The 139,249-nt window shown below is 54.0% G+C and overlaps 4 protein-coding genes, 1 long non-coding RNA gene and 1 pseudogene across 11 annotated transcripts; 3 read left to right on the forward strand and 3 right to left on the reverse strand.

The window, feature by feature from the left end:
* Window positions 1-5,189: 5,189 nt before the first annotated feature.
* LOC132245836 (uncharacterized) lies at window positions 5,190-28,065 on the reverse strand. The gene is made up of 4 exons (XM_059718948.1): window positions 27,993-28,065; window positions 14,319-20,262; window positions 13,583-13,704; window positions 5,190-8,162 (listed from the first exon to the last, which is right to left on the reverse strand). Exon 4 carries the CDS (start codon window positions 7,624-7,626, stop codon window positions 6,220-6,222), a length of 1,407 nt encoding a protein of 468 aa, XP_059574931.1. The 5' UTR covers window positions 7,627-8,162; window positions 13,583-13,704; window positions 14,319-20,262; window positions 27,993-28,065; the 3' UTR covers window positions 5,190-6,219.
* LOC132245949 (U4 spliceosomal RNA) lies at window positions 23,323-23,472 on the forward strand (annotated as a pseudogene).
* LOC132243234 (coiled-coil alpha-helical rod protein 1-like) lies at window positions 26,602-35,932 on the reverse strand. The gene is made up of 19 exons (XM_059718891.1): window positions 35,833-35,932; window positions 35,513-35,599; window positions 35,262-35,436; window positions 34,716-35,181; window positions 34,420-34,562; window positions 34,250-34,346; window positions 34,074-34,184; window positions 33,717-33,860; window positions 32,175-32,285; window positions 31,883-31,989; window positions 31,657-31,769; window positions 31,371-31,449; window positions 30,699-30,823; window positions 30,391-30,579; window positions 30,213-30,314; window positions 29,970-30,121; window positions 29,724-29,859; window positions 29,561-29,644; window positions 26,602-28,207 (listed from the first exon to the last, which is right to left on the reverse strand). Exons 2-19 carry the CDS (start codon window positions 35,580-35,582, stop codon window positions 28,200-28,202), a joined length of 2,412 nt encoding a protein of 803 aa, XP_059574874.1. The 5' UTR covers window positions 35,583-35,599; window positions 35,833-35,932; the 3' UTR covers window positions 26,602-28,199.
* A 14,614-nt stretch (window positions 35,933-50,546) lies between these two features.
* LOC102572325 (interferon-induced protein with tetratricopeptide repeats 2) lies at window positions 50,547-64,703 on the forward strand. 2 transcript variants are annotated; one of them, XM_019494875.2, is made up of 3 exons: window positions 50,547-50,743; window positions 61,850-63,050; window positions 64,235-64,703. In XM_019494875.2, the coding sequence occupies exons 1-3, from the start codon at window positions 50,682-50,684 to the stop codon at window positions 64,331-64,333; spliced, it is 1,362 nt and encodes a 453-aa protein (XP_019350420.2). In that variant the 5' UTR covers window positions 50,547-50,681; the 3' UTR covers window positions 64,334-64,703. The 2 variants fall into 2 exon arrangements, with proteins under 2 accessions (XP_019350420.2, XP_019350419.2); XM_019494874.2 differs by having other exon boundaries at window positions 61,850-63,213; window positions 64,235-64,320.
* A 3,457-nt stretch (window positions 64,704-68,160) lies between these two features.
* Window positions 68,161-72,231, reverse strand: LOC109284969 (uncharacterized). 3 transcript variants are annotated; one of them, XR_009457575.1, is made up of 3 exons: window positions 72,039-72,231; window positions 69,975-71,635; window positions 68,161-69,514 (listed from the first exon to the last, which is right to left on the reverse strand). It is a non-coding gene; the product is annotated as an uncharacterized LOC109284969 (long non-coding RNA). The 3 variants fall into 3 exon arrangements; XR_002092623.2 differs by lacking the exon at window positions 72,039-72,231 and having other exon boundaries at window positions 69,975-70,149; window positions 71,265-72,032; XR_002092622.2 differs by lacking the exon at window positions 72,039-72,231 and having other exon boundaries at window positions 69,975-72,032.
* A 29,069-nt stretch (window positions 72,232-101,300) lies between these two features.
* LOC106738244 (E3 ubiquitin-protein ligase RNF144B) lies at window positions 101,301-103,640 on the forward strand. 4 transcript variants are annotated; one of them, XM_059718974.1, is made up of 4 exons: window positions 101,301-101,768; window positions 102,308-102,393; window positions 102,731-102,880; window positions 103,106-103,640. In XM_059718974.1, the coding sequence occupies exons 1-4, from the start codon at window positions 101,699-101,701 to the stop codon at window positions 103,568-103,570; spliced, it is 771 nt and encodes a 256-aa protein (XP_059574957.1). In that variant the 5' UTR covers window positions 101,301-101,698; the 3' UTR covers window positions 103,571-103,640. The 4 variants fall into 4 exon arrangements, with proteins under 4 accessions (XP_059574957.1, XP_019350421.2, XP_059574958.1 ...); XM_019494876.2 differs by having other exon boundaries at window positions 102,818-102,880; XM_059718975.1 differs by having other exon boundaries at window positions 102,308-102,345.
* Window positions 103,641-139,249: the final 35,609 nt, after the last annotated feature.

The raw sequence follows: 139,249 nt of genomic DNA on the forward strand, positions 1-139,249 counted from the left end.
TTGGCCAGTTTATTTTTTTAAATGCCATTTTGGCGTTCCACTTGGCCCGAGGCCTGTGGATGGTACGGGCAATGAAAGTTCTGCTGGATTTGCAGGACTTTGCAGACTTCTTTCATTATCAGCATGTCATATTGAATGAAATAGTTTGAATGTTTGTAATAGTTGCCCATTAGCCAGTTTCAGGAAGAAGACAAGATTTATCTCCTTATCTAGGTCATTGTTTTGGTCTACGTGCAGAAGGTCCTGACTTTGCTCAAAGTCTTAACTCGTGAATTTTATCTTTAAGAGGTTTTTAACAAAGAAAACCTAACAATGACCCCTAAGCAAATATCCCGAGTTCCGAGAGATCAAACCCTAGAGCCTTTTGACAAGATTGGTAAGAAAAGGTCACTTGCAGTGGTATGGAAGTTCCCCAAAGTAATTAAAACGATCAACAAAAGAAACTAATTACCAAGTAAAGAATCTGTAAAGTAAGATCCGAGCCCAAATTTGGGAGTGATGACAGGTTTGGGTAGGAGTGGCCCAGGACGGCAGCTCACTCAATAAAAACTGTAACTTACTCTCCCAAATTAGAGGTGACTATACTTGCAGAACAACGAAGGAAGAATCGCAAGTGTAGACCGGATCAGACTGATCACCTGAACCACCCTCTCTGTGAACACGAATCTCTTAGTTCACACTGAAGCTGCAGAGCGCCCGAAAGGGACTGAAAGAAGGGGACTTAGTCCTATCAGTATTGAGGACAGCCCATTGAATCGTATTGCTGAGGCCAACCCATTGAACCGTACTACTGAGGCCAACCCATTAAATTGTACTACTGAGGAATGAAAGCATATTTAGGTGTTTGGCTTCTCGGAATTCTAGGATTGTAAGTATATTATGAAAATAATAGTATTGATTCAAATATAACTTTTAGTTGTAATTGTAGTTGCTTTTGTAATACTAATTCTTATAGCATTGTTTGGGAAGGAAGTGCATTCGGAGCATTGTTTCTGATATATGTAGTTATTGTGTTCTTAATGTTTGTGGTATTTCTTAAAGCTAAGCAGTGTTATATGCGTAGCAAAGAATTCTAAAATAAAATTGTGTTGTATGAATTAAGTGTGTAATCATTGTGAAATCTGTCACAACCCAATTAAGTAGTGCCCATGCCACTAGCAAGAAATACCATTCAAAGCATTCTCACTCAGCACTTAAGGGTTAAACAGAAATCTTGGCCAGTAACAACCTTTTGCTCTGCGTGTCAGCAAAAAGAGATTTATAGCTGCGTCACTAACAAAAAATGAAACTTTTGCCTTCTGTGCTTTACATAAATCATTATAATTGGTCAGAAAAAACAGGGAGTAGCCCTGCAACAAAACCCTAGTGAAAACCGCTATATAATTGGCGATTCTAATTAGATTTATGACGTGGCGTAAAACAATTGGCTATTACACAAACAAAACCCTGCTGCACTTCTGCAAAGACGAAGAAGAAGAGTAAACCTCTGACCACACGTCACAGAGCAAACTGATGAGTTGGCCATTCATCAAATCTTCCTGCCGCGATCTCCCAGGCATAACCCTAACCTGCATGCTCGATAAGCCATAACCTGCCGACCGCCGGCCCGTATATCTCTGCAGACCGACCTAACGAACTCTAAGCTGTAACTAACTAAGTATCTCTGACCTCAGTCATTCGCACCTTGACGGAGTAAGTAAACAATCTTGCTTTGCAACTGATAAGCGTCCGAGCCTAATTCCACTCCAAGTGTCACAAGTACCCGCCTGATGGGCCCCAAGGCCTCGAACCCCTCGCTGCAGTGCACGGCAGCGACAAAATCGTGCAATCAACTAACTACTCCCCCAGCCAGTGCATCAAAACGAATCAGTAAATTGTGTGGGATTTTCTCTATTCCATAACCCACTAGAGACACTGCCCAGTAAAATGAGTTCCTCTATTGGAGTTTATGGATAAAGGAATACCAAACCTTGGAATAAAGTCTCTGAGCAACTTTTTGCTCACAGTGATGGTATCAGCTTTTGCACATGGGTAGGCTTCTACCCATCCAGAGAACATACATACAATAACAAGACCATATTCATAAGAACAACATTGCTGTATTTGAATAAAATCTATTTGTAAATTTACAAACGGCCCCTAAGGTGGGGGATGTGCTGCCTTTTTTTGTTTTTACAGGTTTTCCCTTATTATAGGCTTGACAAATAGGGCAGGTAGAACAGTCTTGTTGAGCCACAGATGAACAAGTTGGAGCAAACCAATCAAGCTTAACAGCTTCTATCATCCCCCCTTTGCTCACGTGTGCTATGCCATGGTGTATGCGAGCAAGATAGGGAAGAAGGACCGTTGGGGCAACCAGGCGGCTGTCCGGGGAGCGCCACAAATGGTCAGGGTGTAACAAACACCCAGCCAGTCTCCACGTATATTTTTCTGGTTCTGGAGCCTGATCTTGGAGGAGGGCAACATCATGAAGACTTGCCAATGGAGACTGGTTAATTGAGACAGACAAAAACACAGGTGTAGCCTGAGGAGTGGAAATAGCCACAGCTTTGGCAGCGGAGTCTGCCAGAGCATTTTTACATGTAACATTATCATAAGGTTTGTGGTGAGGTTGGCATTTAATAATAGCAACAGCAGAAGGTAACTGTAAAGCATTTAAGAAGGCATTTACATATGGCCCATTACTAATTTTGGCACTTCTTGACATGAGGAAGCCTTGTTGCTTCCAAAGTTGACCATAATCGTGTACAATACCAAAGGCATAGCGAGAATCAGTGTAAATATTAACAGAGGTACCAGAGGCTAGGGTGCAAGCCCTGGTAAGGGCCACAAGCTCAGCAACTTGAGCTGAATACACATTGGGCAAGTGATGGCTTTCTATAACATCATATTGGGAACATACTGCATATCCTGCAACAAGAAAACCTTTTGAGTTTCTTTGACATGACCCATCAACATAAAATACTAGATTTGGGTTTTGCAAGGGGGTGTCCTTTAGATCAGTGCGGGGCATTGTTAGGTGGGCAGTAACACCAATACAATCGTGGGGTTCACCATCTAAAGGAGTAGGCAACAGGGAGGCAGGGTTTAAAATAGGGCATCTAGTTAAAGTAATATTTCCAGCAGAAAGAAGCAAAATGTCATACTTAGTCAATCTAGCATTTGAAAGGTGTTGAGTTTTAGTTTTTAGTAAAAGGGCTGCTACAGCATGTGGGACAGCAACAGTAAGGGGAGAACCTAATACAAGGGTACAGGACAGTTCAACAGTAATAGCAGCTGCAGCTACAGCACGAAGACATGGAGGAAGTCCGGCTGCAACTGGGTCAAGAGCAGAGCTATAATAAACAATGGGACGGTGCTTGTCTCCATGTGCACAGCAAGTGCCAATCTGTCTTTTTCATGACAAAAAAAGAATAAATGATTTAGTATAATCAGGAAGGTCTAGGGCAGAAGCTTGCGACAGAGCTTATTTAATAGAGGCAAAAGCGGCTTCGGCTTTTGAAGTCCAGGGCAAAGGCTCAGAGGTATTAACAAGAGTCAGGTTTTGCAGTGGCTTGACTATAGAGGCATAGCAGAAATCTCATGACCCAAATAGTGGACACGAGGGAGACAAAGTTGTAGCTTTTCTTTAGATGCCTTATGGCCTTTTAGGGCAAGAAGGTAAGAAGAGTTAAAGAATCAGCTGTTGGGGGTTTAGGTTGTAGCCGCGTTGGTCTAAGGATATAGGCAGACAAGGTTCCTTGGGTGAATTTGATATCTTTTATTAGACCAACCCAAATGGTTGGAGAATAGTTATTAAGCAAGCTTTCGGGTTCAAAAACCCTTCGTCAGGCTAAGGAAGTCTCAGCAGTTGGTGTGCGCTCTTCCTGGATGGGATGAAAAGTGAAGAAGCCAGGGGCTGGGCTGGGCTGGGGAGTCAGTGGCCAGGCAGATTGTAATGTATCAAAAATCCAATGTCTGTGTTTAGTCCCTGATCTCTAGTATCCAGCAGGTTGATGAAACGGAGCTCATAGGCTCGTCTCTGGGATGTGTTGTGTAAATTTCCCTTGAGGATCAGGACTGAGAGATTGGAGAGAGAGTGGCCCTCCTGTGAGAAATGTGCCCCCGCCAGTAATTGGGTGTTTCTGTCTTTGATGGATTTCCGGTGTGCGTTCGTTCTGGTGCGCAGGTGTTGTCTGGTCTCTCCTACATATCTTCCAACAGGGCATTTGGGGCATTGGATGAGGTATACTACATTCCTGGAGGTGCAGCTGTAAGATCCTGGGATGCTGATGGCTCTGTTGTGGGGTGTAGTAATAGTGGGGGTGGTGGAGATGTGGGGGCAGGTTTTGCATTTCTTGTCATGGCACGGGCTGGATCCTTTTGGTGTAAAGATCACACCGAGACTTGTGTGTGCTTCCACACCTTCTGCAGGCTCTGCCTTTGTAGCTTCATTGCTCAGCTGTGGAGCAAGCTTCGCTGATGGCTTGCTTTGCTTTTGCAAAGTGCTCTGGCAGCTTGGCTTTTCTCCCCTGGGTGCACACTTGCTTCTGCAGACATAACTCGGGCCTGAGCACTTGTGAGAGCCTTTGCTCTGCAGATATCCACAGGCTGTGCTAGGGTGAGGGAGAGATTTTCCTGAAGCCTTTCTTTCAGGTTGCAGGCAGTTATGCTGAAGACAATTTTGTCCTCAGCAAGTGCAAATTCACAATGCTGTGCTCTGCTTCTGAGCTCCCTTACAAAATCAGCTATGCCTGCAGCTTCACATTGTAGCTAAGCTGCCAGAACTGCTACCTTTCAAAGACAGGGTTTTTCCTGGCTTTGCAGTACTTTTTGAATTCTGCAAGCACCTCAGGAAGGGTTTTGACACCCCTTGCATGTTGGCGTCAACTTCTAGGGCTTTATCCCCAGTGCAGTGAAGCATGACTGCAGTTTTGTAATCCTCTGCCTCTTCCGCAGCCTTTGTGACTGCAAGGTGTAATCGAAGCCTCTGTTCCCATCTCCTCCAATCTCCCCAAGATTTCCAGTGAAGGAGGATGCTGGTGGAAGTTTGAAATGCTTCATTTTTTTCTTTGAATGAACGCTGCAACCCCCTTAATCAGGATGCCCGTGACTCAACTGAGAGACGGGTCACTTGTGACACCGTGTGGTGGGAGAAACCTCCCTAAGGTTCGTTGTCTAGCTGTAATTTGATTGACAGACAACGCGGGTAAAGAAAGATAGCTGTTTATTTGCTCGAGCAAAGACCATAAAGCCAGCAAAAGGCAAAATGCATCCCCCTCAAGGGTGTGGCGATCTTTTATACTTATTACAACAAGGCAAGACTACATGGTTAACAAAAAGCAATACTTGGGCGGTGCTTTACAAATCTTTGTAACAGCATATTTCTATTAAGCTGAACTAGCACTTTTTAAAAGCTAAAAGTTAAGTAACAGCAACATTATGATATGTTAGCAAAACCTTACACAGTAGTAGATATTTCTCAAGGACGCAACCAGTGCACCCAGAACAATGGTTTCCCTGTCTTATCTTACTTCTTGCTGTAGCTGATTTTTTCAGCACACAGACACAGATCCACTTTTTAACTCAGAAAATGCTTAATACAGTTAAAATGATTACTTGACACAAGGAAAGGCTTAGCTATCATTTTGCCTTGTGGTCAGCTGCATTGCTAGGCCACAGGTCATGCCTTGTATTCAGCTATAAAGCTAATACTTCTTAATAATCCAAATTATTGTAAACCTAACAGTATGCTATCAGAAAACTATTCTATTTCAGGGTAATAACAAATGTGCGCGCTACAAATCCTCCCTTTGTTTCAATTTTCCAGAGGAAATTTTGGAACACACTTTTAGGTATTCAACTTTTTGTGGGGTTAGGTTTTGATGATTGATGCTGGATATTTGTATAAACTGAACATATATTTTTACTTGCCTTTGCATAAACTGTTGTCCTAGAGAGCATAGACACTGAAAACAGCACAACAGGCAGATTATAGTTATAACAGTTTTGATTAAGCTTAATATAAAAGGTCTAAGGTATCCTGTAAGGGAAGGCAACCAATTAGTGAGTCAACTAAGAGATGTAACTTTGGGGATTTTAGCTACATCTTCGGCTTTCTGGATATGGACAGCTGCATCATTGAGGTGGGTTTGTACTATTGTAAAAGAGATGTTAACCCAAACGCAACATTCTGGTCCGATAACCGCACAAGCTCCCCCTTGAGCAGCAAGGAGAAAATCAAGGGCTATACGGTTTTGAATTATCATTTGTTGGAGTTTTTTTTTGGGTGTCAGCCAAGGCAGCAACGGCCTTCGAGAGTTCCTTGTGACCTTCGCTGAATTCATGAGCCATGATTTCTATCACAGCTTGCAAGTGTAGTGTAAATCTTTTAAGACAAGCAGTGTCTATTCCTGGGAGTATACCTGCTAAAGAACACCCCACTAATACTCCTTTGGTAAGCGGAGTTTTTTGATATTTGTCTATTATATCATGGCTTTTTTGTAAATCCCTCTTGTTTCGCCACCTGCCCCGTGGAAGGTGTGTGGCGAAGGACGTAGAGGGTTTTAGCATTGCTGGATAGCAGATACCTTTTCCTTTGGCAGGGGTTTTATGGTAGGCGTGGGAGCCACAGACCCAGTATTGTCCTTTTAAAGCAGCGAGGTTTGAATACTTAGGAGGTATTCGGCCCCCGTTTCCTAATCCTAGCACCCCGCGTTCACCCTTTGATTTAAAGGAAGGATTTGCAGTTCCATTGAAGAAGCATTGTCCCCGGGAGGTATCAGTGTACAAACAATACCACAAGGTATTATTTAAAGAGGAGATGGGGGTGCAGATAGGATTAGTGCCCTTGGTTAAATTTTTGCTGCTGTAGAAATCATTGTAAGAGCTGCAACAGGTAGGAGTTGTTGTGTTATTATTACGCCAGTCTCCTCCACTTGAACTAGTAAAATAGTGGTGACATCTGCTTGTGCCTAAATTAATGCAGTCTGCTACTGAGCAGTTTATACAGAAACACCAATTTTCAACAACAGGCTTTACTAAAAGGAACTCCTGCTGACTTTGGTCCCAAGCTTGGTTATTAGAGGGGTTTAAAAGTGACTCGATGGGGCCCAAGGGGATGGGAGTCATGGGAATGCCTCCTTGGGTGTGGAGAGGAAAATGACTGCACACCCAGCAATCACTTTGGTTTTTTGCTTTAGCGGGTCTCTCAACGTATTGGAGGTATATATTATTATCAGAGATATGGGCAACATTAGGTTTAAGAGTAGTCTTAGCCTGAGGAGACTCTGCAAATTGTCTGAAAACTGGGTGGCTGGGCTTTACACAATATTCTGTTTCATAAGTAAATACCCAAACTTCTGCTGAACTACAGCAATGTGAGGGAGGATACCAACGGGCAATGTTGACCTTCCCATCTATATCAGAGAGTTCGATTGAATCGCTTATCCAGACAGGAAAACCTCGGGCACCAGGATTAGCACATCTGCAGCAACTGGCAGCTATAGCCGACCCCTGTGAGAGACTTATTTCTCCAGCAAAGAGAAAGATTAGAAATAACATAGTTATAAAAACCATATTATAACAAAAATCAGCACAAATAGTATGTACAACCCTGCAGCTCCAATAACTGATCTTCTGGAACATGTTATAGTCTCAAAGTGCTCAGTTTTAGCTGATCCAAAAGTGTCTAGAGGATGCAGTACTTGGAGTTCGGTGCTCTCTGGGCTGGGCAGCACCCCAAAAGGGTGACAGTTCATTAGTGGACCTTGGTTAGTTTGAGTTTTATATTATCTAATGGTCTGCAGGTCCAGGAGGTGTTTGTTTTTATTTTTTTGTCTGCTTTTGGCTCACCCTTGTCGCGGTCAGGTGGGCGTGCGGTGCTCCCACGAAGTCCGCAGTCGTCTTCTTCTGGCTTCCCCCTTTTTAGGTCAGGGAAGCTCGCGTTGGAGCCGATCCTGAGCTCTGGTGAAACTTCTGTCTTTTTTGTACGAGTATAATGAATCCAGTTGTCCTTTTCTGCTATTTTTACGGCGGTGTGGGAGGTGAGGAGGACTTGATACGGTCCTTGCCACTTAGGTTCAAGGGGAGACCGTTTCCAAGTTTTTCTATACACCCAGTCTCCAGGCTGGATGCGATGTGCTGGGACATCGGCAGGGAGGGGTTGGCTTAAAGCAGCATACCTATGGAGAGATTTTAACTGAGACTGTAGAGAGAAAATATAAGAGGTGAGTCCTTCATTGCCTAAAAGAGAAGAAGTGTGAGCCGGTAGTAAGGGGAAGTGTTGGGGGACAGGGTGTCCAAACAGCAGCTCGTAAGGGCTGAGCTTTAGTTTTCTCCTGGGGGTCGATCTGATGGACATAAGGGCCAGTGGGAGAATCTTAGTCTATTTTAACCCGCTCTCAGCACATAGCTTTCCAATTTTTTGTTTTAGGGTCTGATTTATTTTCTCTACTTGTCCTGAGCTTTCTGGGTGCCAAGGGGTATGGAATTTCCATTCTATTCCTAGGCAGCTGGCCAGTGTTTTGTTTAAGTCAGCAGTAAAATGCGATCCTTGATCGCTTTCAATGATACGTGGAGGACCAAACCTGGGTATAATTTCATTAAGGAGTATTTTTATTATTTGTTGTGCTGTAGCTCTTCTGGTGGGGAAAGCTTTTATCCACCCTGTGAGTTGGTCAACAATTATTAGGAGGTTTTTGTACCCATTGTCTTTAGGCATATCAGCAAAATCTGTTTGTAGTCTTTCAAAGAGAGTATAAGCCTAGGGGCGGGCTCCAGGGGGTCCTGATTTTTTTTCTTTGATATTAAACTTTTTTTATATACTGCAGTGTTCTAAAAGCCTTTTTGTTTTCTGGTAGACTCCGGGTGTGTAGAACAGCCTGTTAGTGATAGTGGCAAGTTTTTTATAACCTAAATGCTCGCTTTGATGGAGTTGTTGCAGATAGGGTCTAAGCGCTCTTTTAGGTAGCACTATCCTTTCATCTGGCAATCGCTATATTCCATCTTTTTTACAGGTGGCTCCTGCCGCTTTTTATCTCTGTTGTTTTAAAGGTGGTGCAGACTTGTATATTTTTGGCTTTAGCAATATTCCCAAATATGCCTTTGACTGAGGAATTTGAGCTTGGAAGGCTAGGGCGGATAGTGGCTGAAAGGCTGCTGTTTGAGCTGCAGCATCGGCCAGGGCATTGCCTTTTGAGACTTGATCTCTCTTTTTGGTATGGGCTGGGCAATGCATTATAGCTATGGCTTTTGGCAACATTATAGCTTGTAGGAGATCATTGACTTGTTTAGTATTTGATATTTTAGTTTCAGAGGCTGTCATAAATTTTCTCTGTTTTCACAATTGTCCAGTGGCATGACAGATTTTAAAGGCATATTTAGAATCAGTCCAAATATTTACAGAGTGGCCCGATGCTAATTGACAAGCTCGTGTAACGGCAGTAAGTTTAGCCACCTGCGAGCTCAACTGCCCAGGCAGTGGTTCAGCTTTAAGTATTTTAAATGGAGTTATTACTGCATAACCCATTTTTTTTAACTCTATTAACTAATTTTGAAGAGCCATCTATAAAAAAAATTAAGTCAGGGTTGTCTAAGGGTAAGTCACTAAGATCTACCCTGGGTTTGTCTGAAAATGCTGCAACTTGAAGGCAAACGTGGGAGTCTGGTTCCCCGTCGCTGGGTAGAGGTAATAGAGTAGCCGGATTCAGGGTATTGCATCTTTTTATGACCAGGTTTGTAGCCATTAAAAGTGTGGTTTTATACTTGTTCATTCTCTGATGAGAAAAATGTTGATTATTTTTCTGGAAGAGGAGGAGGGCTACTGCGTGTGGAGCCTTTAGGATAAGGGGGTATCCAAGGACTAATTCCTGGGCTTTCTCGACTATGGCTGCAGCTGCTGCCACTGTGCGAAGGCAGCCTACTCCCCCCTTTGCCACTGGATCTAATTGTGCAGAGAAGTAAGCTACCGGGCATTGGGTGTTGCCTAAGGGTTGAGTAAGTACCCCAGAGGCTACTCCTAGTCGCTCGTGGACAAAGAGAGTGAAAGGTTTTTGATAATCTGGTAGCCCTAGGGCAGGGTCAGAAGTTAAAGCAGATTTTATATTACTGAAACTACGGGCAGCTTCACGATCCCAAAAGACTGGCTCTTCTGTCTCTTTTGTGGTAAGCTGTACAAGTGGTTTTGTTAACTCTCTGAAGGCTGGGATCCAGGAGTGACAGAACCCCACCATTCCCAGCAGACCCCGAACTTGACGCTTTGTTATAGGCTTGGGAATATTTAGGATGGCTTGGATTCTGTCATCACTCAGGCGTCTTTGGCCAGGCTCCAAAATGTGGCCCAAGTATTTAACAGTGGATTTACAAAACTGAAGCTTGCTTGGTGACACCTTGTGGCCTTTGGCGGCTGGTGCAGTGAGTAAAACGATGGTGTCTTGAATACATGCTTTTGATGAGGCAGAGCATAAGAGTAAATCATCCACATATATTAGGAGGGATGAGGAGTTAGGAAAAGTAACATCTTGCAAATCTTTGTGAAGAATTTGAGAAAAAATGCTGGGAGATTCTATATATCCTTGGGGTAACCTTGTCCAGGTCAGTTGAGAAGAACCCCAGGTGAAGACAAAAAGATATTGGGATTCAGGGTGGATGGGGATGCTGAAGAAAGCAGAACAGAGGTCTACTACGGTATAAAAAGCAGTGTCAGGGGGTATTGCAGTTAAAATAGTATTGGGGTTAGGAACGACCGGGTGTCGAGGAATGATATACTTATTAATATGTCTGAGATCTTGAACCAGACGATACATGGGTTTTTCGTCTGGACCAGGCTTGGGTTTTTTTATTGGAAGTATAGGTGTGTTATAGGGGGACTGACAGGGAATTAAAATTCCTTGTTTAGAAAAATCTTTAATTAAAGGCTTGAGTCCCTCAATAGCTTCTGCTTTTAAAGGATACTGGGGTATTTTAGGTGGCTCAAGATTGGTACGAATTAGAATTTTGACAGGATCTGCAGATTTTAGGAGTCCCACGGAGCTGGAGGTGAGGCCCCAAAGCTCTGGGGGTACCCTTTCTTTTAGAACAAGGGGAAGAGACTGCAAGCTCGAGTTTTCCGTAACTGCAAGCGCTGTAGCTATCGTTGGGACCAGGGAGGACGGAAATGTTAGAATAATTCTGTCAGGTGAGCACTGTATGGTGGCTTGTAGTTTGCAAAGAAGATCCTGTCCAAGAAGGTTAACAGGGCCAGTTGTTAGAAGAAAAGAGTGTTCTGCTGAGAGGGGGCCAATTTTTACGTTCGTGGGTTGAGAAAATGAGCAACGGAAGGGTTTTCCCTCAATTCCCATAACTGTGACTTGTTTTTTACTTGGTGAAAGATGTTCTTTGGAAATATTGGAAAAAGTTGCCCCTGTGTCTAGCAGGCACTCGTAGACGTGTTCTCCTATCTTTACGGGTATTAGGGGATCTTGAGCACTGCAGTTTAGGGTGACTTCTTTAGGTTGGACAGAGGATAGTTGTAAAAAGTGGCATGTAGAATCTCCCTCATCACGTCAGTCGTCACATTGGTTTTGAGCAAGATCTGGGGTAACAGCAGTGAACTGAGGGTTCTTGAATTTTTGATTTTTAGGGTTATCACTTGGGGATCTTTTTGGTCTTAACTTGCACTCTCTTTTTCAGTGTCCTTCCTGTTTACAGTAATGACATACTTTGGGCCCATACGGTTGGTGGGTACGGCCCGGTGGCCTAGGCACAAAGGGCCTCGGGCCACAGGGCAGATTGGTTTTATAGGCATTTGTGGGCTGTATTACCGCTGCCAACATGCGAATGTTGGACTGATCTTCCTTTTGTTTTGTTTTGTTTTTCTTTTTTTTTTCTCTTTCATTAAAAGTTTTAGTAGCAATGGCTAAGATTTTTGCTATGGATTTACCCTCAACACCCTCAGTGTTATGTTGAAGCTTTTTTTTAATATCTTTGCTAGCCTGACTTATGAACACAAGTCTTAACACAGGCAAAGTGGCAGGTGTCTCGGGGTCCATGTTTCCATACTGGCGTATAGCTTTACAGAGTCTTTTAAAGTAGTCTGAAGGGTGTTCTTCGGGACCCTGAACAGTAGCTGTCACTTTGGACCAGTTTGTAGTTTTATCTCCTGCTTTTTTTAATCCTTTTAAAATGCTGTCTTTCAGCATTCGTATTGAATTTTGTCCCCTTTTCTGATTGTAATTTCAATTCGGATTTTGCCTGGGCATGCCATTAGGCATGGGGTGGTTTTCATGGGGCTGATCGGCTAGAAATTGGTCAGCATGGCGTAGTACTTGAGTCTTCTCGTCCGTAGTTAAGAGGCTTTCGAGAAGCTGCATGACATCTGACCAGGAGGGGTTATGAGTCATGAAAATGGTTTTGAAGCGCCTTAGAACTACTTCGGGATCATCTCTGAGCCTGGGGGTGTTTTCTTGCCAGTTTAAGAGGTCTGTGGTGGAGAACGGAGCGTGTGTCCGGTGACTGATAACTTCTCCACCCTCGCCAGGCACAGGGTATTCTCTTAGAGGGAACTGAAGTGCAGGCTTAGACAATTTTTGACGAGTGCGATTTGAAATCGGAGTGGAACTGGAATCTGGAGAGGGATCTTGGATCTCTGGATCCATCTCCAGATCCGGGACTCGGGGATTTCGAGAGAGACAATCGAGGTGATGCCTCCCGAAGACTTCCCAGTCCCTCGGCCGGCCCGGGGGCAATGTTTTGGGGTTTAAACATTGGAGGTGGTATCAACGGTAGGTTAGGGGGCCTAGGCATGGGTCTGTAATCATCTTTTGAATATAACGGTGGTGCAGCAGGTTTTGGACATTGAAGGGGAGCTAACAGATTCGGGAAAGATGCAGGGGTCTGGGAAGCTAAAGGTTTTAATTGCTTGTTAGCAACGTTGTCCCATAAATACCAATAACTCATTTGGCCACGGCGGAGGTCCTCCAAGATCTTTCGTAAGGCAGCCAGGCGATTTAGGTCAAATGATCCATTTTCTGGCCATTGTCTTCCCAAATCTAACTGGGACGTATAAGACGTCCAATTAGTTAAACAGAGTTCTGCCATACGAGACTTGGACAGTTCTGCCCGTCCCTCCAAATGTTTTCAATTTTTAATCATAAAATCAAGGGGTGAATCGGGAATAGCTTTCCCTTTCCCTAGACCGGAACCCACGATTATATCCAAGCACAAGCAGTCTTATTTCCCTAAGTCCTACCTGCCTTGAAGCTGTTTCGTCCACGTACAACAACCGGTGTTCTCGGACCCCACTGGGTTTCTCCGTGAGGAGGGGCGTCTTGAGTCCGAGACCCTAGTCATTGGCCGTTATAACAGCATTTCTACCTTATATCCGTGTCTTTCACCTTTTGGCCAGGCTGCTGGCTCTAACAGCGTTTAAATCAGCAGACAGATACCCTCAAAGACTGCTTCCAGAGACCTCTAGAGGTAAAACCAGAAACCAGATAGAAACCAAAAACATACCTGACATGAGGTACTCGCCGGTACCGTTCCTTTACCCGACTTGAGGATCCCGCTTTATTGGTCCTGAGGGGACCGTCCACCTCCTGAGACTGACCCAAATAGGTGAACTCACCTGGTGCGCGCTGGGATGTCGGGGGATGGAGGTCTCCAAAGGCGCCAAGCTAGACGGGTCCCATCTGGGGTGCCAAATTGTGGTGGGAGAAACGTCCCTAAGGTTCGTTGTCTAGCTGTAATCTGATTGACAGACAACGCGGGTAAAGAAAGACAGCTGTTTATTTGTTCGAGCAAAGACCATAAAGCCAGCAAAAGGCAAAATGCCCCCCCCCTCCCCCCCTCCCCCAAGGGCGAGGCGATCTTTTATACTTATTACAACAAGGCAAGACTACATGGTTAACAAAAAGCAATACTTGGGCGGTGCTTTATAAATCATTGTAACAGCATATTTCTATTAAGCTGAACTAGCACTTTTTAAAAGCGAAAAGTTAAGTAACAGTAACATTATAATATGTTAGCAAAACCTTATACAGTAGTAGATACTTTTCAAGGACGCAACCAGTGTACCCAGAACAATGGCTTCCCTGTCTTATCTTACTTCTTGCTGTAGCTGATTTTTCAGCACACAGACACAGATCGACTTTTTAACTCAGAAAATGCTTAATACAGTTAAAATGATTACATGACACAAGGAAAGGCTTAGCTATCATTCTACCTTGTGGTCAGCTGCATTGCTAGGCCACAGGTCATGCCTTGTATTCAGCTGTAAAGCTAATACTTCTTAATAATCCAAATTATTGTAAACCTAACAATATGCTATCAGAAAACTATTCTATTTCAGGGTAATAACAAACCTGCGCACTACAACCGTACAGTGCTTGCTGTATGCCACCGGATCCCAGGGACAGGGGACTCGCTCAGACCTCCACGCCTTTGGGGCCCCATCCTCCAGTCACCATTCAGCAGAGACCGGTGGAGTGGTAGACAGCTTTATCTTGATTAGGAACAGGATTCATCAACTCACACGCTCACATCGTGCAGGGAGAACTACAACTCCCACCAACACAAACCGCACCTGCAGGGCATCACGGGGAAAGACTGGGTGGTCCATCTATTGGCCCCTTGAAGGTACATATCATATACCACAAACAATGCTCGCATCCAAAGAGGTGTGATGGTGAAGCCTAAAGAGCTTGCCCAGGCTTCCCCAGCAGAGATGGGGAGGCCTGGCCAGGGACAGAGGAGTGCACATGCCCTCTCATCTGTCCCAGCCTCCCCTGGCACACTACCTCTATGCAAATCCCAATTTGATCCTGCTCAAGGACCTGCCCTGGGGTGCTGGGGACCACGGCCCCAGGAGCTGAGCTTCCATGCTGGGCTCTGGGCTCCCTTCCTGCAGCACCATGACCGCCCTGGTCAGGGCCCTGCTCGTCCTGGCCCTGCTCCCCCACGAGTGCTTGGGGCAGGGCTGGGGCGGGCAGCAAGGGTAGAGTCAGGGCCCTGGTGCCCAGTGCCAGGTGCCCCAGAGCCAGGTTGGGGCAGGTGAGGGGGGCTCCTGGAGGCTGTGGGGAGAGACCCGCATCCCATGGACATCCCCCTGCTCCCCACAAGCAGTCCAACCCCAGCCCTGACCCTCCAGCCTCAGCTCAGGCCACACCAGCCCTCTGGGCCACCTCTAGCCCCAGCTCCTTCTCCCACGGCCCAGCCCCTGCAGCTTCCCTGCCACCAGCACCCTCTGCCACTGAGGCTCTTTCCTGGGCCTGTCTCCAGGAGCGGGAGGTGCTGGACTGTGAGGGGACCTTGTGAAGGTCAAGTGAGGCAAATTCAGAGCCACAAACACCTGATATCTGCTGGCCCCGCCAAGGCTGGGGCTGGCAGGGGGTGTCCAGGGGTTTGAGCCCCCACCAGCCCTGCAGACCAGCACTGTGCAGTCCTGGGGGAAGCTGCTCTTGCTTCTCACCACCCTGCCAGGTAAGTCCACATCTCAATGCCCTGAAATATCCCAAAGTGTTGAGATCCCAAAGACCTCGGCACAGGGTGAGCCTGAGCAGGGGATCCTCAGGGTCCCTCAACATCTTCCCATGTGCCCAGGCAAGGACTGGCACGATGCTTATTCTTACCCTTGCTTTGTTATCGAAACCTGATCTCGGATCTGGAGGGGGAGTTCAGATGCCCGGCATCGGGTTAGGGTTTGAGGCCGGGGGTGGAGATGGTCTCTGCACCTCTCTGCAAAGCCTCTGGATTCAACTTTTGCAGCAACTCCAGAAACCAGCTCCATCAGGTGCCTGGGGAGCAGCTGGACATGAGTAGCCTGAGAGCGGTGGACAGAGGGTCTTCCCAGCTGCCATCAGGAGGTCATCACAACTCAACACTTGCCCTGCTCCCCAGATGGGGGTAATTTTGGGAGTGCCAGGCACGTCCACATGAGACGTTTACTGCGCACTTGCCTAATGAACCGCACAGCCTGTCCATGCGTCTTTGAAAGAGCACCAAACTAATCACCTCTGCAGCAGGGTAGGACTTGTAAATACACAGCTTCAGAGTTTTTTTGTGCACAGCAGGACACAAATAGACCCGTCCAGCTGGCTGTGGCACGAGGGTGCTTCTGTGCTGGGGCTGTCTGCCAGCGAGCCCCGCGCCGAAGCAGCCTCATGCCCCAGCCAACCCCTCTGAGCACATTGAGCCCAGTCGACCCCCTGGCTCCCCTGCCACCTAGCGCTGCTGTGACTTGGCTCAGTGTGCTGTGATCTGGGTGCACTTGCAGACGCCCACCCAGGAGCTTTGCCCCCTAAAGGCCCGGGTAGACGCTCCCACTGAATCTCCTATGCTGTAGACAAGACCTCCTGTCCCGGGTCTAGGGGAGTCCTTGGAAGCAGCACATTCATTTACTAAAGCCTTGATATTGCTCTGCCTTACACCAAGGCTAGGGAAAGGACCTGTATGGCTCCATGATACAGGGAACACAGTAAGAGAGGAAATGAGACTCGGGCTGCCTGCCTTCTCCAGGACAAATCCATTGTAATATTTTAAGGTTGGTGGCCTGTAGAGATTTGGACAGTTCTCCAGCACCTTGGCTCCCTGGCCCCAGGCCTAATTTAGGATGGAGATGTGGTCCATGTCTTTACAGAGCAGAAAGATCCCAACAAAAATGGCAAGAAGCTTTTTGCATGAGACGAGCCATTGCAGCGCTGGCTAGCTGTGGCAACAAGCCATGAAAGGGAACCTGCTTTAGCACTCTTTGAGGCACATTTTGTTTCTTAAGGACATTTTTCACGTTCCAAGCCAAATCAGCCCAATGAAGTCCAAATCAGTGAGTCAGTTCAGACCCATAAGTGGCCCTACAACCAGCAGGCCCAAGCACGGAGGCTTGGGGTTCAGATGCCCCCAAGTTTCGCCTGTCCTCAGCCATATGGCTTCAGAAGCAAGCGAGGGAGGAGCCTCCCATGTCCATAAAGTGGGCTTTAAGCCGCAACACCTTGGCAGGTACTAAACCACGCCAGAAGAACAGTTATCCCCAGGAACGCTTAAGGAAAACTGCCTGCATGGACCCAGACCCATGGTGTTTCCCCTGCCAGGAGCAGCCTCTCTGCAGCCTGCTGGAGCACCCCGTGTGCTCCCCCTTCCTGGGATCTGCCGGTATCAGGCCGGGGAGCTGCACCTCAGAGGGCAAAGCTCCCACACGGACAGTACCTGCGTAGAAAGAGGAATGGATCTGCCATCTGAAACCTGAGCCTGTTCCAGCCTCAGGAAGGGCTCAGCCTCCTCTGGCAAGTAGAGGGGAAAAACCCTCGGGGAAAATGGAAAGCAATGACTAGGTAAACGGGCAGAAGGAAGTGCTAAAGCAAACCCAAGCAGGTTCTTTGCAGTGAAGGCCTCAGGTGAGTCCACAGCAAATTTCAGAAGAATTTGCAGCACTAATAAAGTCTCCTGTCTTTTTATTACGTTACACACTTACTCAATGGTGGCTTTTACTAACACACACATAGCGGGAGATGCATTCTTCCTCTACGTGTGCAAAACTGTCCATGTGGCAGGGGCCGCGGAGTGACTGATCTGTACTGAAGGTCGGGAAAGTGGGCACTTCTATTTGGAGCTGACATCACTGTGTGCTCTGTCCATTTGGAAGGCAAGCATTTCCCAATCATTCTCGCTGACCAGTCCTGAGGTTTCTTTGTGAGGAAGCCTTGACATTTTTGGCACGCCTCACGGATGCCTTTCTTGAGGCTCTCGCTCTTCCTCGAGCGGTCAGTGGCATCAAGGGCATCGGGGCAGTTGGCATGATTCTCTCGGAGGCGCTGCTGTAGGGCATGTTCCTTAGCAGGGCTTTACAGCACTTGAGATTGAACTTCTTCCTTGGTTGCATCTTTTGTTGACGTGGTTTTGTGGCCGTACGGATGGAGACAATGGAACTGCTCAAACAAGGATCTATCCAGCTCCTTTGGGGCTGGTCTTCTCCTCGTCTTCTTCTCATGCCCCACCTGAGAGAGCTGACGACAGGGATTCAGCAGAACCAGAGGATTGTTCAAATCGGAGTGGGCCGCGACGGGACCGCTTCTGCTGAGCCCATGCTGGCCTCTATCGGGCGCTGGTCAGACCGCAGTTGGAGTACTGCATGCAATTCTGGGCGCCGCACTTCAAGAGGGATGCGGATAACCTGGAGAGGGTCCAGAGAAGGGCCACTCGGATGGTTAAGGGCTTGCAGACCAAGCCCTACGAGGAGAGACTAGAGAACCTGGACCTCTTCAGCCTCCGCAAGAGAAGGTTGAGAGGCGACCTTGTGGCTGCCTATAAGTTCATCACGGGGGCAGAGAAGGGAATTGGTGAGGTTTTATTCACAGAGGCGCCCCTGGGGGTTAAGAAGAACTGGATGCCTATAAGTCGGTAGGCCCGGGTGAGCTCCATCCGAGGGTGCTGAAGGCACTGGCTGACATCATTGCAGAGCCACTGGCGGGAATATTTGAATGCTCGTGGCGCAAGGGCCAAGTCCCGGAGGACTGGAAAAGGGCCAATGTGGTCCCCATTTTCAAGAAGGGGAGGAAGGAGGACCCAGGCAACTATAGGCCAGTCAGTCTCACCTCCATCCTTGGCAAAATCTTTGAAAAAATTATCAAGGCTCACATTTGCGAGAGCCCAGCAGGACAAATTATGCTGAGGGAAAACCAGCACGGGTTCATAGTAGGCAGATTGTGCCTGACCAATCTAGTCTCTTTTTATGACCAGGTTACAAAACGCCTGGACACAGGAGGAGGGGTGGATGTCGTATACTTAGACTTCAGGAAGGCCTTCGATACGGTATCCCACCCCATACTGGTGAACAAGTTAAGAGGCTGTGACTTGGATGACTACACAGTCCGGTGGGTGGCGAATTGGCTGAAGGGTCGCACCCAGAGAGTCGTGGTGGATGGGTCGGCTTCGACCTGGAAGGGTGTGGGCAGTGGGGTCCCGCAGGGCTCGGTCCTTGGACCGATACTCTTTAATGTCTTCATCAGCGACTTGGACAAGGCAGTCAAATGTACTCTGTCCAAGTTTGCGGATGACACAAAGCTATGGGGAGAAGTGGACACGCCGGAGGGCAGGGAACAGCTGCAAGCAGACCTGGACAGGTTGGACAAGTGGGCAGAAAACAACAGAATGCAGTTCAACAAGGAGAAATGCAAAGGGCTGCACCTAGGGAGGAAAAATGTCCAGCACACCTACTGCCTAGGGAATGACCTGCTGGGGGGCTCGGAAGTGGAAAGGGATCTTGAAGTCCTTTATCGTGCATCAGCAGATGCATGACGAATAGATGCAAAGAGGTGATACTTCCCCTCTATCGGGCGCTGGTCAGACCGCAGTTGGAGTACTGCGTGCAATTCTAGGCACCGCACTTCAAGAGGGATGTGGATAACCTGGAGAGGGTCCAGAGAAGGGCCACTCGTATGGTTAAGGGCTTGCAGACCAAGCCCTACGAGGAGAGACTAGAGAACCTGGACCTTTTCAGCCTCCGCAAGAGAAGGTTGAGAGGCGACCTTGTGGCTGCCTGTAAGTTCATCACGGGGGCACAGAAGAGAATTGGTGAGGTTTTATTCACCAAGGCGCCCCCGGGGGTTACAAGAAATAATGGCCACAAGCTAGCAGAGAGCAGATTTAGATTGGACATTAGGAAGAACTTCTTCACAGTTCGAGTGGCCAAGGTCTGGAACAGGCTCCCAAGGGAGGTGGTGCTCTCCCCTACCCTGGGGGTCTTCAAGAGGAGGTTAGATAGGCATCTAGCTGGGGTCATCTAGACCCAGCACTCTTTCCTGCCTATGCAGGGGGTCGGACTCGATGATCTATTGAGGTCCCTTCCGACCCTAACATCTATGAATCTATAAATCTATTAATTTACAAAGCAGCTAGTTGTCCACCCTGTTCAATGTAGTCTAGCTCTGCCTTAGTTAAGGAGACCCAGGAGGTTTATATGTGGGGCCCGTGATAACAAATGTATTAATGAGGTCAATTGTCTTGCGTTGCCGGGTCCATTTGCCTTGATATCAAAGCTTTCGTGTTTCAGTTCCTTTCCCACGCTTTTCAGTTCTTTTCCCACACTCCGAAATGGACTTCATTGGCATGCTCCACCATCAGTCACCTTTATCTTTATTTTTGGATCACTCTTAGCCTGGCAAGCTCGCTCTCCACTTTGCGAACACGGGCGACCCTGGCAGAAGTACAGAACTGCAGACAGCATCGCTCTTGATGTCAACGATAGCAGACAAGCCTCTCTCCATCACATCACAGTTGCAATCCTTGTGAGGATGCCTTGGCAGGACAGACCTCTGCCTATAAGCGAGAAAAAGAAAGCAGAACAAAAAGCCCGCATGAGTGAAATCCCCTGCAATTTCCACATCAGGACAACGAAGCCCTTTCTGCAAGGCACTTGGGTGGGCTCATTCTGTGCAGCTTTCTTCACGTAGCCATTGTTAGTAGCCAGCGTATTGCAGACTACATGTACACAGACACTTTGCCCATCACTCTAAGCTTTGGGAAAGGCTCTTGTGGGGTTGGTGCTTGCAGGAGGAGAGGCCAGAACTGGAGCAGGATGCTCAGCAAAAGAGAAAAAGTGAAAAACACAAGCTCCTCTCCCACGCCAGCCACAGCCTTCCCACTGTAAGCACTGGTCACAGCTTAAACAGTGCCCCAGTGTCCCTCCCCAGCCCACTTGAGCAATGAATGCATGCCCGTGTGCAGGGTGGCACTGGCACTGGCAGGGCTAACTGCCCTGCCCAAAGTCTGGGGCCTTGCGTTGCAGCACCCCACTAAGACTGGGATTTCCTCAAACTCCCCATGCAGCAAAGTGCATATTAGGAGAGAGCAAAACTGACAGAGGATCAGCCTAGACCCACTGTGCTCCTTCAAGCTCTCCAGCCTACTTGGGAAGAACAGAGACAGTGGGCAACACTCCCTCTCCCCAGCAGGTCCTGTCCTCCACGATCAGGTCCACGTTACTATGTCAGCGTAGGAAGTACTGTATTTTTCAAAATGCATCATACCCGCTTTCCAAACAAAAAACAAAAAACCCAACACTGCTGGCAATCCCACTGCTTGTTACGTGCAAGCCAGAGGGTGAGAACAGTTCCTGCCAAAAGCAAAAGTCCACTCTTCATGTGATCTACGGGGTGCGGAGCAATGAGCGGGCTCAGGCTCCGTACCGTGCTCCCCAGTTAGGTACTACGAGTCACGATTTTTATTTGAAATGAGGGCTGAACAGTCCCAAGTCTTTCAGCTTCTCTTGTATGACCTGTTCTTCAGTCCCCTAATCATGCGTATGGCCCTCCTTTCGACTCTCGAGTTTCTCCTCATCCTTCCTGAAGCACAGCGTCCTGAACTGGACACGGTGCTCCAGCTGCAGTCTCACCAAGGCTGAGTAGAGCAGGAGGATGACATCCTTAGTCTTGCTTGAGATGCATCGGTAGATGCGTGCCAGTGTTTGATTCGCTTTGCCGGCTACAGCATCACATTGGTGGCTCATGTTCATTCTGTGGTTTCTCATGACACCCATCCTATCCCCCTGGGACTTCAGATGCTCCCAAATCCATTGGCAGGCATCCTACATGCAGGCCCAAGCCCGGAGGTTTTGTGGTTCAGATGCAGGAGTGATACATAGGCGGTGCATGCGTGTGCACGTGCACCGCCTGTGCGTGGTGGTGCACTCCCTACAAAAAGGCACTACCACCTGCGGGTGGTCACCAACGCATGGGCGGTGCTCGCCACCCCCACCCCTGCCAACAGTGCCAGCAGCATCTGCAGGAGATCCCTGCTGCTGTGCCCCCACCGCTGCTGGCGCAGCCATGCCCCCCCCCAGCCACTGGGGGCACACACCGTTCATGCTCAGATGCCTCCAGTTACTACAGGCAAGCATCCTTCATCCCAGACTCTTTAGTCTGGGACTTCAAATACTCCCTACACTCGATCTTGATCTTAGCCCACAAAAGGTTACTGCTCCAGGGTGATTAAAGAGTAGCTGTCTTGGTTTTTCATAGATTTCATAGATTTCATAGACATTAGGACTGGAAGGGACCTTGGAAGATCATCGAGTCCAGCCCCCCGCCCAAAGGGCAGGACGTCAGCTGGGGTCATAGGATCCCAGCAAGATAAGCATCCAGTTTCATCTTGAAGGTGTTCAATGAAGGCGCTTGAACAACCTCCGGTGGCAGGCTGTTCCAGACCTTGGGGGCTCGGACAGTAAAGAAATTCATCCTTATGTCCAGCCTGAAACGATCTTGTAGTAGTTTGTGACCATTTGACCTCGTCATCCCTTGGGGCGCTCTGGTGAACAAACGTTCCCCTAGATACTGGTGGTCACCCCTGATAAACTTATAGGTGGCCATCAGATCACCCCTGAGCCTGCGCTTTTCCAGGCTAAAGAGCCCCAGGGCTCTCAGCCTGTCATCGTAGGGTCTGCTTCCCTGACCTCTGATCATGTGCGTGGCTCTTCTCTGGACTCTCTCAAGCTTCTCCACATCCTTTTTGAATTGTGGAGCCCAAAACTGGACGCAGTACTCCAGCTGCGGCCTCACTAAGGCCGAGTACAAGGGGAGAATGACGTCCCGGGATTTGCTTGAGAAGCATCTATGGATGCAAGCCAGCGTTTTGGTCACTTTACTAGCCGTAGCATCGCATTGCAGGCTCATGTTCATCTTGTGGTCAATGATGACCCCCAAGTCTCTTTCTTCTATAGTGCTAGCCAACATAGCACTGTGTTGGTTAGCACTGTCCTGTTTTATAGGCCTGCTGGGGGAAGGGATACAGCAGCCAATCAGGAGGGAAGCCAAGCAGTTGGCCAATCAGAATGTGATTTAAACCAGCATCCTCTGCCTCCACCCTTCAATCACAGTAAAATAAGTGGAGAGACAGTCTTCCCTCTGTCCAAGCCTATCCCTGTTGGGCTCCAGGCAGGCGGGCAGGGCAAGAGGCCCTCCAGGCTCTGCACCCTGAAATAGCCTACACCTGCTTCTGGGTGTCATTGGGGCACGTGCTGGCTGTGCTGACCAGTAAGAGAGAGCAGAGCACAGCAAAATACACAACCCCTCGACAAGAGAATTACAACCCTAATAGAACAGCACTCTCAGAGACGAGACAGAAATTGTTACCTTCCACTGACCGGCCTGACAAACGACAGCACGCCAGCCACATCCATACGAGAACCGAGGAATGGCTAGGGTCATGGTTTACACGTAACCTTGTGTTAACACCCTTTGCAGGTTTGCTATACTGCTGCACACTCCCCTTCGATTCCAGGATATGGATAATAAAAAGAAACACTTTATGCCATCATAATGTCTTCAACTACCTAACAAATACTGTTGAGCTCTTCAGTTTTCCTTCTTGCTCTTTTCCAACTTTTGTGCGCGGTGGCAGTATTGTAGCCAACGAGGCCCAGCTGAGGCGTGATTATTGCTCGTTGAAAACATTTCCCTTTTTCCTTCTTCAGCTTTTCCTTCCTTCAAGCACCCCATTCTGGAAAGCACTGGAGTACAGTCCAACCTTTGTCTGCTCCAAACTTTCTAGCTCATGTATCTGCTTTACTTGTATCCAATACTTGTATTGAGAACTGGCTTTCTGGAGTGGAAATCTGACACCAATTACTGGAATGCATTTCTTTACAACCCTACACAGTCTGGACCAGGAATTTTGAAAGAGTGTTTCTTGTAGCAAAGTTTTGGGGTGGGGGTTGTTTGTTTGTCTTTTAATGTTAAAATAAGGCAGCCAGCATACAGCTATTTCCTTTGCAGTACTAGAAATAGTGCTTTCGTCCAAGGAAAGCTTATCATACATGGATCAATTCGGATGAGGTATGCCTAAAAGGGTCATTTTTCAAAAAAATTGAGACAAGTCACTGAGAACCAGTGGCCCTTAATAGAATTCCCTGACTGCCACATCTGGCGCACACGGGAAAAGAATCAGATTCACAAAATAAGTGACTGCAGCTCGGATGGTTACAAAAGCTTTCAGGCTTCAAGACTGGGAGAAGCATCAAGGGCTGAGAAGTCCAGGCAGGACATTTGGACAGTGTTTACACTTGGATTCGGCTTAACAAGTCCTTTCATACTTTCAAGAAAATAGCATATAAAAATAAGGCAACATTCAGAAATCTGTATTAAAGCTGGATTCCCAAGATGATTCAATTGCCCAGTTTCTGGTACACAGCAAATTTTGGCAGTTGCATTACAAAGCCAGGATAGATTCATAGATGTTAAGGCTGGAAGGGACCTCGAAGATCATCAAGTCCAGCCCCCTGCCCCAGGGGCAGGACATCAGCTAGGGGCAAAGGATCCCAGCAAGATAAGCATCCAGACGTTTCTTGAAAGAGTCCAGAGTAGGTGCCTGCACCACTTCTGGAGGGAGTCTGTTCCAGGTCTTGGGGACTTGGACAGTAAAGACATTTTTTCTTATGTCCAGCCTGAAATGGTCTTAGAGGAGTTTATGACCATTGGTCCCTGTTTTACCTTGGGGTGCTCTGGTGAACAGATGTTCGCCTAGATCCTGATGCACAACCCTTATGTACTTACAGGCAGCCACCAAGTCATCCCTGAGCCTGCACTTTTCCAGGCTGAAGAGTCCCATGACTCAGCCTCTCATCATAAGGTCTGTTCTCCTGCCCTCTGATCATATGTGCGGCTCTCCTCTGGACTCTCTCAAGCTTCTCCACATCCTTTTTGAATTGTGGAGCCCAGAATTGGATGCAGTACTCCAGCTGTGGCCTCACCAAGGCCGAGTAGTGTGAGGATGACATCCTGAGATTTGAGAAGCACCTGTGGATGCAAGCCAGAGTTTGGTTAGCTTTACCAGCTGTGATATTGCATTGGTGGCTCATGTTCATCTTGTGCTCAATCATGACCCACAAGTCTCTTTCAGCTGTGGTCCTAGCAAGCATAGCACTGCTGAGCCCATAAGCATGCTGCAGCGTTTTTTTTTCCTCCAAGGTGAAGTACCTTACATTTACTGGTATTGAACGTCGTCAGGTTTGTATATGCCCACTTACTATGTTTTCTTAAAGAATGTTTCATATCAAAGACACATTGATCCTCAGGTATAGTTTGTTAATTTTTATCGATTATCTGTTTGGACTTGCCATTGATTTTGTAGCCAGAGTTTATTCAGTGTATTGTTGAATTTGGATAAAACCAGAATGTGCTGCTCCAGCTGACTATGTTTTCTGATGAAACTTCTGTATCTGATCATGTTCCTACCAGATCTGTGCATTTACAGAAGAGGGGTCCAGCCATTCACATGGCTTCATGGCTCATATTTCTGGGGTACTCTGAATGGTTCTGCATTCACAGGGTGAATGAAGAGACAGGGACATGTAAAAGCTTTTCTCAAATGCTAGTAATCCAGTCAAGATTTTTCCCCAGGTTGAAAGCTCTACCCCATGCATGAAATTTAACCTTTCTTTAAGGAAGGTTTTATGGACTACTGTAACTTTCCCTGGTTCCCTCTCAAAGAAGGGCAATATATGGCAGTATAGTCTCCAGATAGAGGAACCCAAACTTACTGTAGATCACTTGAGTTCCATTGAATTTCTGACTGAATTACTTAGTTTTTCCAAACTAGGGGCAACCCCCATTTTCTCCTCTTAAGGAAATATTCTGAAGAAACTCCAAAGCATCGGGGTGCTTTAGGCTTAGGATCTTGATTTTAAAAAGAAGATGAAGAAGCAGTAGCACCACAGACCTCTGCCACCTGAACTGAAGTAGAACTCATTTAGCCTTGAAAAAGTATTAGGCTGTTTCATTGTACTTGCTGTCCGTAAAGACACAAGCATACAAAGCATTCTACCAGTCCAAAATCCAGCAAAACTTTTAAGTAGGTGTGCAACTTTAAGCATATGACTAGACCTACTGAAGCTAATAGAATTATCCATGGGCTCAAAGTAAAGTAAATGCTTGAGCATGTTATTAGAGCAATGCTTAAGCCAGTGCATTAAAATGGTATCAAGTAGGCCCGTGCGAGTAGGCAGCTATTCGATCTGGCTTCAGATGCCAGTGATCCAATCTGGAGCTCTGGGCTGGGTTCCCATTTTGACCTGGCTGAAGTGGCTCCGAAGCTTCGGTGCCGGCTCGGAGATCCGGCCATAGGGTTCAATGGGGAATCAATGAAACATCTACAACGCTGTTGTTTTTTTTCTGATTTGGATGAAACCCACAGGGTTGATAGCCCCCGCTGAAAGCACGAAGCCCACCAAGTTCCAAGAAGATCTGTGCAGGGGCCCGGGAAAAACTGTACCCCAAATTCTTGAAAGCAAAACTCATGTCACATGTATGCACCACAGCACAGTGGGGCAAGAACTACCGGGGCAGTAGCCCCCGGTAAGGCCACAAAGAAGAAGATAGTAGGAAGGTTTGGGGAGACCTGTGGAATTGTAACTCTCTTTTTAACAAAGAGCTGCTAATAGCTGAATAGGGGCCACAGAATCCATTTTTGAAATGCGTCTGGGTGCAGAAATACTGGCCCTTGGACAAGTTTTGGGTCATTTACTGGCCATCTATTAACAGGACGCCAACATCCATAAAAACTAGCAAGGACTGATCTCAAGAATCAGTACAAAGAACATCACAAGGAAAATTCCCGCAGTAACACTGCGACCCCCAGGACCACAAAACAATGAGGAGCAGGTAATAAATTTGCTACGTTTATAAAACACAAACAAATCAAAGGACATTGGCTCAAACAATAAGACGTGGACACTGCAGGCAGCACAGGATACTCAGCCTTGTGTTTTTTGGAGGTAAAAGTTCGGAGGTTGGTCTGTTTCTTAGAGGAGGCGGTATTCTCTCTCGATGAATAAAGAAGGACACAGTCTATTTCTGAAAGTCTCAGATGGAATCCTCTTGGGTAGAAGATCACATCTGGCAACCGCAGCGAGACAGCACTCTGTATACCACATACACTTCCACTTCCAAACAAATGATCTGTAGTAAGCTCTCAGCAGTGTGGAAGGTGAAGTTAGATTTTCCTGAGCGAGATATACAGCAGACAGCTGGTGAAACCCTGGACGTACTCCTCCCTGGCTGCTGCTGTTTCAGGAATAATATTTAGCCCTAGAACCTGCCCCATTATCAACATCTGTATAGACTTCCTTTACACTGCACAGTGCCCCGCTGTGGCATTCAGGCATCAACACGTCACGCTGATCAAAGTGCCCTGCTCTAGCAGGAACAACAGGGGAGTGTACCAGGCTGCGATATCAGTCTGGATGGAGCTGACACCTCTGCCTGGCCCGCTCCAAGAGCTGGTGCAGAGAGGAGCTGTGCCACAGCCCCACCACCTCCTGCTGTGTGTGCTATGTCCCTGGGTACGTAGGTGCAGCTCCTCTGTGCTGCAGGAACAGTCACTGCACCTGCCCTCTGGGTGCATTACACTCACACCAGCTCTCCACATGTCCCAGTCCTGCACACCCACATCACAGCCATGGCACATGTAGACCTGTTTTAGGAACAGCAGTGCAACTGAATTTCAATGCCCAGTCCATTGTCTGGTAGTTCTGGCTCCTTAGCAAGTGCTCTAACCGCTAGACTATTGGGCTAAAAGAGATGGGAGGACCCGCCGCTGCCCCCAAACCATCACTAGCCATGCATTTCCTGCAGCTGAAGCTTCAGGGAAGTGCCTGGCACCACATACACATGCCCACCGGGGCAGCAGCCTTGGTGAGCAAAGAGGAGCTTGTGGGCCAGCTCAGGAGGGAAGCCCGGGCAAGCACAGCTCTGCACATGTAGACAAAACCCAGAGCCCATGCAAATGCCAGAGGAGGTGCCCTGGCAGCCGCATGACCACCTACGGGTCAGTGCAGGAGAAACAGGGTCCAACCCTCAGGGTTATACAGCTCTTTTTAGTACTAAACAGACCGACTCATGCCTCATGATCACAATGTCCTGTGCCCCACTGGCCACAGGGCAGGGAGTGGGAGCTGCGCCATGCAGGGGGGGCAGGCAGGAATGGGTCCATGCGCTTGCCCTCACCCAAGCATGGTGCAGCACAGCATCGGTGGGGCCAGCTAGGGGCATCCTTACCTGACAGGGGAGACAGCACAATCACCTGGGCGACTCTTTCAGGGTGAGGCTGGCCCCGTGTGCTCTAGGCGAGCTGCTCCCTGTGATTTTTCCACGGGCAGGGAAACTCGACTGCACAATCTGTGGTAGTGAAGGCTGCAGCCATGCTCTCCCCCCCAGCTCGCATGGGGAATGCAACTGTAGGAAACTGGGCAGCAGAAACGTGACCTACAAGACTGAAAACAGACAACCAGCTTCCCTGGGATACAGCCTTTTATTCTGGGATTCTGCGGAGGCACAAACTCATCGTCCCACCCTAAGTACCGATGAAGGACCCGGATAACACAGCTAGGGCTAATTCATGTTCATTGCCCTTCAGGACAGTCCCTTACACAGGCAGCCTAGAGGCCTGTTTCCACATCAAAAGCAGTTTAGAGTCAAAGCTCAGGACAAGTTACAGGCTGCAGGGGACAGGTCAGACTGAAAACAGACCACCACCTGGAGGTGGCCCTGAGCAAGCTGGAATAAGACTCCTATCAGACAGACTGGCACAGCCACGTACACATCAGGTTTAAATGGCATTAGGCATGATTGTTCTGAGGCAAAGTGTTAAACGGAGCAGGTCACAGGTTGCAGCGGGGGCTGAGGAGCTGATCAGTTGAAGTTTGGGGTTTGCTGCATGACAAAAGCTGGCTGCTGGCTTCAGAGACAACCCTCAGTGGGGCTGGGAACCCACGGAAACACTTCCTATCATACCACAGCACCAGAAACAACAGTCCTTCCTTCCCTAGATCTCTCTCAGCTGCCCTTGGGACCCCAAACCTGCTGGCTGCCACCCAGGCTGTCCTCAGGAGCACAGAAGGGCACAGGCTCCCCTGCCCAGTGCCCACCCCATGTGGAGATCCCAGGGGCCAGCAGCTCAGGGGTGGATTCAGGTTCCATGTCTGAACAAATCAGGCCGGAGACTCTCTCACATGCAAAACACTTGGGCGCCACATCTCCAGCGCTAGCCCCAGGCTCCACTGCAGCTTCCATCAGAGCTGCTACCTCTCCTCAGCTGCCAGTCCCCCTCCCCTGCCCTGTGGGGTTCCTTTCTGCCTCTCCGCCACCTCCTCAGGGCTCGTGGGACTGTCCACGCAGCTCCCTGCCCTCAGGACCTCGCTACGCAGAATTCCCTGCACGTCTGCCCTAGCTGAGCCAGGCAGTTGTCGTCCCCTGTGCCAGCAGTGGGGAGACAGGAGCCCTCAGGGAGGGGAATAGGGCAGGAGCAGAGGACAGGCGGCAGACAGCACCTGGGAGCTGGATCCATCCCCCCTCCAACTAGCATCTCATCTGACACCAGGTCCAGAGCACGTGGGACCCCCCACGCCCACCCGGCTGTGATCCACTGGGGCGAGCTGCGAGGGAAGGAGAGGATGGCTGGAGGCCTGGGTCCTCTGCCAGGTCTCACTGAGAAAATGAGCACCAGACACACTGGTGCTTCAAGAAAACCCTCTTTAATCGACACAGGAAAGGCCAGTTCGATCCTCCCAGCTTGGTGCTACTTGGACGTGCTGGGAGCTAGGTGTCCTCAGTACCAGGCTCCTCACCCGCTGTGGCTGCCTCCTCCTCCTCCTCCCGCAGCAGGGCCGTGCCCAGGCTCTGCAGGTCATCCAGAAGGGCAGCCAAGGATGCTGGGGGCAGAGGGAGCCATGAAGGGCTGGGAGTGCAAAGCCCAGGCAGGCCAGGTCAGGGCTGGGGGCAGGTGCGTACCTTGGGAAGGTGGCTGCAAGCCGGAGGACCCCAGTGCTGCGTCCAGGCCGGGCCCCTGCTGCTCCCCTGGCAGCTTCCGTGCCGTCACTCGGCTACGTTGGAACTGGGCCAGGAGCCCCTCCTGCCGCAGGGTGGCCTGGAGGGGAAGGAGCTGTGGTCAGCGTGGGGTCGGGGCCAGGGTCGGGACGCGGGCTGCCACCAGAGCTGGGGGAGCAAGGGGAGCCTGTTCCTGCCCCTCGAATGTACCATCAGCAGGTTTCTGTCCCTCTCCAGCTCCCGCAGGCGAGTGCCCAGCCGAGTTATTTCTTCCTTCTGGGCTTCGTCGTGGAGCCGCGCCAACTCCTGGCTCCGGGCCTTGTCCCGAGCAGCCTGGCGCTCAGCCTGGCGCAGGGCCACAACTGCAGAGACGGCAGGGCTGGAGGAGAACTGTGGCGGTGGAGGGAGGCTGGGTGAGGAGCCAGGGGCCCTGCAGGGACGGGAGTCCTGTACCTGTCTTTGTGTGTTCCCGTCGCGCCTCACTGAGCTGCTTCTCAGCCTCAGCAAGGTCCCCACGGAGCTGCGTCTCCACCTGGGCCACCTTCTCCTGCAAGACTGCAAGGGGAAGAGGTCAGAGTGATCCCAATGGACCCCTCTGCCCCTCCAGGCAGCCTGCCCTGCCTTGCCCTACCTCGCTTGTGTTCCCCCTGCAGCTGCGCCAACTGCTGCTTCAGTCCCTTTGCCGCCTCCTGGCTGTTGTGCAGCTCCTGGCGCGCCGTCTCCAGCCACCCCTGCAGCTCCTGGCACTCCTGCTCCACCGCCTCCTTCCGCTCCAGCACTTGCCGCAGGCTGTCGGCCACCTCCTGGAGTTCGCGCCCCGCTGTGGCCCAAGCAGAGACAGAACAGAGGTATTGACCTGGGGGGAACAGGACCCCAGCCTGCAGCCACCACCACGGCTGTGGTCCCAACTCCAGCCACGGGGGCACCCCCCAGCCCTACCTTTTTCCCGGGCCTCAGCCATCTTTCTCTCTACAGCCTGGGCCCCGCGCTTCAGCTCAGCAGCCAAGTGGTCCCGCTCCTGGTGCAGCTGGGCCAGCTCCACCTGCAGAGCCTCCTGGAAGGGGCTGGAGGGGAGGAAAGGGTCAGCCACGCAGCCTCTGCTGGCCCCAGCCCATGGCCCTCCAGAAACCAAGAAACACATACAGTGTCCAGGCTCCTGGCCCCCCTACTCTGACCCACCAGACCTGCTGCCCTCCCAGAGAACCCAGGCACCTGAGTTCCCAGTCCCCTGCTCTGATGTACCAGATCCTGCTCCCCTTCTAGAGCAGGGAAAGCAGCCAGGCATCCAGCATCCCCGCCCCCCACTCCAAACCAGCAAGCCTCACTCCTCTCCCAGAACACAGACCCAGGTGTCCTGGCTGCCAGCCTCACACCCACCAGACCCCACCTCACTCCCAGACCAGAAGAGAACTCAGGTGTCCAGGTGGGCTCTTAGCCCCCAGGACACCCATCCCTGAAGCCCTGCTCCCCTCCTAGGAACGGGACAGGACCCAGGCACCTGGAATCCAACCAGTTCACCAGAATCCACGTCCCTCCCACAGCTGGGAGAGCATCAGGGTATCCGGCTCCCAGCCCCACACCCCAGCTCCTCTTGGGGCTGCAGGGACTCACATATCTGGCTCTGGGCTGGCAGCCCTGAGTGGCTCTTCCCGCTGCAGTCGAGCCAAGGCCACTTTCTGGGAGACGAGCCCTGCAGGCCAAAGAAGCAGTTATAGCTCTGAGACACAGCTCCCTGGGGCAGGACAACAAGACAGAGCCAAGAGCATGGCTGGAAAGTCTGGAACAGGCAGTGACAGGACAGATAGATCCTTGCACCCTTGGGTCATGCTGAGACATGGGGAAGACGAGTCCCTGGGGCAGGGCCTGTGCCCAGGCTCTACCCAGCCCCACCCCTCACCTTGGATGGCGTCTACTCTCCTGGCAGCGAAGCCAACACGAGCACCCAGACCAGCTAGGCGCGAGACGGCCGCCCGCAGCTCCCCCTCCTGCTGCCCAACCTGCTGCTGCAGACTGTGGAGGGCAAGGTCTGGGGTCAGAGGCTCCTTTGTGACTTGCCTCCTGCCGCTGCAACAAGGGATTTTGGGAGACCGGGCTGCTCCAGTGGTCCCATGCCCCTGCCTCACCTCCTCACAGCTTCCACCAGGCCCCGCAAGGCGCCTTCAGCCGCTTCTGCCCGGAGCTGCTGGCGCTGCCCTGAGTCCTTGCTGTGGGACAGGTCAGCCTGGAGCGTCTGTAGGAGAGAGTGGGGTCCAGATCCAGTGCTGTCTTCCCACCAGTGTCCCTGGGCTGGTTCAGGATGGCACCTCCCAGAAAGGAGGGCACTGCCCACCCCTAGTCCCCAGAGCCAGCTGCACCCCTGGCCAGCTGGGTATGGTGCCCCCAGAAGAAAAGAGCTCGTCCTGCTCCGGTCCAGACCTTGCTCTTCACTCTCTCCATGTCGGCCTCAGCTGTCTTCTCCTGCAAACTGTGCAAGAGCAGCGCGACCTGCTGGTCCCGTCGCACCACCTCACCCTCCAGCTCCAACACCTGCCGAAACACAGAACCAATAGGACCCAGGTGTCCTGGCTCCCCCTCCCCTCCTCTTTCCTCCCCTCCCCTCCAAACCTGGGAGACCCCAGGTGCCCTGGTTCCCAGCCTCCCTGCTCTGATCCATCACACCCCACTCCCATAAGAACACAAGAGCTGCCATGTACTGGGGCAGACCTTAGGTTCATCTTGCCCAATCTCCTGTGTTAAACGGCCTCCACCTGGCCACAGCCAAGCTGGTGATCTGCCTGACCAGGAAGGAGCTGCTGGCTGGAGGGGACCCCAGGGCCTGCAGCACCGCTTTTCTGTCCCTGGTCTGATCCCGCCTCCAGGCAGTCTCACTGGGCAGTGTCCACTGGTTCCCAAGATGTGTTCAAGGGCCAGCAGGTGTGATCTGCTTGGTGTTCCTGCTTGAACCACTTGCTTTAAAGCTGACCTCACTCCTGTCTGTGTTTTGTCTTTTATTTGCCCCAAAGAATCTGCTGGTGCTCCTGTGGGGGCCCCTCTTAGCAAGGGAGGCTTACAGTTTGCCTCGGTGTGCCTAGGCCCATGCTCCCTGGCACTTCAAATAGGCTTGTGTCACACAGTGGCACAGAGCGGAGGCTGGAAGGCGGAGCAAACAGAGTCCGAGCAGGATTTTCCTGTTCCTCTCTCCCTTGCAGGCTCTGGCATTGAAGGTCCAGGCGCCTCTGATGCAGAGGTTGTGCCCCTTACTCCCTGCTCAACAACTGTGGATGCCCCTTTTCTCCAGAAACATGCCCAGTCCCTTTGTGAACTGGCAGCTCCCACCACATCTGGTGGCCACAAGTCCCACGCTTGAATAAAGCGCTGGATGGAAGAGAACTCGCTGCCTTTAGTTTTAAGTTTGCTACCCGCTAGTTTCATGTTGAGACCCCTCGTTCTCGTCTGGCGAGAGATGGTAAACAATAAATCCTTAGTTAGTGGCCACTTAGTGCTCTGTAAACCCTTCTCATGTCCCCCAAGTGTCAATTTTTTTAAGGTAAGCAGGCCTGGCCTCCTTAGTCTCTCAAGTGGAAGCCGCTCTGGACCACTCAGCATCCTTGCTGCCCTTCTCAGCGGAACTGGAGAAGGTGCAATCTCCTTTTGGAGGTGTGGGGGCCAGAACCGGGTGTGGTATTCAAGGTGTGGATGGGATGCCCCACAGACTTATTAATAGGCATCATGGTACTGTGTTTTCTTTGTACTTCCCTTATTGGATTATTTGTATTTCTTTGTACTTCCCTTAATGATCCCTAATGCTTTATTTGCCTTTCCGTCAGCGGTGGAGCAGGGAGCTGATGTTTTCAGTGCACCATTCCATCCAGAGCCTGGACAGAGCTCCCTCCCCCTCTGCTCTAATCCATCACCACTTCCCCCCTGGCCCTCGGACCCTGGAGGAGATCCAGGCATCCCCCCAGCCCCAGCACACACCTTCCTGCGGAGCAGGCCAGTGGCTTCGGCTTGGCCCAGCTCCTGGGTCTTGAGCTGCACCATGAGGGCGAAAACTTTTTCCCGCCAGCGGCTCAGCAGGGCCTGGGCCTTCATGGCCCCCTCAGGCTGCAGGGGGTCCCAGGGCTGGGAGCACGAGAGGAAGGAGTTAGTGAGGCCCTGTACAGCACAGAGCCCCTAGTACCCTCAGGGCACGGCACCCACTCCCCTGCATGGGAGAGCCTCCCCCTGCACCCTGCTGGATCTCCCCACCACACCATGTCCCCACAGCCGCCCCAGGGACCTGGTGCCGCAGCCCAGCCACCAAGGGACGTGCCCCGTGGCCTTGGGGCCATTCACCTTCCGCGTCAGCTCTGCCTCCTGCAGGGCAAGGATGTCGCCCAGCGCAGCCAGTCGGACCTGCAGCAGCTCCACCACGGTCCTCAGAGCATCCCGTTCTGCCTCCGCCTGCTGTGGGAGAGGCTGTCGTTACTCCCGGCAGGGCACTCTCCGGCCCTGGCCCCGGCCCCACTCACCTGCAGGCACTCCTGAGGGGGGCTGTTCTGCTCGCACAGGTCGGCTCGCAGCTGCTGCAGCAAAGCATTCTGGGAGGCCAGCTCAGCCTTGGCCACACTGCAGGGGCAGAGGACAAGGGGTCACTTGGTGGGCCTGGCTCCTCTTGGGGGCCGCGAGGGCAGCGGCCTACCCCAGCTGCTCCTGGAGCGCGTCTCGCTGCTGCTCCAGACGGGCGGCCTCCTGTCCCCGGGCCTCCAGCTCCTCCCGCAGCTCGCGGACTTGCTGCGTCAGGGCGTCCCGCTCTGCCCCGTGGGCTGCGGACAGCTGGCACAGCTGGAAAGGAGGCAGGCAGCCTGGATTCGCACTCGCCCACCCAGCCCCGCTCCCCCAGCCCGGAGGGGACCTGCCAGTCCTGGCTCCCAGCCCTACCCTCACCCCCCTCCTCGCGCTGGAGACAACCCAGGCAAGGGCCCGGCTGCTGCTCACCTCCACCCGGTGCTGGTCCAGCGCCCCCTGCAGGCGCTCCCTCATTTGCTGGGTCTCAGCCTCTTGCTCCTGCAGCGCCGCCCGCAGCTCCCCCTGCGCGGCTGCCGCCTCCTGCTCCTGCCGCTCCGTGGCCCCCGCTAGCTCCGCCCTGAGGGCATCCACCTCTGCTCGGCTCCGCCCCCGGAGAGTCTCCAGCTCCGCCCTCAGGGCGTCGGCTTCCACTTGGCTCTGGACCCGGAGGGCCCCCGGCTCCGTCCCGAGGGCATCAGCCTCTGCCTGCAGGCGGGCGGCGGTGCTGGCGCGGGGGGCCCCTGTCGCCTCCTGCTGGAGGGCGGTGGCGCGCGTCCCGGCCAGCTCCGCCTCCAGCCGCCGGATCTTGTGGAGCTGGCGGGAGATGATCTCGGCCTCCTGGGACGTGGCCAAGGCCGGGCCGGGGCCCAGGGGCTCGGCCTCCCGGTCCAGCGACCTGCGGGGCAGGGTGGTGAGGGCAGGTGGGTGCGGGCAGCGGGCTGACGCGGCTCAGGGCAGGGGGCGCGGGGCCGTTACCTGGTCCGGGCGCCGGGCTGGTCCATCGCCGCGGCCCTGCAGCCCCGGGACGCCTCCTCCGCCCACCCCGGGGGCTCCCAGCTCAGCTCTGGTGGCCTCCAGCCGGACGGGCCTGCGTCCCGGGGCGCTGCCGTGCGGGGCCGGAAGTGCGAGGGGGGCATCAGCCCCCGGGGACCTGCCGAGGGGACACGGGTCAGACCAGCGCCCGCGGCCCTGCGCCCAGAGGGGGCCGGGACCCAGCCAGGCGTTACCAGCAGGCGCGGGGGCGCCGAAGGCAGCCGGGGGATCCAGGCGCTGCCCGGCCCCGGCCCTCCGCTCCATGGTCCCGCGGCGCCGACCTATGGGAGATGCAGGCACGGGGCTTGCAGCGCAGGGCTGGGGGAAGCCACCCCTCATTGCCCCTGCCCCACGCACCCCTCCAGCCCCACCTGCCCAAACCCCCTCCCACTCCACCTCCACCTGCCCCACACCCTCCCCACCTGCCCCAGCCCCGCCCACTCCAGCCCCACCTGCCCCAGCCCCTCCCACCTGGGGGATGCTGGGAGCCTTGAACCCCCGACCCTGCACTCACGCTCCCCTGAGTCCCGCCCCCAGCCCGGGAAGTCTCGCGAGAAGAGAAGTGGAGTTCCCGCCAGCCTCGCGCCAGAGCGCCCGGGACTCCAACTGGCCAACCCGCGCGTGGCAGCGGAGCGAAGCCCCGCCCGCTCCGGGCCCCAACGAATCACAGGGTGGCAGGGCGGGGCCAGGCCGCCGAGCCCATGCCCTGGCCAATGAGAGCGGAGGCGGGCCCGCTGGGGGCGGGGTTCTTTGCGGGGTTGCCCGGCAGAGGGAGGCGGGGCCGCGCTGCCTCCGGGGAGCGGCCCGCCCGGCAGGGCCTGGGCCTGTGCCTGGGGCGGGGGGGGCGGGGCGCGGAGCCGGCACACGTGAGCGGGGGCTGTCCCGGCCCCGCGGAGGCAGGCCAGGGCAGGGGCAGACGCCGCCCTGTGCCCCGGCGCAAACCGGCGGGGCGGCGGGAGGGGAGGGGAGCGGAGCGCGGTGTGTGCCGGCGCCCTCGGCAGACTGGTGGGTCCGTGTGTTGAGGACAGGACGTGGTTTTGAATGTCGAGTCTTTTAATGTATGGTTAGACTCGTGAATAAAGTCCCGACGCCTCTCGCAGCCCAGCCTGCGGGCTGCGCCTCATCAGCCTCCTGGAAACAAAACCACCGTGGAGTAAATACAGACCTTGGGTTTCTGACACAGTGTAACCTGCCCGAGACCTGGCTCCCCAGGGCCCGCTCCGCTGCTTCCCGGCTACACTCGCGCCCCTTCCCCCTGCCCCGTCTCGCCCACTGGCGCCTCGCTGTACACGTGGGCTGCCCGCCTGTCTCGCACGCACCAGCCTCTGGCCTCTCCTCCCTCCCTCCCTCCCTCCAGGAAGGGCACTGGCTTGGGATCGGACTGCAGCCCACAGCTTGGGGAGCTCTGGACCCTGGGACGTGCCGTGGAGAGGTGGTGTAACGTGGGAGGGATGGGAAGCAGCAGCTGGGAGTGAGGAGCTCCCAGCGCGCCCCAGCGCGGCCCGTGGGAAGAGGAGCAGAGCGCACCTAGCAGCATGGTCCCCGGGGCCAGAGCCCGTGGGCACTGTGTTGGGAGCACCCAGAGGAGGGCAGGGACCAGGCACGAGTGGGGCCAGTGGCAGTGCCCAGCCCTGCACATCTGTGTGAGGGTCAAGTGGGCCCAGGCTTGCGGGCGGGGGCAGGGGGAGGCAGCTCTCCCTCCAGCTGTTGTGGAGCTTGTTGGGGTCGTCAGTGATTCTGGCCCTGTGGGGCCCTCCTCCCCTGCCCCATCTGTGTATGGGGAAATGTTGCCTCCTGGGAGCCCCCAGGTGTAGGGATCAGGCTTCTCTAGGTCTGGACACGGGTAGTGTCTGGATGCGTGAGGGCTTGCAGAAGCCTTCGGAAGGGATCTGGACTTGGCTGTTGCCCCGCAGAGGGCTGCACAAAGGAGCGACGCGAGCCCAGGGCTGGCTTCCCTGGCACTGGCGTATCAGACAGCCCGAGGCATCTGACACCTCCTGCTCTACCTACGAACCCTGATGGGAGAGACCCCGGGAGCCCGGGTCCTCCGCCTGCCAGCCCCACTGTCCTGGGACGGGGAGGAGGCCGGGGTAGCCTCGCACGACTGCAGCTCGGGAGGGAGCAGCGTCTCGCAGGGGCACCCAGGCCTGCAGCCTCGGTCCTCCTTGCTGTTGCCTCCTGCTCCCAGCTGGGGCACTGCGGTACAGTCCCTGCCAGCCCAGCTATGCCCTGGGTCACCCTGCACATGCAGACGGCTCAAGCTGGTCCCCAGGCCCAGCCTGTCTAATACCAGCAGTTAGGCAGACAGCTATGCAGAGGCCAGCTTCAGAGCTAGGAGCTGCTGAGGAAACCCACCAGGCTAAAGAGCAGGGGAGACGGCAGTGGTCCTAGCTCATGGCTTAAGCTGCTGGAGGGAGAGATGACAGGGGACGCCAACCGCCAAGGTATGCAAGGAGCTACTGCAGACCCAGTCGCCAGACGGCAGGAAGCAGCTCAGGACCGGGGAGACCCAGAAGGGATTCATCCACAGTGGGTACAGAGTGATGCCAGGGGACTGAGCGTGGCCGTAGTGGTGGCTGTCCCTCCAGCCCAGAGCTGCTTTCCTAGCACAAGCGCCAGGGCCCCAGCCTGGGAGTGTCCTTGGGGCTCCCCTGCACAGCCCCACATGCCCCACATGTAGCCCTGTCCTGAGCCGGAGGGGCGAGCAGGCTGGCGAGGCCGTGGAGAGAGGGGCCCATTTTCTATTTGTCCTCCAGACCCAGTACTCGGGGAGCGGGGGCAGTAAAAGAGAAGGCAGCTGCTGGGGTGGGCGGGGGTGACACCCTCCAGACCCGCTGTTTGCCTGCCCGCGTTCCCCGCAAGGAGCTGAAATGGAAAGGAGGCTCTAACTGCGCAGCCCAACATGCAATAGGAAACGCCGCCTCTCCCACCCCCATGAGCACCATGGGGCAGGGGCCCAGGGGAACCGTGTCTTCTCCCAGCCCCCAGGTTGCAGTGGGGGTGTGGGCCTCAGGGCTATGCTGCCAGGTCCCAGAGGCCTGGGCTCAGAGCCAGCCCTGCTGTGTCACGGCTCTGACGAGAATCGAAACAGAGAGCGAACAGCGAGAGCAGAAAGGAGAATGCCGCTGTGGTTGGGAGCAGCCCCGCCTTGCAGGGCTGGTGGCTCGGAAAAGCAGGGCTCGGGGCCAGGACATCTGGGTTCTGCCCAGTTGAAGAGTCCTCTTGTCTACCCCAGAACAGACCGCCAGCCTGCTGTGCTCCCAAATCTGATCTGGGTGTAGGTTAAAAGCGGACATGAGCAGATCGGGTGCTTGTATACATGACGATTTTCCCACGTGTGTGTGATGAAATTCACCATTGGTGACACCATAAAGCTAGACAATACACGTGCACGAGGTTTGGGTGTATCGCATTGTCCTACATTGTGGAAAACTGGACTACACCCTGATGCCGTTTAGCTTGAACATGGCAAATTGTTTTTGTGGACAAAAAAATCGGTCACGTGTACATGGCAACTCACTAAATGACGTGTCCTGAACCTCCTTGCCCACCAGGTGCCACTACACGTCCCAGGTACTTGCAGGTCATTTGCAGTGTAATGTGCAGGCATTCCGTGTAATGAGTGTTTTAGCACACCGGGTGTAGCTGCACAGCCTGGCATGGCTCAATCTTCAGCTGACCTCTTTTTTTAAGTTCATGAATTACATTAAATAAATCTGTAAAACTGACAGTTTTGTGTTAGTCATCTCAATTGTCAATGTACTGAGAGCTAGGGAGTGCCAGGAAGTTGAAGATCGAGGTGCTTGAACCATGCCAAGCATCCAGGTGCACAGGAGCACAGTCGCATTCAGGAAAATCGCATTACAAGCCCCTGACTTCACTAGAGATGGCCTCACCATTAAAACTGTGTGGGCGCTCAGCAAAACACTTCAATGCCCGAACCCCGAATTCAGGCTCGGGTGGCTACGGTGTGCGCTAGGTGCCACACCCCCCATTTTTTGATAGGTCTTATTATCGCTGCCACAGCTAGGAGCCAAACCCCAAGATTAAAATCCCGCTCCCAGTTTTGCAGGGCCTCCCAACACCTTCTTTTTACATCACATGCCTTCAGCGGTAAAACTATGTGGGCATGCGGCGAAACAAACACTTAGATGCCTGAACCCCGAATTCAGGCTCTGGTGGCAACTGTGTGTGTCACATCCCCTCCTCCGTGTGGTTATGGATGCCACGGGACACCCCTCGTTGCCAAAAGCACCCGCCACACCAAAATGAAAGGCAGTGCTCCCCCTCAAAGGAGACTCATGACTCCAATAGCAGCCACCAGCTGCAAGACCGGTGCCACGCAGATAAAGCACGGCATGCGTTGATTGAAAACACAGACCTGTACAAGAATAAAACTTTAATTCCAATATAAATAAATAACAGAGGCAACAAATAGTGAAAAATGACTGAAACACTTCCATATACCCACTTTCCTGTCCCAAATGCCCCCTTCAAAGTCTTCTGCCTTTCCAAAAACCGAGTTCAAGCAGGTGATCCTTATCAAGAAGTGCCAGGCGTGCTGCAGGGGAAGAAAGAAGACTTCAGGGCTTGCCCCATATTCCCAAACTCAGTTTCTCCACCTCCGCTTGCAGCAGATTTCCTGAGCGATATGTCCCCAAGCCTTCTGTGAAAATACCCATGCAGTAAACATCCTTCTGGAGGCCTTGGTGTGGATGCATCAGCCACTGTCAAGTAACGCACAACCAGAGGGCAATTGGGAGAAAGACAGGGCATTTAGCCTGACGTGTTCAAACGTACCCTAACCAATACTTCCATGGTTTCCCCTCTTACCAGATCCCCAAGGGCCGCCCCACCCCTGCCACAATGGAAAACTTAGCACCTGCTGCACTTCTGCCCCTGGCTCCTTGTCCCAACATTGCTGCTGATGGGGAGGGGGTGGGGAGGGAGCAAATGGGTCTGGCTGAGGGAAGCAGGGGGAGGGAAAGCCACACCACAGTGGGTGACTGAAGCACGATCACAGTGGGTGATGGGACTATGAACATTATGGGTGGCAGGAGCATCACACCATGATAATATATAATGGGAGTTATGAAGGGTGTAGGGGAAGTGGGAAAAGATTAGGCTGGGGGATGTTGGTGGAGAGTGGGGGGGATGTTGGTAGTCATGCCACCTTGGCAGACCTGATCTCCTTGCTTGCTTGGGATCCATGGCAGTTCAGACCGAAACTGCTGCTCTGCCCGTCACTTCTCAAAGGACAGTGCCCGTTAAACATAGGGGGCACATTCATTAAAGCCCTATGAGAGGGACAGGCCATTATTTTGGGCAGAGGGCTGCTTACTGAGTTTTGGCAAGCCATCGAGGGCTGCCAGGGGAGATAAATAGTAATTTTCTAAATTTTTTAGAGTCCCTGCGGGCCGGATAGGATGGCCTGGCTGCATTTTGCCCACCCCTGTCCTAGGAGGTGTTAAATGCTCAGAGAAGAACACAACCTATAGGCCCAGGGATGTCCTCCCCTCTTGTTGCAAAGGTACCTCGAGGCCTGGCATAGCTTTGGATGTGTTAATGGGACCTATTGAGGAATAGGGCGTACGGTCCTTAACCCCCCTGTAGCTTCCCCACCTTGAATTTGGGGTTTGGGCATTTCAGTGCTCAGCTGAGCACCCACATTCTTTTACCGCTGAGGGTGTCTCATGCAAAAAAGGGGGTGTTGTGAGATGTAGCCAGCCTGGGAGTGGGATTTTGCTCTTGGCTGTGGCTGATAATGGGTCCCATGAAGACAGGTAATGGTTATGGACACAGGCACTACAGGTTCACGATTCTGGTGAACTTGCATTTGACAGGTCACCCCAATACCTCTTGGGTAGTCTGAGGCTTGATTGCCATCAATGTCTGGCCACTGTTATGTAACAAACTGCAAAAGGTGGGCTCCTGTGAACCCAGTCACAGACCTAAAATTGCAGCGGGTTTATGTATAGCATGCACTCACTGTCCCCTGTCTTCTGTAACCAGCATGCCCTTTGATAGACAGAGAGGCTTCAGGCCCAGACAGAGCCCCCCTGCCACGGCTCGACTCAGCCTGGCCCCAAAATGACCCAAGTGAACCCCTCAGTCTAGCGCAAAAATTGCAACAGCTGTGCAATGTGTGGTCTTCGGACCTTGCACAGGCACTACACGGTGTGTGGCGGGGTTGAACTTTCCTTGGATGGGTCACCTCAAGACCTATTAATTGAGCACACAGTACACTGTGGGGGGGTACCCCTTATTGATCTGAGATGTCTGAAGTTCATGGCAGAAGTGAGGGGCCAGCAGTGCATAGGTCTTGGACCCTTGCTGAATTTGAGAGCCCGGTGCATGTGCTGGGGGACCCTGAGGTGATACGTCAGTTTGTTGTCAGCTCGCAGGCCAACTGGCACATCTTCACTGATGTTGCCCGGGGAATGTCAGAGCGGGGTCACAGCAGGACCACACTATAGTGCTGGGCCGAGGCTAAGACTTTGCAGGAAAAAAATTGGCAGGGTTGTTGCCCGAGCACAGAGCCTAGGCACCCCAGTGCATCACATCCTTCACTGCTGGTACTGGTACGTCCAGCCACTAACGGAGGTACTGGATCGGTATGAGCAGCGAGCAACAGGGGCCATTGGGGCTTCCTTGCCTGTGGATGCTTTGCCTGCGGGCACTTCGCCAACCGTGCCTGCCGCTCACAGGCAATGCAGCCACTCAAGCGCAGAGGAAAGCGGAAGGGGCCTGGGCATGTCACCGGCCGTTTCTGACGAGGAGGAGAGACTGGGGACCTCCACCTCCATGCACAGTATATTAAGTGCTGGGGAATGGCCAGTCACCTGTCACATAAAGTGACAGCTGTGATTGGAGTAGATGTGGGAAGGAATTTTTTTTTCAGCTGCAGTTTTGTATCAGGATCACACTTCTTTACAGCTAATCAAGGTCTGCTACACCCCTTCTGGTGGAGGGGGGTGCGGGTTGGATTCATGAATAAAGTTAAAAGTCCATCAGACCCACAGGACAACTGAGCCTGATAGGGCCCTCATTGCATTTCACATGGTACAGAAGGGACTGAGAGAGGATCTTGGAGGCTGCGGCAATAATAGTCAGAAGGGAAAAGCAAGGCACAGGAGGACTGGAAAAGGAGCAGCACCGGGCTGCTCTTCAGAACAGGACAAAAGACGAGGAGCGGGGACACGTAAGCTGTGACTTCAACCCCGGAGATGTTACTGGAGCAATTTATGGCAGAGCTGGCTTGCAGGCGGGTGGAGGAGGGCAGGCCAGTCACAAGCAGCCAGTGTGCACTGGGCAGACTTCTAATGAGGTCCCACGCAACCTGCCCTTGAGTGAACCAAAGACACATGTCCCACAGGCAGCTGTTACAAGGCGCACGCCTCAATAGCTGCAAGCAAAAGCTCCCTTTTCTGGGGGCCCCGCCAGGCTCCAAGGCCAGCTGGTTTCCCAGGAAGGAGCTGAAGGGAGCCACAGGCAGAGCACACCAGGTCAGAGGTGGTCCTGATGGCTGGCCTGGTATCGCACAACAGCCCACAACCCTGGGGAGCTCTGGACCCCAGGACAGGGCTTGGAGAGGTGGTGTAAGGGGAGCAGCAGCCTGGACCAGGGAGCTCCCTGCCTGCCCCACAGCTGCCCCATGGCCTATGGGGAGAGGAGCAGAGGGCACAGGGCAGCACGAGCCCCGGGGCCAGAGACCGCGTTGGGAGCACCCAGAGCAGGGCAGGGAACAGGGAAGAGGGAACAGGCATGAATGGGGCCAGTGGCAGTGCCCAGCCCTGCACACCTGTGCGGGGGCCAAGTGGGCCCAGGCCTGTAGCCAGGGCAGGGGCAGGGGCAGGGGCAGGGGCAGACAATTCTCCAATTGTTGTGGATCTTGATGGGGTCTTCAGTGAGTCTGGCTTTGTGGGAACCTCCTTTGTGTCAGAAAATGCTGCCTCCTGGGAGCCCCCAGGTGTAGGGACCGGACTTCCCCAGCTCTGGGCAAGGGCAGTGTCTGGATGCGTGAGTGCTTGCAGAAACACTGGAAAGGGATGTGGACATGGCTGCTGCTCCGCAGAGGATTGCACAGTGGAGCAACTCAGAGCCAGCCCTGCGTCCGCGCCACGGGGAACTGCTGTGTCACGGCTCTGACGAGAATCGAAACCGAGAGTGAATAGTGAGAGTGGAAAGCAGAGTGCCGCTGCGGTCGGCTGGAAACCAGGCCTGCCCAGTCTTGCAGGGCTGGCGACAGCATGGACAAGCAGGGCTCAGAGCCAGGACCTGGGTGCTGTCCCAGCACTGTGGAAGGAGGCAGCCTTGGAGGCTAAAGCAGAGGGTGAAGAGGCCTTCGCTTACCCCAGGGCAGACCCCCAGCCCAGCCAGCCTGCTGCACTCCCCAAATCCCATCCACGTGTAGGTTTAAAGCAGAGATGAGCAGATAGTGAGGTTTTTATGCAGCATTCTGGGGGAAAGTGGGGTGAACTATGGTGCAGAGCTGAAGAAACACAGGAGCTTGGCACTGATGGAAACATGGAGGGACAGTTGGCAGCTGGCGGGAGGAGAAGGGAACGCAAGGATGTTGACGTGGTGTGTGTCAGCGCTGTTGGCAGATTAATGAGGACTGAACATGTTTTTGAATGTTAAATCTGTTATAGATGGGTTGGGATTGGGTTGGATTGATGAATTCAATTATAAAAGCATGTGGGTCCATCAGACCCACAGGACAGCTGCGCCTGAAAGGGCCTCCCAGAGACATTAACATTGTAGGGAAAGGACTGACAGAAAGGAGCTCAGAGCCTGTGGCAATAAGAGTTATGAGAGAAAAGCGAGACACCAGAGGACTGGAAAAGCAGAAGCATCGTGCTCCTCTTCAGAACAAGACAGGAGAAAAGGAGTGGGGAGATGTAAGCCATGACTTCGATCCTGGAGACATTACTGGAGCACTTTATGAAGAAGCCGGCTTGCAGGACAGGCTGGTCACAAGCAGCCAGCGTGCACTGGGCAGGCACGATGCATTTAGTGCAAAGCATACCCAACCACCGTGACGTCCTTCCACCGGGGAATTCATAGATTCCTAGCAGGAATTAGCTGGGGGTGGTGGGAATGGTGGAGCTTGGGCTTCTAATGAGGTCCCACACAACCTGCCCTTGAGTGAACCAGAGACATGTGCTCTGCAGGCAGCTGTTGCAAGGTGGATGGAGAATTGCCTCAACAACTGCAAGCAAAAACTCCCTTTGCTGGGGGCTCAGCCAGGCTCCCAGGAAGGAGCTGAGGGGAGCCATGGTAGAGTCCGCCAGGGCACAGGCGGTGGTCAGCACTGGCCTGGTATCAGACTACAGCCCAAGCCCCAGGAGCTCTGGACCCTTGGACAGGCCACAGAGAGGTGGTATAAGGTGGAAGGAATGGGTAGCAGCAGCAGGGGCCAGAGAACTGCCTGCCAACCCCAGAGCTGCCCCGTGGCCTATGGGGAGAGGAGCAGAGGGCACAGGTCAGCACGAGCCCCAGGGCCAGAGACCGTGTTGGGAGCACCCAGAGCAGGGCAGGGAACAGGGAAGAGGAAACAGGCATGAACGGGGCCAGTGGCAGTGCCCAGCCCTGCACACCTGTGCGGGGGCCAAGTGGGCCCAGACCTGTAGCCAGGGCAGGGGCAGGGGCACGAGGAGGCAGCTCTCCAGCTGTTGTGGAGCCTAATGGCTCAGTGACTGGCCTTGTGAATACCTCCTCCCCTGCCCCAGACCCTGCAGGCCCCAGGCTACCCCATCTGTGAGTGGGGAAATGCTGCCTCCTGGGAGCGCCCTGGTAGGGATTGGGCTTTCCTTGCTTTTGCGGAGTAGGTGAAGTTCAGACAGGCCCCATGAGAATGTGCTAGGCCAGGAGAGGACATACGAGGGGAGCTGGGAACTGAGAAAGGCTGGGTCAGATCCAGGACACTTGGTCAGTGGTTTAAGGGCAGTGACCGCGACGTGACACAGGGCAGGGGCTTTTGGACGTGTCTATGCCACTTGGGTCCAGTGACTCTGGAAGCTGGAGACTGAGGCCAGGAGAGGGAGGGCTACAAGGGGGCACGGACCCAGCGCAGTGCTGCTGTGGCACCTACTTGCCAAGGTTCCCGCCTGCAGGTGTTTGAAGGTCCGGCAGGGCACTTCTGAGAACGGGACTGCTGAGACAGGGTAGGGTTTCCTGCATGCACTGCTCACTGCTCAGCTGTTCTTCGTGCTGCAGGAGGTTGCACCCTAGGGGTTTGAGATCCCCATGTCCTGCTTCTTTGGACACGTCTAGGTCTGTACGTCTAGATCTCCCTTGCATGCTTGGCTTGTCTGGGATTATCCTGTCCTTGCTTAGCAGCATTGTGCTATGGAGATCCTTCATAAACTTCCACTTCTGCACCTACTTCTTTGAAGGACTCATTTGGAGGGGATGGGGGCTGTCAGAGGACCCCAGTCCTGGGACCTCCCCTGGGGGCAGCAGGACTCCCCTGGGCCTGCTCTGGCCCTGTGTGCACAGCCAGCCCGTCAGATCCCTTCTCCTCCGTGTCCTGGGCCACCCTGTGCAATGCACCTTGCTGGATGCTCAGCAGGACACGGGCTCAGGCCAAACCCTAGCTGATGCCCCAGGCAGGGCTCAGGAACTCCCCCTTGCCTGCCCCAGGCCAAGCCGTGCCCTAAGAGCTGCGGTGCCTGTGCCCAATGCAGCGTGCCCCACGGCTGCTAGGAAAGGCCCCGCTGGGCGCCACCCTCAGGCACAGTGCAGGGCACGGGGACGAGCACCCCAGCCCCAGGCGGGATGCCTCGCTCTGGGCCAGGCAGCTGTATCAGACCTGCCACCCTGCCCGCCTGGAGCCGCCGTGCCAGGCTGGGCCCATGGGGGTGGTCTGTGCTGAACACCTAACCTGACACTGCCAGTGTCCCCGGGTCCAGCATTGCCCACGCACCAGTGTGGGAGCCAGCACTCAGCAGCTCTGCTCAATGCCTAGTCCATGGTGCTGCTGGCCCCTGCCCTAGCTGGGTGTCCCCAAGCTCTGCAGAGGCTGGGCATGCACAGGCGTCCCCTCAGGGCCTGGGAGAGTACCCAGGTGTCCGGGCCAGAGCCGTCTTCTCTGGTTGCGCTTCTTCCTGGGCTCAGCAAAACCTGGGGTGATGGGCTGCCCCCCACACTGGCTCCCACCCAACCTCTGCATCCCTCCTGGAGCAGAGGGCAAGCCCTGAGGCCCTGCAGACAGCAGCCTTTCCCCTGTGCAAGGGCAGGAGAGTCCGGTGCGGCCTCGGGAAAGGTAAGAGGGAGCTTCAGGGACACGGTCACTCAGGACCAACCCCGTCCCCAGCACCAGCGAGTCCATCCTGAGGGCTGGTCGCTGCCCCCTGCCTGTTGCTGCCCTGCATGGAGGTCCACTGCCATGCAAATAGGGCTGGGCCCCAAACTGGCCCCCCTCTCCGCAGCCGTCACAAGTAGGGGGCTGTCCCCTCCCAGTCTCCCTCTGGCCTGGGCAGTTACAGCAGGGCCCTGGGGTCCAGGACTTCCGGGGTCTAGCCCAGCATGGTGAGGACTGAAGAGCCCTGAGCCCAGGCCCCCTCCTGAGCTCACCTCAGACTGGGTGGACTGGGATCTGCGCAGGATAACCCCATGGCCCCAGCACCCCTGACTTCCCTGCGCCAACCCACAGCCCCGCTCTCCCTTGGCAGCAGTAACAGGGTCTAACTCCAGGGCTGGTTGTGGTGCCTCTGGAGGCTTCTTGGCCCTTATCAACGTTGCTCATTGTGCAGTGACTCCTCACTGGCCGGCCTGCCTTGACGTCTTTATCTGTGAGATCAAGGGAGGCTGTCCCAGGGTCTCCCAAGCCTGATCTCATGCTCCTGAGCTCAGGGGTCTCCACTGCCTGCCTTAAGGGCTAATTACATGGCTCTGACCACCCACTGCTCATGTTGACACGTGCCCCACCTGGGCATTGGGGTCCCCGCTCCAGTCCTCGACCCTCCTGGGCTACAGGTTCCTTGGCCCCCTCCGGCTCTGGAGGTGACCCACCCGGCCTTTGGCCCCTCTCTCTGCACCCTGACCCCACTTTGAGGCCAGACAAGACTCCTCAACTCCCCTGGGCCAGTCTCTGGCTGTGGTCCTCCTTGGCCTTCAGCCCTTGGACCCTAGCCTTAGCCCTTGCCCCGCTCCTGGGCCAGTGTGACCTCTGGGCTCCCTGGCCCTGTTCATGCTCGCGCTCCTGGCTGCAGACCCCTGGGCTCCCTGGCCCTGCTGACACTCACCCTGCTGGGCTATAAACCTCCAGGCTCTCTGGCCCCTCTCTCCGTTTAGGGCCAGCAGGGACCTCCTTACTTCCCCTTGGTCCCTTCCACAAACCAGCAGGGTTGCTAACCCCTGCTCACATGTTACCCCGGAGCCCTGCTGCCCAGGAGCTCCTCCTGCTGCCCAGGAGCTCCCCAGGCCAGACTACCTGACCCAGGCCCTGGGTTTATATGCCTCAAGCCTTGCCCACTCCTGGTCAGGTCCCTCTCTAATTGGCCCGTGCCACCTACAGGCTGCTCCTCAAGCAGCCTCTAACCCTCTTAAAGTAACAGGCACGCTAAGTGCCCTGCCACAATGATGCAACACACGGGAGCTTTCCAGGCTCTGCTCCCAGGACCCCTTGGTTTTCCACGGCAGCCCAGAGCAGAGGATGTCCCTCGACCTGTTGGTTGCCTGCCCAGACTCCAAGGTCCTCACCTAACACTGGGATGGGAGAGGGCTTTGGGACAGGGGCCTGCAGACTCCAGTGTTTTCACTTGCCTCAGCCCCCATGAAGCAGCCCCGGGTGCCACGTGCCTGTGGACCCTTCTTCCCAGTGTCTGGGCAGAGCCCAAGCTAAGGCCCCATCACCTGGTGCAGAAGTTCCCAACCACCGAGCTGCACAAAGGGTTTGCTGCCGGCTGCCAGCTGTCACGTGCGGGGTTAAAGCTGGGCGGCAGGGCAGCCCTGGGAGGGAGGCAGCCCACCCTGTCCTGCTCCCACTGTCCCGCGAGACGCTGCCTGAGCAGCAGGTTTTCTTTCTTTCTTTATGTATTTTTTTAAAGACATTTTTCCTGTTCCAAGACAAATCAGGACCAAATCCATGAGTCGGTCCAGAACCATAACTGGCCCTACAATGGCAAACATTCTCCATCCCTGCTAGGGGCTTCAGATATTTCCAATGTCTTTGGCTGGCATCCTAAGTGCAGGCCCCCAAGTTTTGCCTGCCCTCAGCCATATGGCTGCAGGAGCAAGATAGGGAGTCCGGGGCCTGCGCCAGGCCAGGCAGGACCCTCCAGTCCCACATCCAGGCCACGTTCCAAGGGACTGGAAATTAAACTGTTCTGGTAATGCAACTTTGAGTGCCTGCATGGTCTCTGCAGCCAGCCTCAGCATTACTGGGCTCTGGTAGAGGCGCCCAGCTCTGCTCTGCACTGGATTCAGCTGCTGCTAGAGTCCAATCCATCCTTTGGGAATCACCTGTTTGATTTCCTGTTGGTGGCAGGATGCACCACTGCTACCACCATGTGTTATCCTGGATTTTAGGAAGAAACAGGGAGACACTTTGTCCTCATTAAGCCTCTATTGTAACAACTAACCCCACATCCCAACTGGACAACTGACCCCTTCCTGTGGATGACAGCACTCTAGTAAGGGAATTACAGCTGGCACGTGAAGTCCCAAACCTTCTCAGGGCTTAGCCTAAAACCAAGGCCACCTGCCTATAGACAGGAACCCTCCCTGCCCCAGGTACCTTCCCTTATCTCCCCATCTTCAGAGTTTCTCATCCAGCTCCACAGTCAGGTCAGGAGCTCCTCCCTTCACAGCTGCCAGGGCAACGCTGCCTTTGACAGGTGCAGGCTCTGAGCTTATATAGCTCCAGCCTGAGCCCCCTTCTAGTCAGGTAAGTCTCTCAATAGCCCCTTTAGCACCTGCAAGCAGCCTCTCTGGCACTTGCTACCTTAAAGGAGATCCAGTGCTCTGCTGCAGGATCTTTTTACTAAAGGGTTATATGATGATTTGTCTCGGCTGGTTTGGATAGGGCAGATCCTGCCTCATCTCAGGGTCAGACCGGACGTGATGCCTGCAGGTCCCTCCCAGCCCCACAGCTCCAGGATTTCTATGATTCTGGTTTTGTCCCCCGAGGCCAGAGCTGCCCCCAGCGCAGCAGGCCCAGGGTGGGGGAGTGGCGTGGGTTCTGCCAGCCAGGTTTCCATTGCAGAAGACAGCAGCCTGGCCTGGGGGCAGCAGGGCATCATCTCACCGAGGAAACAAGCCTGGCAGGACTCGTCTTGGCCTCATGGCTACACGCAGGTCCCTTGGTTCTAGCCCAGCTCGGGGAGGGCTGTGGGGTTGTCTAGCTATAGGACGGCTTGGGAGCACTGGCCCTGCAGTCTCTTCCATAGCCGGCTTCGTTTCTCTACATCCCTGTGGTCTGCCCATGCCTCCAGCTGTGCCACATGGTGGGCCAGTACCTGAGCCTTGGCTCCCGGCCCAGTCTGGCCTCCCTGGAGCATGGGCACAGGCGGTCCCTAGGCTCAAGCCCTGTTTGGGCTGACACCAGCCTTGGCCAGACTGGTCACCGCTCCACAGGGCTTCACCTCTGTGGCAACTGTGGGCACTGGAGGATTGGCATGGGGTCTTTTACCTCACTACAAGTCTATCAGGGCCTTCAGGGCCATGGGGCACAAGACCATCCCCATCCACAGTGGAGGGGCTCTGCCCTGCTGGCTGTCCCTGGCTCCCTCATCTGTGTGACGGGCTAAGGAAGGGCAGGCTGGGCTGCCTGACTGTGCTCCCCACTGCATCCAGAGCCGGGGAGCCTGCTCTCATTGCCCAGGTGCTCTTTGCCTCAGGGTGCAGGCTGCCAGGGCCTGCTCTGATCTCTGCAGGACCTGGCAGCCCTGGAGCTGGGCCAGACACACATGGGACTCCACCATTGCCCCCACTACAGATCTCAGAGCCATCCAGGCGAGCTCCCCTGCACTGCCCAGGACACAGGCCATATGGCACTGTCAGGAGATCTGGGCTGTGCTGCTCAGTACGAAGGGAGCACCGTCCTGTAGGGTAGAGTAAGGAGATGTGGCAGCCTGGACATGTGGGTCCTCTCCTGGCTCTGAGAGGAGAGGGCAGAGGGCTGCGAGTCCAGGGGTCTGGACGTCGTCCCAGCTCTGGGAGGAAACGGGTCTGGGAGGGTGCTGTGCTGGGCATCCAGACATCTGTGTTCACAGCAGGAAGGAGCAGTATCTGTTGTGGGAGGCAGCTTCCTCTCTTTTCCTTTTGCTTTCGCAAACTGTTCCAGACACCAGTGGCTGCAGAGTGCAGGACAGGTGTGGAAGTCTTGTGCCCTTTATACAGGCAGACTGGCAGCTCCGCATGCAGTGCCAGGGGCAGAGTCAGGCGCTTGCTGCCCAGCTGAGCTTGGACCAGGACATGGGGTAAGAGCTGGGGGCACTGCAGGGGCGGGTCAGCACCAGGGGTCAGTGACAGCAGCCAGGGGTCCCATGCTAGCTCCCCCCACCCTGCTGGCTTTACCTCCCTCCCACCTGCTCCTCTCCAAGGCGGGGAGAGAACCCAAGTGTCCTGGCTTCCACCCCGTCCTGCTCGAACCCCAGGCAGGACCAGGGATTCTCGACCGGCTCCGTAGCTTCTGTGAGTAGCACAGCATCTGGTTTCAGATCCTCATTTATATGCGACAGTGCCCGCTCCATGGCAGACAGGCAGCTCAGGCTTAGCTGCTGATCTCCCCCAACCTCCTAACCCGCTTCAGAGGATATCAGCACCTCCGGCTGAGAATGGATGATTAGCTCCTGCCTCCCTCCGAAACTGCGCTGGTGGCCCAGGCCTCCTCAACTCTCCGGTTTTCCTCTTCCATGGCAGTCATCGTCCTCCCTCCCAGAAAGGAGTGGAACCCAGGCATCCCGGCTCCAGGCCCCTCCGTTGCTTTTTACCAGCTTGCAATCCCCTCCCAGAGCTGGGAAACAGTCCAGGTTCCCTGGCTCCCAGCCTGCCCTGCTTCCGGGCTGCAGGGGGATGTTTCCACATCGGGAGGCTGTTCCCTCTGAATTGTTGGCGCTGTCCTGTGACCCCTTCCCTGGGGACCCCGGATGCCTGACTTCTGTCCCGGTTCTGGGAGGGACTCTTGGGTCCTGGCCTTGCTCAGGCAATGGCGTCGTGCCCTGTGGACACAGCAGACTGCTCCCTGCCTTGCAGGCGGGGACAGACTCCAGGGGCAGGGAACTTGGCTTGTGCTTTCTGTCTGCGTGTCCTGTTCAGTTAGTCCAGGGGTTGTCAGCTGGGAGTACGCGTACCCCTAAGGGTACTTAGAAAGGCCGTAGAGGGTATGGGCAGGCAGGTGGGGACGGAGCGCGTCTGGGGACGCTGCGGTGGAATCTGCCCCAGTGCATTCCCTTATATTGCTTTTTACCTGGGGGAAGGGCAGGGGCATGCCGGGAGCTGCCAACGCCATATGGCACATTGCAGCGCCTCCCCGCCCCACCCCTCAGCTTGCTCTCTGTGCCCACTCCCAGGAGCAGGGCCAGGGGGGCGGAGGTGAGGGCAGCAGCGCCCCTCTGTGGGCTGCACATGTGCTGCCCAGTCAAGCAGATGTGGGGAGGCTTGCATGTGGCCCGCCGCCACCATGGCCACCTACCAGCCCACACCACCGTGCTGCTTTCCTACAGCCGGTTGCATGTGTGCCTCAGCAGGCTGCTGATGGGTGGCGCATGAATGGCTGCACGTGTGACCAGCTGGAAAGTGGCACGGGGTGCAACAGCAGCATGGGGTGGTGGTGGTGGCGGCGGCTGCCGTGTGTGAGCCTCCCCCTCCCCTCGTCCGGCCAACTGGGTGGCATGTGTGAGGCCTGCAGAGAAGCGCTGCTGCCCTCGACCTCTGGCCCTGCTCCTGGGAGTGGGCACAGAGACACAAATCCCCCTCCACCATTCTTGATCTGCCCCTGCCAGCCCCCTCCCCGCTCGGCCCCTTCCCCCCACACACTTATTTGCTGGGGTGGGGTGGTGTCTGTGTGTGTGTGTGTCTGCATCTGTGTGTCTGCGTGTCTATGTCTGTGTGTGTATGTGTGTGTGTGTCTGTCCCCTGCCTGCCCGGCAACAGCCAGCACTTGGCATTGCGTGACTTTTGGGGCAGTGGCAGCGGGGTGCAGAGTCCAGCCTGCAGCAGGCACTGTCTCTGCCCTGCACATAGATCTAGGGGGCATGTGCCCCCCGGGTCTCCGCTGGGGTGTGTACAGTGGTGGCAGCCACCCCCCACCTCTTTCAGCCCCAAACGAACCACTCTTGCAGCTCTGTCCCACACTCTGCCCCAGCTGTGCAGTGCCTGCCCCTGCCCCAGTCCCTGCCCCAGCCCCTCCCTCATCACAGGAACCTCGATCTGCTCCCCGCCCTGTCCCTTAAAAACAAGAAAAAAAATATGTAACCCGGGCTGTACTCCAAAAGGTACCCCCTCTCCAATTGAAGAGATCAAAGCAGGTGCACAAGTGCTGTGGGAGGTGTAGGGACTCTCCTCTCCCTGTAGAGCAGAGCCAGACCACCACTGGGGACTTAACCATATATCTTTTAATGAGGGAGCAATACTGGGAACATAACAGGCATAACTTCTTGCATGACTAACGGAGCCTTTGGTCTACTGACCCTGAACCCAGTTTTCTGGATCAGAGCCAGCACCCTCCCCATGTGTTCCTTCACCTCCTGCTCCTGATTTCCCCATACCGATATGTCATCTACGTAAGAGACCATCCTTTCCTCATCGGGTCCAGCTAAACTCTGGAGCATGTATACCACATGGTGGTGGGCTATGGCTGGGGCATTGTGAAACCCCTGTGGGACCTGCGTAAAGGTGTACTGTTTCCCTTTAAAGGTGAAAGCGAATCGGTTCCATGACTCGGGGTGCAGGGGGATTGCAAAGAAGCAGTTGGCTAGGTCTATTACAGAAAACCATTGGGGACTCTCTTGTACCCTGCTAAGCATGGCAGGGATGTTAGCCACCATAGGAGCCATGGAGCGAGTCCCCTTGGTAATGGCTCGATAGTCAATAGTTAGCTTCCACGATGCCCGGTCCGCCTTTAGGACTGGCCATGTGGGGGAATTAAATTCTGAATTGGTTTCAGTCAACACTCCCTGCTGCAGTAGGTCTGCGATAATTACCTGTATGGCTTCCTCTGCTTGCTTGGGGAAGCTATACTGTTTTTGAGGAGGCACTGGATCCCCTATGATCTTAATGCAGGTGTTGATCCGGCCACAGTCACTTTTACTCCTAGCCCATACATTAGGGAACTGCTGCACCCACTCATCCCCCAAGTTAAAGTCAATGGCTCCAACCCCCTTACACTGTTCCCACCTCCAATATGGGTTTGTCTCACAAGGCTCCCAGGAGTCAGCTGTCTGTGCTCACCATACAACTCCGTTGGCTAGATCCAGGATCCAGCCTTCCTGGTTGAAGAAGGGGGCTCCCAGAATCAACTGTTCAGTGGAGCCCTCTTGTTGAACTCCATCTATATTAATCTCTTGGGGTCCCTCTGGGAATTGGCTGCAGGTGATTACTGCTGTGCGCACCACCCCGGTGCATTCCTGCCCTGTAAAGGACAGGAGTGTAATTCGATCAGTCTCAAATTGCTTCAGGTCCCATTTCCTCCCGAATATGTTTAGCGCAGCTCCGGTGTCCAGGAGTGCACTGGTACGCCCTTGAGTTCCCACTGTAATGGGTATTCGGGTCTCCCTCCTGGATCCCAGTCAAGGGTCCCCAATTTCTCCCATGAGCCAGGGCTTTGCTCAGGGGTCCCATTACGGGGACTCCACCACTGCTCTTCGGAGACTGGGGCTGAGGCTGCTACCGTGTTAGAAAGGGGAGGTGCTGCTTCCTCCCCAGTCAGCTCTGCCGTTCTGATAAGCAGCTCGGCTAGAGGCTTTCCATGCCATTTCCCTTTCGGTTCCCCATGCTGCATTAAAAACTTCCACACTGCTGACCGAATCCCGTTTTCCCCGTCTCTTTCCTTTGATACCCTGGGGTTAACCCAGTGTGGGCTGGGGCGATAATTGGGACCCCAAACCCCGCTATTAGTTTTGGGGTAGGCACTTTCATTAGAATAGGTAACCATATAATTCAGTGTGTCATTAAGCTTTTCTCTGAACTGGGTGGTTGCAATCACGCCCCCTTGACATCCAATTAACCTCTCTGCATCCTGAGCCCGGGCTAGGACTTCTCTCAGCACATATCTCCCGCTCTCTCAGACCGGCCCCATCAGTCCAATTATGGACGGATGCATGCCTTCCTGTACCTCCTTCCAAAACCCAGGAGGGTAATCTATACTTCTTATGACTGATGTCCGTTTGTTCTCCTTGTCTAGGGGCAGAACTGTGCCAGACAGCAATCCCAACATAACACATTGGATCACATAGTCCCTAACAGATTCCCCAGGTGTCTGGTGGCTAGCCCCAAACTGTCCCTTAAATGTCTGTCTTTTTCCCCAAACTGATCCCCAAACCCACTATGCTCTGGGGAATATTGTCTCCCCCAAAGCTGTCCTCCTGATTCATAGCTGCCTGAATCTCTGGGGTGGTGCAAGCCCTTAGTAGGTGGTGCCATTCCTGGACACTGGGGTTTCACAGTCCACTACATTCAGGGATTTCTGCAACCACTGTCCCAAATTCCTAATGTTAGCAGATCCCAGGGGCTTGCCCCGGGCTGCTAGATCAGCTCCACTGAGGGGGACTGTTACCTGTGTGGTTTCTGTGGGTTTTCCCCGAGCATCCCAAGTGACTGAGGTCCGCGTGATTGCGCTCACCTCAGGCACCAGGGTCCTTTCCTGATCTAACTTAGGGTCTTCAGGAGAGGGATCCCCTGCATCTTCTGGATCTCCCCATATCTCCCCACCCCAAATCTCTCCTGGATTGAAGGGGATGTCTGGATCCTTGGCTTGGTCTCCCCAGATGACAGCTGCTGCTTGCAGGCTGTGCTCCTGGAGTTCCTTTTTCAAATGGTTAATGGTATTTAGACAGGGGCCATGGTTGGCCTTGGCTCCCTTCTCGGCTTGGTCTTTAGGCATTGTCTTTACCAATTTTTGCAAGGCTTCTCGACTAGCCTTTTCTTGGTCCAGTAATCCAATTGTCAGGCATTGTCTTGATTTATTTTTCTCAATTGCACATTCTCATTTTCCAAGTTCTGAGACAACCCATTTAGAGTCTGATTACTGGTTTCCAACTGGACACATCTATCTTTCAGAATTTGGATTAGCTCCTCCTTTTCCTCAATTTCAGAGGCTCGCTGAGCTTTTTCCTCAACTGCTGTTTTTACAGCATGCCATAGTAGCCAGACCAAGGCACTATGTTGCCTTTGAACCAAGGGTTTTTCACAAAGGCAAAATCTTTCAAATTGGGATTCAATGTCCCCTATGGAAAAGCCTGGGGTGCACACATCCTCCCTCCATGGGCTGGGTCCACCCTTCAGAATCTCCCTATGGAGAGGGGAAATTTCCTCCCTCCGTACCCACTTATCCCCTTGGCCTCCTGCTCCAACCTTAGGGGTTTTTTCCTAAACAAAGACATTTTCCTCAACATGCCTCAAGCCTGTCAGTTTTCTTGAGCCCTTGCACTCCCAACTGACTCTGCCCCTGTGCCTGCAGTTCTACAACCCAATCCCTTCCTTGGGATATGCCCACCCCCTTGGGTGACTTCCAAATCCAGACCCTCCTTGAGTCTGCCCACCCCCTTGGGTGACTATTGCCCACCCACCTCTGTGGACATGGGTTCTATCTGGAGACACGGTCTTCCCAATTACCAATCCGCTAATAATCCTAGAATAGTGCCTGCGTTCTCCACCAAATAATGTTGGCTACAAATGTCCAATCGGGATCCTTAAAATTCTGGTTTATTAGGCAGATTGAAACACTGTAATGAGTTAAATCATAAACCTTGGGGCTGGTCCCCCCCCACACACACATGCACATGCACAGTAGCAAGCTACAAGAGTCAGGTATACCTATTCTACAAGTGCTGGAGTCTGCCGTCGATGGCCAGTCGAGGCTTCTTTCAACGTGGTGTTATCCTCGAGAAGGGGGTCACCAGCTCATCCTTCTGGCTGGACAGGTCGGGTGCTGGTCGAGTTGGAGATCATGAGGGCGTGCCTGAGGGTCACTTTTCACTGCTTTTTATCTGTTCTTAGCAGACTTTGGTGACTCCCCAGTTTTCAGGTTTGCCCGATCCAGGGGTCACGCTCATGGGACTTCCCCCCCTTGGTGGCTACTGGATGGCATCTGTCAGCCCCAGGGGTCATCCACACATACATGCAGGTTTGGGAGTCCGTTGATGAATTTTGAATAGGGCTCTGGGAGCGGTTGATCTGGAGATATTCAGCCCAAAAGTTGGTCCCCAGCGTTGATTAACTCAGGCCAGGGCTTCTAGCCCTTGATCAGTGAGGTTTAGAGATTTCCCAGTTGTTACATTGTCTTCTATTGAGTTCTTCCGTTGGTTGATCTGTAGTTTCCTTAGGTGTTAATCGCTGCCTGCTACCGTGTTATACATTCAATCACTGATTCACTTGCTCTTTCAGGGGCAAGCCTGATACAGGGAAGGGCAGTTTGATTCCTGCCCTTGTTAACATTGTTACAATGTATAACTTACTTATGAAACTAAAGGTGAGGAGTATAAAATATAAGCTACAAATGCCATGGCACACAAATAGATAAAAATACCAAAATACAAGGGGAGATACAAAGTGCACACATACAAATTTTAAAACACAATTCCTTATCTTAAAGTGAAAGAAAGAGGAAGGAAGAAAAGGTAGAAGAGGAAAAACATATTCAAAGAGAGGAGAGCAAATTTAGGCAAGAGGAAAAGGGGGCTTTCTGCTACAACCCCGTCACCAAAGCTGGGACTTGAACTCAGATCTTCTGCATGGTAGACAGAAACACAGCCACCAGTGCTGGTACTGCTTCAAGCTGCTAGGGCTCTTGATCTTCCTGGAGCCCTGGTCTCACGTCGAGCTGCCTGGTCTCTGATTGGAGGAGCTGGAAGCCGAGCTGGGAACCCCTCAGGTCGCTGCTCAGATCTTGCAGAAGCGGGAAGCCTCTCCTGCTGGCCACAGCCTCTCTCAGGGGATCCTGGAGCCCAGCAGGAAGCCTCTCCTGCCAGCCACATGCCGTGCTGCTGAGGGTCCAACAGCTGCCTGCAGGTGCTGCTCCTTCAGGCTCTTCTGGAGCAACTGCTTCCACCCCGCTGGCTCAGCTCTTGCCAGCTCTTTGAAGCTCCTTCCTCATAGTCCCTTGCTGGTCTCTTCCCTGAGTCAGACGGGCTGCCCTTTTTATCCCCCTCCAGGTGACCCAAGGGGCCAATCAGGGGACATGAGGGGTGAGTCTCTGGGGCCTGATTGGTGAGGAAAGGGAATCCCAAGTCCTCCAATCATCTTTTGCCCTTTCAAAACCCCTGGGGTAGGTCACTGCCAGCTAGCCCGTCACAAATATAAAGGGGTATGTGAGCTGAAACTTTGAGGCAGAAGGGGTACACTTGTTAAAAAAGGTCAAAAACCCTTGAGTTAATCTATAAGGTGCAGCTTTATGCTGTTTTTTGATTGGCTGCAGGTGAACAGCCAACTCCCTCTCTCTAAGGTCTGTCTGTGTATTAAAACAGTGGAGAGAGAGCCTGGACTGCTCAGCAGGTTAGCTTCTAGAGCTACCAGCACAGGGCACCTGTCAGCCTTCTCTTGCGGAGACTGAAGAGGTCCAGGTCCCCCAGTATTTCCTCATAGGGCTTGGCTTGCAAACCCTTAACCATATGAATGGCCCTCCTCTGGACCTCTCGAGGTTATCCACATCCTTCTTGAAGTGTGGCGCCCAAAACTGGATGCAGTACTCTAACTGCAGTCTGACCAATGCCGCATAGAGGGGAAGTATCACCTCCTTGGATCTATTTGTCATGCATCTGCTGCTTCATGATAAAGTGAGGTTAGCTTTGCTGCTGATTTCATCACACTGATGACTCACGTTCATCATGGAGTCCACTATGACTCCGAGATCCCTTTCCACTTCTGTGCTGCTGAGAGGGTCACTTCCCAGTCAGTAGGTGTGCTGGATATTTTTGCACCCTAGGTGCAGCACTCTGCATTTGTCTTTGCTGTACTGCATCCTATTGTGTATTGCCCACTTTTCTAGCCTGTCCAGGTCTGCCTGCAATCATTCCCTACCTTCTGGGGTGTGCACTTCCCCCCACAGTTTAGTATTGTCCACAAACCTGGACAGAGTACACTTCACACCCACATCCAAGTCACTGATGAAGACATTGAAGAGTACAGGTCCAAGGACCGCACCCTGTGGGACCCCACTGCCCACACCCTTCCAGGTCGATACCGACCCATCTACTACCACTCTCTGGGTGCGACCGCTAAGCCAATTTGCCGCCCACCGGAGTGTGTAAACATCTGTGTCACAGCCTCTGAATTTATTTATGAGAATAGGATGAGATACCTTATTGAAGGCCTTGCTAAAATCCAAGAAAACAACATCCACCTTTATTCCTGCGTCTATGTGTTTTGTGACCCTGTCATAAAATGAAAACAGATTGCTCAGGCATCATCTACCTGCTACAAATCCATGCTGGTTTCCCTGCTGCATTATTTTTCCCACTAGACTCCCACAAATATGATCCTTCATCATCTTTTCAAATTCTTTTCCAAGGATGGAGGTGAGACTGACTAGCCCATAATTACTAGAATCCTCCTTCCTCCCCTTCTTGAAAATAGGGACCACATTGGCCCTTTTCCAGTCCTCTGGGACCTGCCCCGAGTGCCACGGGCACTTCAACAGCCGTGACGTTGGTTCTGCTATGACACCAGCCAATTCCTTCAGTCCCCTCGGATGCAGCTCATCTGGGCCTGCTGACTTGAACACATCCAGTCCACCCAAGTGACTCTGCACCAAGTCAGAGTCAGCAGTTGGTGGGCTGGTGTCCCTGTGATGCCTAACTAAGAAGCCATGAGGAGACTTATCTTGAGCCCTGTTCAGGAACACCAAGGCAAAAAACTCATTGCATAGTTCAGCCTTGTCCCCCTGTCTGTCACTAATTGCTCCTTCTTGTTCAGTTGGCTGCCCTGCACCTTCCTTTTGCTCCTTCTTGTTCAAAAGACTGCCCTGCACCTTCCTTTTACGCCCTACATACCTAAAAAGAGACTTTTTTATTGTCTTTAATTTGTGTTGCCAGCCTCAGCATTGTAGTTGCTTTGGCCTTTCTAACTGCCTCCCTGCAAGTGCAGGCCAAGTAGGTACACTCCTCCTTGGTAGCTTCTACCTGCTTCCACCACTTATATGCCTTCTTTTTTGCTCTTAGGCTCCCCTGGATTTCCCTGTTTAGCCAAGGAAGCTTTTTGGTTCCTTTCCCCCTTTTCCGTTGCACTGAGATAGTCTCCCTCTGTGCCCGAAGGATCGCTTCCTTTAGGAACGACCACCCTTCCTGGACTCCCATGTTGCCAATACTCCTATCCTGCAGTGCATCATTGACTAGACTCCCAAGCACACTGAAGTTAGCTTTCCTAAAGTCAAGCACATCCTACGCCATATGGTTAGTCAACTACTTTTGTGAAACAAAGAAATAACATTCTAAAAATGGTTGTGAGTTTTGATAACTCTCAATAAGTCAGTGCAAATGTGAGTGATAGCTAGGACTGAATAGTTCTTCCTACTCTTGGCTTTGATCCTGAACCCCTCAAGGCAGTCTAAATGGTAACCAAGTACCATAATTTCTCACATGCAACATGCCCCAGAATCAGGATACATGCCTTGTTGCTGAAAGGCAGAATGAGAGGAAAAGGATCTTTGCTTGTAGTAACTGAGTAGCAGCAGTGAGGGAGCCCGGCCTGCTCAGGTTTGGACCTTGTGATCCGAGTGCAACATTATTTTCAATACTCCTGCCAGGACCTTAGATGTCAGCAAGTGCTGTTCTCATATTGCTGGCGTAGAATGCATAACCCAGCAGCTGGTTTTCTTCAGAAAAGGTATGTGCAGTATGCAAGAAAATACAGTAAACATAAACCAGCGAAATAGGAATCAAACCAATGTGTTGACCATTGGTAACGCACAGGGGGTGCACCCCTGAGATGCACATGCACCCCCTGAGATCAGCTGTGCAACCCCTGGATCCCCTAGCACTTCCGGTTTTGCTGCTGGCTTGGCGATCGGCTGCTGGGGGACCCCCCCCCCCATCAGCGATCTGGTGCCACCCCAGACTCGGGAAGCACCAGTTGCCCATGGTGACTCTAACCAAAGGACAGGCTTGAAATGCAGCTCTGCTCAGCAGGCAGCAAGCCAACTCTGAGCATCTTGCTGTTGGAGTCTGAAGTTGCCGCAAGTCACGGCAGACAGCCGGTGGAAGAAGGCTTCTGAGGCTGCTGGATATGCAGGTCCAGGTGGCTAAATGGGAGGAAGGGAAAAGAGGCTGGCAGAGCCAAAGAGAGAAGGCCAGGGCCAGGGCAGGGTGGTATGTGTGTGAGTGTGCATGTGTGCACGTGTCCTGTCTCTTGTATAACCAAAGGGCAAGGTGCGCAGTCTGCCAGCCTGTGCTACCCAATGAGACTATGATGCAGTAAAAGAGTAGACTTCCATAGACACAAGGGAATTCTTAGCTTCATGGAATACCCTATTTCCTTGCACAATACACATAGTTTTCTCCCTCAAAATGGGGGTGTATCTCTTCAGTGAGGAAGCTGGTTTCCTTTCCCTTTTGCTGAAGTAAAAGTAGAGGGATGTAGGAGCAAGTGGATGCTGTGACTCATGGCAGCCAGGATGGTTCCCACATCTCTATGGCCCTGAAAGCAGATGGGTGGAGCCCAGTGTTAACCCTCACACAGCCTGGGCACTTTGAGCTTGCTCAGAGCAAGCGAGCTGCTGCATGCAGTCTGTAGTATCTTGACTGGGCTTGTGGTATAGAAACAACACATTCTTGCTTCCAGAAACATATATAAAGAATGATTTTCAGTAAAGGAGTCAGAGTTATGGTCTCACTACCTCAGGGGCATACAGTTATTTTGGGTGGAGGGCTGCTTACTGAGTTTTGGCAAGCCATCAGGGGCTGCATGACAGGCAGTCAGGGGCAGATAAATATTCATTTTCTAAATTTTTTAGGGACCCTGTGGGCAGGACAGAATGGCCTGGTGGGCCGCGTCCAGACCGCGGGCTGCATTTTGCCCACCCCGCAGTAGTCCCTTCGCAGATGTCTGGGGCAAACCTGCCACGCCAGGTAGTTCCTGCTGCCTCTCCCACACTGTGTCCTGGGGTGCTACCCCTCCAGGACACTCTGTGTTTCCAGGAGGATTAACTCTATGTCCCACATTCAGCCATGACTCTCTGAAAGTCTTTTTTTGTACAGTGTGTTTTCGAAAAACAAAGTACAAGTCTTGCGGGGGGCGGGCTGGTATGCAAAAATCAGCAGTATTTGTTCATTTTTTATAGTGCTGAAAAAAACGGTGGTCTGGTAACCAGTCACTTGCCTTTATTAGATCTGTTAATTGCCTAGCTTGCCAACACAACTCTGCTTTCTGTGCAGGGACCGGGACGGTCTGCGGGACAGGCTGCAGGCGCTGCAGTGCCACTTTACCTGGGACCTGGATGCCCCTGGCCAGCTCGAACCTGAGCACATCCTGTTGCGGCTGGCCGTGGAGATCCAGCACACGCCCCACCACAACCAGGCCACGCTCCTGGCCCTGCGGGCGTTCCTCTGCCAGAGGCTGGGCCACTACCCAGATGCCCTGCAGAGCCTCCGGGATGCTGAAGAGCAGCTGAGACAGGATTTCCCAGACGGGTCCCCTGGGCGGGCCCTGCTGATCTATGGCAACTACGCCTGGGTGCACTACCACATGCGCTCCCTCCATGAGGCCACGCGCTACCTGGACCGCACCCAGGCGGCCCTCCTAGCCCCTCTGAGCACAGCTCTGACTGCTGAGATCTCCGCCCAGAAAGGCTGGTCTCTCCTGGCTGTTGGATTTCGTCATGGGGAGCGGGCCAGGCAGTGCTTCAAAGAGGCCCTAGTGCAGGACCCAGGCAGCAAGGAGCTCCGCGCTGGGCTGGCCTTGGCCCTCTATGCTGCTTGGACCCACTGCCCAAATCCTGAGCTGAAGATGGAAGCAACAAGACAGATGGAAGAGGTTGTGCAGCAGCAGCCAGAGAACCGCAGGGCCAAGGTGCATTTGGCCAGGCTGGTTCAAGATCAGGATCAGCAGAGGGCAGAGGCGCTGATTGCAGAGGCTGTGGAGAGCAGCTCTGACCCTGAAGTCATTCGTCTGGCATCCTTCTACTTCCTGAAAAAAAATGCAGAGCGGTCCACAGAGATGCTGAAAGAAGCAATTTCTCTGGACCCTGATTACCACCTCCTCTACCACGCCTTGGCCAGGTCTTACCGGGAGCAATGGAAGACAGCAGAGGGGCAGAGGAAGGAGGAGCTGCTGCAGGCTGCGATCAAGGCCCTGAAGAAAGAAGTCGCTCTCTATTCAGGTGGTGTGCTCTCCAGGCTGCTGCTGGCTGAGCTGTATGGAGAGAAAGATCCATGGCGGGAGGAGCAGATGTACCTGAAGCTGGAGCAGGAGGCACCCGGGTTTAGTCTGCAGTGCCGCCAGGCTCTGTGCCTATACTTCGGGAGGTTCCTCATTTACAAGAGGAGGGACCTGAAGGAAGCAGCCAAAAAGCTGCAGGCTGGCTACGCCATCCCCATCGAGACACAGGAGAGGCGGGAATGCCGCTGGCGCCTGGAGGTGATAGTTCACAAGCTCCAACAGTTTAACCAGCATGAGAAGGCAGTGGCCATCACCCACTTCCTGCAGGAAGCTGACGGTGGGAAGCTGGCTGAGGGGGTCGGCGCTGCGGGGCAGGGGCACGAGTGATGGGAGACACTGGTCCTGCCAGCATTTGCAACAGGTCTGTGCTGTGCCCTGCCCCTCATGGCCCAGGGCCTGCAGCTCTTGGTCTCCAGCTGTTGCTCTTGGCCAGGACCACCCTGCTCATGAGCTGACTGTCCTGGACCCCAGGGAGCCAGGCCGAGACAGTGCCTCCAGGTCTGGAGAAGGGTCAGCTCAGCACCTCTCTGCCCCTCCCAGGTCCCTCCTCTCTCTGCCTATCCCAGTGCTGACTCCTGCTCCAGGAGTTGCTCCCACCCAGTGCTTTTCTGCCACCCAAATGCCCTTCATGCTAGCCTCCATCCAAGCCTCCATAGGACTTGGCTGGGCAGCTTTGTCTTGTCTCAAAGATTGCTAGAAAACCCCTTCCTCCACTTCCCCCTCTTTATGCCCTGACAGCAGAGCCCCTGTCGACTCTCTGCTGGCACTTCCCAGGGCTGTGGCATCACGTGAGCTCATGGTCTGAAGAGAAGTGACCCCGGGTGATGCTGGGTGTACAGCCCTGCTGACACTAGCCCTTGAGCAGCCCAGTGAGTCACTGTGTCCCTAAAGCTTGGGAACATCAGCTCGGAGGACTGACATGTGCAGTCACCACCATTGCAGAGGCACTGCGGACACATGGGTTGTGCTCATGGGAGTGAAACCCCAGCAGTCTGGAGCTGCAGCTTAGAGCCAGGGCTGGGGGTGTCTTCCAGCTCTTTATCACAGGACAACAGGGCTGGGGGGCAGGAAAGGGGCACCTCTAGTCCCTCACCCTGCTCAGGGCAGGGTCACTCTAAGCCACCCCAGACAGAGGTTTGTCCAGCCTGCAGCTGAAGGCTCCCAGCAGGGAAGTCGCAGCCCCTCCACTGAGCTGTACCTAGGCTGGACCTTAGGGTCAGAGTGTTCCTCTTGATGCCCAACCTTCTCCTCTTTGGTGGCCATTCAAGGCTACCACTTCTCGTGCCCCACCAGCGGAGAGGGCAGCTCATCCACATGCTCTCAGCAGCCCTTTTTGGACTGTACACACATCTAAACCACTGCCTGTCTTTTTTCCACCACAGGAAATGCTCTCCATCCCTCCAGTTTCAGACTTTCTAGACCTCCAGCAACCTTTTCTGTTGTCTGCTGGACGCTCTCCAATCCCTCCATATCCTCTTTGAATCGCTGTGTCAGGGACCAGGCACAGTCCTCCCCAGTGTGGAGCAGGTGGGAGTCATGTCTGGGGACCTGCCAGAGACACTCGCAGTAACACGCCCCGGGATGCTCTGCGTTTTCTTGCACAAATACTGCCCTGCTAACACATGCTGGACTGCATTTCACTCTCATTGCCCTGGGCTTTTTGCCCAGTTGGTCACACCCCATTCCTCTGTCTACACCTCATGCTCTATCCTGAGTGCAATGTTGGGCTTGTGTCCTTTCTAATTGCCTCCCCTTGTTTCAGTCCTTGACCCCAATCGATCCAGGCAATTCTGAATCTTAGTGCTATCACATAAAGTGTCTGCTGACCTGCTCCACTTGATGCCATCAGCCCACTGAATAAGAGCAGCGCAGGTCCGTCTCCCAGGTGTTAATGCACTCCTGGAGGTGGAACAGGTCATGGAGCCGGGCGCTGGGGTTGTGCTCTGAGTTTAGGGGTGGAATGGAGGATGTCTCCGGAAGAGGCTGGGCCACAGAGGGGCAAATAGCAATGACAGTACATGCCTGCCTGCTCTGGCATCACCCATTAGGCATCAGTAGGCAGGGTGACTGGGCTGGCAGGGACCCTACAGCAGCGCCCCCAGTGGGCTTCCCAAGGTGCCCAGAGGGATGGAGCAGGAGGCAACAACGAGGAGGACCAAGGCTGCAGGCCTGGGCGCGCCTGCGAGATGCTGCTCCCTCCCCTGAGCTGTGGTTGTGCGAGGCTGGTGCCGCTCCATTCTCATGGAAACCCCAAGCTCAGGGAATCTCTCTGGCTTGACCAAGATGGGGCTGCCCCTCAGGGTGCAGGGGCTTCCTGGGCTTGTGGGTGGGGGCCCTGGGCTCAGTGCTCTCTGTTGGGCCAGCACAGCCGGGACAGAAACCAAGTGTCCGGGCCCACAGGCCCCCCTGCCCTGCTTGGACCTGCAAGACCCCTTCACTGTGGTGGGACAGAAGCCAGGAGTCCTGACCTCACTTTGTGCCCCCAGGCTGCCCTGCCCTGTGGGGGGGAGGCAGCCCGGTTGCCCCTGCAGGCGCTCGTCATGCTCCCAGCCAGAGGGAGAGACCATGGGATGCCCCCCTGCTCTGCCTCTGCACCCCAGCACTCCCTCCCCACAGCGCAGGGTCAGAGACAGGGCTACGGGGCTGTGCTCCAGGGCTCTCCACACTCCACCTGGACCGGGAGATGGAGGCTTGATCTAGTCCATACTATGACCACTCCAACCCTCTCCCTCTTGGCCCTGGGATAGCCCTATGCATCTCTGCAGGCACTGCTTGGCAGAAGGGGCCTATGGGCTTGTGCCCCCCACACTGTCTCCAGGGCCAGCTTCTCAGTATGGGCACAACGGTCTAGAGCCAAGGATGGAGCTGAGGAAACATTCTCTGGCCCCTGGGTCCATGCTGCAAGGGGCAGGCTGGCCTGGGGGGCATGTGTTGGCCCTGGCCCAAGGTATGAGGCAGGAGTGCAGCAACCTCATGGTCTAGACATGGGGCTCGGCCACCGGTGTCCTCCAGGCACTGGAGAAGACCCCAGATGCCCAAGCTTGGAGGTGCCTTGTGCCTGCTCTGGGCCCTGTGTCTCCGACACCCATGCGGGCAAGGCTCCTGGGTGTTGGGCTTGGCCATGCCCATTGCTGAGGGGCCCTGTGTCCAGCCCTGCTGGCCTGTGTGTCCTGTAGCGGCTGAGCTCTGAGGTGCAAACTGTTTTTGCTGGGCAGCATGGGGGCAAATGAGCCTCCGTTGCCACTCGGGTTGTTTTTGCTGGGCAGGTCAGGTCAGGGCCCTGGAGCCCTGTCCTGTGGGTCCCTTCGGCCTTGCTCCAGGCTAGGGTCTCCCCTGTGTGCCCAATACGCTGTGTGATGGGGGCCACACTGGGCAGAAGGGACCATGGGCGAGTGGTGTGTGAGGCTGCTCCAGGGGGGCTGAGGCAAGTGAAGATACAGAGGTCTGTGGGCCCCTGCCCCAAGCATGGGAGCCCTCTCCTGTATCAGCGCTGGGCAAGGACCCAGGAGTCTGGGTGGGCAGCCGACAGGCTTAGGGACTTACTGCCAGACCTGGCTATGGGGCTCTGTGCTGCCCCCAGGCCTCTCTGCTCTGGGCTGCCAAAGGGGTCCAGGGAACAGAGCCTTGAGGAGCAGCCTGCAAGTGGCAGGGGCCAATTAGGGGGACCAGGGCACAGGGTTTGGGATGTACAAGCCCAAGGCCAGAGAGCCTGGAGGTTTATAGCCCAGCAGGGTGTGTCAGCAGGGCCAGGGAGCCCAGGGGTCTGCAGCCAGGAGCGTGAGTTTGAACAGGGCTAGAGAGCCCAGAGGTCCCAGCAGCCCAGGAGTGGGGCCAGGGCCCAGAGAGGGGCCAAAGGCTGAGGTGGACCACATTCAGGGACCGGTGGGACCACTAAAGCCCAGGAGTCTTGACTGGCCTCAAAGTGGGGTCAGGGTCCAAGGAGAGGATCCAAAGACCGTGTGGGGAGGTCACAGCTGGAGACCTAGAGGCCAAGGAGTCCACCCCCAGGCAGGGTGTGTGCCAGCGGGAGCAGTGTAAGGGTGGTCGCAGCCACGGAATTAGCCCTTAAGGCAGACAGTGGAGACCCCTGAGCACAGGAGCACAAGATTATGCTTGGGAGGCCCTGGGGCAGCCTCCCTTTATCTCAGTGATAAAATACCTGTGGGCAGACCAGTAAGGGGCCACTGCTCAATGAACAAAGTGGATAAGGACTGGGGGGGCTCCAGAGGCACCATGGCCAGTCCTGGAGTTGGACCCCCTTACACCATCAAGGGAGAACAGGACTGTGGGGTGACGCAGGGAAGTCAGGGGTGCCAGGGCTGTGGGGTAACCCTGTGTGGATCCCAGTCCAGCCAGGCCAAAAACTGAGCTCCGGAGGGGTCCTGGGCTCATGGCTCATCACTCCTCACCCTGCTGGGCTGGACCCCAGGGCCCTGCTGTAACAGCCCAGGCCCAAGGGAGACTCTGGGAGGGGATAGGCCCCTGCTTGTGACTGCTGCAGAGAGGGGGGGCAGCCCAGGGACCAGCCCCATTTGCATGGCAGTGGACCCCCATCCAGGGCAATGACAGGCAGGGGGCAATGATCAGCCCTCAGGATGGACTCGCTGGTGCAGGATGGATTTGCTGGTCCCGGGCTCCAAAGGAACACCTGCATGTGCCCAGCCCCTGCTGAGCTGGGTGCCACGAATGCTCCCTGTGACAACAGCATGGCTGTGCCTGTGGCTCATGGGGACACCCAGCCAGGGTGAAGGGCAGCAGCACCGTAGGCCAGGCTCCAAGCCCAGCAGCTGGGTGCTGGCTCCCACACTGGTGTGTGGCCAATGGAGGACCCTGGGGAAAATGGCAGTCAGGTTAGGTGCTCAGCACAGATCAGCCCCTCAGGCCCAGCCTGGCATGGTGGGTCCAGGAGAGCAGGTTGGTGGACCTAACCCAGTTGCCTAGCCCAGAGCAAGGCATCTTTACTGGGGCTGGGGTGCTCATCCCTGTGCCTGGCGCTGCACCGAAGGATGAGGGCCCCGTGGGTTCTCTCCCAGCGGGCCATGCTGCATTGGGCACAGGCACCCACAGCTTTTGGGGCAAGGCCCAGTCTGGGGTGGGCAAGGGGGAGTTCCTGAGCCCTGCCTGGGGCATCAGCTGGGGCTTGGCCTGAGCCCATGTCCTGCTCAGCAGCCAGCAAGGTCTGTTGCACAGGACAACCCAGGACATGGAGGAGAAGGGATCTGACATGCTGGCTGTGCACATGGGGCCGGAGCAGACCCAGGGGTCCTTTGACAGCCTCTACCCCCTCCAAATGAGTCCTTTAAAGAAGTCAGTGCGTAAGGAGAAGTTTATGAAAGATCTCCACAGCGCAATGCTGCCAGCAAGGACAGGAGAATCCCAGACAAGCCAAGCACACGAGAGAGATCTAGCTGCACAGACCTAGACATGTCCATAGAAGCAAGACATGGAGATCTCAAACCCCAGGGGTGCAATGTCCTGCAGCACGAAGAACAGCTGAGCAGTGAGCAGTGCATGCAGGAAACCCTGCCCCATCTCAGCAGTCCTGTTCTCAGAAGTGCCGGACCCTCAAGCACCCACACACAGGAACCTCAACAAGCAGGTGCCGCGATAGCACTGTGATGGGTCCGTGCCCTTTTTAGCCCACCCTCCCCTGGCCTCAGCCTCCAGAGTCACTGGACCCAAGCGGCACAGACACCCCTGAAAGCCCCTTCCCCTCCCTTCCCTGTCATGTCATAAACCACTGACCAAATGGCGTGGACCTGATCCAGCCTTTCCCAGGCTTCTCAGCTCCCATCTTCCACCCAGCTCCCCTTGTACTTCTCCTCCTGGCCTAGCACATGCTCATGTGGCCTGACTCTGTGAACGCAAGGAAAGGGTTTCAGATGCCCACGGGCCACAACGCTGGGGGTGCTGGGGTGTGAGTGGGTGCTGGGAGCACAGGCCCTCCTGCTTCTAACTTGGAGCAGGTCCCCCCTGTGCTGGGACCTCTGCATCAGTCTTCCTCCTCTTCCAGCTCCTCAGTGTCTCACTGGCCCCAGGCTATTCGTTTCCTGCAGGAAGCTGGTGATGGCTGCTGCCTCCTCATCGCTTCCCTCTTCAGTCCAGAATCTGAGGAGTGGGCTGAAGCAGCATAGAGGGCCAAGGCCAGCCCAGCACGAAGCTCCCTGCTGCCTGGGTCCTGCGCTAGGGCCTCCTCGAAGCACTGCCTGGCCTGCTCCCCGTGGTGAAGTCCAACGGCCAGGAGAGACCAGCCTTTCTGGGCAGAGATCTCAGCAGCCAGAGCCGTGCTCACAGGGGCTAGGGGGGCTGCCTGCGTGCGCTCCAGGTAGCGCGTGGCCTCGTCAAGGGTGCCCAGGTAGTAGTGCACCCAGGCGTAGTTGCCATAGATCAGCAGGGCCTGTCCAGGGGACCCGTCTGGGAAATCCTGTCTCAGCTGCTCTTCAGCATCCCGGAAGCTCTGCAGAGCATCTGCATACCGGCCCAGCCGCTGGCAGAGGAACGCCCGCAGGGCCAGGAGCGTGGCCTAGTTGTGGTGGGGCGTGTGCTGGATCTCCACGGCCAGGCACTTCAGGACATGCTCTGGTTTGAGCTGGCTGGGGGCATCCAGGTCCCAGGTGAAGTGGCACTGCAGCGCCTGCAGCCTGTCTCGCAGCTGCCCATGACTGCAGAGAGAGCAAAGAGCAACACCGTTGGCACAGGCAGCACCACACAGCCAGCACTGTGGCCCCAGGGGCCTAGCCCCCATGATGGCCAGGACCAGGTGGAGAGACTAGCAGCAACACTAGCTGAGAGGCTACCCTGGAGTCCTGCTTTTCTGCTCCTACCCTCCCCTTTCTCAAAGTGGGGCAGGGAGCCCAGGTGCCCTGGCTCCTGCCTGGCCACCCCCACACACCAGTGCCCGTTCTGGCCAGCACGTTTGAATGTGGGCATGACACCCCCAAGAGAAAGGACCCCTTGGAGCTCAGCCTGTGCATTCCCCATGGCCTTTGTCCCAGCTCTGGGGGAGGCCCCCTCTGCTCTAACCCCCAGGCTGATGTGGGGAGCCCCAGTCCCCCTGGACCCCAGCAGCCCAGGCCCTGCCCCAGCAGGCAGCCCGTTGTTGCACAGTATTCAGGCTCCTACCTTGTCATCTTGGTGCTGTGCTAGTGCCAAGCCAGTGCTGGTCTCTGCTCTCGGGCTGCTTTTTGGAGCCTGCTGGCCCAGGCTGTCTGTGTGTGGGTGTCCGTAGGGCTGGGATGCCCTGCCCTGGGTCTAGAAACTGTGCAAGCCCCAGGGACGTGCTGCAGGGGAGCTTCAACTGCATAGAAAATGAGACTATGAATTCACTGCCCAATATATGGTAGCAAGGCCCCGGCCTCCCATCATGGGGAAACCGTTGGGTCACACCTCCAAGGAGAATCAAAACCGAGAGCAAACAGCCAGAGCAGAACCAAGAGTTGAAGACCAGGACTCTCAGCTGCCACAGGAAAGATGTACCCATGGGGCTGGGTCCAGCAGGCAGGGGTCCTGCCATGCCCCAGCAGGTGCAATCAGGGAGTGCCTTGCTCTCTGCGCCCATCCTGTGCACCTTCTCTTGTGAACTGTAATGGGAGGGGGCTGCAGAGGCTGGGGGGAGGGCCTCTAAACCAGGACATCTGGGTCTTATCCCACTGGTGCTTACAGGGAGCTGTGAGTGCAGCACTCCCCAAGTCAGGTGAGACTACAGGGTCAGCCACCCTGGTGCACCCCTAAGGTCAGCTGCGTAGGCCAGCAAACCTCCTCCAACCTAAGACAAGATAAGTCTTTTCCTCAAGGAAGCTCAAGCCCTGCAAAGAGGTAAGTTCCCAAGCCCTCAGGTTTCATTTAATCAGATTCATAGATGCTTGGGTCGGAAGGGTCCTCAAAGGATCATCGAGTCTGACCCCCTGTGGTGGGTCAGTAGGGGGAGCCACCCACCTCACTGTGCCCGACCACCTGCCAGGCTTTGAGTGCCTCCCTGGGGGCAGCTCACGTCTGGCCGACCCCCTTCCTGGAGCACACCTGCTAGCCTAGGGGTAGAACTGCCACCACCCAGGGCTGGGCTTGATTCTGGCTCTGCACCCCCTGGGAAACACAAGCCTAGTAGCCCTCGAGGGTACTTGACTCATTGCAAGAACGTAGGACGCTTCCCACAGTTGGAAGTAGTGGTCTCCCTTAGTCAGCCAAACCAAGGGGGCCCCAAGGTATAATCTAGACCCACTCCCAATCAGTCTCCCACGCTAGGTACAAAGGAGAACTTTATTGGTTACAAGGGGTAGGGCTGGAATAGGGAACAGAGTTGAGTAGTATCAGAGAAATCCCATAGAGCAAACAGGCATGGCTGGGTAGCCTTTGATCATGCATCTGAGTCACTGCAAGCTATATATCTAGTTGGATCTCAGGTAGCTTACTCACAGGTATCATCCAGAGGCAGGTGGAGATTCCCTCTGGAGGCAGGCAGATCCTTGATCATGAGTTTTGAGAGAGAGCAAGTTTACAATGGTCCAGCTCCTCTCTCTCTCTGAGTCTCCCTCATGGCTGCTGCCCCCTCCTCCTGGGCAGTCCTTAACTTAAATAGCCCTTATGACCTCATTTACCTGCTCCAATGGAGGCCAGCACCTGTCGGCTGTCAGCCAACCAATTTGAAATGCATCACTGGTTGCTGGGCAGACTGGCAGTCTCTAGCCCACCAGGGAGGAAGCCCCTCACCCAGGTGTGTGATACCAGTCATGTAGGCAGAGGGAGCAGGTTTCCCCTCCCTCAGGAATGCATCCAGCTCAGGTTACCTAAAGAGAGAGGGTAAGGTGTGTCTCCTCTGCTGGGCCCATCCTCACCACATTGTCACACAGCAGAGTTTCTGGGGAGAAACTGCCACACCCCTGCCTGGTCACGTGACCCCAGCCAGGTGCCCGTCCAGTCTCCTGCCCACTCCTGGGGCTGGAAGGGACCTCAAGGGTCATCTGGTTGACCTTTTCGTGAATGCCTGAGTCCCGCTCCGCGCCAGCGATCCCACAGCTCAGCACCGTCACTCCCACCCAGGGGCCAAGGGTCGCCCTCTCCACCCTGGCGAGTGCCGCAGGCGGCGGTTAAAGGGAGGGTCAAGCCACGGATGTCTTGGTCGGGTTTTCGTTCCTCCTCCTCCTGTTGTTTCCCTGCCTCCAGGGCGAGGCTCCCCCAAGCAGGACGTACCCCGTGGAACCCTGCCCCGTCTTTCCCACGGCCTCGTGTCACGCCGCGCTCCTTCCTGCTCGCCTCGAGGGCTCGCTCCGCCCCGCGAGTCCTCAAACAAGCGCACGCGCACAGCCTCCGCTCCGCCACCCCCCTCACGGGAAGGAATGGGTTAAGGCTTGGGTTAAGCCCGGGGCGGGGCGGGGCGGGGCGCAGAGACCGTAGAATCCGGGTCCTCCGGCGCCACCAGAGCGGGCGACGACAGCCCATAGAATCCTGGTCCGCCAGGTCCAGCCGAGCGGAAGCGGAGTGACCATAGAGTCCCGCTCCGCCTGGACCACCAGAGCAGTGACCATAGAGTCTCGGTCCTCCGGGGCCACGAGGGCGGAGGCGGAAGTGACGGAATCCCTGCCGGAAGCGAGGAGGGCGCAGGGCTGTGTCTGGGGTGGCAGCGGCTCCGCGTGCGCGGGCCGTGGTGGACGCGAGGCCGGGCCCGCGGGGCGGCTTCACCGCCACCAGGTGCTGCGCAACCGCCGCGCCCTCGTAGCCCTGGGTGAGGCCCCTCCCTGCGCCTGCCGGCGGGCAGTGCCGGACCCCGCAGCCGGAGGCGCCTCCACGGGGCTGCGGCGGAGCAGGTCATTTTCCCGGCCGGGCCGCTCCGGGGCTAAAGCGAAGGGAAGCGGGGCGGGGCGATAACGGCGCCGCTATTTACATGGCGAGTGCGTTGTGTCCTGGGAGCCGCCCGCCCCCGCCCCCGCCGCCGGGCGACGTGCTCTGTGCCAGGTTCCCGCTCGCCGCGCGTTGCGGGTTGTCTTGGGCGTCCACCTGCCCCTGCCCTTCCCCTTCCCGCTCCCCTTAGCGCGGGGAGTGCCCCGCACCGCAGGCTCTGCAAGCCCCGCCAGGGACTGGGGGGAGAGCCGCCAGAAGGAAACCAGCCTGTATTTGCTTCCTTTTGCAGGTTGCCGAGGTCCTGCCCCAGATTCGGTGTGCCGCACCCAGCGAGAGGAGGGGGAGCTCTGGGCCCGTGATGCTGAGGGCCCCCGAGGACGTGGGTGGTCTCGGGGCTTGTCCCCAGGTGGGCAGATCGCTTGGCTCCCCGTGGACGTCTGGGCACCGAGGGTGCTGGAACCTGCTGCCCCAAGAGGCTGCTGTCCAGTGGCTTACGCTGCGAGTGGGTGGGCAGGGGGGTGCCCAGCGCAGCCTTCTCCGGGCCCCACCATTGCTCCATAGAGACAAGCTCCTGGAGAGCCTCATGCTCCATTTAGGTAGATGCCTTCAGTCTCACGCCAGCTTCAGAGACCGTGACACCATTCAGATCCTGTGCTAGCGCGTGTTCCCTCTGTCCCTTGCCCCCAAGAGAGCCGAGGTGATGTCATTTTTTCCCCCACTTGCACTGGGCTTGGATTTGAGACACTGCACCTGAAAGTCACTGGAGATGTGACGCACAGCGCGTTGACCTGCTGCTGTACCCCTGGCATTGAGGACACCTGGACTGGGCTTTTTGTTCTCACAGGGACCCAGGTGCCAAGGCCCGGCCGTGCTCTGGGGCTTATCCCAGCCAGGGGAATAGCAGAGCTTTCTCTGAGCCAGCACCACCAGGACTAATTCCTGGGTTCTCTTCTGCACCCAGCAGGGGTGGGGACCACAAGCAGAACTGAGCAGCAGCCTCCAGAGAGAAGACCTGTAGCCCTGGGCCTGGTTCCAGCCAGAAACCATCAAGCACCAGCGGACGCACGCGGAGGAGCGGCCCCATCTCTGCCCGGACTGCAGGAAAACCTTTGCTTGGCCAGACCAGCTCCATGTGCAGCAGCATGTGCACATGGGGGAGAAGCTGTACCTCTGTGCCATCTGTGGGATCAGCTTCAGGCGCTGCTCGGTCTTCACCCAGCACCAGCTCATCCACACTTGGGAAAAGTTGCACTGCGTGTGGGGATAGCTTCCGCACAGGTGCGCTCCTTGCCAACCACCAACGCATCCATGCTGGGGAGAAACCATGTCTGTCCAGACTGGGGGAAGCACTTCTGGCACTGCTCCGCACTCACGCAGCACCAGCGCGTGCACAGCCGGGGGAGGCCACACGACTGCCCTGACTGCGGGAAGTACTTCACCAGCTGCCTTGGCCTGCGCTTTCACCAGAGCATGCACGATGGGGAGAAGCTGCATCACTGTGCAGAGTGTAAGAGGAGCTTCACCCGTGCTTACGACCTCTGTGTGCACCTGCCTGGCCACGGGGGGCAGGGACTGCACGGCTGCGGGGACTGCGGGAAGCACTTCCTTCATCCTTCGTGGCTGCACCTGCACCGGCACGTGCACACTGGGGAGAAGCTGTTCGGCTGTGGGGAGTGCGGGAAGAGCTTTGACCTCCACGTGTACCAGCACATCTGCACTGGGGAGAGGCCCTCTAGCTGTGGAAACAGCAGGAAGAGCTTCAGGTCCATCTCAGAGCTCACCCAACACCAGTGAACTCACAGGCCAGTTCCTTGCCCCTGACACCAGGTGTCCTCTGTCTGTTTTCACCTTCTCCCTACAGCCTGTTGCCTCTTGAGGGTAGGTCCAATCCCTGCTCTGAAGGGATCACCCATCAATTGGGTGCTGGGTTTGCGTGGCTCAGGGAGTGGGGAGCAAGGGACCTGTAGAGAGGAATGAGGTGAGGGGCCTGCAGAGTCCTGGATGCCATGGTGGGATCCTCTCCTCCAGTGAATCTGCACTGCAGCATTGGGAAACAAATAAACATCGAGCTTTTATTACTTTGGGTCAATGACTTGGGGGTAGAAAGCTGAAGCAATAGGCCACTTTGCCCAGCAATCCTACATGTGATGTTGTGTGTCTGTTACTTCAACACCTTAACTTAGCAGTTCACCATGGAAAGGCTTATAATGAGGACTATTTATTTATTGTATTTATGTCTGTTGTCTTATTTTTATTTCACATCTTGAGAGAGGAGCAGAAAGGAGGGCAGCATGACACCTTATAACTAATTTCGAGAAGCACGAGCTTTTGTAGGCAACAGCTTGCTTTGTTGGCTGCTATGACTACGAATGGCCTTGCAGAGAGTACTAAACAGAAAGGAGTTAAGGGCCTTGGATACAAAGGCTGGGGAAAGGGGGAAGGCAGGCAGGGGCACTGCAGAGACTGATGAAGGTGACTTGGAGAAATTAGAAGGTAGAAATAGAATAAAGCAGTTAACACACTGAAGGACAGGGGTTAAAAAAATTCATTCAGACTTTAGAGTCTCTCTTGAGAACATGTTGAGCACAATCCCATCTGGGGTTGAGGACATCTTCCACAATCTCAAGTTGGGTTTCAAAGTTTTGCTGCATATGAACAGCTATGTTTCCTGGGTGAACTTCCCAGGGAGCCTACAGTGTTCTGCTGCAGTCCTGTATTTTTCTAGAACTGATGTCAAATTGGTGTCTGTTCCTCCTGTCGCATGGGGATTGCTCCATATGCCCATTGTAGACGGCACAGGAGCACTAGCAGCAGGTGATGGCACAGTGCATTTGGTAGAGGAGCAGGTGAATGACCCTCCCAGATTGCGTTGGTGGTGCTTCTCTCCAGAGTGACCAGAGCCTGCGTACAGGAGCAGCAATCAGCTCGCAGTTATATCTGGATGGGAAATGGGCAGTGCTGCCTCTGCCCTTTCCTCAGTGCTGTCCTCCAGGCAAAGAGCAGAATCATAGAGTCAGGCTGGAAGGGATCTCCGAAGGTCACCTAGTCCAGCCCCCTGACAGAGGAAGGGTCCTCCCTGTCCCAACCACTTGTACTGAGCCATGCCTACAGTATTACTAAAATAATTTGATCAGTCCTGTCACCCAGCTGCAAAGCTGAGCAACTGAACTTTCCACAGGTAAAACAGGGATGCTAGTGTGCAGGATCCTGTGGGTACAAAGGTTGTTAAAAGTGTGGCTGAGGGGTCCAAGCTAGAGCCCATACCCTCTGCTACAGAGGAAGGCAAACAACCCTCACTCCCTTCCCACAGTTTGAGCACAGGATATAATTTCTGACCACAAATGTGGAGACAGGTCTGACTGAACAGAGAGGCAAGGCCGTGTAGGCAGGAACCTCTGGTTTCAGTCAGTTCCCCAGCCTTGGATGCAGCCAGCACCAAACACTTCTGAGGAAGGTGAAGAAAAACACCCTGACGTATATCAATGTGGGGGGGAAATTCCTTCCCAGCCCTATTCAGCACCCAGAGCCCAGCAACATGGGGATTACCAACATAGTATATAAGCATATCTACTGCCAGAGCATTCCCGACCTGTGCTTGTCCAAGCTTTTACTAAACACTTCTGAGGACAGGAGAGTCCGCAGCTTCCCTGGATGTCTGTTCTGCTACCTCCCTGCTCTAACACTGACATAGTTCTTCCATTTTTGTAGCTTTTCAGGTTTAGAATAATTTTGTTTTCTGCCACCAGAAAAGCTCCCACAAGAGAGGCAGCTCCTGAGAGGGGGGTCTCCACTAGGAGCTGTAGGGATCCAGGATCCCTCCTGTAAAGCATCCCAGTGGTGGGGACAAGCCAGTGTGCTGTGAACTGATGGTGCCTTCCCTCCTCAGTGACTCCAGCCTGCCTCAAGTTGTGGCTGTCTGTGGACTGCTGCCACCAGTTTGTGGTCAGCCAGGCTTTGTGAAGCTCCTCCACACAGGCATGGCTTCTGGGGCCAGAGGGTTGGCTGGGAAGAACTGGTGTTGGCACCCCCTTGCAGCCGGGTTGCATGGTGCCCACTCCCATGGGCATAGATTTGCTAAAGCCCAGCCCCAGAAGCACTTTCTTTCCCCTGCAGTAGGTAGATCTGAAACAGGTTCCCCTGAGATGACACTCCATGGAAACCCTTGACCTCTGCCTTTCGGCTTATGATACATTGGAGGGGGACCTGGCAGCAGGACAGCCTCACGTGCTGGGGCCTCGGCCACTGCAAGGGGACAGTGACAAGATGGGAGTCTCTGGGCTGAGCAGGGGGAGCATGAGAGGGAAGGTTTGTACAGGGCTCACCAAACCCTGGTGTCCATTCCCCCCTCAGTTTTCTCTGCTCTAGTTTGAACTAGGCTGGCTCTTCCACCCTGGCATCACATGTCTTTCTGCCATTGTCTCTAGTCATATTTGCTGCTCTGAGGTCTGATTCTCCATTGCCTGACTTCCCCGTGTCAATTTTGCTCAGATACTCCACACGCCTCCAAGGAAGACTCCCAGTCCCTAGCGGGGTTATAAGAACAGTTGGCCAATCCCTTGTCTGGGATGGTTGAGGCAGGGCTGGTCCTACCCTGAACAGAGGTAGGCTTGATGTGACCCTGCCAGCCTAGGATTTGACAGGCAGTTCTTGGGGTGGAAAAAGCTAACGTGTTCAGCGATTACTTTGTGTTAGTTTTCCACCATCCCAAGGGGATCACCCTGCCTGACAGGACTCAGAACTACTAAAGTTAAGGGCAGTCCTACACCTTTAATTGGCAAAGATCTTGTGAGGGAACAGCTTGAGAGACTGGACATACACAAGTCAGCTGGCCCAGATGGAATGCACCCGAGAGCGCTAAAAGGGTTGGCTGACAAAAAGGGTTGCAAGCAGATCTGGACAGGTTGGACAAGTGGGCAGAAAACAACAGGATGCAGTTCAACAAGGAGAAATGCAAAGTGCTGCACCTAGGGAGGAAAAATGTCCAGCACACCTACAGCCTAGGGAATGACCTGCTGGGTGGCATGGAAGTGGAAAGGGATCTTGGAGTCCTAGTGGACTCCAAGATGAACATGAGTCGGCAGTGTGACGAAGCCATCAAAAAAGCCAATGGCACTTTATCGTGGATCAGCAGATGCATGACGAATAGGTCCAAGGAGGTGATACTTCCCCTCTATCGGGCGCTGGTCAGACCGCAGTTGGAGTACTGCATGCAATTCTGGGCGCCGCAATTCAAGAGGGATGTGGATAACCTGGAGAGGGTCCAGAGAAGGGTCACTCGTATGGTTAAGGGCCTGCAGACCAAGCCCTACGAGGAGAGACTAGAGAAACTGGATCTTTTCAACCTCTGCAAGAGAAGGTTGAGAGGCGACCTTGTGGCTGCCTATAAGTTCATGACGGGGGCACAGAAAGGAATTGGTGAGTATTTATTCACCAAGGCGCCCCCGGGGGTTACAAGAAATAATGGCCACAAGGTAGCAGAGAGCAGATTTAGATTGGACATTAGAAAGAACTTCACAGTTCGAGTGGCCAGGGTCTGGAACGGGCTCCCAAGGGAGGTGGTGCTCTCCCCTACCCTGGGGGTCTTCAAGAGGAGGTTAGATGAGCATCTAGCTGGTGTCATCTAGACCCAGCACTCTTTCCTGCTTATGCAGGGGGTCGGACTCGATGATCTATTGAGGTCCCTTCCGACCCTAACATCTATGAATCTATGACATCATAGCACATCCAGTTGTGAGGATATTTGAGAACTTGTTGCAGGGGTTTAGGTTGTACTTGGGAGAGGTTCCTGAAGATTGGAAGAGGGCTACTGTGGTGCCTATCTTTCAAGAAAGGAAGGAAGGAAGATCCAAGAAACTAGAGGCCAATCACTTTGGTCTCAATCCCTGGAAAGATCTTGGAAAAAATCATCAAAGAAACCATCAACAACAGGCTAACAGAAGGCAACGCTCTGAGAGACAGCCAATGTGGCTTCATTGTGAGTAGGTCTTGCCTGACCAATCTCATTTCCTTCTATGACCAGGTGACACACCACCTGGGCAGAGAAGGAGAGGTTGATGTCATATATTTAGATTTCAAAAAAGCCTTTGACTTGGTCTTCCATGATGGTAAAATTGGGGAACTGCAGCTTTGACAACCTTGCGGTCCAATGGCTGGGGAACCCGCTCTGTGATCGGACCCAGAGAGTGATATCTGATGGACCAAGTTAACATGGCGCATGGTGACCAGTGGCACCCCACAGGACTCAGTACTTGGACCACTACTCTTTAATATATTCATAAATGATCTAGATTCGGGTGTCAGAAGCGGACTGGCTAAGTTTGCAGATTGCACCAAATTATACGGAAGTGCGGTTATGCTAGAGGATAGGCTGGTAATTCAGGCCTACCTGGACAGGCTCACAAGGTGGGCAAAACCAAACCTGAAGGTGCTCCACCCCTGGCAAAAAAACCCACATCATGCTTACAGGCTCGGCAGTGCTACACTTACTAGCACCACGACTGAAAGAAACTTGGGGGTCATGAATGACCACAAGATGAACATGAGCTGCCAATGCGATGCTGCAGCCAGCAAAGCAAATAAAATGGGTTTGCATCTACCGATGCATCTCAAGCAAGACCCAAGAAGTCATTTTCCTGCTTTACTCGGCCTTGGTGAGGCTGCGGCTGGAGTACTGCATCCAATTCTGGACTCCACACTTTAGAAAGGATGTGGAGAAACATGAGAGAGCGCAGAGGACAGCTACGTGCGTGATCAGAGGTCAAGAGAACAGGCTGTACAAGGAGAGGCTGAGGGACTTGGGACTCTTCAGCCTGGAGAAGAGAAGGCTCACGGGTGACTTGGTGGCTGCCTATAAGTATATAAGGGGTGTGCATCAGGAACTGGGAGAAGGTCTGTTCACCAGGGCTCCCCAAGGGAAGACAAGGTCTCATCATCACAAATTGCTGGAAGACTGTTTTAGACTGGACATAAGGAAAAAAAACTTCTTTACTGTTTGAATTTCCAGTCTGGAATAGATTTCCCCCAGAAGTGGTGCAAGGTCCTCTCCCTGCTAGACATCATGGTACAGATTACTGCCTTTCAAGCCATACTTGGGTAAGGAATAGCTTTTATAAGTGACCAATATGCATGATCTTGTACACTTCCTTTTAATTGTATTTTCCTGTGATACACCACTCTGAACATGCTCTATCAAGGGATATCCTTGCACTCTAACAGACACCTACTTTCAGATTTTATTTTAAGGGCAGTGATGGCAGAAGAGGGAAAGGAAGTGCAAATACAGGGTTAGTTTGAGCCTTTCTGTTTAGCCCTATGATAGGGGATATGTGTAGTTTTTCCACCCAACAGGAAACCAGAGAAAGGTTTGTGACATGGGGGAAAATAATTACTCTTTTGCTTCCTTATTCCTCCTGAGGGCAGTAGCCTGATGCTACTTTTCAGCCTTTTGGCACTGTCTGGATACCTTTAAAAATGCCTGGATGCTTATCTTGCTTGAGTGATCTGACTCCAGCTGACTTCCTGCCCCTTGGGCAGGGGGCTGGACCCAATGATCTCATGAGGTCCCTTCTAGCCCTAATGTCTATGAAATACAGGCCCCTCAGGTTGCCTGTTACTGGTCCGAGAGAAGCCAAGAAATGGAGCTATGTTGCAGTCAAGGCAACTCAGGTAGGATAGGGGGGAGGAGGTCTCCAGTCTAGAGGCAAGGCCAGAAGGGTCCTCTTTTCTCCCAGGAAGATCCAGGTGACCAGGACATGGCACCACTGTCAGAGGTTGGAGTGGAAAAGACCCTTGAGAGGAGAAGGGGGTGGATGAGAGGCCGACACAAGAAGAGGATCCAGAGAAGAGGATTTGCAACTCCCTCCTTTCCTTGCAGTGGCAGGACACTGGCAGTGTCTTCAGCCAGCCCCCTGCTTGACCTGGGGCAAGTGAGGGTGACGGTGATGGGCACCATGCCCAGCAGGGGCTGGTGAGGGTTTCTTGTGCAGCTGTGGAGAACAGGCTGGTGTTATGGCGGTCCTAGGCTCCATGGATGCATGAGTCCAGACACAAGAGTGGGGAAGTGCTGCCAGGCTCCGAGCACAGGGCAGAGCGAGCGTAAAGCAAAATGATGCACTCGGTGCCCTTAGCAGATTCAGCAGGAAGAAACTTTAGATTCTCTTGTGTTCATTCAGCATTTTCCCATAGTGCAGGTTGGCAAACATGTCCATCCCCTCCTCCCTTCTCTTGTCATCCATCCATCTTTCCTTGTGTCCATCTGCCTGTCTGTCCATCCATCCAACAATTCATCCGCCCAACCATCCACCCATCCTCCCTTCTGTCCTTCCACCCATCCTCACGCTCTTGCATACAGAATGCACACGAAACAAAGCAAAATGATGTATCCAGTGCCATTAGCAGATTCAACAGAAAGTAACTTCAGATTCTCCTGGTCATATTCAGCATCTTCCCATAGTGCACTCATGTAAACATGTCCATCCCTCCCTCCCTTACCTTGTCATCTAGCCTCCCACCCCTGCACGCTTTTGTCCACATGTCCCAGCCACCTGCGGAGGGTTTGGGATTGAGAGTATGGTTGGGGGTAGAAAGGTAAGAAAGGTTTATTGACTTAACAAAAACACAACTATGCATAGTAACAAGACAAACAATGACAGACGAAAGCAATTTGCGTCGGCAACTTATCGACAGTCCCCTCTGATGCCTGATGTACAACAAGTTTCTCTTTCCAAAAAGTTCAGCAAAGTCAGGTGTCCCCAATCAGCGCTGTCTGAGAGGTACCGGGAAGGACCCTGGAATTCAGTTTTTGGGCTCCTCGAGGTCCACGGGCCCACTGATCTAGGCCAACAGATAACTAATCCTTTTCACAGAGCTGTATCTTCCTTCAGAATGATTTCCGGATATTCCAGCTAATTTATAGCTTCTGAATGGTACTGATAACGTACAACCACTCAGATTCTTTTTACTTCAACTGTCCTTAGACTGACCAATAGCAGTACAAGCCTTGCAGTACTTTGATAAGATAATTTTGACTATGCCACAGGGCCTTACTATTTCAAGGCTTTGCTAACTTTACTAGGCCTTACTTTATACAAGGCCTTACTATGTTTTAAACTTTAATTAAGCTCTTAGCAACAACATATAGCTTAATATCTAAACAAATGCAGAAAAACCCTTGGTCTAAACTTCATAGAGCCTTCAGCAAGCACCTTTATCACACAGATGTACTTGTCAGCTGTCACACCCATGGGTTCCCAGGGCTCAGGGGCAGGAAGGTGCATGTCAACCATTGACCCCTCTCAGCAGGGGCATGTTCTCTGAATCATCTATGACTTCCCCCTCACCTGCAATGCCCTTGCTGTAGTGCACTGTGGTGTTTTGGGTCTTCCTTCTGGCAACAAACCGCGCCACTGCAGCACCCACCCCGGCACCAACAGCACCCAGGCCTCCAGCGCCCACCGCTGTCCCAGTCGCAATGTAAGCCACCTCTGCTGCAATCATCCCTGCGGTCACTGCTCCAATGGCCCCCCCAGCCAAGGCCAGGGCACTGCCCCCCACAGCTAAACCCGCCATCATAATCTTCTTCCGGTACCGCTTCTGGTATTTCTTCAGGTACGCCTCCATCTTCTCTCCCAGGTCTTTCTCCAGCTCCTTCAGGATCTCCTGTTTCTGGGCCTCCTTTCCCTGCAGTTCAGCCTCACATTTCTGCTTGAAGTCCTGGAGTTTCTGGTTCAGGTGCTGCCTCATTTTGCTGAGTTTCACTTTCAAGCATTGCACCATGTCCTGGGTGCTTTCATCCTGGTATTTGAGGAGAGATACTGGACATTCCCACAGGCCTTTGCAGGTCCCCATCAAACCTCCAGCCCTGGACTCCTAACCCAGCCCTGTGAGGGCCCCCCAGTTTGACCCAGAGCCCCCTGCCCACGTTGCACCACTCAGCCCTACCAATTCCCCTTGCTCCCAGCCCTGGCACTGGACTCTCTTAGCTCTCCTGGTGCCCCTCAATCCCTTGTCACCCAGCACTGGGCTCCCCTAGTCATGATGAGGCCACTCACTCCTGAACCATGGGCCCCTACTATGAAAGCCACATTCCCTTAACCCCAGCTAATGCCTTTCACTCCTGACCCCCAGGCCTTGCTCCTTGCCTACCCCTGGTCTCCCTTGAGCCCTGCCGGTGCCCCTCCTTCCTGACCTACAGCACCCAGCACTCCAGTGCTCCTCCTTCCTGACCTGCAGGCCTCTGCCTTCCTTGGCCCTGCAAGTGCCCTTCCCTCCCAGCCTGGAGCCCCACACACTCACCTGCTCCTGCAGAAATTCAGAATACTTCTCCTTAATTCTTTGCACTGTTCTTATATTTGCAAATGACTTTACCATCTGGAGAAGAGAAGGTGGGGCAGAGAATAGGGAACGGGTTGTGGATCCAGCCAGAAGATGGGACCCATGCTCAGGCACTCTCTACAGCCCCTGTAGCCAAATGATGCCACCCCTTTGCTTCCAAAATGGAGCCCCCATGCCCCACTCTTTATATCTACCCCCCCAGGTGGCATCTTCCAGGCCTGCTCTCCCCACTACCATGCCCCGTGGCCTTGCTGGAGCCAGTCAGATGGGGGCAGAGACTGTTCTTGGCAGGGTGTAGAGAATGGGGGACCCCTGAGCCTGTTGAATGACCCCCTCTTGGTACTTATGGTCCCTCTTCCCCCCACTTCCAGCACCTCATTTTGGTGGGACTGTGGTGGAGGGGTGGAGGGGAGGTTTGAAGGGGACATGTGTTACCGTGCAAGGGGAGCTGAAGCCGTAGTTCTTATTGTTCAGGTACTGGGAGATGCCCTGTTGGGAAGAGATACACGGGGGTAGAGTCAGGGCAATGGCTGCTTTGTTTCGTGGCATCCACTGCTGAGCCCTGAAGCCAGACCAAAGAGCACCCATGGGGTAGTGGATGACAGATTCAGTGCATCTCAGCAAGCGGAAGCAGAGGTCAAGAAAATACTGTTGTGGGCAGCTGAGTGAGGTGCAAGACCTGGGAGGTGACTGTGCCTCGCTACCCAGCACTGGTCAGGCCTCATGGAGGGGACTGGCTGCAGGTCTGGCCTCACAGCTTAAGAAGGGCATGCAGAGGTCAAAGCAGGAAAGTCAGGGGTTGCTGAGGCAAGGAACAGCACGATGATGGGCGGGAAGGCAGCTTGTGCGAGGAGGGTTGAGACCGTGGCACGTTTAGCTTCCTGGAATACTAAAAGTCCAGACCTGGGATAACACCCAGTTCTGTTCAGCCCTCAGCTCAACAAGGATAAAGATCTAGACACGGTCCTATCATCCTTTCTGTCCTTCTTTGGACCTCGTCTAGCTCTGCACTAGCTCTAGCTCTGTCTCTGAGTGGCACGGAGGAGCCTCCCTGTGAGGAGAGACTGGGGTGGGCAAAGCACCACTTGATCCTATCCAGCCCTCCAGCCATGGCTGGGAGCCTGAGGAGGGAGAGTTGCCCAGCTGGGTCCAGGCCAGGCCATGCAGCATGCAGACCTCTCCTCCTCCCAACGCCCTGCACACATCTGTGCCCCCTGGCCCAGCTTCCTGTTGGTGCTGGGGCTGCACAGGCCTGGCAGTGTGGCCACTGACAGTAGGGCCCACACAGCATGGGGCATGATGTAGCATGCCAAGTAGCCATCCTGCCTTTCTGCTGCAATGAGCCACTGTCACCACAGTGCTACTAGTCCATGGTGGGCGCTTGGCCCGGGGCAGCAGCCCCCTGTCACAACCCAAAGTTGTGATTTTTTGTTTGTGTGTGTGCTTCGGCATGGCTAAATTATTTCCCGCCAATTTGTCGCTTTCTTTGCACGGTAGAGTTCTCTGCTGCAAGAGAGAGCTCTGGTGCAACGGGGGATTTCCCACCAAATTGTAGCTTCTTTGCAGCGTGCATCTCTTTTGCATTGTAGTGATACACGTTGTAAAGAAGTTCCCGCCATTTGTATTAGGATTCACGCCACATTATTGGCCCATTCCTAATGTCGGCACACGTGGCAGCTAGCGATTGGCTTGCTATCCGTACATAAGGCTTGGGTAGCTTCCGCCCAAGTCAGAGGGGGAGAGAGAGAGAGAGACTTCATACTGTGTGAAGATCTCCAAGTGCTGCGGACCCTCGCGGACCCAACGCGCCTCTCCTAAGCAGGCAATAGAGGCTTAATAACCGAACCCACGGAGCTTTAACTACTCCGGAGGGAAGAATGAACCGCGCCTCTAGCCTCTCCCCATTGCCGAGCGCAATCCTAGACATATCCCTTTTCTGTAACCAGACCCGTGGAGCCTAGCAAACTCCGGGGAAAACTTATTGGACCCGCGGAGCCTGAATAACTCCAGGGAAACTTTTCGAACCCAATTTAACCGGACCCGCAGAGCCTAGCAAACTCCGTGGGAGCAATCGATTTGTCGTGTTCCTCTAGTGAGGATCCAAGCGGGAGCTGTGCCTGGAAACCTGTCCAGCCTACACCATACCATCTTCGGTGTAAGTAAATAATCTTTTCAATCAACCATTACGCCTCTGTCACTAATTTTAACTCGTGTGTGCTAAACCGCCCCGCGGTTCTCTCCAGCCCTGTGTGCCCGGGCTGCTGGCCACAGCCCGTGTGCAACGAAGACGGGTCTGGTTCGACCCTGGTTCACCCCCGGCTCGCCCGTGGCGATGCACATGGGATCGGAATCGCCGTCGTACATGGTGAGGAGGGCGGGATCGGGGCCCGGCCTGCACACCCCCGACTCTCCCAGTGTCGTGCAGCAGCAGACGCTCATCATGGCAGGCAGCTGGGAGGGCAAGGATGGCTCCTTGGCATGCTGCATCATGCCCCATCCCATGTGATCCCATCTTCTTGCAGCTCTGGTGCCAGGAAAGTGCAGCCCCAGCAGGAAGCTAGACATGGAGGTAGATGCAGGGGGCGGAGGAGTCTGCATGTTGCCCAGCCTGGCCTGGCCCAGCCCCAGCTGCAGCTTTCCTCCTCAGGCTCCCAGGGTGTTGGCCCATCCAGGGTGCTGTATGGCAAAGGGTTTCCTTAGGTAGCACTGGCCCTTTGGTCCCAGGCTGGTGGCAAGAGCCACGCATGGCACTGGCCATCACTGTGCTGTGCGGTGCAGGGTGGGGCACAGACTAGTAAGAACATAAAACCTGCCGTTTACTGGGTCAGATCCAGGTCCATCCTGCCCAGTCTCCTGTGTCCCATGGGGCAAACAGTGGAGGCTGGAACGGCGAGTGACAGGGTCTGAGCAGGGTTTACCCCTCTCCTCTCTCCCTTGCAGCTGCCAACACTGAGGGTCCAGACAGCTCTGATGCAGAGGCCGTGCCCCTTACTTCCTGCTCCAAAGATGCCCATGCCCTTTTCCTTCAAGCATGTGTCCCCTCCCTGGGTGAATCTGGCTGGACTCTCAGCCTCCACAACATCTGATGGCCAGCACTAATGGTCACCTTGATCCTCTCCATCAGTTCTCCTCCAGTCAGCATGTTTCCTTTTGAGTTCGTCCGAAAGCTCGTACCAGCAGAGTCCACCACGCCAGTGACGTAGGCCCTCAGGTGGTGCCTGAATGGCTCACTCATGTCTGCAAGAGGGAGGGAAAGGACCCAAGCGTCTAGGAGTGCTCAGGGGACAGGGCCCTCCTGGAAACAATATGAGCATGATGCTGACAGCAGGGACAAGATACATCAGTCCCCATGTGGAGTATCAGAAGCTAGGGCAGAAGACAGGCTCAGTTGCCCTCAGCTGGACCTGGCTGCCTCAGTTGGCCTGGATGCTCCCAGCTGGCCTGCAGGGTCCTGGTCCCTGCTTATCTGCCATGGCCCTGTCAGTGCCCAGCAGTCTGCCTGGCAGGGCAGAGGTCTGGGGCTTCTGGCTCTTTGCCCCTGGAGCCATGGTTCTTACTTGGGATGCCTTGTTCAGCCATCCCTGGGTTGGTCTGTCTCCTGGGTCTCTCTGGGTCACTGCTGGCTGACTCCAGCCCAGGCCCCTGTGCTCTGCTCTCACTTGCTGGCTCGCTGACCCCCAACCCCCATGCTGCTGACTCCAGTTCAGACCCCTCTCCTATGGCGGCCGGCTGCTCGCGCTTTGCCTGACTTGGTGACGTCCCATCCCCTGCAGCCCCAGCTGCCTGCTCTGTCCCCCTGGCTAGTGACACTGCTCTAGACCCCTCCCTCCTGGCCTTGGCCTGAGCTTGCGGCACCACCTAGGGTGACTGCCAGTCCATGGTAAGCCTCCGCCTCCTGCTCAAGTTGCTCCTGCTCTCCTGACTCTCACCAGGATTTTTCTTCTCTGACCTTGTCTCTTCCCAGTCCCCTGGGTTGTTACCCTCTAGGGACAAGCTCTGGTTGTACCTCTGCCAGGGGTCCAGTGAGAGCCTTGTAGGATCTCAACAGCACTCAAACCTTAGAGTAGCCAAGAAACAGGAGGCAGACAAGGAGATGGGGACAAACTCAGGGTCTCTTACCAGCTAAAGTCCCTTCACTCTTTCCAATGAACCGCATGCCAGGGTGGGGCAAAAGGTAACACTGAGTTGTTTCTGCCTGTAGGACTTGCAGGACCGTGTCATGGCCAGGACTTTTCCTCAGATTCTGTGGATCAAGACAGGAGACAATAAAGTCACCCAGAAAAATGTTCAATAGGGCGAAGAAGCAACTTTTTTGAGGGGAGAGAGGTGGGGTGGAGATTGGAGATTAGGAGTCCATGAAAGCAGGCAGCCAGCTCTGTCCATTACCGCTTGGATATGGTCCAGATATTTCCTTCCTCCTTCAGCTCCATAGTCATGAAAAAGTTGCCAGTCCCGAACCAGCGGGTCCAGATGCTGGAATAGAGAGTGGAGAAGAATGGGGTTAGGATCAGAGACCAGTCAGGTTGGCAGGGCCCTCCAGAGGTCATGTTCAGCCCAACCCTCTGATCAAGGCAGGATCATCCCTCTCGAAACCGGCCCAGACAAGTGTCCAACCAGCCTGTTCCCAATGGAACTGCAGGAACAACCGAATTGCCAGGAAGAGCCCAAAACCATCCCCTTCCACTTTCACCAGTCAAGCTCGGGGCTGAGGGCACTGCCACTGTCCTGCCACTGCAATAGCAGGGAGGAGCTGATTGAAAAATGCTCAGCACATACCAGGCTGTGTCCCCTGTTTCAGAGGATCAAGTTCCTTCCTGATCTGCAATTTGGCAACTGGGCTGACCATGAGCAGAGGGGCAAGACCCTCTAGCCAGGACCCTCCAGGCGTGCTAAGCCCCAGCAGAAGCATTGGCACAGCCCAGTCACAATTCCCAGCCCTGGCTGCAGCCAACACCCATCATTGCTGAAGAATGAATAAAAATCTCAGGCATCTGAAACAAATAGGAGGGGAATCATTTTCTTCCCAGTCCCATGAGGCAAGCAGTAAAGCCCTGGAGCAGCAGGACTCACCTGAAGTGGATTGAGATTGCATGTGTCGCCAACCTCTCTTGTGACCTTAATGAACATCTGAGATGGGGGAGAGAGAGAAGGAAAACATGTCTGTCTAAGGCAGGACCTCATCACCTGGTGGACTTGCAGCGCAGGCACAAGGCAGACGCAGCATCCCATGTGGCAGTGTTGCGGGGGACTTTCCAACTAACTCCCATTGCTCATTTCTGTACTTCAGAAGTCAGGAACTCACACAGAGATACAAATCTCATGGCAGCACTGTAGCAGATCTAAGTTTTCTAATACCTCATTTCCCAAGTCAGTATCCACCAGAAAAACTTAGAGATGTATGAGGAAGACGTATGAGAAAGCTAGGATGTAGTTTTGGCAGCGTTTCAAATGTGGAAGAAGAAGCAGGAGAGCGTGGAAAAAGAGAAGCACTGAGAACAGCCATTGATCACACAGCAGACCACGAGAAACAATGGTATCCCAACCTTCTTATCTCACTCAAGATCCTTTGCACGCTTCCTGTACCTACAGTGATGAGGAAACAAGTTTTTCTTCCATGCAGAGAACTATAGGTGAAGGGCAGCTCAGAGCACTGGCCATGCTGAACTTTACTCAGTGCCCTGGGGTTCACTGGGGTGTCCTGTCCAGTTGCTTAAGAAATCAAGACTTTGTGTCACAAACTTGAGTAAGAGATGAACATTTAATTCTGATGACGATGCCACTAGTAAAAAAACAACTTTTGATTATTGTCTTGTTTCTTTTGTTTTACCCAACAAGAATATATTTCCTTAATGTAGACTCTTAAAAACCTCCAAGGTGGAATATCCCTTCTTGGAGGGTTTTAAGACCTGGGTAGACAAAGCCTTGGCTGGGATGATGTAGTTGGACTAGATGTGACCTCCTGAGGTCCCTGCAACCCTCATTTTCCATGAGTCTGTGAATATCGTGAATGAATGGACATTCCAAACAACCTATATTTCTTTTTTGATCTGAAACTGAAGGCTATAGCCCTAGCATCTGGTTTTCTTGTAACTGGAGGGAAATTTTGTGTTGTATTATACATGAAGATGCACCCTCCCCACTTTTTCAAATCCTAGAATCTAGATCCACCCATACTTGGACACCGTAGCTAATATCAGGAAAGCAGGGTGAAAAGACACAAGTCCAACAGCCAGAGTCAAGGAGAACAGCATTTAAAGACAGAAACCTAACAGGCAAAGTCAAGGAAGCTCAAGTTCAAAGACACTTAACCAAGAGCCAATGTCAAGAACCAGGGCTCAAAGGCATGGGCCCCATTACCAAAGTCAAGGAGACTAGCGTTCAAAGACACAAACCCAATAACCAAGGTTGAGGAAATGAGGGTTCAAAGACATGAATCCAATAGCCGAAGTCAGGAAAATAAGGTTCAAAGACACAGAGCTTCTCCCCCCAGCAGTTAATAATTAATCATTAATGATTCATTACATTTCCTAGCTGCCCAGTTATGGAAAGTGGAGTGAACATACCTCCCTTCCCAGGCAGTCAGATGTCTCAGAGTTACTAACCTACAGGAGGGGCCCCCAATGACCCCAGGCTCATCACCCCCCAAATTCTCTCACCTCCCAGGCTCCTGCCTCCACCCTGGAATGACATGCCCCATGTGTCTTTGGAGTCTGGGTGTGTCTCTCCCACCTGACTCACCTCCAAGTAGTCCTCTTCTGAGCGTTTGAACTTGGAGGAGATATTGAATATCTAGGGCAAATCAGCAGAAAAAACATGGCAGTGATGCGCCTGGGCAAAAATAACCCACACCAGATCAGCCCTGCGACGGGCTTCCCCAGAGCTGTTATCCCAAAGGAAAGAGATCCGGGAGGCATTGTGGATATTTTGCTAAAAACATCAGCTCCATGCTCAGCGGCCATGAAAAAGGCAGCAACACGTTAGTGATGAATCATGATGATGAAGGGAATTGTGAACACAACGAAAAGTATCATGATGACCTTTTTTAAAGCCACGTTTTGTCCACACCTTGATGGCTGCACCCAGTTCTGGTCCCTGCACCTCCAAAAGGATATAGAGGAACTAGAGAAGGTCCAGAAAAGGGCGATAGGGATGATGAGTGCTGCAGAGGGGCTTGCCTATGAGGAGAGAGTAATGAGGCCAGGTCTACACAGTTGAGAAAAGAAACACTTGAAAGGGGTATGAGAAGGGTTTACAATGAAATGGGGAAGACAAAGTCAGTAGGGCTTTACTACTGACTGTCTCTCACCAGACAAGAGCAAGGGGTCACGGCATGAAACGAGCAGGTTATCAGTTTTAAATGAGGACAAGGTAGTTTGTTCCCCCCAATGCATAATGAAAGGGTGGAAGCTGAGAGTTCAGCCACCAGATGTGGTGGAAGCTGAGAGTTCAGCCAGATTCTCCAAGGGATCGGATCCAGCACTGGGGGAAAGGGGCATCAGTGGTTATGCAGCAGGGAGTGAGGGGCACGGCCTCTGCATCAGAGCTGCCTGGACCCTCAGTGCTGGAGGCTGGAAGGGAGAGAGGAACAGGGGAAAACCCTGCTCAGACCCAGTCACTCTGCCTTTCAGCCTCTGCTCTCGGCTGCCCTGGGACACAGGAGACTGGGCAGGACGGACCCAGGTCTGACCCAGGACAAGGCAGCTCTGACTTAAAAAGCCAGGGGCTCTTGGCCTCACTCCTGCCCCAGTCCCTGCTCTACAGCACCCCCTGGAGCCCCCACCCCCTCATGCCCGCAGCATGACACCCCTTATTGCACTTTCCCCTCCAACCCTGCTCCCTGTATCGTAGCCTCCCTGCACCTGGTAGGAGCTGAGCAAGATGCTGAAAACGCAGAGCTTGATACTAGTCTCCATGTGCTGCTGCAGGTCCAGGGAGCCCTCGGTGTCCACCAGGAATACGGCGACCTGAAGAGATGGACAGACAGACGCAGCCAGCCCCATCGTGAGTCCCTGCGGCCTTTGCCCCCTGCCCCCATGCCACTCCAATGCCCCACTGGGCTTGGATGTGCTGGAGGGATGGCAAGAGACAACCCCCTCCCAGGCCTCAGCCCAGGCAAGGCTGTCATCCCCACAACCACCTCCTCTTCCCACCCCATTACCTTCCCCTGTGGGCCCTGGACCCAAAGGGGCTGGGGCCACATCCACACCCCCTTGGTCACAGTGTCCATTCCATCTTGGAAAGGAAAGCTGCTCTCAGCTTCTTCCTCCCAGGTCATCCAGGAGTTGTCCGATGCCTTCTATGGGGAGAGAGGGACGGGGGTTAAGTGGGGTTCCCAGAGCAAGGGAATGAAGTCCCAGTTTTTGCCAGGTGGAGCCCAGAAGCCTGGCTTGTCGGGGATGGGAGGGGAGTCTGGTGGGTGAGAGGAGGGGCCAGGGTCCCGGGAGCCAGGGCACCTGGGCTCTTCTCAGCTCCAGGGGGGGCCTGGGGTCTGGGGGCCCTGCTGGGAGCCAGGACTCCGGACCATGGGGCAGGTGCAGGCTCCTGTCACTGCTCACCTGGTGACGCAGCTGGCGCAGCATGTGGCTCATGAGGAAAGACTTGCCACTGCGCTGCTCTCCGATGATGGAGATGAGGCAGACGGGGCTGCTCCGCACTGTCTCCTGCTCTAGGCAGCAACTCAGTGCTTCCTCGTTTGTCAGCAGGTGCTGATCTTTGTCCACATCCATGACCTGCACCGCTTTAATGGGCTCTGGAAGAGCCGGTGGTGCCTTCTGCAGGGGACAGATGGGTTAGACCTGGGGTCTCCAGTGCCCCTGGATTAGGCCTGGATTGGGCCCCCTGCCCTATGCCAGCCCCTGAACCAGGCAGTGGCTCTGGAGAGGCCCAGAGCAGGGCTGCTGGGAGGGGAGGGATGCCTGTGGCCTCACCTGCTCCATCTCTATGATCTTCTCCACCATTCTTCTCAGACGTGTGTCGGGCATCACGTGGTCCCTGGCACATGGCTGCCGGCACTCAGGGCACTGGGTTACCTCACCCTCTGCCAGGACCTAATCCCAGTACTTGGAGAGGCATTGGTGGCAGAAGTTGTGGCCACACTTGATTGACACAGGGTTGTCCAAGGTGTCCAGGCAGATGGAGCAGGACACATCCTCCCAGAGACCCTCCATCCTGCTGGACTTTGCAGCCCGGGGCCTGAGAACACGAGCACAAGTAAACCCCTGCTCAGAGCTCGGTCACCCTCCCATCCACCCTCAGCTCTCTACCGCTGCAGGACACAGGGGTCTGGGCACAACGGGCGGATGATCTGACCCAGGAAATGGCCGTTCTGATGTTAGCACGAGGGAGGCTGGGAGCCTGGGTTAATTGGGAGGGAAGTGCGGTTGGGTGGGTTGGAGCAAGGGATGGTAGGAGTCAGGTCTTATAAAGGGCAGGGTCTCATGCTCGCAGGTGTCCATGCTTGTTTCCCATAATCTCTTGGGAGCAGGCCAGCAGCACCACAGGGAGGGTTCACCTAGGATGGAGCAAGATGATGGGTCAGGACGGCACTCTTCCTTCACCTTCCCAAAATGCTTCCCAAAAGCTGAGACCAATGGGCTTGCCAGGGCTATGACTGCCATGGTGGACGGGGAACAACACAGGTTTGGGACAGCAAGTGGGGCAGGGTGAGGGGCCGGCTGGGAAAAGATGATCCCGGCAGATGGGTTCTGTGCATGAGGAAGCTGGGACATTCGTGTCATCGGGTGATGCCTTGGACTCTGCTCCTTCCAGCTTCCTCTTTCCTCCAACTGGCGCCAGAAAGGGGAAGGGAGCTGGGGTCCAGTGATCTTGGCTGCTGGATTTAACCCCTGTGAGCCTGCCCTCCTCCCAGTGAATCCAGGGTCTCCCCTTTCCCCCTCCAACCCACCAAGTGGGGTTTTTCCCTCCCCCAACTTCAGCACACCAGATCCCACCTCTCTCCCAAAGGCAGCATCAACCCTGGCATCTGGGCTCCCAGCCCCACCGCTCTAACCCCCAGACCCCACTTCTTTTCTGATGAACCCAGCTTTCAGGCTTCCAGTTCATTTTCTCTTTCCCCATCTCTGCCTCTCCCTAGTGACACTTTACTTCAAGGTCTGGATCCACTGATGCTTCATTAATAGCTCATTGCATGCCCGGAGAAGCACCCAGCACTGGGACTGGGTGCTGTGGTTAGGGTAGAGCAGGGGGCCAAGACTGTAGGCCTGAAAGCCACATTAGCAAAATGCTTAGCAGAAACATCATTTTGTGTCTTGACAGAACTAACACCATGAACCGAAAGCAAAGCCAGAGGGTCATAGCTTAATAACCCACATCCGCAAAAAAGTTAGAAGAGTATGTAGTTGAGCAGTCTGAGACAGCAGGAGGCTTACAGCAGCGCACAGGAAAACAGCTGGGAGGGGCTTGCCCTGCCCCTGCTCGGAGCGGGGGGATGCGAGGAGCCCCTGGACCTGATTGAAGACTGAGCTTTGCAGGTCTGGCAGCCTCCAGGTCCGTTGTAAATTAAAGCCCAGCATGCTCAGCATGCTGTCCCATCCGATTGAGAATAGGGCACACCCTTGGGTGTACCCGGGTTACATTCGTGACAGAACCGTGTATGGGACATACAGAAGAAAACTGTAACCCACAGCCCTCTGTTTCTGCCATTGCTTCTCCCTCCCAACCTGCAGCCCTGCACTCCTCCCAAGTGTCCCAGAGCCAGGCCTCCCCCGCAGTTCCCATGGGAGGCAGGAGCTGCTGTTGCCTGAACAGTGTGGCAGTGGACACCACGGCTGGAGCAAAGCCCGCGGGGACAGAGGATACAGGCTGCCTGCTGTGGGCCTGGGGCTTCCCGCCCTGCTGCCTTCCACTTAGGGGCCCCAGGGCCCAGCAGCCACCGTGGCCACTAAGCTGAGGCGCTCCATGCCCACCCAGCACCAGTCGGGGCACAACTGATCCCTGTTTATCGCAACCCCAACCACTGATGTTGCAACCTTATTTGGGGTCACAACCACAAGTTGGGAACCACTGATTTAGAGCCTTGCTTATATACTAGTATTGCTCGTATTCATTAAGTTAGGATTTGAGACCACAATAATCTAACTGAGCAGTTCATTTCTGTTCACCCCACCCCTTCACTAAATGGAGAACAACAGGACACCTGGATCTGGTGGGTAGAGGGGCAGGACCTGGGAGCCAGGACCCCTGGGGTCTCTGGGAGGGGAGTTGGACCCCTCCATCTCCAGACCCCACTATGCCCCATACCTTTCCCAGTTCTCACCCAGGCATCCAGGCTCCCAGCACCCCTTCCCCACTACACTTACTCCCCTCCTTTCCCAGAAACCCCAGGTGTCCTGGCTTCCTGCCCTCACTCCTGTGGTGGGTGAGAAGGGCTTGGAGGGCTGGGGGAACAGTCATCTCTTACCAGTGTCCAGCCTCCACTCACTTCCACGGACAGACAGATGACTGATGAGATGGTGTCTGCAGCCCGGGGCCACCCAGGAGAACTGAAATTGCGCAGGAAAACTTAGACGTCTGGTTTCCCTTCCCTCATATGGGGCAAAGTCCTTCCACCATCAGATAGGGCTTATCAAAGCTGAAGAACCATTGGGCTTTGGCCAGGATGGCTAGCATGTCATCAATTCAAGATGACATCCGCCTGCTCCAAGCAGGGGCAGGGCAAGCCCCTCCCAGCTGTTTTCCTGTGCGCTGCTGTAAGCCTCCTGCTGTCTCAGACTGCTCAACTACATCCTCTTCTAACTTTTTTGCAGATGTGGGTTATTAAGCTATGACCCTCTGGCTTTGCTTTCGGTTCATGGTGTTAGTTCTGTCAAGGCACAAAATGTTGTTTCTGCTAAGCATTTTGCTAATGTGGCTTTCAGGCCTACAGTCTTGGCCCCCTGCTCTACCGTACCCACAGCACCCCACAGGCACTCTTATACAGCAGCATTATTCAGTCTGTGTTGATCCACACAAACCTCCACACCTCCTCCTTTTGCTAGCCTAAAATAAGGGCCTCTTGACATAAGTAGCTTGACCCTCATCCAGCAGTGAGAGTCATGTATGTGAAATGCAGTTTTTGCTGTCAGGATGAATGATGAATACTAAGAAAAAACAACATACAAGATTTGAGGTTGCTATAGAAATGTGTGACATAAATAACCATAGAGAAATGTGTGTTATGTAGATAAGATGGGTATAAAACTGGGGGAGTAGTCTTGGTTCCTGGGCAGCCCACTCTGAATACCTTCAACATTGATCCTCTGACCAAGGCAGCTACTCTGCGCAGAACTTCGATGTAGGAGCTGGGAACCCCCCGCGACGAGACCTCACACAGTGATCAACCACTGATGCCTCGTTCGTTATTTCTTAGGGCAGTTAGCATCTATGTTGACTTGATTACATTGTAGTAGACAGTATCCATAATGCTTGATATTTGTATGAGTTTTGAAAGGATTACAAACTTAGCCTTTATGCCAAGCCTGACTGTCTGTGGAGTTTCCTGACCTGGTAAAAGGCCCATCCATTGAAAGGAGAAAATCCTCACTGTTTGAGACACAGAAATAACACTTTCTTCTGTACTAACACCACAGGGGCAGCCCATGGGCTGAAGAGGGTCTCAGGGTGTCTCTTTCTTGCATCTCTTGCTGCTGCTGCTCAAACGACCACTGGAAATGGATGGGTTCTGTCTGAGGTCCCCGTTTGACAGGTCTGGCATTGCCGGTGTTGGTCCAGTGCTTTGTTAGGCCTGTATGGCCCAGGTCGTGGTGTCCAAGGCTGAGTACATCTTGTGCGGGCCGGGAGCGGTCCGAGGCCCTCGGGGGTTTTTTCGCGCGGCGGGCTGTGGCCAGCAGCCCAGACACGCCGGGTCGGGGAAGGCAGGCGGCGCGCTAGAATTAGGCATGGACGCTTAGCGGTTGATTTAAGATTATTTTACTTACACCGAAGATGGTCGCGGTGCAGGCAGGAAAACTTGCTTGAGTTGCGGTTACAGACAGAAAAGAAGAGAGGCGGACTAGAGTTCCTTCCCGTGAACCTTCTAGCCCATCCGGTTGAAGGCTCTAAACCGCGAGCCCGTCGTGTCAACCGAAGAAAATAACTCAAAGCAGAGAGCTCTGAATATGCTCACACGAAGTTTGCTAGGCTCCATGGAACTTGCGCACAGGGAAGGGTACGTCGAGGGATCAGGCAGCGACGGGGAGAGGTGAGAAGCTGATCAGACCCCTATAGCCTTCTCTAAGGTACACGCGCTGGGTCCGACAGGCTCCGCAGTGCACCTAGAGTTCTCCTCAAGATGTTTACGGAGTCCCCCCTTGCAGGGTTCTCCTCCGGAGATCTCCAACTTGGGCGGAAACCGCTCAAGCCTCTTATACGGCTAGCAGGCCAATCACTAGCCGCCACGTGGGAATAATTTAGAACTGGCCAATAGTGGGACACAAATTTGTATACGAATGGAGGGAACTCCTTGCACTGTGCATTTCTGTGTTGCAACCTAGAAATGCACCCTGCAAAGAAAGCTACGAGTGGCGGGAAATAATTTAGCAGTGCCGAAGCACACACAAACAAAAATCACACCCTTGGGTTGTGACACATCTGTATGTTCCCGTGGGACTTCTTTCAGTGCCCTCATAGAGACCTGGTAATTTTTTAGGAAGTCAGTACCTAACAAGGCATCTTGACTGGCAGCCTTTGCTACAAGGACTTACACGGCATCTGTAAGTCTTGGAAATTCATGGTTGGACTCCACTCTCCCAAAACTGGTAGAGGTTCTCCATTGGCTATCTTGACCACTAGCCCACAAGGTTGGAGGGTTCTCTGTCTCTGTTGCCGTTTGTTCCTGTACCGGGTTGTGTACAACGCATACCCGAGCACCTGAATCTAGAAGGAACTTCTGCTACCCTCAGTATAGTACCCTAATCCAGTGACACCAACAGTCACCACCCCATTCTGTGAGCCTCTGTGTCTGCCAGTGGTGGAAGGGCCCCTCTCCACTGACCACCTCAGTTTCCCTGGCCCAAACACCACATCCTCCCTGGGCATCATGACTGCCACAGTGCATCCTCCTGATGACACCCCACGTCTTCTCTGGGGCCATAGGTGACTGGTAGGGGGATCACGTGCCCTCCCATGCCCCCCTGAGATTGGCCACCACCGCTGCAGGCTTCTGTGGGTAGTCACTGCTCATCACCCCTGCCACCACCGCTGGCTTCTGCACCGCTCACCATCCCTCCCCCCCACCCACTGCCCGCGCTGCTGCTGCCCACAAACTGTGCCCGCCCCCCCCAGTCTCAGGAGGCACCAGTCAACCATGTCTGGGGCTGGGTTTCCATACTCTTCTTGAGCTGCTCCAGTCCACCTCAGCTCTCTCGTAATGTCTCCATCACCGTTCACAAGGTTGATGACTCTGCGGTGGGGGTGGGGGGTGCTCCTGACTTCTCCCTCCTGACATGCACATGCACCCTTGCCTTGGCACCTTGGATATCCAGGGCCTCTAGTTTTCTCACTGCTTCCATCTCAGTGGTAACTTTATGGCATCATCCAGGCTACAGGGCCGTCCTGACAGAAGCTGGATCTGCTTCTCCCCACTGAAGGCATTGCTGATGACCTGGTCACAGGCCAGCAGGTCCCATATCTCAGGGCTGATTTGTGGGAAGGCCTTTACAGAACATGGCCTTATGGTAATACCAAACTCTTGCACTGACTCTGCTGAAGTCTTCTTGTGATGAAAGAATGTGGTGCAGTCCCAGTCAGGACCTAAACCTGGGTGTAAAGCAGTCTTTAGGGCCCCTATCAGGTGCTTGTAAAGCTTCACCATGCACAGCATCTACCTCCAGCTGCATCCCAGTCTGTCAGTCCTGGAAACTCAGAGGGAAGGAAATGCTGGCAATAGAGAAGGTGCGATGGCATCTGCTCCTGGGACCCTCTTACTGGGGGGGCATTCACTGGAAAAGGGAAAAGTCATTGGAAAAGTCAAAGATGTGTCTACTAAAAATAAACACAAGTGTCAATTATTCCACGTGTGTTACCATTATAATGTGATACTGCTCCCTCCGAGCCTGGCAGAGGAAACCCCTCCATGCTGCTGTGAAAGGTAGTACTCCCTACCATGCTCAGTGATGGGTCTTGAGGTGACTAAAGAGTCCAATCTTTGAGTAACAGATCCCTGAACACGACGTCATAGAGATGGATTTCAAGTCAGCGCATCTTGTATTTCAACAGCTCAGCAGATATGCTGACAGTGCATTCGTCAATTAAATACTCTCCTTCCCTTCAGCAGCACTGTAATGTGAGGACAAGAGTTAGCAAAGGTGTGGCTCTTGGTTTTTTGTTAAAAAGAGAACAAAGATTTACTGGAAGGACAACAGGGGATGCAATAGGGGTGAGGGATCACAACAACAACAGTTTAACGAGCACAAACAGAACACACTGGTGTCATCTGTACTTCACCGACAAAGCAGTGAACGGTTAACAAAGTCCAAGTCAATCTGATGAGTCTGAGCCAAGTCCAGGAGAGACCATCCAAATCCAGCTGAAGCAGAAAGATCCCAGAAGAAGATGGCAGGAGATTGGGCTTTAGTGAATGGTATCTCACTCCCTCCACAGCCGTGAGTTACTCGCGGTGCTGTTGCTCACAAGCTATCACCACTCAAGCCACATCACAGAGCAGCCAAATTCACCGTCAAGCCATGCCAAATCCACCAGGCAATCTGGCAACCACCACAAATTCAAACCATCCCACAAACCACCTTGCATTTACTTCACACACCCTACAAAGTTCATGCTTGAACCCCACTCTCAAACACATCTAGAACAATAGAATAATAGGCAAGGAGATTTGGGAGGGACCTCGGGGTCACATGTAGTCCAATCCCCGGCTCAAAGCAGGAACAGCCCCAACTACGTCATCCCAGCCAGGGCTTTGTCTGCCTGGGTCTTAAACATCTCCAAGGATCGAGACCCCACAACCCTTTTGGGTAGCCTGTTCCAGTGCTTTACTTTATGAACATACTCAAACTAATACCACACTTCTAAATAGGGCCTGGATTCAATTGTGATGGCATATTTTTCATGAAAATCATGAAATTATGTGATTTTCATGCAAAATGTGCTTTGCAGCAAAATGCCACGATACGGCCGCTTGTTTGGGAGTTCCCCAGCTGGTGGGTATATCATGGCATATCGTTGCAACAAGATGACTTTTGCGGGGCTGGGGGGGAAGGGGTTGCAAAAGGCACAGGTGGAGGAGTGCTTGGGGAGGGGAGGGGAGGGGAGGGGAGGGGCTGATTTAAACCAGGCCCTGCTTATAAACTCCAAAGTCACATGCTTCTCCTCACACGAACGCCGCCTTCTCAGTGCAACCTCCCTACGTGCACACACCAAATGAACGCAAACCAGTGCCAAATTCCCCGTTCTCAACATGCAACCCTCGGAGGCAGAGCTGCTGTCACTCAAAGCCAGTCACGCCAAGTCGCAGCACATCACTCTCCTAAATGACACGTTCTGCTGTCAGTCACCTGCTTTTCTCACTTCTACCTCTGAGCGCGCACACGTCTTTCCTGCCAACACACATTCCTTCCACCACACATGCCCCAGGTGGTAAAATGGTAGAAAAGTTCACTTTTCCCAGAGGCTTTGGAAAAAATGCTGTTTCTGTCCATTTTTCACTGCTTCATATATCAGCATTACAATACAATGACCGTGTCTACATGAGATGCTTTACTGCACAGTAGACTAATCTAATGTGAAGTAAAGAGTCAGTGTCCACATGTGCGGGCACGTACTGCATAGTAAATTAGTCTATTGGGCAGTAAATTTACTGTCCGCATAAAATTACTGCACAGGAACTCCTAATAGCATAAATTAATACATTTACCTGCATACATTTACTGATTAAAATCCAAAGAGCATTAATTGCACATGTAGATGTGCCCAATGTAACTATACAATTAATGGAATGAACTTCCTCCTCCAACTGTAGCGCCCATGGGCAGATATAGGATTTCGGAAAGGAGGGCACAGCTGGCTTGACAAATCGGCACATAGTATCCAATACAGGTTACTGTCCAGTTAAAGAGAAACTAAAAGCTTTACTAGTAACTTATGAGGCCAGGTCTATAGTATCCAGTTTCATATCAAAGCAAAACAGAAATATCACTATTGGAAGGTGTGCTCATTTGTTAGAATCCATATAAAGCTGAAAATAAGAAAACAACAAGCTCGGAAGAAAATAGTAACAGGAAGTTGTATCATCACGGGTCCTGTGGTCATCACAGCTAAATGTACATCACTCGTTCAAATTCATAAAGGGAAATCTTGCCTTCTTAAGTGCCTTGAGAGTGCCTCCAATCCTGTGTTGCTAGGGAGAGGTGTGCCCCCCACCTGCAGCTCCTCTGCCCCTTGTGCTGTCGGCATCCAGCGGTGGAAGAGGAGTCTCATCTTCTGCAGGGAGCTCTGGGCTGGATTCTGGGCTTGGCAGAGGCTTGTGAGGGCACAGCATGGGCATGTCCAGTCCCTCTGGACCCTGGTCACCCTCAGCTCAGTGGGGTCAGATTCCTTGCCCGGGGCATAGGGAGTGGTGGTCGGTCGGCGAGGGGTGAGAGGGTCATGGCTCCTCACCTTGAGCTGTGGCTCAGCTCGGTCTGGGAGTCTCAGGAGACGTGGGGGGATGCTATGGGCAGAGAGGGGCAGCGAGGATCCTTGGGGGCAGAAAGAGGTCCGAGGGCAGTGCTGGGGGCTGGAACAGGCTTCTCACACCCCACAGCCCCTGGGCCTCTACCTGTGGCACCTGGGCCGGCTCCAGCTCGTGGGTCCTGCTGAGGGATGAACCTAGGGCTGGGGCTCCCACGGTCCTGAAACCAGCTCCAGCAGTGGGGCTGACTGTGTTGCCCTCTGCGCTGGCTCCGGAGCCCGGCGGCTCTCTGGGATGCAGCCCCAGCCCTTGGGAGCGGAGCAGGGAGAGAACGGCTCTTGTTGGCCCCTGAGCTCACGGAGACCCCAGCGCTGGCATCACCATTCGCACTGGGCTTCAGCCACCTGAACAGAGGGGGACTGACCCAACAGCCCACGCCCACAGTGACTCTCGATGGGGGTCTCCGGGGCAGCCTGTCCCACCCGGCAGATGTACCCTGCTCCTGTGTCACTGAATAAGGAGGAGGTGAAGTGGAGTCTCGTCTCCTGCTAGGAGCTCTTCTCATGCTGCGCTAAGGGACGACCCAGCCAGGGTCAATGCTGTTGCCAGCTGAGTCCTGCAGGGCCACAGCAGCATCTATCAGGCCCCTTCTGAGGCAGGTCACGGTGATCAGCTCCTCCAGGAAATGCCCCGTGATGTGGCAGCTAAGGGTGACTTTGCTCCCCTGCGAGAAGGTCAGCACCCAGCAAAGTCCAGCAGCCTGGGGATTACCAACAGCAGAGCAGAGCAGAGCAGAGCAAAGCAGAGCTGCTGTTAGAGCCTCTCACTCCCGACGCACCCCCTGCCCCGCCAGCGCCCTTCACCCCTGTCCCGCAGCCCCTGCCCCAGCCGCGTTGGGTTGGGTTGGGTTGGGTCGCCACCTCGGGTTGAGTCTATCCCGGGAGGTGTCACCACATGCGGGGCCCCCTCGCCGGGCCTGGGGCGGGTGCGGGCAGGGAAAGCGAAAGAGAAAGCAGTGCCCGGGCAGGGGAAGCCCAGCCGGGCCGGCCGGGACCCGATGGCGTCGGGGGAGAAGTCGGCGGCAGCCCCGCGGCACCAGAGGGTCTGTCCGCCCGGGGGGCGCCCAGGTGGGGCCCGAGCCTGGCCTCGGCCCGGCTCGCCGGAGGCGGGGGGGCGGCAGCGCGGGGCGGGGGCTGCAGATCTCGGGTGCGGGGGCCCCAAGGGCAGGAGGGCGGGCACGGCGGGATGCGGGTGGGGCAGGCAGTGCGGGGCACGGCGGGATGCGGGTGGGGCAGGCAGTGCGGGGCACGGCGGGATGCGGGTGGGGCAGGCAGTGCGGGGCGGGGGGGCAGAAAGTGCGGGGCACTGCGGAATGGGGGTGGGGCAGGCAGGGCGGGGCGGGGGGGCAGGCAGTGCGGGGCACGGCGGGATGGGGGTGGGGCAGGCAGTGCGGGGCACGGCGGGGTGAGGGGGCAGGGGCTGCGGGGCGGCAGTGCGGGGCACGGCCGGTTGGGCGTCGGGAGGCGAAAGGGAAGCGGGGCGGGGCGGGGAATCCCGGCCGGGGCCGCGGAGCCGGCGGCGCTGGAGCAGGGCACGGGCCGGGCCGGGCCGGGCGGTGGCGGGTGAGGCCGGGCCGGGCCGGGCCTCAGCAACTCGTCCCTGGCAGGGGCCGGCGCGGGCGGACGCGCGTCCTGCGGGCACTGGGTGAGCGCGGCCGAGCTGCAGCCGTGGGTGCGGGCGCTGCTGCAGCAGGTAGAGCCCGGGCGGGGGGTGATGTGGGCCGGGAGTGAGGGACTCTGGCAGGGCCATGGGGTATACTGGGACAGCAGGACTGGCGGGGCCAAAGGGTATACTGGGAGAGCGGGACTGGCAGGGCCATGGGGTATACTGGGACAGTGGGACTGGGAGGGCCATGGGGTATACTGGACTGGGAGGTGCAGGGCGAGTGTTGCTGTGCTTCTGGACTCGGGGGCAGGAGCAGGTGGGTGTCCGTGGGGAGCGGGGTTGGTGCTGAGGGCAGCAGGGTAGGGGCTCGCCCTGGCTCAGCCAGACCCCCACCTGGGCACAGCTCCCCTGCTGCCTCTCATAGGGCATCACGTCCTGGCGCTGCCCACGCTGCCCAGATACCCTGTGGCTCTGGCAGGAGCTCTGTGACCTCGGTCTCTTCTCACGCCAGGATAGGGCCCGGCTGGAGGCCAGGATCCTGGCACAGGAGGGTGCCAAGAGTAGCTACCGCCAGGTGAGTCCTAGCTGGGAGGGTCTGGGGGGCACCAGGCAAGCGGGGAGCAGGGGGATTCCTGGGGGAGTAGTGGGCAGAGCCGAGCGGAGGGGGAGCTTCCCAGCCTTGGGGACCCCAGACCGTGCTGGGAGGGGTCTACCTGCCTCCGGGATTCCCGGTCCTGCAGGGAGGAGCTGACCTGCCTTGGGGGTTCCCGAGCACTGACACCTGCCCCTTGCTCCCCAGTGCCCGCGCTGCCAGCTCCTGGTGCAGCGCCCGGCGCCCGGGCCCCTGCGCACTGCCTGCCCCCCCTGCTCCCGGCAGGCCGGCCAGCTGCGCTACTTCTGCTGGGGCTGCCACCAGGCCTGGGACGAGACCCCATCCCCAGGCGATGCCGGCCATGGCTCCCGGTGCATGCTGCTGACCATGCTGCACGATGCCCCTGCGATCCAGGCCCCCGAGTCGTCCGTCCACGGCTGTCCCTCGCTGCGGGCTTGTCCTTGGTGCTGCACCCTGGTGACACACAACAAGCAGGGCTGCTCCTCGGTGCAGTGCCCGCAATGCCAGGCCTTCTTCTGCTACCGTTGCCTGCACGACCACTACGATGACGGCCACGATGATGATGACGACGACTATGACGACTACTCTGACGACCTTGGTGACCCCTGGCCCTGGAGCTGTCCCATCACTGCCCAGCAGGAGCTCCCCTAGAGTGGGGTCAGCTGGGGGGGGCTGTATTTGACCTCCTCCCCAAATACACGAGGCCTGTGCCACAAGCCTGGGGGTGACTCCTTTGCGTCCATGGTGCTGGCAGCCAGGGTGGCGTCCAGCGGGTGGGAGTGTGGCCCAGCAGCCAGGGGCCTGGTGCCCAGTGGGGAGGGGCGCCCTGGAGCCCATTGGCTGAAACACCTGTCATGTCAGGGGTGGGAGTTAGTGATTGGCTGTGCCACTTGTCAGGGTGGAAAGGGATCTGTTTTACCTGCCAGTCAGTGAGAAGGGAGCTGTGATTGGCTGGACCTCACATCAGTCAGGGGAAGGGGTCTAGTGATTGCCTGATGCCCCTGTCCATCACCTGCAGGTGGATTGGCGATTGGCAGCACCCTGCACCATCAGCCAGATGGTTATTCTGCCAAACCTCAGGCACCAGGAGACCCCCTAGGAATAAACTGGGTGGGTGGCACCAAGGGAGGGTCTCCAGCTGGAGAGCAGAGCCAGGGATCTCCAGCTAGGGGAGGGTCTCCAGATGGGGGGGCCGGAGCCAGGGAGGGTCTCCAGCTGGGGGGTGGGGGCAGGTAGGAGTCTCCAGCTGGGGGGTGGGGCCAGGGGTGGGGCTAACTGGGGGTGGGGCCAGAGGAGGGTCTCCAGCTGGGGGTGGGGCTAACTGGGGTGGGGCCAGTGGAGGGTCTCCAGCTGGGGGGGTGGGGCCAGGGGTGGGGCTAGCTGGGATGGGATGCGGAGGGGGGTTTGCAGCTGGGAAGGGGCCGGCAAAGGGTCTTCAGCTGGGGGAGACCTGTGCCAGGAGGGGCATTAGCTCAGGTAGGGTAGTAGGGGAGCCCTGGGGGTGGCAGGTCCTGCTGCCATGGGATGCCAGAGCTGGGGCACAGGTTCTGGGGACAGGCAGCAGCACCACCTTGCACAGCTGGTTCCTGTGGCGAGGAAGCCCCACCTGCAGCGCCTCACCCCGGCAGAGGGCGCCCAGCCCCAGTGGTGCATGGGGCCTCAGCCCTAGCTACCTTCCAACCGCCTGGCTGCCTGGGGACACCGTGCTCAAGGGAGATGGTACGGCGGGGGAAGCTCTCTTGGCCTGGCTGCGTGGTCTCCCTGCTCAGAGCCGCAAGGGCCCAGTTAACCAGGGGCCACATGGCAGGGGAAGCTCCATTGTGCCTCAGTTCCCCTGGCCCTGCTAATGCTCTGCCCTGGCATGTGCCCTGGCATGTGAAAATTGCATAGGGAGGGGAGAGCTCACTCTTCCTTTGTTCTGAGTTTTTCCTGATGAAAAACCTGGGTGACCCTGGTCTCTCTACCAGAGGATGCTGATAAAGGATTGGCATGCATCCAATACTGCCTGTTTCTGGTTGGGACTTAGTGATGAGGGCACAAAGGTTTTAAAAGGGGTCACTCCATTTTGAAGGGGGGAAGTCATCTTTGGGACCCTGAAACTAGCAACAAGCCTCCAGAACTCCACCAGACTCTGGATGGACACGTGAGTAACTTACCTGAAATGTAGCCAGTAATTTAGGATTGAGTGAACTAGGTGTGCATCAAAAGGGCCAACAAGCCCATTCTTTTTTGCTCAAGTAGGGTTTCTTTCAGTTTTTCATGGTTTGATATTCCTTCCTCACTCTCTCCCTCTTCGATCAATAAAGCTATCTGTTATAGTATGCCTTGCTGTAAATGCTTATGAGGGTGAGACTAGTCTTTAAAGCCCCCTTTGCTTGGCTGGCGAGGGTGGGCATGGCTTTTTACTTTCCTCTCGTACAGGGGGCTACTTGTGAATGCTTCAGGCTAAAAGACATACAAAAAACTAGAACTCTTGGTTCCAAAATGATACCTAGAAGCCCCCCAAAATGCCACGACGGGATATGCATCCCCAAGGTCAACAGGGTCTGTGTACCCCACGCTGCACAGAGCCCTAACAAAGAGCAAGGTTCAGGTGGTGGCAGCGTCACCCCAGGCTTGCAGGTATGCTCCAGGAAGGGGGTTGGCCGGATGGAGGAGCCTCAGAAGGGACACCCGAAACGTGGTTTTTGGTGGGGTGCAGAGAGACAGGTGGCTCAGCACAGGAGCGCCCCCTAGTGTCCCACAACAACCCTGAGGTGACTGAACAGCTGATGGACAGGCTATGGAAACAGGCACAGCCAGAGGCCAGATCCAGAGGCGCATGCACCCACGGTTGCAGCCTGGCCCTGGGCCAAGGGCAGAGAGTGAGCAAAAGGGTGCAGACAGAAGCGCAGCTCCCAGCTCTAACTCACAGCAGTGCATAGAAATTGCCATGAGTTAGACAAATCCAACAGACGTTCGCTGTTAGCTTGGGAGGGTGGAGGATGGACTGTGTTTTATAAAGACAGGGTTGGTGGAAAAGGTGGTCGTGTCACTTTTTATGTCAAAAATCTACTCGTTCCCTGGTTTAGGTGAAAGGAGATAGTAGATCGGAAGGTATTTGGGTGAAGTTAATAGGGAAAAGGCACAGTAATGATATCATGGTGGGGATTTATTAGAGACCTATAAATCAAGAAAAGAGGTGGATGAGGCAGTCTTCAAAGAAGTGACAAAATTATCCCAAAGTTATGAGATGGAAGTGATGTGGGGCTTCAGTTTTTTGGACATCTGCTGGGAGAGAACAATACAGCCAAACAAATGGTCAAGCTGGTTCCTAACTTGTGGGGTGGGCAACTGTCTGAATCAGAAAGTGGTTACATGTTCCAAAAAGCTGAGGATATGACCAAAAGACCATGCCTCTACAATCTTGTCCCAATCAGCAGGGAAGACTTGGTTGAAGATGTGAAGGTGATGGAAAGTGGCCGTGATGAGAGAGAATGTATAACTTGGAGACAGGGAGCGCAGGAGCACCAAACTTTGATACTGGAGATCAAAAGGGTGGATTATAACTGACTCAAGGAGAGAGGAGACAAGGTGCCATGGGAGGGCAAACTGAAGGATAAAGGCACCCAGGATGGCTGGCAGCTTTTAAAGGGTCCAATATTAAAAGCCCAACAAGAAACTATTCCAAGACAACGGAAACACAAGAAGAATGGCAAGAGACCAATGTGTCTGCACAAGGAGTTTCGAGGATACCTCAAATGCCTAAGGGAAGCGTACAGGCGATGGAAGGAGGGCAGGTCACGGAGGAAGCAGGAAATAGCAAGAGCCGGGAGGGACAAAATCAGGAACAGAAAGATACAGAACAAGCTGCACCTGGAGAAGGAGATTAAAAGACAGCAAGAAGAGGTTCATATAAGGATGTTGGCCAGAAAAAGCCCAGGGAAGCTGTGGGTCTACTGTTAAGTAGCCAAGGTGAAACTTTACTACAAGATGCAAAGAAGTTACTTTGCCTCCGTCTTCATAACACAGCTGCAACTTGACAGCTAATCAGGATTATTTGTATAAGGAAGGGGACAAGCTGAGGGTTAGTTGAGCACAGCACAAACCTGAATTGCAATCGTTGAAGCTTGAATTTTGGCCGTAAGCTGTAGTATGGAAAAGTAAAATAAGGTCTGCTGGTCAAGACTACAGGTATTGGTGCCATGCACTGATGACTGCTTTTTGGAAAATGTTAATAGTAAGAGGCAGCACGTGTTGTTTTATCTTTGTATGAGAAAAATTGATTTAGGTGCAGCTAACTGGACTCCTATTAAAAGACAGAGTGCTTTTAGTAACTGAATATGAAATGGTGGATATGTACAGTCACTTGTTGCCAGCACGGATCATTTTCAACAAGCCTGTACTAAGCTACAAATAGATCATTTCTTTTGAAGAATGGAGCCAACAGCGCTAGGGAGTGCAACACGGGGAAGATGTCAGGATGAAGTCTCATACTAGGGGACTCAAAGGGGGACTGTGGATCAGCAGGGTCAGGACGTGGTAGGTGCAAGGTGGAAGAAACCCCAGGACTAAGAGGGAGTTTAGGCAGGAAGGGGGAAGCATGCTGGAGGTCAGGGCTTCCAGGAGGAGACTCTCACACTGGCAGCCTGTAGCAATATTGACTTGCACTGAAGAAGGATAGATTCCCTTGCAGATGTGACCCAAAAGCCCCAAGCAGAGCTGGAGACCCAGACGCCACAGGGGTAGTCACCTCCATCAGTGACACCAGCATGGGGAATGTGTAAATCCTGCCCAGCGTGCGGGCCGGGAGCGGTCCGAGGCCCTTTTTTCATGCAGCGGGCTGTGGCCAGCAGCCCGGACACGCCGGGTCGGGGAAGGCAGGCGGCGCGCTAGAATTAGGCACGGAAGCTTAACGGTTGTTTTGAGATTATTTTACTTACACCGAAGATGGTCGCGGTGCAGGCTGGAAAACTTCCAGGAAAACTTCGCTTATGTTGCAGTTTCACTCGACTCGGACAGAGCTCTGGATACACTCACACGAAGTTTGCTAGGCTCCGTGGAACTTGCGCACAGGGAAGGGTACGTCGAGGGATCAGGCGGCGACGGGGAGAGGCGAGAGGCTGATCAGACCCCTGTAGCCTTCTTGATATACACGCTGGGTCCAATAGGCTCCACAGCGCTTAGAGATCTTCACGAGACGTGAAGTTCTCTTCCTCCTGATAGTCGTGGAGTCCTCCAACTTGGGCGGAAACCACTCAAGCCTCTTATACGGCTAGCAGGCCAATCACTAGCCACCACGTGGGAATAATTTAGAAACAGCCAATAGTGGGGCACAAATTTGAATACAAATGGTGGGAACTCCTTGCAGCGTGCATCTCTCTTCTGCAGCTAAGAAATGCACCCTGCAAAGAAAGCTCCGAGTGGCGGGAAATAATTTAGCAGTGCCGAAGCACACACAAACAAAAATCACACCCTTGGGTTGTGACATCCCCCCTTGCTGAAGGCATAGCTAAATTAGACTGCACGCTCGTCACTCGGGTTATCAAGAGCTCTTACCACGGGTCGTCGAACTAAACGGGTAAACACAAAATTCGCTAACATAAGAAGTTCGTCCTCTAGGGATCGAATCAAATAATAACCAGCACAAATACATATACACATAATCAGATTCATAACAAAAAACTGCACGATCAGGGCTTCAGTGGGCGTCATGGCGAAGTCGCGTGTCAGGCCCCCAATTCTTCCGATGATGTTATCCTTCTTGGGGCTTCTCTTCGCTACGCACTCTGAATTCCGGATCTGTAAACAAAAACTCTCAGAAAATAAGTTAACGCATAGCAAAATATTCACAAAATTTCCATGGAACTATACTATCATTTTTAAAACATATAATACAGGTGTTTGCTATTTCGGACAACCCTTTCTTGCACACTCAACTGGATGAAATCGTCGAGGAGTCATCGTCTAGCTCTTCTAGGTAATGGAAACCTAACTCATAGGCCAGTTGCCATTGGCCTGCGTCCCCTAAAATCCGAAGTTGCTGCTTATTGAGTCCGGAACGCTGTAGGAGAAATCCAAACATGTATCGCTCCTCTAGGGTTCTCGGTGGCAATGATGGAAGATCGGATTCGCAGTGTCTTGTGCCTTGAATCTCGGTCGGGTGTCGACGTTCCCAATCACCGGATAATCTTGGCTCCATTAGGATATGCAGTTGAGACAACTGACGAAGGATGTTACTCACGGGTTGGTTCACCATTGGGTTGAGCAGAATCTGGAGGACGACGATGTTCTTTCGCCCATAAACCTCAAGACAACTATCTAGGCTGTGAACGGTCACTGGAACGGTTCCAGGGTCTCGCAGATGACGGTGAGGCCATGGTCTTATTCGCTGGAGTGATGTCAGTCCCAGTGCACATGCTCAGGGGTTCCAGGCACAGTACGAGACTCCGATGATCGCTAGCATGAGATGTTCTGCGCCGGTATGTTCTGGCCGTCCATCATGCCATGCGTGGGCTTTTTGACCGATCAGTCCTGCAACAAGCGCTGGCAGTGGAATAGGCCAGTGAACGTTGACCGCTACCATGTCGATGTCAGTGACATGTCCTCTACTCCACGAAGCTTGTCTGACCAAGAAGCTTGCTTCTTCCTGGTTCAGCAGGTCGGATCCAAGTTCTACGACCAAACGTCCCAGCCATACAGCTAGAGTTTCTTCAGCTTGGATTCTTGATTCTCTGCACAAATCCTGTAATTCAGTTCTGGTGCAAGCATAGTAGGCAGTAGCAACTCGGTTAGTTGTGGTTGTAGGTTGAACTGCTGCTGTGGGAGTCACTGCTGCTGTTACTGCTTCAGGCAGGAGGGGCGGATGCACTCCTCCGCTCGATTCTCCCTTTCGTCAGCATGAAGGCATGGTCGCCAGAAGTGACGCTGCGTCGGTGGGCGGGGTTGCCGGAGACGACGCTGCATCGGTGGGTGGAGTCGCTGACCGAACTTTCGCGGGTTCCCCCGAAGCTCCACCCTTCTCTTCCGGTTCTTCCACGCGGTCTCCTTCTTGCTCGGCGCCATCTTGTCGTGGCGTTTCAGGATTCTTTTTCGCAGCCGCTTCTTTGACCGCCTGAACAGCCATACGCAGCTGGGCTTTCAAACTTAAATTCTTATTCATTAAATCAGTTATTGTACAGAAAGTTGCAGTTAACACTCCCCCCTTGTCGTATTGTGGGGCCACCCTCTCATCTGCGGCGCGTTCCTCCATCTCCAGATCTTCGCGGAGCTCGGATGGAAGCTCGCGACTCCTTAATCTAGACGCCACCATAAAGGGGGAGAACCGGTCGATCGGCACCGGTTCTTCACTCTCCCGAGCACATCTTAGGCAACGGGCACACTCCCGGGTGAGGGTTGGGTTCACTGCGCCCGCCGGGTTGACTCTGGCGAGGGACACAGTGTCAAGGGACCTGAACAAGACCCGCTCATCGCTCATTATACACCCGAATGCCGCGGGGTGCAAATACACTTCCCTCTCTTTCTGGGCTCCATCTTCGGAGGCTCCCTCTTCTCCCTTCAGCGAAAGACGTCCACTGATAAATCTCTCACCCGTTCCGCCCGCCTGGTGGTAAGCGATATGCGCCTCCAGTTCCATGAGGTTCTCTACTTGGCGTTTTCCACTGCGCCAAGGGCAGTTCTTAACTAATTCTAGCTCCAGCGTGCCTTCTCCTGATCCCATCCTCATCGCCATGTGTGGGCCGGGAGCGGTCCGAGACCCTTTTTTCGCGCGGCGGGCTGTGGCCAGCAGCCCGGACACGCCGGGTCGGGGAAGGCAGGCGGCGCGCTAGAATTAGGCACGGAAGCTTAACGGTTGTTTTAAGATTATTTTACTTACACCGAAGATGGTCGCGGTGCAGGCTGGAAAACTTCGAGGAAAACTTCGCTTACGTTGCAGTTTCACTCGACTCGGACAGAGCTCTGGATACACTCACACGAAGTTTGCTAGGCTCCATGGAACTTGCGCACAGGGAAGGGTACGTCGAGGGATCGTTCGGCGACGGGGAGAGACGAGAGGCTGATCAGACCCCTGTAGCCTTCTTGATATTCACGCTGGGTCCAATAGGCTCCGCAGCGCTTAGAGATCTTCACGAGACGTGAAGTTCTCTTCCCCCTGATAGTCGTGGAGTCCTCCAACTTGGGCGGAAACCACTCAAGCCTCTTATACGGCTAGCAGGCCAATCACTAGCTGCCACGTGGGAATAATTTAGAAACAGCCAATAGTGGGGCACAAATTTGAATACAAATGGCGGGAACTCCTTGCAGCATGCATCTCTCTTCTGCAGCTAAGAAATGCACCCTGCAAAGAAAGCTCCGAGTGGCGGGAAATAATTTAGCAGTGCCGAAGCGCGCACACACAAAAATCACACCCTTGGGTTGTGACATCCAGCTTCCTCCAGCCACTGAAGCCCATGGAACCAGACATACCTGGCCACAGGGTCCTGGCAGCACCATGTGAAGTAGTCACCGTCCCTAACCAGGCTCCTCCCAGCTGGCCACAGAATCTCAATATTCAGCCTTTCTGGGGTGGGAGAGGGGAACAAACTTTGGCGAAATCAGTGCGACTCTGCAATGGTCACCAAGAGCATCACCAGGAGCCCTGGAATCCGTCTCATGGGCCAGGCACAAGTGAGTGTCTCCTAGACTGCCCCTGGCTGCATCAGCTGCTACAGCCAGGCAGGAGAGAGATGATCTTGCTTCTATGCTCTAACTCCCCAGGCTCTTCTCTTCTCCCAGAGTTGGGAGAGATCAGGGATCCCTGGGGCAGCCGCCCTTTCTAAAGATCTAAGAAGAACAAGGTGTAGCAGGTGAGGAGGAAGCCTGAGGACCGGGGACAGAGCAGCAGCATCGTGGCCACCCCTGGAATGAGTGCATGTTACACTGACGTGTGTTTTACATGATGTAAATATAACTCTTTCTGCCAGGCCCTGAAGAAAAACTGGGGTCAGAGCTGGGTGCTGAACACCAAACCTATCAAAAGTTGGGATTGTCACTAAAAAATCTCAAAATGCTGCACACAGCCCCCTTCTATGCCAGTGCCCTCCACTTTATCTATGGCAGCAGTTCCCAAACTGTGGTACGTGTACCACCAGTGATACACGCACAACCTGCAAGTGGTACTGGGAAGGCCGGAGGGAGGGACCGCAGACACACAGAGCCCAGCCGCAAGGTGTTGCACACAGCATGCTGCACATAGCCAGGAACACAGCACCATGTGCGGAGCAGCACCCAGTAGGTGTGTTGGGGGGAGGAGGGGAGCAGATCAAAGTCCCCACGGTGAGGAAGGGAATGGGGTAGAGCAGGGGTGGGCAAAATGCAGCCTGGGGGCCGGATGTGGCCCACCAGGCCATTATATCCAGCCCGCAGGGCCCCTAAAAATGTAGAAAATAAATATTTCTCTACCCCTGGCTGCCTATATTGTGGCCCTCGATGGCTTGCCAAAACTCAGTAAGCGGCCCTCTGCCCAAAATAATCGCCCACCCCTGGGGTAGAAGCATGGGCAGCTGCAGGGGTAAATGGGGTTCGGTGGTGGGGCAGTAAGAGCCCAGGCACCTTGTCCAGTGGCACAGGTGGTGGTGGGGGACTCCCCGCCATTGTGCGCACCCTGGGGGAGGCATGGGGGGCACGTTCCCCCCCAGATCTCTGCATGGGGCAGAGGTGGGCTGCCCGCTGTGCACTGGACTCTGCATCCTGCTGCCTTGGGAGCCTCGTGCAATGCCATGTGCCTTCCGCATGCTCGACTGCACTGCATTCACTGCCTGGCCAGTGGTGGAAGGCACATGGCATCCTGTGCAGCTCTGGAGGCAGTGGCAGTGGGGTACAGAGCCCAGCGTGCAGTGGGAAGCCCACCTCAGCCCTGTGCACAAATCCAGGGGGGGCACATGGCCCCCATGCCTGCCCCAGGGTTTGCGCAGCCAGCAGGAACACCCCCAGCCACCCCACGCAGAATTCCATGTGCCTCCTGCCACCGGGCAGGCAGGGGACACGGTGCAGCCAGCACGCATGGCACATGGTGTCCCGCCCGACTGTGGAGGTAAGGCAGAAGGGAACAGAGCTCAGCACACAGCGGACAGCCCGCTGCTCCCTGGGGGTTTTCTCCCCTCAGGCCAGCCTGTCCCGCCCCCCTGGCAGGGCTGGCACAAAAGCATGCGCCCCTCCCAGGGTGGCCTAGGCCTTTCCAGGGGTTCAGGGGGTGAGGGGGAGGCTCCTGCCACTGTGTGCACCCTACTGCAGGCATGGGTGGCATGTGCCCCCTGTGGCAGAAGGCCACCTCTGTTTCTCCCCAGAAACTCTGCTGTGTGACAATGTGGTGAGGATGGGCCCAGCAGAGGGTACACACCTTACCCTCTCTCTTTAGGTAACTTGAGCTGGACACATTCCTGAGGGAGGGGAAACCTGCTACCTCTGCCTACCTGACTGGCATCACATACCTGGGTGACGGGCTTGGGCTCCCTGGAGAACTAGAGACTCCACCAGTGAGCCCAGCAACTAGTGATGTATTTCAAATTGGTTGGCTGACAGCCAACAGGTGCTGGCCTCCATTGGAGCAGGTAAATGAGGTCATAAGGGCTATAGAAGTTAAGGACTGCCCAGGAGGAGTGGGAAGCAGCCATGAGGAAAACTCAGAGAAAGAGAAGAGCTGGACCATCTGAAACTTGCTCTCTCTCTCAAAACTCATGATCAAGGATCTGCCTGCTTCCAGAGGGAATCTCCACCTGCCTCTGGATGATACTTGTGAGTAAGCTACCTGAGATCCAACTAGATATATAGCTTGCAGTAACTCAGATGCATGATCAAAGGCTATCCAGCCATGCCAGTTTGCTCTATGGGATTTCTCTGATATTGCTCTACCCTGTTCCCTATTCCAACCCTACCCCTTGTAACCTTTGTACCTAGCATGGGAGACTTATTGGGTGTGGGTCTAGATTATGCCTTGGGGTCCCTTTGGTTCAGCTGACTAAGGGAGACCATTACTTGTGCTTCCAAATGAGGGAAGCACCCCCAAGTGCTTGAAGTGAGTCAAGTACCCTCTCATAGATGTTAGATGTTAGGGTCGGAAGGGACCTCAATAGATCATCGAGTCCGACCCCCTGCATAAGCAGGAAAGAGTGCTGGGTCTAGATGACCCCAGCTAGATGCTCATCTAACCTCCTCTTGAAGACCCCCAGGGTAGGGGAGAGCACCACCTCCCTTGGGAGCCCGTTCCAGACTTTGGCCACTCTAACTGTGAAGAAGTTCTTCCTAATGTCCAATCTAAATCTGCTCTCTGCTAGCTTGTGGCCATTATTTCTTGTAACCCCCGGGGGCGCCTTGGTGAATAAATACTCACCAATTCCCTTCTGTGCCACCGTCATGAACTTTTAGGCAGCCACAAGGTCGCCTCTCAACCTCCTCTTGCGGAGGCTGAAAAGATCCAGTTTCTCTAGTCTCTCCTCGTAGGGCTTGGTCTGCAGGCCCTTGACCATATGAGTGGCCCTTCTCTGGACCCTCTCCAGGTTATCCGCATCCTTCTTGAAGTGCGGCGCCCAGAATTGCACGCAGTACTCCAACTGCGGTCTGACCAGCACCCGATAGAGGGGAAGTATCACCTCCTTGGATCTATTCGTCATGCATCTGCTGATGCACGATAAAGTGCCATTGGCTTTTCTGATGGCTTCGTCACACTGCCGGCTCATGTTCATCTTGGAGTCCACTAGGACTCCAAGATCCCTTTCTACCTCTGTGCCACCCAGCAGGTCATTCCCTAGGCTGTAGGTGTGCTGGACATTTTTCCTCCCTAGGTGCAGCACTTTGCATTTCTCCTTGTTGAACTGCATCCTGTTGTTTTCTGCCCACTTGTCCAACCTGTCCAGATCTGCTTGCAGCTGTTCCCTGCCCTCCGGCGTGTCCACTTCTCCCCATAGCTTTGTGTCATCTGCAAACTTGGACAGAGTACATTTGACTTCCTCGTCCAAGTCACTGATGAAGACATTAAAGAGTATCGGTCCAAGGATCGAGCCCTGCGGGACCCCACTGCCCACACCCTTCCAGGTCGAGACCGACCCATCCACCACGACTCTTTGGGTGCGACCCTCTAGCCAATTTGCCACCCACCGGACTGTGCAGTCATCCACATCACAGCCTCTTAACTTGTTCACCAGTATGGGGTGGGATACCGTATCGAAGGCCTTCCTGAAGTCTAAGTATACGACATCCACCCCTCCTCCTGTGTCCAGGCGTTTCGTAACCTGGTCATAGAAAGAGACTAGATTGGTCAGGCACGATCTGCCCACCACAAACCCGTGCTGGTTTCCCCTCAGCATAATTTACCCTGCAGGGCTCTCACAAATGTGAGCCTTGATAATTTTTTCAAAGACTTTACCAAGGATGGAGGTGAGACTGACTGGCCTATAGTTGCCCGGGTCCTCCTTCCTCCCCTTTTTGAAAATGGGGACTACGTTAGCCCTTTTCCAGTCCTCCGGGACTTGGCCCGTGTGCCACGAGCGTTCGAATATTCCCGCCAGTGGCTCTGCAATGATGTCGGCCAGTGCCTTCAACACCCTCGGATGGAGCCTATCCAGGCCTGACGATTTAAAGGCATCCAGTTCATCCAAATGACTCTGCACCACCTCAGGATCTACACATGGAAGTCTGGCGCCTTGCTGCTGCCTCTCTACAGCCCCAGTGAAAGACTTGTCGTGCCCCTCACTTAGGAGCACTGAGGCAAAGAACTCGTTGAGGAGTTCAGCCTTGTCCCCCCTGTCTGTCACCAATTGTTTCTGCCCATTTAGCAGGGGTCCTATTCCTCCCTGGGCCTTCCTTTTACTCCCAATATATCTAAAAAACAAGTTCTTGTTGTCTTTTACTTGGGTTGCCATCCTCAGCTCCATGGTAGCTTTGGCCCGCCTAACTGCCTCCCTACAAGCACGAGCAGAGGAGGTATATTCAACTTTAGTGATCTCACCCTGTTTCCACTTTTTATGTGCTCCCCTTTTGGCCCTTAGGCTGCCCTGGATTTCTCTGGTCAGCCACGGAAGCCTCCTGGCCCCTTTCCTTTTTTTGCCTCGCTCGGGGATCGTCTTGCTTTGTGCCCGAAGGATCGTTTCCTTTAGGCACAGCCACCCTTCTTGGGCTCCCATCCCTTCAAAACTCCTACTCTGCAGTGCTTCCTTGACTAATCGCCTGAGTGCAATGAGATCAGCTTTCCTAAAGTCTAGCACTTTCACCCTACTAGTTACCTTACCCACTCGCCGTCTTATGTTGAATTCTATTATAAGGTGATCACTGTCTCCCAGATAGCTACCGATCTGGAGGTCCCCTATTATGTCATCTCCCGTTGCCAATACCAGATCCAGTATGGCATTCCCCCTAGTGGGACCATGCACCTCCTGTGTCAGGTGGAGGTCCTATACACAGGTTAGAAACCTGCGTGAGCGATGGGACCTTGCTGTCTGCGTCTCCCAGCAGATGTCCGGGTAGTTTAGGTCCCCCATGACTACCGCCTCTTTAGCTTTTATGGTCTCCGAGGGTTGCCTCAGGAGCCCCGCATCTATTTCTTCCCCTTGGTGTGGGGGTCTGTAGCAGACCCCTACCACCAAATCCCTTTCTCCTTGCCCCCCATGTAGCCTAACCCACAATCCTTCTACTTCCTCAACCTCGGATTCTGTCTTGATGAGGGTTGATGTATATTGCTCACTGACATAAAGTGCAACCCCCCCCCCACTTTCTTCCCCGACCTGTCCTTTCTGTACAATCTATAGCCCTCAATATGTACCGCCCAGTCATGGGATGAATCCCACCAGGTCTCTGTTAGCCCCACTAAGTCATAGGTGTTTAGTGCAAGCAGGAGCGCTAGTTCATCCTGCTTGTTCCCCATGCTCCTAGCATTAGTATATAGGCACTTGAGCCCTGCGACTGGTGCCTTTGCTGCCCTCCCGCTCCGAGTCCCAAGGGGCCCATTGTTTCTTACCTTCTTGTTTCTTACCTGTGCCGTAGTGCTGGCCTCCCCATGGCTTTCAGGTTCCCAATGTTCTCCTTCTTCAGGCTGGGCTGTCCTTGTGGGTGCCACATGGTTTGGTGGTCCACAGCTTCCCCCGCCCTCATACTCCCCTCCCCCCGATGAGCCTAGTTTAAAGCCCGCCGGAGGAGATGCGCCAACCTAGAAGAAAACACACGCTTACCTTTGGGGGACAGGTGAAGCCCATCCCAGCTGAGCATGTCCCTCGTCGTGATGTGCGGGTCATTGTCCAGGAATCCGAAGCCTGCCTCAAGACACCACTGCCGAAGCCGCCAGTTGGTTTCTCGGACGCAGTTCTCCTGCTGTCTTCCTCGTCCGGTCACTGGTAGGATGGAAGAGAAAACCACCTGGGCACCGAACTCCTTCAGCACGCTGCCCAGAGCACTGTAGTCCGCCATCAGGTGATCGGGGGTTCTCCTGGCCGCATCATTAGTACCCACATGGACTAGGACCATGGGGTAGTAATCGGTGGGCTTGATCCTGGCCTGGATTACCTCTGTCACATCCCGAATCTTTGCTCCAGGGAGGCAGCATACCTCTCGTGCCGAGGGGTCCTGGTGACAGATGAGCCCTTCCATACCTCTCAGGATACAGTCGCCTATGACGAGCACTCGTCGCCTCCTCCTCTGGGTCATCGTGGATCTCTTGATCTGTTTGGGGTGTGAAGAACGTGGTGTTTCTTCTTGCCCAAGGGTTTCCTCCTCCCCTTCCATCTCCTGCAGGGTCGCCAGGGCCTCGTACCTGTTCTCCAGTCAGACTGGAGAAGCTGGTACCGGTTCGCTGCGAGCTGCTCCGGTCCTGGCTGTGACCGTCTGCCACTCTGCTGCGCAGGGCATTCCCCGGGGTGCTTCTTCCTTGGGTGCCTGGGCCTGCAGGGAAAGGAAATAACTGTCAATTTCCTCCTCCGCCTCCCTGATCCCCCTCAGCCTGCTAACCTCCTCCCGGAGCTCCCTCACCTGCGCCTCCAGAGCCCTAAGACAGGCACCTGCCGGACAGGTGTGGGGGCCCCCAATCTCTGCCCCCCCCGGCCCTGCTGGGGATCCCCCACAGGCCAGGAGGTAGGGGGACATCAGCTCCCCCATGGGCTCGGTCTGGGTGGAGGCCTCAGACCTGCCCCGGGTAGCCTTGTCCCCCTGGGCAGAGGCCCTAGCAGCACTCCTCGTAGACACCATTCTATAAGCTGCTGTTTGTAGACCTGTGCGGTGTCTACACCCTACCCTACAGGAGTCCTACTCCTGGCCCTCCTGGCCCGCCCGCCGGCGCGAATGCCGGCGTGCTCTTACAGAGCGTGCCTGTTTGTGCGCTCTGTTCGCGCCGCGCGGCTCGGGAGCGCGGCTCCCTACCGGCTCAGCTATATGGGGCCCGGGGGGCTTCCCCTCCGGATCCGGCTCAGCTGCGCCGGGTCCCTCCGCCCCACTTACCTTCGGGGGATCAGCTGCTGCTGCCCCCACTGCCGCTTCCTCTGCTGCTGCCGCCTCCGGTCAGTCAGTTGCTAAAAGGGGCACACGTGCGTGCGGGGCACATGTGTGCTGACTCCTCTCCTTCCCGCCGCTGGTTCCCGAGTAGCCCCTCGAGGGCTACTAGGCCGGTGTTTCCCAGGGGGTGCAGAGCCAGAATCAAGCCCATCCCTGGGTGGTGGCAGTTTTACCCCCTGTGCTCCAGGAAGGGGGTCGGCCAGATGTGAGGCGCCCCCAGGGAGGTGCTTGGAGCCTGGAAGGTGGTTGGGCACAGTGAGGTGAGTGGCTCAGTGCAGGAGCACCCCTTACTGGCCCGCCACACACCCCAGATTTATATATGGGATGGAGGCGGGCTGTCCGCTGCGCGCTGGGCTCTGTGCTCTGCTACTGCTGCCTCTGGAGCCACAAGGATTGCCATGTGCCTTCCGCCATCAGGCAGGCAGGGGGTGTAGTGCAGCCAGTATGCAGAAGGCACATGGCATCCTGCATGGATCTGGAGGCAGCAATAGTGGGGTGCAAAGCTGAGCACGCAGCGGGCAGCCTGCCTCCACCCTGTGCACAAATTTGGGGGGCATGTGCACCCCATGCTTCTCCCGGGGGTGCAGGCAGTGATGGGGAGCCATGTCCCATCCCCCAGCACCCCTGCATAAGCCTCCCGTGGCTGTGTCCCACGACCCACCCCGGCCCTGGGGCCACATTCATCCCAGCCCTGCCCCTGTCCCATTCCCTCCCTCATCATGGGGGCCTCAATCTGCCCTTCTCCCTCCGCTCCTCACTCCCTACAGACTTATATGCTGGGTACTGTGTCTGTCTGTGCATGTGTCTCTGTGTGTCTGTGTCTGTCTCTGTGTCTGCCTGCCACCCCCAAGCTACCGCCCCCCCAACCCTGCTGCTGCCCCTCACTCCTAACCTACAGTACCCTGCATCCTGCCAGATCATGCGGGGACCCTGCCTCCCCCGAGCTCCAAACCCACAGCCTCCAAAACCTACACAAATCCACCCCCGCCACACACACAAACCCCGCCCCCACCACAAACATACAAAGTACCTGCATAATTTTGAATTTTTCTGAGCATAATTTTGAGTTTTTATCTGTGTGATTAAAATCTCAATTAACTGCAACTATTTTTTTAATTAAACAACTAATTGCAATCTATTTTTTATATTTTAACAGTATTATATGCCTACCACACCCAATAAAACAATGTTTTATGATTACTAAAGGTTTTGATGTTGTTTTAATACAGTCTGTTGCCTATGTGTCTGAAAAATTTGCTGGTGGTACTTCAGGTGTTATCATTTTAAATTGGTGGTACGCCATCTGTCAAAGTGTAGGAACTGCTGATCTAGGCCTATGTTGCACTGTGGGCATTTCCCAGGCTTCTGGCTTTTGCCAGTTGCCCCTGACCCCTTTCTGCTGTGTGTCTGGGGTTTTGTTAGCCTCTGTCAGAGGCGCTGGGTGGGGATGGGGACTGGGCTGTGCCAATGCTCCTGCAGAGACTTGAACCCAGAGGGTCCTGCCTAGAGGGTCTTGCCCTTCTGCTCAGGGTGAGACCCCTGCCAGATCTGGTGTCAGGAAGGAATTTTCCCCCCAGGGTTGGGGGTTGCCTTCATTTCGAGGCACGGCCTCTAAATGGGATCTCTCACGTGAATATTAGCAACTTTTTGCAGGATGTTGGCTGCTGTTGTCACCCTGCTCTCCCTGGGGCCAGCTTCAACGTGGTGTCTAGATGGTAGTTTTATTAAGCGCTTGGACAATGGATGTGTCTAGGCTGCTTTGGACAGTGATGATCTTGCCTCCGGGGGGTTGGACTAGACATGACATCTGGGGGTCCCTGCCAGCCCCATTCCTCCGCACTTCTATGAATCTCTGAAAGCACCGTTTCCTTCCTTGCATGAACGTCGTGTGCCTCCCGAGGCTGGTGGGGCACGGCGACCACCCACAGGTGGTGGCAGCAAGCGGGGAGCTCCTGCAGGCGGCCGCACCGGTGTTGGCAGCGGGGTAGGGGTTGGTGAGTGCTGACCACCCGCAGGCACTGCCGGCAGCATCAGTGGCGGCCAATCGCAGGGGGTGCACATGCACCCGCGTGCACCCCCTATGCATCACCACTGCTTCCTTGCTTTTCAGGCTCCTTCAGGAGAGGCAGGGCCTTCAAGCTGAGTACCTAAGAGTCACTGAATGCAAAAGTTCCCCAAGGCCCTTCCCAGGAAGGGAACAACAGTTCTGACGAAACTCTGAACGACAGGGCTGGCACAACACGGATGAAGCAACCAGGCTCCGTTCCTGACTTCAGCTGCAAGCGGGCAGTCCTAGGGTGGGGAAAGGAGCTGCAGCAGCAGAGAGCACCAGAATTGTCTCCCTCCAAGCTGCTCCTCTTTCTTCCCCTTCATCTGCATGTCGCCAGCGCCAGGAGAAACTTCTTCACGCCACTGATCTGAGCTGGGGGGCATGGAGGGGCCAAAGAGGTCTCTTCTCCTGGAGATTCTCACCGGGCTGGGACACGACGAGCTCCAGCGACTTAAGGATGGGCTGGGTGAAGTTCAGCTGAAGGAGGGGCAGGAACGCATCCCCTCCGAGAGGCTACAAGATGCTTCTCCAGCCCGGCTTGTGGACCTTCTGATCGGCTCCTACGGGGAGCGGGAGGGTGCGGAGATGACTGCAGAGGCCCTGAGAGCCACGGGCCAGGGTGCCCTAGCAGAGAGACTCACGGAGACCCCACGACCCCGTAAGGAAGGAGCCACCAGGGCCCCAACCATCCCCTTTCCCTGCTGCCCCTAAAAAGAGAGAGGAAACTTCCACATGCAGCACAGCCCTGGATATAATAGGCACCTTCTTCTGGAAAGGCAAAACAAAGGTTTTTCTCCCTCTGCTCCTCAAACAGTGCTGGCTGCAGAAAGCAGGGCCAGTGTCTCATCTCCAGTGGACCCCCCTCCGCCCCCTTCCTCTCCTAGCTGGATGCCTTGCTAGGAGAAGCTGGGGCGGCAGAAGGGGGTGAGGAGGTGCTGTCTGGGGTAACACACCTTGGCCCCAGCTGGGAAACATCACCCAGGCTGTGCCATCCCTGTTTCATGTGACCCTGTCTGGGGAATCGAGGAACAGCTCCCTACTTAATATAAACCGTGTCTTTACTGTAGCAGTTTCTTCCAGAGCCCTTACAGGGCTGCTCTTCTCCCCCAGCCTCTCTGACTCTCCTCCTCATCCTGTCTCCTCCCCTCATGTCCTGTTCCTCCTTCAGACTCCTCCTTTCTGCTCCTGCTGGTTTTGCCTCTGAGATCCTACATATTGTTACATCTTTCCTTTCAACACTTCAGAATCGGTGATTAACTTATTCCCCTGGTTGGGCCGGAGGCTGCTAGCACATAGCCCACCGTGGAGACCGAGCCTTTACTGCTGATCTGTTATGATCTTTAGGGCTCACAGTCACCCAGGTGTGCTGGCCGTTGTACCAGCCTCCTGCTTCTTGGTTGGTTGATTTTTCTGGGTGTTACGCCTGTTTCTGCTCTGTCGGTGTCTTTGTTTTGCGGGCTGGACTCTGCTTGTGTATCTCTTTCCTTTGTGGAGTCCATGGCGACTTTCTCCTCTATCTGGGGCTCTCTGATGACTGACCAGTTGGCAAAGTTGTCTTGGTCCTGATCCTGCAAATTTTTGCTCACTTGTATTTCTGCTTTGCCAGCTCTCCGCAGTTGCATCCGGTTACATCTCAGTCGCTGTCCACTATCTGTGACAACTTCATAGGATCTATCTCCCACTGCACCCTCAACAGTGGCCTTTTGCCATTCTTTCACATGTGGACTTACTGGTTGTACCCAGACCTTTTCCCCTCTGCCCAGTGGTCTCAGGTCCCTGGCTCCTGTGTTATACTGTGATACTTGCTGGGACTGTTGCTTTTTTAGCTGCTTCCATGTACTGTCACCCCTTCCCCCCTGGGGTTGTAGCAAACAGTCTCCCATGGGGCGTAATGTCTTAGTTCTCTGGCCCATTAATCTTTGGGCTGGGCTACTGTCCATTCCTTGGGAGAGTGTGTTGCAATGGTCCAAGAGAGCCAGGTAGAGATCTCCTGCAGTCTTTTTTGCCTTCAACAAGAGTCTCTTGGTTGTCCTTACCACTGACTCAGTCTTCCCATTGCTTTGCGGGTACCCAGGGGATGATGTCTTGTGCTGGACTTCCCATCTAGTGCAGAAGAGTTTGAATTCTCGTGAGGTGTATTGTGGGCCGTTGTCTGAGAAGAGTGTCAGGTATCCCATGCAATGCAAAATGAGCCTTCAGCGTCCTGATCACCATTTTTGCCTCAGTGTCTTTGAGGTAATCCAGCCCCCAAAAATTGGAAGAGAAGTCTATAGTGACCATATAGTTTCTGTCGTTGCCATTGAACAAGTCAGTCCCTACCTTTTCCCAGGGCCGAGAAGGGATGTCATGAGGGCTCAATGACTCTTTTTGCTGTTTGTCACTGTATTCCTCGCACACCTCACACTGCTCCATGTACGTTCTCACGTGGGCGTTCATGCCTGGCCAGTAGATGCACTCCTGTGCTCTCCTCAGGCATGACTCTATTCCCAGGTGTGACTCATGGAGTCGGTTCATGATGTCTCGCCGCGGAGCTGCTGGGATCACAATCCTGACTCCCTTGAACAGAATTCCATCCTGTGTACTTAGTTCAGCCTGCCGCTGGTAGTATACAGCCACTTCTGGTGGTGCTTGTGCCTTGTTCTGTGGCCAACCCTCTAGGATGGTTTATTTAACTGCTTGTAGCATACCATCCTGTTCTGTACTCTGTTGTATTGCTTTGAGACTACTTTTGGAGATGGGTAAGTCTTGTACCATATTAATGGACTCTAGCTCCTGTTCCACACATCCATCTGTGCTGCACTCGGGAAGGTATGCTCTACTTAGCGCGGCCGCCACCTGCAGAGACTTCCCTGGGCAGTATTATATACTCGCATTATAGGCCTGGAGTCTCAGCAGCATGCCTTGAAGTCTTTTAGGAGCACTCAGCAAGCGTTTTTCATTATGACCTCTAATGGTTTGTGATCTGATTGCATATCTACTCTCTGTCCAAATGTGAACTGATGGAACCGCTCCAGTCCAAACAATACCGCTAGTAACTCCTTTTCTATCTGTCCGTATCTCATAGATTCATAGATTCATAGATGTTAGGGTCGGAAGGGACCTCAATAGATCATCGAGTCCGACCCCCTGCATAAGCAGGAAAGAGTGCTGGGTCTAGATGACCCCAGCTAGATACTCATCTAACCTCCTCTTGAAGACCCCCAGGGTAGGGGAGAGCACCACCTCCCTTGGGAGCCCGTTCCAGACCTTGGCCACTCGAACTGTGAAGAAGTTCTTCCTAAGGTCCAGTCTAAATCTGCTCTCTGCTAGCTTGTGGCCATTATTTCTTGTAACCCCCGGGGGCGCCTTGGTGAATAAATACTCACCTATTCCCTTCTGTGCCCCCGTGATGAACTTATAGACAGCCACAAGGTCGCCTCTCAACCTTCTCTTGCGGAGGCTGAAGAGGTCCAGGTGCCCCAGTCTCTCCTCATAGGGCTTGGTCTGCAGGCCCTTAACCATACGAGTGGCCCTTCTCTGGACCCTCTCCAGGTTATCCACATCCCTCTTGAAGTGCGGCGCCCAGAATTGCACGCAGTACTCCAACTGCGGTCTGACCAGCGCCCGATAGAGGGGAAGTATCACCTCCTTGGACCTATTCGTCATGCATCTGCTGATGCACGATAAAGTGCCATTGGCTTTTCTGATGGCTTCGTCACACTGCCGACTCATGTTCAACTTGGAGTCCACTAGGACTCCAAGATCCCTTTCCGCTTCCGTGCCACCCAGCAGGTCATTCCCTAGGCTGTAGGTGTGCTGGACATTTTTCCTCCCTAGGTGCAGCACTTTGCATTTCTCCTTGTTGAACTGCATCCTGTTGTTTTCTGCCCACTTGTCCAACCTGTCCAGGTCTGCTTGCAGCTGTTCCCTGCCCTCCGGCGTGTCCACTTCTCCCCATAGCTTTGTGTCATCTGCAAACTTGGACAGAGTACATTTGACTTCCTCGTCCAAGTCGCTGATGAAGACATTGAAGAGTATCGGTCCTAGGACCGAGCCCTGTGGGACCCCACTGCCCACACCCTTCCAGGTCAAAACCGACCCATCCAACACGACTCTCTGGGTGCGACCCTCCAGCCAATTCCCCACCCACCGGACTGTGCAGTCATCCACATCACAGCCTCTTAACTTGTTCACCAGTATGGGGTGGGATACCGTATCAAAGGCCTTCCTGAAGTCCAAGTATACGACATCCACCCCTCCTCCTGTGTCCAGACGTTTCGTAACCTGGTCATAAAAAGAGACTGGATTGGTCAGGCACGATCTGCCTGCCACGAACCCGTGCTGGTTTCCCCTCAGCATAATTTGTCCTGCCGGGCTCTTGCAAATGTGAGCCTTGATAATTTTTTCAAAGACTTTGTCAAGGATGCAGGTGAGACTGACTGGCCTATAGTTGCCCGGGTCCTCCTTCCTCCCCTTCTTGAAAATGGGGACCACATTGGCCCTTTTCCAGTCCTCCGGGACTTGGCCCGTGCACCACGAGCGTTCGAATATTCCCGCCAGTGGCTCTGCAATGATGTCGGCCAGTGCCTTCAACACCCTCGGATGGAGCCCATCCGGGCCTGCCGACTTAAAGGCATCCAGTTCTTCCAAGTGACTCTGCACCATCTCAGGGTCAATGCATGGCAGTCTGGCACCTTGCTGCTGCCTCTCTACAACCCCAGTGAGAGACTTGTCGTGCCCCTCGCTTAGGAACACTGAGGCAAAGAACTCGTTGAGGAGTTCAGCCTTGTCCCCCCTGTCTGTCACCAATTGTTTCTGCCCATTTAGCAGGGGTCCTATTCCTCCCTGGGCCTTCCTTTTACTCCCAATATATCTAAAAAACAATTTCTTGTTGTCCTTTACTTGGCATGCCATCCTCAGCTCCATGGTAGCTTTGGCCCGTCTAACTGCCTCCCTACAAGTGTGAGCAGAGGAGGTATATTCGTCTTTGGTGATCTCTCCCTGTTTCCACTTTTTATGTGCTCCCCTTTTGGCCCTTAGGCTGCCCTGGATTTCTCTGGCCAGCCATGGAAGCCTCCTGGCCCCTTTCCCTCTTTTGCCTCGCACGGGGATTGTCTCGCTTTGTGCCCGAAGGATCGTTTCCTTAAGGCACAGCCACCCTTCTTGGGCTCCCATTCCTTCAAAACTCCTACTCTGCAGTGCTTCCTTGACTAATCGCCTGAGTGCAATGAGATCAGCTTTCCTAAAGTCTAGCACTTTCACCCTACTAGTTACCTTACCCACTCGCCGTCTTATGGTGAATTCTATTATTAGGTGATCACTGTCCCCCAGATGGCTACCGATCTGGAGGTCCCCTACCATGTCATCCCCTGTTGCCAATACCAGATCCAGTATGGCATTCCCCCTAGTGGGACCGTGTACCTCCTGTGTCAGGTGGAGGTCCTGTATACAGGTTAGAAACCTGCGTGAGCGATGGGACTTTGCTGTCTGCGTCTCCCAGCAGATGTCCGGGTAGTTTAGGTCCCCCATGACTACCGCCTCTTTAGCTTTTATGGTCTCTGAGAGTTGCCTCAGGAGCCCCGCATCTATTTCTTCCTCTTGGTGTGGGGGTCTGTAGCAGACCCCTACCACCAAATCCCTTTCTCCTTGCCCCCCATGTAGCCTAACCCACAATCCTTCTACTTCCTCAACCTCAGATTCTGTCTTGATGAGGTTTGATGTATATTGCTCATTGACATAGAGCGCAACCCCTCCCCCTTTCTTCCCCGACCTGTCCTTTCTGTACAATCTATAGCCCTCAATATGTACCGCCCAGTCATGGGATGAATCCCACCAGGTCTCTGTTAGCCCCACTAAGTCATAGGTGTTTAGTGCAAGCAGGAGCGCTAGTTCATCCTGCTTGTTCCCCATGCTCCTAGCATTAGTATATAGGCACTTGAGCCCTGCGACTGGTGCCTTTGCTGCCTCCCAGCTCCAAGTCTGTTTCCTGTGTCTCCTTTCTGTTTCCATCATTGCTGTACTACCAAAAGCTCCAGGCTGCTGGTTCTGCATCAGTACTGCTCCCACACCTCCTTCTGATGCATCACACTGTAGTACTAGTTGCTCAGCTGTGTTGTAGTACTTCAGTGTTGGGGCCTTGATGATGACTTTTTAATTCTTTTGAATGCCTCCTCTTGGCTCTGTGCCCATTCCCAGGCTGCATCATGTGTTGGCAACCTGAGTGGTTCACAAGCATTAGACAAGTGTGCACAAAATTTGGACAGAGAGTTAACCATCCCAATAAGGCGCTGGACTCCTTTGACATCTTGTGCCCTGGGCATCTCCATAATGGCTCTCACCTTCTCTGGGTCTGATCATAGTACTTCCGAAGTCAGCAGATGTCCAATGTAGGGTACTTCTGTTCTTTTCAGCTGTATTTTGCCAGCATTCAATTTAATGATCCTCTTCCGGCATGTATTAAGAAGTTGTTGCAGTTTGGCGTCATGGTCACGGATCACCTCTTCCTTATCATCCCCTTCTCCTATGACAAGAATATCATCAGCCACAATCTTGATACCCGCAAGACCTTCCAGCTCCTGGTTCAGCTTCCACTGGAAAACTTCTGGAGCTGGACTGATCCCCATGGGCATCCTCAACCAGCGATACCTGCCAAAGGGTGTACTAAAGGTTATCAGGTGGCAGGAAGATTCGTGTAGCTCCACATGCCAAAATCCATTCTTGACAATGCAAACTGGGAACACTTTTGCCCTAGACAGGCCAGGTAGTACATCCTCAATAGTTGGCAGTGGGTAGTGGCTTCTTTTGAGTGCCCTGTTAAGTGGTTTCAGATCAATGCAGATTCTCAGCTTGCCTGACGGCTTCCTTACTACTACTGGGCTGCTGATGCAGTCAGTGCTTTTTTCAGCTGGTGTGATGATGCCTTTTTCTGCAGGTTTGTCAATCTTTCTTCAGCGGCTCCAGCAGGGCAGCAGAACTCTGCGTTTTGGTAGTCGTACCCATTGGACTTGTGGATCTATTTCTAACTTCAGTTTGCCTGCCAAGAGTCCAGTGCCCTGGAATATGCCTCCATATCTTAACAGAAGGTTAGGCAGTGAACCTAATGACCTTTCTTGCTCTTGTGTGACCTGGAGGATGCTGTGGTGTTGCACTCTAATTAAATCCATGGCCCGTGCTGCCTGGCTGCCCAGCAGTGGGTGGGTGTCCGCCCTGTCAATCACTATAAATTCCAGGCTGTATTGTTTCTTGTTGCGTGGATTTCTTATAGTCAGCCGGCACTTTCCCAGTGGCCTCACAGTTGTTTTGTTATACATTAACAGCACTTGGTGACATTTTTCCAAAAGATTCACAGGAAGGACATTGCAAGTGGCTCCACAGTCCACCTGGACTCTTATAGGTCTTTGCTCTAGCATCACAGTTGCAAAAATGGCTGTATCGTTGCCCACTATTTTCTGTAATGCGTGTATCCTGTGAGTCTGTGAATCTGTCACATTTACACTGAAAGCTTCCTCCTCATCTGTAGTCTCCTGATCTCTCATCACTGCATGGATGGGTTTTTTTCCATTTGGGTGGCTATGACACTGACCCCTGAAATGATTCTTTTTTCCACATTTTTTGCACTCTTTTCCTTAGGCCGGGCATCTGTCCTTCCGCCTTTCATGCAGATTCCCACAGTACATGCACTGAATGATATTGTTGGCCTTTGCAGTTGGTCTGTCAGGTTCCTGCTTTCCGCAGCCCTTAGGTTGAGCCTGTGAACCTGCTCTGTACATGTGGCTGTTGATATCATTTTGATCCTTTGTTTCGACAACTCTGCTGCCCTTGCAATTTGGTGACACTTTTCCAGGGTTAGATCTACCTCCCTTAGTAGTCTATCCCTCAGGGCAGTCCCGTGTGCCACACACAATCCTATCCCTGATTAGGGAGTCTTTTATATTTCTAAAGTTGCATGAGGATGCCAGAGTTTTCAGCACTGTGATATAGACCTCTGTTCCTTCCTCTTGGCTTTGGGTGAAAAACTGATATCTCTCTACAGGCTCATTTGTCCTGGGGTCACAGTATCCATCAAACGCTGCTATTAACTGTTCTAGTGTGTCCGGGTTCCCTGGCATCAGTGTCGCACTTGCTTCACAACCTTTTTCCCCCACTAGATAGTAAAACAGCTTTACCTTCATTTTCTCTTCTTTATCAGCCATGGTTAACTGTCTACAAACTGAATTCTTGCTTCCATTGTGTCCATGCCTGTGCCAGGCTCTTTGTGTTGAAATCCAGCTGTCTTCGGGGACTGTTACAATCCCTGGCCGTGCTGCTCATGCTCTGGTGTCTGGTCTCAGGTCCCCTCTGTCCCTGCTCTTGCCAAAACCATAGGCAAGTCGGAGTGGCAGGGACCTCAGCATTAATTCAGTGCCCTACTCAAGGCAGGATCTCACCCCAAACTAAAGCAGCCCAGGCAAGGGTGGGTCCAACTTGTGCAGGAAATCCCGAGTCAGTAGGGGAGCCTCGGGGAAAGATTCCTCAGGACGGTGCCTGGCACTTCAAACACTTCTGTCTTCCTATTTTCCCTCTGGTTTCACTTCCACTCCCTTCCCTTCTCCCCCACACATAACCTTCTCCCTGGGTTTGCTCTGGCCACAGCCCTCCTCTATCTCTGCAAACAGAAACTCTAAGCTGAGGTTTGCATGGAGCTGGCCTCGGGGCACAGAGCAGCCGAGACAAGGCACTGCCATCCCTCTACCCTCACTGCCTGGCAGTGGTTCGCAACCGTGTTAGGCTCCATTCCCCCTTTTAGACACCTGGAAAATGCCATCTCTTCACTTCCAGTCCTTTTTTGAGTACAGGAAAACACTTGAGCTGTTTTTTTTTCTGTCATAAAAGACTGAGAAGGACCAAAAAGAGCAGAATGTTCCTAACACCACAAATTTCTAACTGAAATCCTTGGTTGTATTGTATGAATCCTGGTTGAATGTCTGACACTGCCCACATGGTGCAGCACTCCACCGTGCTCTTGGAAAGATCTCAGAGCACCCCAGGGGGTGAATGTCTGCTCAGTGGAGATCATGACTCGGCTGCCAAAGGCTGTTCGGTGTTAGGGCCAGGACTGGGCCCTGCCTTTGCTGTGTGTGCCTGATATTGCATTAATGCACTGAAGGGAGGTGACAGCCTGTTCCCTTTGGGGGTCACTCACCCCAGGCCTGTAATAACATGGCCCGAGAAGAATCCTGCTTCATAGACACTTATGCATTTCCAGCCCTGTGAGGTCAGCTTTGCTGTTCTCCCTCTCTGTCTCGCTGGTATTTCTGGTAGGTCACTGGGATTAAAAAAAAAGAAGAAGAAAAGAAAAATACCATATTTTCTGACATACAACATGCCCCTGGATATAATCAACACCTTATTTTGGAAAGGCAGAATAAAGGCACTTCCCTTTTTTCTATAGTGATGGCTGCAGGAAGTAGGGGCAGAGTCTCAGCTTCTGCTGGCTAACCCTCCCTTTCCTGCTTAACTACAACCCTAGCTGCTGCTGAAGACTGGTCTCCATGGGTGAATTTCTCATTTTGAAAAGAGCTAACAAGCTGTGAAACAGGAGGCCAGGAGCAGCTAGCAGGGAGCAAAATTGCTGTAAGAAAGGCTAGCTTGATTAGCGCAACATCAAGGCCATTAAACAGGAGAGATGGTCGTTGATACCCATGGAGTAAAGACCACATGTCAGGCTGCAGTCTTGATCTGGGTGCCTTGGTGTAACAGCATGGCCATTCATCTTCACCTGCTGCTCCATGGCTATCCCTCTATACCCTTCTTTTTTTATCTGCACCAGGCAAGGACGGGGAACAATTCTAGCCCTGTCTCCTTCAGGACTCTACCCTTGCTGTGACTCTGGGCTTCAATTCACCCCGGAAGAGTGGGGCAGGACCACAAGGTGCCACGACCTGATCTGGCTTCCACTGGCCTGTTGGGATGTCCCAATGCAGAGAGAAGAGCCAGCTGCTCAGGGAGAGAGAGACGGGTGTTGGGAATAAATTGGTTACCCGGAGGTGAAGTTGTTTCTGGAGCTCCCCCTGGCAACTTTGTTCCAGCCACTCTCCTGGAGAGTCCCGAACACCGCTCACCCCTCATTTCTGTGCTGGGCATCTCCGCACATTCCTCTACAGATCCTCTGATCCCAGCAGCAGCTCAGCCTCAATCACAACAATCAGCATCTGAGAGCAGCGGATGGTGAGGGGCAGTTTCAAGGGAAATGAGAGAAAGAGGCCAAGGGCGACTCCGCATGCTAATATGGCAACCCCAGGAAAGAACAAGGGTCTGTCTGTGTATTCTCTGCTGCATGTAGCTGCTCTGGGTCATGTTACCCCATAGGCTATACCAATAAAGAGGTGTATCATTCGGAAGACCTTGTTTTGCCTTCTCTTGTACTTGTACAGATAAAATAAAAGCCCCCAGAGTTGCCCCTGAGGGTCACGCTGCTACCTGGCTTGGCCACTCCAATCCCTGCTGGAAAGGAAATTTTCTCAATGTCTCTTTCTTTCAGGGGAACCTTTTGTCAATCAGCATCAGGAGTGGCTGAACCAAGGATCCTCCTTTGTGCACACTGGCTGTTTTCACCTGTGCCAAGGTCTGCTGGACCAGAACCGCTACTGGGGCATCATGCAGGGGCAACCAGAGGAGGATTCAGGGGCAGTATGAGCTGGTGCCCAGCTGGGACACCGGGCAGAAGGACCATCTCTACCAGGCCTGGGAGGAAACGAATTCCCCCCTTGTCTGAGAGCTGGAGGGTACATGTCCTCTGGAAGGGGCCAACCCCGAGCTCACCTTGAAGGATCTGCCCCTTGCCTGTGATGGAGATCAAAGCCTTTCCCACTCCCTGACTCCTCCTGCCATCCTGGTCCTGCTCCAGCATTGTGTCTAGATAGAATCAGAGAATCAGAGCAAATGAGGGTGGGAAGGTCATGAAGTCTCCCCTCAAACTTCACTTAATTCATCACACTCACAAGGCAGGAGTGGGAGAAAGGGGGGACATGGGACCCCAGGGACAGGCAGGGCCATGAATGACTACAGGAAGGGAGCAGATGCTGAAGCTGGGGGATGTCATGGAGCAGAGGCATAGCGAGCTCAAACAGCGCCTGGGGGTGGGAACCATTGCAAGCATGGCAAGCCAGGTAGGGAGGGGAAAGGGAGTCTCCCCTGCCTCCATGCTCTGCACCTTGAAGGCAGCCATGTGGTGTCAGCTTCCTGGGAGCTGCCCTGGGGCCCCATTCTCCTCTCCCCGCACTGCTATGCTATGGGGCAAAGGGCAAGTACTCCTTTAGTGTCACCCCACAGATACTTGGCTCTGGCTGTGCTACCTGGCTTCTCTGGTAGGGCAGTGCAGGGCTTCCCCTGCAGTGGTGAAGACCCCTGGGATGAGAAGGAGATCATAGATTTCTCTTGCCCCAGTCCCTCCAGGTATGCTCCTGGTTTGGGGAGGCAGATTCCTCCCCCCCCCCAGCACCCTGTGGCTCCACAACAGCTAGCTCCACTCTGCCGCTTCCTTCTCAGACTCTCTCTTGTCTCCTCCAGGCACCAGGAAAAAGAAGGCTATGCCCCTACTTTGCTTGCAGCTCAGAAGGGTCTCGCACCAGCCCCGTGTATGTCTAGCCCCAGGTAAGCGCCCCTCTGGGTTTTTAATCTTTATTACAGTCTTATACACTGAAATTTCAGGAGCCAGGTTTGGGAGAAAAAGTGTGTTGTGTGCAAGGAAATATGGTAACCTGAAGTTTTAGACATCCCCATTTCCCATGTGTCTACAGCCCGCCCTGTTCCCCAGCACAAAGAGCAATGGCGCAGGAGAAGAAATAATTCCCCTTGGGCTGTGCTCCATGAAGTCTTTTTCTCTCCTCTGCAGTGGGAGAAAAGGAAGTACCTGGAGCAGGTTCCACTACAGGTCAGCGGAGAAAACACATGTGCCAGTTTTGTCAGACAGAGGAGGTGAGAACTGTATGTTTTTTACCCATCAGTCTCCATATGCCCCCTCTCTCTCTATCATTCATCTCTCTATACCCATTCTATCTGTCCCAAAGCCCCCTCCTCTGTTTTTCCATCCATTTTCATCCATGCAAAATCCCCACAGTCCTGTGGGGCCAAGTTAATGCTTGTTCCTGTGTTTCAGGATCTTTTAGAAGTAAAGCCAGATATTGTTCCAGGTCCAAGGAGTTATCAGCATACATACAGGTGAGAGCTGGGGTGCCTGCTGCCCTGAGTGTCTAACCCCACGCCCTATTTCTCTTTCTAAGGACACACATTGTGGCAGGGCACTGCAGGCCACTTTAAGGGCTGGAGCATGCAGTAGCCAGGTGCCTGAATACAGAAGCCATTTCGAAATCCAGGATATATATAGGGTAAAGCAGCAGTTTGTTGCTGGCAGCTGTGAGAGAGACATCAGCTGGTGGAGCTGAGGCTCAGGAACAGCTTGGAGGTAAGGGCAGGAGCTTATGGGATGGTTTGGAGGCTCCTGGTCCTGGGCATGACCTAAAACTGCACCCCGCCAGGCATGGGTGGCCTGGTGGGGCTGTTCGTGGTGGGACAGCCCTCCCAAGAAATGCCAGGCCACTTACCACCCTGGTGAAAGGTGGGCTGGGGTGCCCTGATAACCCCAGCCCCCACAAGTGGGTGGGTAACCCCATTGTAGGGCTCAAGAAGGTGGACCCATGTAGGAGTGTGTGGGCTGGTTGCTCAGAAGCCTGACTTGAGGCACCCTCGACTGGTCAGTGCTGGGGCCAGGACAAAAAGGGTCAAAAGGGCCAGGGGCCCACCATGAGGGACGCCCAGGGCTGAGAGCCTGGGCTTCTGACTGGCCTTGGAGGTGAGGCCAGGGCCTGTGTGGCCAAAGGTCCTGGGGGGGCCACACCCGAGAGGGAGAAGAGTGCAGGGAGCTTGGCAGCCAGAATGAGGCCAGAGTAGGTTGCCTGATTAGGAGGGATCTAGCTGAGGTCCGGACTAGAGGGTTATGGGACCCAGTGTGAGGCTGGAGACGTTAAGAGATTAGATGCCATCTGTGAGGCACAGGCTGCGGTGTAGGGGAGGTTCAGAGTTGCACATAGCACCCCCTGGCATTGGGGCAGAAAAGGGCAGCCTCCTGCCTGAGTAATATTTTAATCATTTTCTATCAAGGTGTGGCAGGAGAGAGAAGTGGGTGGTTAGCCCAGAAACAGGTTGGCAGGCCAACTTCTAACCAGCCCTGGGAAGGCACCCAGTTGCACACATGATTGATACAATCAAATCTTAAGAAGGCAGGGAGGGAGGCTCTGGGAAGCTATAGGCTGGTCAATTTGACCTTGGTTCCAGGTAAAATTTTGGGAAAAATTATCAAGAAGTCCATTTGTGAGAGACTGGCAGAAGGCCTGATGCTGAAGGATAGGCATCATTGCGGGCAGGTCATGTCTGACCAACCTCGTCTCCTTCTATGATCAAATAATGAACTGCTTAGATGGGGGAGAAGTGGTTGATGTCATATGCTTGGATTTTAAAAAGGCCTTCAATATGGTCTCCCATGATGCTCTTATAAAAAAAAAACTGGGAGATTGTGGGCTGACAGAGTCCATATTCAAATGGGTTGGGAACTGGTTAAGGGCTGAACCCAGAGAGTGTTAGTGGATGGGTCTGTATGACCTTGGCAGGAGGTGGCCAGTGATGTCCCACAGGTTTCAGTTCTTGGCCCTGTACTGTTCAACATCTTTATCAGTGATTTAGACGAGGATGTGGAAAGCACACTGGCCAAGTCTTCAGATGATGCTAAGTTATGGAGAAAAGTGGTCACTCTCGGGGATAGGAGGCAGATCCAAGCAGACCTCAATAAGCTGGAGAGGTGGGCAAAGCAGGACTGGATGCAGTTCAATAAAAATAAATGGAGAGTGCTTCATTTGGGGACAAGTAACCAGCAACATGAGTACAGATTACAGAGAAGATGTCCTGCCAGTATGATGGCTGAAAGGGACCTCAGGGTTATGGTTGATCACAGGATGAACATGAGCTGCCAGTGTGATGCTGTAGTCAATAGATCTAATAGCATACTGGATTGCGTTCACCAATACATCATGAGCAGGGCTAAGAAAGTGATACTTCCTTTCTACTCAGCACTGGTGAGACCCCATCTGGAGTACTGTGTCCAGTTCTGGGTGCCACATTTCAAAAACGATACGGAGAATCTTGAAAGGGTCCCGAGAATGGCCACACGAATGATCAAGGCCTGGAGGACAAACCTTATAAGAAACCTTAAGGGATCTGGGATTGTGCAGCCTGGGGAAGAGAAGGCTGAGGGGGGACTTGGTGGCCATCTGTAAGTATTTAAGGGGTGAATATCAGAAACTGGGAGAAAAACTGTTCACTGCGGCAGCCCAGGGGAGGACAAGGAGCAATGGCGAGAAACTGTTAGAGGATGGTTTCAGGTTGTATGCAAGGAAGAACTTCCTTACGGTAAGGGTGACCAGAAGCTGGAATAGACTTCCCAAGGACGACAGGCTTCCCAAGGAGGTTCCCCAACCTTGGAGGTCTTCAAGAGGAGACTGGGCAGACACTTTGCTAGGATCATTTGTTCTCAGCAGTATTCCTGCCCGGAGCAGGGGGCTTGGACTCAATCGTTCAAAGTCCCTTCCAGCACTTAACTTCCATGATTGTTTGATTCCATGAAAACAACAGAAAAAGAAAAGTGCTACTGCCATATTTACTCACTCACCACACCCACTGCCCCTCCCCACAAAATCAGCCCTACAAACTTGAGGTATGTGCCTCAAGCAAGGAATCTGGATTTTCTTCACTGGATTGGAAGAAGGGCAGCATAGAGCAAGCAGACAGTGGGACTCCTGGCCATTGGGCATAGGAGAATCCAGGAATTTGAAAAGGAAGTTGGAGGAGATGCCACCAGTGCCTGCTTTCTCTGCCTCCACCTCCCCTCTCCCCCCTGCCCTTTGCCCCCTGAGTGGGCTGACTGGGCCACAGCAGCATGAATCAGGGACTCGTTGGAGTCCCCAAAGCAGGTAGACTCCTGTGCGCAGCTCCAGCAACTTCACCCCTTCACTCCAGTGCTCCAGCCCTTCCACACTACCCTTGCTGTCTCCAACTGACCTGGGGGCATGGGAGCCTCAGGACTACCCATGTCCTGATACAGCTGCACGGCTCTGAGGAGCAGCTGCACAGAGTGCCAAGTCCCAGCTTCCCCTCGCCTATCTACTGCCTAGCTGATGGGAGCTATGCTGAGGGTGGGGAAGGGCTGGGGATGGCGTCCTCATTGGGTGATACTTACCCTTCCAGGCACTCCTACCTCCTGTCCCTCCCCTAGTTGTCCACAGAGTTGGCCAGGATGGGAGAAGTGGGTGAGGAGCAGGGACCAGGGGTCCTGTGGAGGTGCTGCCCACAATCCCTGGTTGGAGGTGGGCAGGAGACATCCTGAGGCTTTCCCCACCTTCACACCATCTGGTGACAGTAGCATGTGGGTCCCCCTTTCTCCCCTGCTCTCCTGACACTACAGGGCACCCAGCCCTCCAGGGCTACAGGAGATGAGTCCACCAGCACATGTCCATCACGGCAGAGAGATGGCAGTGTGACCACGCTGCTGCACTCCTGTGGATCTGCTCCTGCCATCAGGATGCCAGACACTTCTCACCTGGGGATCCAAACACCAGGGGCAGAACACAGGGACTAATCCTGGAGGGGAAAGAGTGCGTGCCAGACAATGCAGTAGACATGTATTTTTGAGATCTAGGATGAACCCAAGGGAGGTCACCTCTCTTGAATAAAAGCAGGAGTTGACATGGTTCCCAGCAGCATAACTTGACCCTGCTCTTCTTTCTCCTTCTCTTCAGGATTCATTTCTCCAGGGCAGGCTCATACCGATGCTCTGAAACATCGCTGGGCTTTGAGGTGAGGGCTTTGGTGGCCATTGAGTACAAATGGGACTCCTGGGAGCGGCATCTGAAGCCACATCAGCTGCAGGGATGGATGGTCGCCAGCCCCTTGTTCAACATCCAGGTGGAGCCAGCTGGGGCCATGGCAGCCATTTACCTCCCGCACGTTGTGTGCCTCAAAGGTATAGGTGGAAGATAGGGGCCGGAATCAGAGTTGTGTTGGACACAAGGGTCCCGTACTTTTATACATCCCACAAAGACTGTTTTCTACAGCCATAGAGTAAGGCAGAGGTTGGCAAGGCTTCAGAGCCATGGACTGGAAGCATTGGCTGGGGTTTGAGGTAGGATCACTGCTCTGACCTGGCTGCCTGCCTTTGTCCTTGGCACAGCTTTGATCCAGCCCTGGTATGGCCATAGGCACAGCCTCCCACCACTGGCCATTGCCCCCAGAGAGCTCAAATCTAGGTGCAGGACCATGACAAAGCCCACAAGCCAGATCCAGTGCCCAGATACAGCCCACCAACCAACCCCGAATATACATCATGGTGTGCATATGTAAGACAAGATCTTTTATAAGTTATCATATTTTTTGACATACAAAACCTTTTCCCCCCAAATTGGCATGTGCGTGTTAAGTAAGGAAGCTGATTTTCTGCCCCAGATAATGGTGGTCATTATCCACTAATCAAGGTAACTTTTCTGTGGGTGATTTTGCTGGATACTAGCCACTTCCGTTTTTTCTTCTCATATTTCAGAGCCCTGGTGACTCTTTAGCTCTTGTCAAAGGCATAAAGAAATAGGCCCACTGCTGGAGACCCTGGAGCAGCAGCAGCTAGGGTTTCCAGCTTTAGTTAAGCAGAAAGGGAAGGGTGAGCGCACTGAAGATTCAGCTCTCTCCCTGCCCTATGCAGTCATAACTCTTGAACAATTTTTTTTTCTTTATTCTGCATTTAAAAAATAAGGTGTGTGTTATATTTTGGGGCATGTCGTATGTGGGAAAGTAAGGGTAATCCATACTCCAGTGAATCCTGCCCATGTCCTCATGAATTGCAGGCAGCAGCAGTCATCCCTGACACTGGCTAAAGGATTTTGACCATTATCTGAATCCGTTGACAGGTGGAGAGGTTGACATTTCCCTCATGTATGTTGCTCACATCGTTAATGGGGAGCTGACCCTGGAGAAGCCGACGAGAGTAAAGCCATTCTATGCTGTGCTGGAGAACCCCAGCTTCTCCTGCCTGGGCCTCGTTTTCAGATATTTATTTAAGCATATTCCAGTCCACTCCAAGGTGCTGCTGTATCATGCTGCCATGTGTGCCCCCACAACCCTCCACGTCTATGTGATTCCCTGTGATGATTCACTAGAAAAGGTAAAGGAGAATTCAAAGCAACATGTGTTTGGGAGAAGCCAGAGACCAGGTCTGCCAGCAACTGTGGTGCAGACAGGGAGTGAGAAAGGTAGCTCTGGTGGAAAAACCTCACCCCCTAGCACAGAGAAGGGCAAGATGGGGACAGAGCAGACCCTGCATGCTGGGATGTGTACTCTGGAGTTGAGAAAAGGGCCATATTCATTTGCACACCACACGTATGTTTTCGCCAAAGAATTAGGCTCCCAAAATTGGGCTGTTTGTCTTATGCAGGGCATGGCTTCCTTAGGGTTATCTCTTTTATTGGACCAACTGCATCATTGGAATAGAGTTTGATCAGCTTTCAAATGCAAGACATCCTCCACCAGCTCTGTCTTCATCAGAAAATGTCTCTGCCCATAAAGCAGCAGCAGCAGCAGCCTTTCCACTTAGGCAGTGCTGAGGGACTCAATGTGCCATGAAGTCATGGCTCATGCTCATCTCCTTCATTCCTGCTAATTGTTTTTCACTCAGCAGGCATTAACGACTGTTTCTGCTTTTTTATTTTATTTTATTTTTTAGGTTTTCATGTTCCATAAATCAAGCTCTTCTCTTTGGAAATCTTGCTTTCTGGTGTCCTGACCTCTCTCTTCCTATTTCACAGCCTTGCAGACTGGATTTTAGCTCTCTTCACAGTCTGCTCAGGGGATCCAGTCTTCAGCAGCAGCCACAGCTTCAGATTTTGGCTGAGCAGCCAAGATCCGCTGGCAGTTTGGTGTGAAAAAGTTAAAATGGTAGCTTATTCCTCAGCAGGAAAGGGAGTGAGAATGGGCTGCAGATGATTATCTGTCCATACTACATGCACCCATAACTCTGGAGATAAATGCTTTTCTCTTTTCTGCCTTCTCAGAAACAGGGCATGGGTCTTATTCAGGGTGTGGTATGCTAGAAAATATAGTATGTAGCCTTGGCTTGCCCAGTCATCAGGCTTGAGGGCAGTGCAAAAGGGAAGCCCAATATTGTTACCAGTAGGATTTCTTTTTGCCAGAGACCCTGAAGGATTGTCATGGCAACTTGTCCCATGTGCTATCAAGTGAACTTTAATAGTAATCCCTATGCAATATTACAGGATTCCTCCCCATAATACGACCTGACAGGTGGCTCCTTGGACTTTCCAGCAGCAACCTTTGGGGGTACCAGGCCTTGGGTCCTCCACTGGGTGTGTAAGATCTTAGTTTCTGGCTCCCCGCTGTTCAAGCAGGGACCCAGCAGCCATGTCTGTCCTCCCAGGATCACAACAGGCTACACACACGTGTTCTTTTTATTTTTCCATTACTTTTATAACTTTTTTCATCCCAAATTGTCCAAGTGGCTTTGTGCCATGCATTACTTATCTGGTGCACCAATCCCCTGGCACTGTACCAGCCACATTCCTTATAGTGCCTTGCTCACCTAGCACACCAATTGCAGCACTCGCATCTCACAGAGCCACAGAGGGCTTTCTGTTCAATTTTTTGCTTACTTCTGGGAAGGCCTGGACTATGGCTAAAAAGCCTTAGCATAACTCCATTTTCCTACTTCAGCTATCACAGTCATCTTG

Source organism: Alligator mississippiensis, chromosome 15 (assembly GCF_030867095.1).
Source record: "Alligator mississippiensis isolate rAllMis1 chromosome 15, rAllMis1, whole genome shotgun sequence".
In the NCBI taxonomy this organism is placed as follows: Eukaryota; Metazoa; Chordata; order Crocodylia; family Alligatoridae; genus Alligator; species Alligator mississippiensis.

What these genes read in the sequence shown, in the direction of transcription:
- LOC132245836 (XM_059718948.1), bottom strand. Translation starts at nt 7,626, where the DNA reads ATGTTCCAGAAGATCAGTTATTGGAGCTGCAGGGTTGTACATACTATT.
- LOC132243234 (XM_059718891.1), bottom strand. Translation starts at nt 35,582, where the DNA reads ATGGAGCGGAGGGCCGGGGCCGGGCAGCGCCTGGATCCCCCGGCTGCC. An exon ending in CGGCGCCCCCGCGCCTGCTG is followed by an intron (nt 35,437 to 35,512) that starts GTAACGCCTGGC and finishes TCCCCTCGGCAG; the next exon opens with GTCCCCGGGGGCTGATGCCC. An exon ending in ACGGGAACACACAAAGACAG is followed by an intron (nt 30,122 to 30,212) that starts GTACAGGACTCC and finishes CCGTCTCTGCAG; the next exon opens with TTGTGGCCCTGCGCCAGGCT.
- LOC102572325 (XM_019494874.2), top strand. Translation starts at nt 50,682, where the DNA reads ATGCAGTGCCAGGGGCAGAGTCAGGCGCTTGCTGCCCAGCTGAGCTTG. An exon ending in AGCTTGGACCAGGACATGGG is followed by an intron (nt 50,744 to 61,849) that starts GTAAGAGCTGGG and finishes CTTTCTGTGCAG; the next exon opens with GGACCGGGACGGTCTGCGGG.
- LOC106738244 (XM_059718974.1), top strand. Translation starts at nt 101,699, where the DNA reads ATGGCGTCGGGGGAGAAGTCGGCGGCAGCCCCGCGGCACCAGAGGGTC. An exon ending in TCCGCCCGGGGGGCGCCCAG is followed by an intron (nt 101,769 to 102,307) that starts GTGGGGCCCGAG and finishes CGTCCCTGGCAG; the next exon opens with GGGCCGGCGCGGGCGGACGC. An exon ending in TGCGGGCGCTGCTGCAGCAG is followed by an intron (nt 102,394 to 102,730) that starts GTAGAGCCCGGG and finishes TGCCTCTCATAG; the next exon opens with GGCATCACGTCCTGGCGCTG.